General features: G+C 43.2%; 3 protein-coding genes and 1 long non-coding RNA gene across 19 annotated transcripts; 1 reads left to right on the top strand and 3 right to left on the bottom strand.

Moving 5' to 3' along the window:
• Positions 1-36,194: 36,194 nt before the first annotated feature.
• Positions 36,195-50,357, bottom strand: LOC118302568 (retinoblastoma-like protein 2). Of its 9 annotated transcripts, none has more exons than XM_035628832.2 (16): positions 50,072-50,357; positions 47,409-47,531; positions 47,000-47,106; positions 46,478-46,581; positions 46,139-46,276; positions 45,843-46,007; positions 45,570-45,639; positions 45,390-45,439; positions 45,100-45,276; positions 43,662-43,733; positions 42,634-42,685; positions 41,980-42,140; positions 41,680-41,844; positions 41,369-41,582; positions 39,147-39,382; positions 38,586-38,791 (listed from the first exon to the last, which is right to left on the bottom strand). In XM_035628832.2, exons 2-15 carry the CDS (start codon positions 47,480-47,482, stop codon positions 39,183-39,185), a joined length of 1,749 nt encoding a protein of 582 aa, XP_035484725.2. In that variant the 5' UTR covers positions 47,483-47,531; positions 50,072-50,357; the 3' UTR covers positions 38,586-38,791; positions 39,147-39,182. The 9 variants fall into 9 exon arrangements, with proteins under 9 accessions (XP_035484722.2, XP_035484725.2, XP_035484719.2 ...); XM_035628826.2 differs by having other exon boundaries at positions 45,390-45,490; positions 50,072-50,356; XM_035628830.2 differs by having other exon boundaries at positions 45,390-45,490; positions 47,445-47,531; positions 50,072-50,356.
• Positions 50,358-50,902: 545 nt separating this feature from the next.
• Positions 50,903-119,991, bottom strand: chd9 (chromodomain helicase DNA binding protein 9). 5 transcript variants are annotated; one of them, XM_035628821.2, is made up of 39 exons: positions 119,711-119,991; positions 112,076-113,776; positions 95,783-96,192; positions 83,331-83,436; positions 81,141-81,287; positions 80,317-80,385; positions 79,974-80,029; positions 78,998-79,115; positions 78,582-78,668; positions 78,170-78,307; positions 76,952-77,073; positions 75,306-75,549; positions 73,184-73,360; positions 72,787-72,930; positions 71,222-71,477; positions 70,163-70,373; positions 68,993-69,188; positions 68,700-68,882; positions 67,606-67,791; positions 67,290-67,400; positions 66,918-67,117; positions 66,542-66,741; positions 66,235-66,394; positions 62,987-63,076; positions 62,079-62,182; positions 61,585-61,702; positions 61,405-61,462; positions 61,206-61,254; positions 60,771-61,023; positions 60,439-60,644; positions 59,044-59,931; positions 58,672-58,841; positions 58,142-58,372; positions 57,089-57,263; positions 56,652-56,800; positions 56,304-56,534; positions 55,897-56,046; positions 55,482-55,586; positions 50,903-55,034 (listed from the first exon to the last, which is right to left on the bottom strand). In XM_035628821.2, exons 2-39 carry the CDS (start codon positions 113,678-113,680, stop codon positions 54,042-54,044), a joined length of 9,096 nt encoding a protein of 3,031 aa, XP_035484714.1. In that variant the 5' UTR covers positions 113,681-113,776; positions 119,711-119,991; the 3' UTR covers positions 50,903-54,041. The 5 variants fall into 5 exon arrangements, with proteins under 5 accessions (XP_035484714.1, XP_035484715.1, XP_035484718.1 ...); XM_035628822.2 differs by having other exon boundaries at positions 58,193-58,372; XM_035628825.2 differs by lacking the exons at positions 112,076-113,776; positions 119,711-119,991 and adding an exon at positions 108,255-108,343.
• LOC118302570 lies at positions 98,559-100,480 on the top strand. Its single transcript, XR_004790600.2, has 2 exons — positions 98,559-99,034; positions 99,653-100,480. It is a non-coding gene; the product is annotated as an uncharacterized LOC118302570 (long non-coding RNA).
• Positions 119,992-121,681: 1,690 nt separating the features above from the next.
• On the bottom strand, positions 121,682-127,005 carry LOC118302585 (akt interacting protein). 4 transcript variants are annotated; one of them, XM_035628858.2, is made up of 10 exons: positions 126,828-127,005; positions 125,994-126,118; positions 124,916-125,124; positions 124,662-124,726; positions 124,338-124,438; positions 124,013-124,101; positions 123,498-123,596; positions 122,960-123,067; positions 122,783-122,843; positions 121,682-122,571 (listed from the first exon to the last, which is right to left on the bottom strand). In XM_035628858.2, the coding sequence occupies exons 2-10, from the start codon at positions 126,039-126,041 to the stop codon at positions 122,464-122,466; spliced, it is 888 nt and encodes a 295-aa protein (XP_035484751.1). In that variant the 5' UTR covers positions 126,042-126,118; positions 126,828-127,005; the 3' UTR covers positions 121,682-122,463. The 4 variants fall into 4 exon arrangements, with proteins under 4 accessions (XP_035484751.1, XP_035484752.1, XP_035484749.1 ...); XM_035628859.2 differs by having other exon boundaries at positions 125,994-126,115; XM_035628856.2 differs by having other exon boundaries at positions 124,916-125,127; positions 126,828-127,003.
• Positions 127,006-144,179: the final 17,174 nt, after the last annotated feature.

Genomic DNA, 144,179 nt, shown 5'->3' with positions numbered 1-144,179 from the left:
CAAACCTTGAACCTGACCTTTTGGGAGATTTTGGAGCAATCTTCATTTCACCATTATTAAAATACCAACTAAACAAAAAAAACGTCCCAAGCAGTTTCAGAGATTGGAAACATTTATAACGAGGAAGCTCTGTGTATCTCACAATTTATAAAAGAAAGAGACATTAGCAGTACAGACTGAAAACAGTGATTTGGTTGTGAGGTAATAAATATTTATAGGTTATAAATTCCATGAATAATAATCTGTAACGCCAAGATGCAAAATGTTCAAACAGACACACACATCCATTACAAATCAACTTGTGTACTGTCACGTCTCTTCAACAATGCATTCCCGACTACGCAGCTTTAGTGTTTGTGTCTCGCTGATATTAATTAGACAGCCTTGGCTCCTTTGATTTGGGAGCTTTGAAAGCAATTTCCTGTTCATGTTCACATATTAAGATTGGATGACCCGACAACATGTTAATTACACATTAGGAATCCAGTTTGCAGTCAGTTTCTCTTGAATCACTCCGTGTTGGCACTTAGGCTCTACCCTATTGTCAGTTGTTTGAAGAATAATTCATGATTCCGTCATTGAATTACAAGCAGAAGCACAAGAACGTGATGTGCAAGAGATGAATTATCTCCCACCTCGTCTGCTAGCACGAGCTGCCAGTTATTCTTTTTACATGCCGACTTTCTTTGTTTGTTTTAGCAGGTCCCCTTGGCATTAACAAACCACTTAGAGTTCACCATGAGATCCTAAGTGTGCTTGTCTGCAAAACCCATTTTAATACTTAAATATGATATTCAAATCAAAGAAAAGGACAGTGTTCTCTAACCTTGGACCTCCTTAAGATAAAATCCTTCCCTCGTGAGCTTTACTTTAACTTCACTGCAGCTTTTTACTGCTGTTGCACATTTTGAGACCAAAGTTTAGTTTGAACTTATTTCCATGAGGGTCGTCGTTTATGAAAATGAAAAGGAAGGCAGAGATTCGTGATGGAATGAAGACAACATGCTGTTTTTCTGATGGAATCCAGTAAGTAAATACTGGTAGTTATTAGGTTTGGTACAGGTTATTTTTGTTGTTTTAGAGAAATACCATCACTCAAGGCAGGGACACGATTTTACTATTTGCAAGTATTAGTAGTGACAAATGATGCATGCCATGATGCATGCCATTTTCCCTTTTTCTTAATGCTACAATCAAGGTTTTGTTTTTGTAGTTTGACTGTCACTCCTCCAAAAATTTAAGAATTCTACACCCTCCAACTTCATTGCTGAATTTGAGGGAGGCAGCAACACCATTAGTCACAGCTCGACAACCGGGTGTTAAAAAATGAAATGTACATGTAAACGTAGAATTACACAGATTCTATCACATAGATTGGTCAAATAGATGCACCCTATCATCACAGATACCCACATCTACAGTTCTGTCCATAATGGACAAGCATTGGATCAGTATATCCCTAGTCTGGATATGTGGAAAAGAAAAACTCTCTCAAGAACATCCATTGCTTTGTCCATAGAAACAACAACGAACAATGCCTTTATATTCTAATATAAAGCTGCTCTATTAACCTCCCCGATGCGTTTCAGATAAATTGAAATAAAGCTGAACTGACTTAAATACACATTCATTTGCGTACATTTAAATGTTAGGCACATGGAAAATGTCTGTGATATAATCCCACATGGTTAAACAACAATACAGCAACAACAATACGCTCCCTTCTCACCTCGGCACCCCGGGCCCATCGGTCTGTCATGCAGTGTGGGAGCTGTCAACAGTGACACCCTTTAGTAGTCGGGTGTCGGGGATGGATGATACAGCCTCTTCATTGTAGAGTTTTACTCTACAGCCAATGTTAGGTTAATGGAGTGAAGCTGGCTGCTGCGTGGAGGAGGCATGTTTGATCTGTCCAACACATGCTGCTGAGATGGGCTGAAAATGGGATCCGCTCTGATCTTAGAGTAAAAACGTGTTTTTTCTAAAACTCGGCAGCATGTATTGCTTGTTTGAACAACACGGTTTGGGTGTTAATCATTGGCGACGCAGGAAGTGGTATGACATTGTTATGTCGGGTCGGGCTTGATGGATGGACACACAAAGCATACAGTTTGTAAGTATGCGTTGGGATGAGAACCATGTGGAAGCCGTGTAAACTAAACCATGATGTGATAGGATGAGGGGGCAATTACTGAGTGAAGCTTTAAGGAATCGGGGAACGGCGTTTCAAAGGCGCAGGTGGAGATTTTATTTAGATTGGGCTGATTGTGACACGACTTGTGTGGAAATTGGCATGAACAGCTTCAGAGAAGCAAAAACATCATGTATCAGTGAGAGGGAGTGAGATCTGCTTGGCTTTTCTTTTTTATTTCTCTTGGGAAGAATCAATGTTAAAACCGGCACTGAACACTTTGAAAAGGACTCTGGGGTTGTGGGTAATAGCTTCAATACTCTTTGCAAAGTACCTTTTTGATTAAAGTTTTCCAATACTTTAATTGGAGACCAAGTTTCAAGCGCTATTGGCACTCCTACAAGACATTTTCCCTTTTTTTTATGTTACAATCAAGGTTTTGTTTTTGTAGTTCTGGCCGTCATTCCTCCAAAAATGTAAGAATTCTACACCCTCCAACTTCATTGCTGAATTTGAGGGAGGCAGCAACACCATTAGTCACAGCTTGACAACAGGGTGTTAAAAAATGCTAAATATTTTAGCTCCTTATTTCAGCATCAACATCTGGGAAAAGCACTAATTTTAAAGATTTGAAGGATTCACAGGAACATGGCATGTTTTCACTGAAAATGATTTATCGTCTGGGTCTTCACCAGAATAAAAAAAAACCTCTCACAGGTTAATAGTTTGAAGATGTGAGACCCAGCAAAAATGCCCCTTCTGAGGATTCCTCTCATTTTTCTTTCGCTGCGATTACGTCCATTCCTCATAACGACATATAAGAAATACAGCATGCATACATGGCCGTGTGTCTGTGTTCACACACGCCCACGCACACTGAAAGAGATTAATCAAACACCGTGTGCATCGTTTGAAGACGTCATGTTTGCCTTCAAATAAAAAGCAGAACCAAAGCAAATTAAGGGATGTAGCTGGATGAGCTCTATACGCTTCCATGGTCTCGCATAAACTCGGCATATATCAATGCATAGTTGTGATCACAGTTTATATGTAGTCTTACACGCGGGGAACGGTTGGGTGTGAACTCATCAGCAGTAACCGGGTATACGCGGCAGGACGAACTCCTCACAACTATCCTCTGATCGCACACTTGTTTCGCGTCGAGCCTAGATTGTTTTCTTCTCTCTCCCCCTCTTATGTTTTCTGTAAATGTATTTTAATGCACAATCCAGCTGAGATCAATCGCTCCTGAAGAACCAGGGCCATTCAGACAAAGGTCTCAGAGGTGCAAAGAAGATCTTATATTTAAAACATTATTTTGACTGTTTTACATTATTATACATAATGCACGTGGATAATACATTTTTCAAACCTTTCTCCCAAAACATGGCCACAGGGCTGCGTATGTGCTCCCCATATTAAATCTAGGTGATGCCTAGTAGGGGATTGTGCACTTGTCATACATTGTGTCAGAATAATAAGCAATGATACACACAAGGTAAAAAGAGAAATAGATGAAGGAGAGACAATAAACAATTTGATATTTCTGGAGTGCTACTGGGAACGTCTCTCCTTGTTGTCTTTGGTTCGCGTCGCCTTTTTCCATTCTGGCTGGGTTCAGAGAAGATTTTGACTCTGCTGGGTAGAAAAAGGGAAAATGAGAGCGAGAACTCACACATCCTCGCGGTGGATGTTGATTTGAAAGGAGAAACAAGCCTTTGATGTGAGAAATGTAAAAAACCAACCACTTCACAGCTTTGATGGGAGAATGTCAGGAAACAGCAGCCTAATTGGTGTTGTTATCTCTAAGGATGCGAGGACAAAGGGAAAGCCGAGCCTCCGTGGCCCGTGTTGTCTGATTAGACAGATGACGGGGTTAAAGCACATATGAGCTTGATACCAAACATTTAGCATCACACTGTCACTGCCACACACTCACAGGCAGGGTTGCAGACGGGGTTGTACATGATGTGAGGAGGGATTACTGGAGTCAACTAAAACACGCGAGTAGTGAATCGAGCACTGGAAATCGAATAATAAGATTAACGAAAATTGTAATGAGCGTCAAGAAGCTGATACTGGCAATGACTGGTGCTGCTATCGAGTTTAAGCCAGTTAGCTGGGACATGGTGTTCATTTAAATACACTGGTTACGCACAAACACTTCCAAAACCTGCCCAGCGACTTTAACATGCAGTGGATGTAATGCACCCGTGACATCCTAAAAACAAGAACAGGAAATCTCACTCACCGTTTCCCTGGTTACAGCAAGAGACAGTATAGCAATAAAGTCCAGCTTGTCCTGCTTTATTGGTATCATCTGCACTGCTGGAAATTGTTTTAGCCCAAATCGGAAAGTGTCCCGTTATGTAATTCTCCCATAATCCCACATCTGCAGGAGATATTGGAAGGCAGGGTCGGCAAATTACGCTCACTGCAAAACATTCAAACATGGTAGATGGCTGCTGAAAATATTTTTGACACCGTGATGATGAAAGGTAGACCAGCTTTTTGGGTCAGTGGTTCAACGTGGACCCGAGCGGCTCTTACATGTGGCCTCCTGTCATGGGCCCGGCCTATTTCCTATGTAGGTTTTTCGATTCCACATTGTGGAGCCAGCTCTTACAGACTTTAGCACGACCCGCATTTCTTTTCACCGTGCAGACTTCTATTAAATATACAAGTCACCCATGCAACCGTTGACTCTGCAATGATTTCCAGGTTTATAAACAGGAGGATTGAAATAACGGCATCCCTCGGTACCCGGGGGGAGCAAACAGGATGAGCAGGCAGAAAAGGCTCTCATTGAGGGGAAAAAAGAGCCTTTGCAGGTTTTTCTTTTTTACTCTGCAACAATAGAGATATCCATCGTAATTAAGTGAGTCCAATAAAAACATTGATAGTATAGTAATGAAATAAGCCATGTCGCGATTGAGGCCTCAGAGTCTTGGAGAAAGCCATTGTAATTGAGGAGCAGTTGTGTTATCCCAGGCTCCATTAAAATTTCATCACCCCTTGCACATTTCCATGAATGACATTATTCAAATTATGCTAAATCACATCAGCTTGCCTGCTTGGCAATGCAACGCATCCCATTACAATGACTGAGACAAGATTCCCAAAGTCCTCTTCCCAAAGAAACGGGTCTGCATGTGATTTAACAGCATGCTTCATATTCTAAACAGAAGCTAGAAGCTACTGAGTACAGGCCCTCGGCCTTGAATATCTGGAAGACTGGGGGAATGAGAAAACTGAAAGCGGCACGATTTAGACAAACATTTGCTTGTGCGAACAAATATAGCACATGTGGTTTTGAAACTGAGATGAGAAGCTTAAACCGAATTGACTTGGGAGGCAGATCTCTGCATCAATATTCTTTGGAAATATATATATTTTTTCATCTATGTACTCTTTACAGAGGCTCAGGTTGAGGAGTCAACAATTTGACAAGATTTCAGATTTCATCGCAAGTGACCAGAGTATCATTACTGGCTGAATATGTGAAAACAAACACATTTGCATCCCATGTCTTACTTCATACATGGGGCAATATTTTACTCAAAAACAGCGGCATATTGTTCACACTGCTAAACAGTCACTGCACACAACTCATACAACCCGAGTCCGGCACAGCTTGACACTGATTTGACACTCAGTTTGCGGTGAAATATTCATCGGGGGGGGGGGGGGGGCTACTCTCCTGCCCATAATAAGTCATCTGCTAACACACCGAGTGTTGCCTTTCTTAACCCAGGCCATGGGAACATCGTTATGATTATAGCAGTGATTTTGTGATACCTGGCTGTTAATAATACATGATGAATAGCTGCATGAATGGAACAAAGCAGTATGTAATATTGGGTGACCCCGTGTTATTAGCACTGAGAGGAACCATTAGTGGGTTGCCTTAACCTACCTTAATGAGGTCTCACTGCTCTGGGAGTGAAAGGGACGACTGGTGCATATAATAACGGAGGAGCAGGAGTTGGCATTAATGTGTGTGGGGTTGCTATGTTTCAGCCGCTTACAGGCGTCTTTTCGTCACTTTGTCTATTTAACCTCACTACTACTGAGCGATGCACTGTGGGGAGTATAGGTCCATTGCAAGATTTCCACCATGTGCTCTTAAATTAATAAGTAGAAAACATGTTTCATCAATATAATTATTTGTTTTGTCAACTGGATAGGAATAGTGGGTTTTTTTCATATCCCACCTCACTGCACAGTTCTACACATGTATTGCAGAACATAAAGGCATAAAAAGGATAAAGAGTTAAGGAGCAGAGCTGGCCCCTCTGAATGGTTTTTTTTTTATGATTTTCTCTCATTTAAATGGCATGCAAACAGTTGTTTAATCTGAATAGCAGTTGCTCATATATCAATTCAATTGCACATTTAGACTGAACCTTGAGCCACTGAAAAAGAAACAAAATTAGAATAGAAAAAATAAAATGAAAAGCAGAACCTCTCAATTACTTAGATTGACATATACCTAAGCAATAAATGATAAATAGTTGCTTGGAGAGAGTGTGCACTCTCTCACCTCAGGTACAGTAGATGGAATGTGATCCAAAAGAAGCACATGTGTAAGCTTAGAGACCCAAGACCTGCTCGGAGACTTGACATGAGTTCATAATGGGAACGGGGCCCTCGTGCATCATCACATTGTTTCAGAGCATCTACAATCCGGAGGCGTGACGTGTAACACAACGGCATCGACAAAGTGCCGGCTCTCCCTTTTACACAGACGTCCAACTACCTCCGCCGCTGCTGGCTTAGAGGCAGAGCGACAACGGCAACAAACCCGTTTTCTTCCCTTTTAAACAGAACGGTGAGGCGCAATGAAGGTGCAACATTACCTAGTTAGTCTTAGTCTTGAGATGCTCTGCTTATGGGGCGTATGCTTCTGCCTCCTACAGTGTCCCACTAGTGGCAGCCTGCTTCTCCACCAGAGAGACAGAGTCATGTTGCATAGATTCAGACATTAAAAGCAGCTGGTTTCCTGATTGGAGACTCTGCTGCTGCTGCCCGTCTGAAAATAATTACGGTAAAAAGTCGGACATATTGAATTTCTATTCAGGTATGCATTTGATGTGCTGCGCAAAGAATATAATCTAGACAAATAACATAAACAAAACAAATATATATATATATATATATATATATATATATATATTTGCTTAATCTTCATATTACAATAGAGCTGACTACTTATTGTTAGTAGACAAGTCAAAGCAATTTACCATTTACTGTTATCGCTCGATATTTATTCATTTTGGACTTCTAACTGCCTTGCTGGAGGTTTTGTGTTCAATACACCACTGGGTCAATACTGGTGCACAGCAGCCACCTATTAACTCCATGAGCGAGCACATTGGCAAGTGTTAAATAAACTGTGTTGTAAGCGAGTTTTTAATTATTGATCGTAGGCCGCCCCAAATATAGTCAGATTTTTTTTTTATAAAAATAAGATCTGTTCAAACATTCACTTGGATTTGATGTCATTCCTGTTCAACCAAATGTCGACACGTTTTTTTTTTTCTTTGTGAGGAGCACAGCTCAAATCATGTGTGGCACAGTGGAACAAAATATTCCTTTCGCTGCACCGATCAACACTACAGCTCCATCAGCGAACCACCGTTCTCTCAAGTCCTACAACAGAGTCGATGTAACTGTCAAACAGATATTAAAGGCAATGTCCGTAGCAGACTGGGATAAAGATGGCAGGAGTCGATATTTTTGAAACAAAGGAAGAGGATTGAATGAAATAAATAGAGTAGAAGCCTTGATAAAGGATTGATGACATTTCTCAAGTTGATACGTTGACCACCGATGACAACAATTGGATATCTGCTAATACAAGATTCAACATTTTTCATTCTCGCAGCTTTAAAACAGCACGCAGGCCTAACAAAGCAGTGCATGACGTAATGTTTTAAATATACACAGCCATAAAGCTAATTATGTGAGTCAAATTAATTAGTGTGGCTGCTTGTTAAAGCCCTCTTTAAATAAGGGGAGGGGGCGGGGAGGACTTTTAGCACACAAAGACGGGGGGTAAAGGCGGCTGGAGGATGATCTCAACCAAGTACTCGACCCGTCAATGGATATGACAGATGGCCGGCAGAGTGTGCAGCAGATGAATTACGTGGATCTGTGTGTACGAGTGTTTATCCATGTACAGTACGAGGTGACACACATGATACTGTATGTGTGATGAGCACTGCACCTGCAGCCATGGTGTATCCAGGGGGCTCTTGCTACACACCCACATGTAGCTACAACCCATTTGCTGCCGTCTTTGTCTAGTTTTTCTGTATCGCATTATCATTTGCAAAACACGCCACATTCGGTTAATTTGTTGTTATCTTAGAAAGGACAAACTTCGCTTTGTGAAACTGAAAATGAAGCTGTCGCGTCTCCCCGGAGGAAAACAGTGTAAATAAAAAAGACATGGATGTGACAAGTTTGCCAGGTGACAAAGCTGAAGCATTGTTATTGCTATTGTTTGAGGTATTATTTCTTTGGCAGATACTTCCATTTCTTCTCGTGGGTGTCAGGTGATTGACAGTAAGTACGGCATGGAATAATGTGCCCACTGAGATGAAAACCCAAAACTTGAGTCACAGAGAAAAGACAACAAAACAGACACTTAAAAAAACGACGGACATTTAACCAAATTAGGGCATCATTTTTACCATGGTAAATTGTCTATCCTGGACAGTTTCCAAGTCAGTGGAAATGTATTTTGGTGCCATTTAAAAATGAATGGCATCACATTGAAAAACACATTTTATGCAGAGATGCAGCTTCGATCAATTTGAAAGCCGGAGCAGCTGAGACACTCTACATTACCTCCAATAAACACTGGTGTTATTGAATGCATTACTTGAATAATTCAAGTAAATGTATTTGACTACACAGGGACAACCTTAACAGTTACCACTGCCATGTGGACAACACGATATAGACAAGATTTCTTTGGGGATCATCTGAATCGGAGAAGAAAGAGAACATTACTTGTCAGTCATGTGACAGAACCTCATTACACTCACACATCACCCGAACCCAGAGACTCTCTCAAGTGTTTATTACACTGGGCTTCGGGGAGAGATCGATCAAAAATGACAGCTGCTCGCTACATTCCTGCGGAGAGAGGAGTTGACATGAACACAGTGGACGCTCCGACGACTGGTCCACCTTTCACTTAGTGTGTTCCTCGGCGTGATTGTATCATGGATATATATGCTTTGTTATCTGGTGACGGAGAAAGAGAGAGATCTAAAGCATATATATATATATATATATATATATATATATCCATAACATCTTTATCTATGTCTATCTAAATAGAAAAGAGATATACATGCAACAAGAATAATAAAAGGCAGAGAAACAGGAACAGAGGCTCCCTCAGCTATTGAAGTCATCTGATAGGCATCGGTCACTGACAGGAAATAAGGTCCTCGATTTCAGAATATTGTGAAGCCAATGGAACTAGAAAAAGTAGAGATTGTGAGTTTTCTATAAGGAAATAGCTTTTTTTAACTGGTGTGTGTGTGTGTGTGTGTGTGTGTGTGTGTGTGTGTGTGTGTGTGTGTGTGTGTGTGTGTGTGTGTGTGTGTGTGTGTGTGTGTGTGTGTGTGTGTGTGTGTGTGTGTGTGTGTGTGTGTGTGTGTGTGTGTGTGGTGGGGGGGGGTGGTAATAATTTCAGTTACTAATGGATACAGAACATGTTTGTAATGAAAGCAGTCATCTCTCCTCCTCATTCAGAATACTCAGCGAAAAACCTCCCGGTTCGGCTTAAGGAATGAAACAACTGCACAAAGCACCACTTCCTAGGACGCTCCTCTGTCGCGGGTCTGTGGGGAACCCAGAGCATAGCACAGCTGTTAAGTACTTTTAGCAGAGCTATTGTTCAGTGAAACAAAACAGTCCATTCAGCCTGGCTGGTTTCCAGAGCACGCCTATAGCGGCCAAATGTTTATCATTGTTTTGACACTGCATAGGACAGGTCGGCATGGGGTACGCCCATACATAGAGGTGTCGAGTTTGTGTGCTGGTGTGAGCGAGTAAAAGAGAGGTTGTAGAAGAAAAAAATGAGTGCTGCAACGGAACAGGCTATTTACCATACTACGACAATACAGCCTTGTTGGGTGTTGTCCCCCCCCCCCCTCTTTAATTCCTCCTGGGGCTGGAGAAGTGCAGCGGCAGCTCAGTGATCACGCAGTAAAATGAGGTCTTTTAAAATCTCAGGTGTCTTTTGTGTTTTAAGTGCTAACAAAAACAGGCTTTTACTAGAGTCTGTTTCTACAAATGCAATCAGTCCGCCGTCTCTCACTGGCATCCCGTCTCCCCTTGAAGCTCCCAGAATTGAGTCCGTCTTTGGCCAAACTGTATCCGACAGAAATGAAAGGTTTCTACATTATCTGTTTTGACTGCAGTCCGATAGCTGCTGCTGCTGCACTAATTGCGCTTCCCCTCTCTCCTTACCCATTTAATCTCTTCATCCTGGCAGTGTGCACAGCCAGGACAGCTCTGCTTTATTCTAATTGCATACTTTCGATTAAAAAAGCTTGTTTTCCTTGATTACTTTGATGTTGAAATGGGAGCAGGGGAGCAATTCGCATTCATTCGGCAGTATGTTTTTCCCCTCCGCTCTTTTGTGCTAACAGCAGAATTCCTATTTATATATTGGCAGTGGAACTAAATTACTGCAAACATCCCTATGGGCCAGCCAGGCATAACAGATTGGGAGGGTCCTGTATTATGTCAGTGCCCCCTGCTGGCCGCCTTTGGAAACACACTATTGTTGAAGGGGCTGTATGGAGCACAGTGGAATGAGCGCCTGGATTCTTTGCTGGGATGCTGGAACATTTGCTAAATGAATCTCTCATGAGTGGGATTCCTCTGACCGTGCACGGCTACGTGCACACGCCAGGAATTAATCCAGTTTACCTCCACATTTCAGACATTTAGTATTCACATTTTTTTTTTCTCCTTGGAGAAGTCACTGCCAGTCCAGCAGCCTTCACTGGCAAGATCAATGGTACATTCATTTGCGAGCATTACGTGCATTTTTGCAAGACCTAAATGCCACGGTATTCTAGTGACTGAGCAAAGATTACACTGACAGGGACAAAGAAAGCGGACCAAACAGAAGAAGAAGATATGGTTGAGATATGAATCTAAGGGGAGGGACTGACATCTATAAAGACACGAGTATTTAAAAGAAAATCGCTCCCAGAGGGAAATAATGTTCCAGGGGAGGGGGCTGGGGGGGGATGGCGATAGGAGTGAGGATTACTTCTCTGCAGCTAAATGCTACATGGGACACAAGGTTTACACAAGTGCAGCAGAGCTCAGGGCTCAACTGTCCATGCAGCAGAAAAAAGCAGATCAGCTGTGTATCATTCATGCCCCTCATAGATGTTGACTCACCAGAACACAGGGGCAGGTTTGCAACCAAAGGCGTGGGTTGACCTCCCTGCTGGGATGTGAGCGTCTCTCCCCTGAGCCCCCACCACACACTGCCACAACACTAGTGAACATCAAGGGGCTTTTGCTCTTTTCAGATTTCATTCGCTCTCGCTCTCCCTCTCTCTCTCTCTCGGTTTCTCCTCTCACAAGAGTGGGAATGCCAGTCGCACAAGGGTGTGCACAAAATTCAACAAACGTTGTGCCGTTTGGTCTATTAGCACTCAACTGCAGGGTCAATTAGGAGTGTGCAACCGCTGAGAGCTCAGCTGGAGCGAAAGCTCGCAGATTGAAGCACATCTGTATCTCCCCAAAGACAAACAGGTACCGACTAAGACCAGAAATCATGAAGGCGAAACATCTGCAAGCACTGAGCTTTAATAACCGCGGACATAAGACAGCATCGGCATAACAGTGGAGCAAACAGGTAATGCTGTGTGAGAAAATAAAGTTGTCGTGTCTCTGAATTAGTTTTGGATGCCATGTCATTCTAAGACATCAAAAATAAATTGCATTTTGATCGGTATATGTATGAGATCATTTAAAACATTCCTCTGGAAATGTCAAAAGAGTCCATGATAGCCTGAGAACCGAATAACTGCTTCCCTCCCATCAAATTCATTTTACAACAAAAGAAGCCGCTTGTTCACTTCAAACTCCAATTGCTGAGTGTATGACAGGATTTCAAATAGGTTTGGAGCATTAACAACTATTATTGTTACTATTGCATTTCTTTTTCTTGGCAAAAACAAGGCAGCTCGGTTTAGTGTAACGGCTCTATTGACGAGCACCTTCCCTCTCCCATCATATCGAAAGCCTGTGCCAGCTGCACCTTTGGGATGAGGTTGTTTGTCTTCATTAGCATCCAGTGTTTCCTCAGTGTTTTCATCCGCGAGGTCCCCTCCTGTATTTGTCAGACGCAGTGAAAGGCCAGAGACAAACAGAATCTGGGTCACGCTGTAATCGTTTTCATGCTATCTCCACCACTCTCCGAGGTGTTTGTCTTCTATTAGCCGAAGAGAGACTTTCCCACACGGGGGGTTGCTCAAGCAGCTGGTACAGCCCCAACCCTGCCAGTCTGGAGAAGAAGAAAAAAAGGGGGGGGGGGGGTGAAGCTGCAGGTTTGGTTCCCAAGCATTCCTCGGTTCCCACCTGCCTATGACCACGGCATTACAGCTTTTCTTGAAAACTGGCTGCAATGAGATCCAGATGAGGTGTGTTTGCACACACACACACACACACACACACACACACACACACACACACACACACACACACACACACACACACACACACACACACACACACACACACACACACACACACACACACACACACACACACACACACACACACACACACACACACACACACACACACACACACACACACACGAGTGAGATTGTTGCATGTGTATGAACTTTTTTAATGGTTAAATCCATTACACATAGATCTACCTAATCGTGCTCATACACAGTCGTCAATCTCCAGCGCGCTCACGCTGCTCAGCACAACGGCGCCGATGCATAATCATCACATATTGTGACCTCTAATTAAACTATGAAGACTAACTTTGCGGAGGAACCGTCTCCCTCACTTCATTTGCGTTTGTTGCCGGATGTAGATTGAGAGAATTAAGGTACCGTCAGCAGTTTAATGAGCCTCTCACCTATTGTTTCCAGAGCTTTTTCCGCGGAACCGCATCTCCTGTTCCTCGCTCTCGATGAAAAACGACTGTAGATACTGCTCTCGGTGTGTAAGTTGCAAGTGATTAGCGGCTGCGATTTAAGCTCCTTCTTAATTAACCTTGTTCTTTTAATTCCCTCCCCCACTAATTTCCAGGAGAGACAATGGAGACGCAGCACCGATCGCTCATGGGACCGAGCCCACTCTGACGACAGGGTGATGGAGATATGGTGTATCTCACCGTGTGCACATTAACCAAGTCAATGAGATAGAAGGAGCAGATAATCCTAAAACCATTAATCCATGAGAACCTTGGTGCTTCTTCCGGTTCCCTATAGTTTAACAGGTAAACACTGGCACTGGCCGTGTTTTTCCTATAGAGCGGTTATCAGTGACACAAGCTGTGTTTCCATGCACACAATACTGCAATTATCTATAGAGGAGACTTGGTCAGTACGAAGCCATGGTATCTAATGGATAATCTCGATATCTCACCACTCTGATTTGCCTACAGACAAAGTCTATCATTTGTACTGAAGTATTATTGTGATCCAAAAACATCATATATAAGAAAAATGGAAAGAGGGAAAACAAATGGAGGGGGAACGTCCAGCAAAACACCAACAGCGGGCAGTATAGCTGTCGGTTCACGAGAGAAGCTATGTGCTCAACAATTCTGTGTTGAATCGCTGGAGGCAGGGCATCAGAATCAGGTCAGTCTGTTTACTGATCAGCCCTGAGCCTCCAGAGAGCCACTGGGCTAACAGCGCTGTGCAGCAGAGTGGGGAGAAGGTGCCCACCGCCCTGGGCCAAACTCAACAGCATCATTTCTAAATGTAAGTCATAAGTCAGGAAAGTTGATATTTGTGGCCAGGCAATGTCATATTCATGATGTGCATCACATCGTAAGAGTGGTGCTCGTAGCGTTAATGTGTGAGAGAGCTTCAGGGGACCTCGCCTCCATCCATCCATCCATCCATCCACAGTACACATGCTCAGGGCGACGGTACACTTTGAAGAATAGCAGAGAACCAAACAGGTAAAGAACATTTAAGATCTGGAAACCAAATGTTGGTTGGCCTATCAAATTCACAGTGAAATGGATGAACATCCACATTTTCAGAACTGTTGACTGTTCACTTATCTCCAGTTACATATTGATTCTGTGTTAAATCATATCCCCTTTGAGTATTTCTTCTTCCTTTAAAATGGAGAAATGTTTTTGATGATCCAGTCAGATAGTAATTCGTGGTGTTGGGGTGACTAGTTGATTTTGCCCATCTAATTCAAAAAATATACACATGGCAACCAACTGCATAAAGCAAAACAGTTTATTATATAAAATATCCAGCGAGAGAGTAGACCGGTAGTTTATCCTAGAATGGGCAGGCTGCAAAGAAACTCATTCGACCTCATACAGGGAGAGAGAGAGAGAGAGAGAGAGAGAGAGAGAGAGAGAGAGAGAGAGAGAGAGAGAGAGAGAGAGAGAGAGAGAGAGAGAGAGAGAGATGGCACAAAGTCGCCCAGCAAAGTGTTCAATTCCACTGCATTCCTTCACCACAACAGTAAAAGGAGAGAAATCTGGACAGCTGACCGTGGACGTTCAATACACTTCACTGGATGATCACTGACACACACTTGCATTTCACTGCTGTAGATAAGTATCATGCTGATTTACTACTTAGGTTAAGGTTAAATTATAACAATGACTCACAAGATCAGTGTATATATATGTAGCTTGACTGTCCTGTGAGAACACAATAAAAGAAAAAAGTTATAGTTTATTAATAATTAAGTAGTTATAAGCTCAGGAAAAGAGACCCGTTTTTCAGTTGTGTAACGATTAATATTTTAGCTGATCCAAGCAGATTTTTAAAAACAGTTTATTCAACTTAAGGAGGATAATTTTCACAACCTGTAAATGAATACTTGAACTTTCAGTCACAGTTGGAGATACAAGGCTTGACACTGGACGAGAAGGGTATGGAAAATTGTAAATATGAAAGGGAACTAGTAACTGAAGCTGTCTGACGAATGTAAAAATTTAAGAGAGGGATGTTCCTTAAGACTAATTTCCCCGTTGATGGCACAAAAATGCAAATTCCGACTAATCATCAAACCTGAAAATAGGAAAACAATCCGAAATCAGTCACAATTTCACAGAATTGAATCAGGAGGATCACCCGCATCTGTGATTTTTCATGAGATGTCTTCTGTCCCACTTTCCACCTTTCTTGTTTCCACCCTCCGGACATTAGTGTGGGAGGAAGGGGGCTGCTGTCTCCTGGGATCCAGACCCGACTGGTGGTGTGTGCGGCTGAGAATTTTTAACTGCTGTTGCAACATTAATAAAATATGAATATTTCGTGTAACCAACAACTCTATCTGGTGCCGACTAGCGAGGGCAGAAATGTTTAATCGTTTAGTCGACTAATAGTGCACAAACCTAACTGAAATTCTATTGTGGAAGAAATCTCTTCACAGTCTGTGGACAGGAGGAATGATTAGAGAAACCAGTAACAGTTTCAGTGTACAAGTGTGTATATAAATATTGTTTTATGACGGACTTGGAAAAGTGTGAACCTGTCCTTTAACTTTTTTTTGTCAAAGGTACAGTACAGTAATACTTCACTCTGCTTATTTAATTGTGTTATCTATGGATCTGCTTAGACACCTGCTGAGTCCTATCAAGAATCTATGGCCACAAGACTTTTCACAGTTTCAAACACTACTTGAGGTGAGAGGAGCTGTGACTCATATTCAGGATAACAGCTTCAAATTATAATTTTTTTCGTTCATCTCCATTTAGGGATCAAATCAGTTCCTTCATACTGTAACAACCCGATAAAACAGTTTGTACCAACTGATCGCCTGAAAGTATGGATGTGTGTCTCTGCTCTGCAAGAAGGTGCTGATTATTCCTATTAGAATAGTGCTGTGTTTCAGGCACAGTAACAGCAGTGTCATCTGCCAATGTTATTTCATGCTCAGTTGGGTGTGAATCAATTTCATTCCAGGGAACAATTACTGAAGATTGCAGATTTTTTATTTTTTTTCCCTTCCTTCCAATCATGACATTTGAATCAAATCATTGTGCCCTGGCTCAACGTGTACAGTGCCAGAATCAAAACACATCAGCTGCTCGACGCTGGGATCCTGTGACTCCTACGGCGGGCCCATTGCAGGAGAAGAGCGAGGAGATGTTTGTTTCGGTCTCCCTCAATTTTTAGAACCGCAGAAAAAAATATTTCTCTTTTCTGGGTCAGTAAATACCACACGCGACCCCGGGTGAACTCTGACTCAGAGCGTTTACTTTGTTGGGGCAGGGTTGTCAAACAGTACGCGGGATGGATGGGAGATAAAGCCTCACACATTCTCCCATTACTCACATGAAGAATGTCGACCCTTCAGCGATGGACAGGGCGTCAGGATCCCCCGAAGCCTAGTTGGGCCAACTCTGACAGTTATTTCTGGCCTCGGACTTGGAATGAGGCAGGCTGGTAGAAGGGGAGGGAGAGGCTGCACGAGGAGCCATGCTTCAGCGGCTAAAGAGGCTGATCAGTTTGAGGTTGTGCAGCTTTCGCTAACGTGGAGGTGTCATTCAAGCCCGGCTACCTCTAACTGGAGGAAAGGGGTCCGACCATGGATCACTAAACATACAGAGACAGGCCCTCTCCAATTAGACTTGGCTGCAATGTCTCCACTCCATCTTCCGCTGGCTTTTAGTTAGACGTGTACGGCTTTACTGTTAAGGGTTAAGATCGCGGTCAATATAATTAAACTGGCAACACTTAGGGAACACGGAAGTGTTTAAAGCGAGCAGTTTCATTTTGTCGTAAATAATAGATAAGATGTCCATCGTCTTACGGACGGGGTGGAATTATATTAACAATGGCACACGAGGTGAAAGCTTGGTTTGTAAAATGATTTGGCTATTTGTATTTGAGGTATATTGAATTGTTCATTGAGGTAGTTTTAAATTCTACAGCCGAGAGAGTACATGTCTGCAATGAAATATGTTCTGAAACTTGAGTGAGGGAGCCAACCGTTGTCACGGCGCCTGACGGAAAGATTATCCGTTTTAGCATCGTGTCGTTCCTTTGTCACAGAGAAACGCCTGGGAGTGCGTGTGCACACGGCGTACACAGATTTCCCTCTTTCATGCCTTGTGAACTACTCAACCTTTTCCCGTCCGTATCACACAGATACCCGGCCACTTTCAACCGGGCTGCAATCATCAAGCCCTGATTTTCCACTCGGGTCTCCCAAAATATCAAATTGACAAAAGAAGAAGAAGCTATTTCTGAGAGAGGCACAAGAGCAGAAAAAAAAAAGGCACAGAAATAGCAGAAGAACAAGAATCGATAGAGATCCTGGTTTTGCAACATTGGGGATGTGCGATGTGGTGTATAGTAGGGTACATCAACCCTCCGCCCACACTTTGCAGATCTAAACAGACGCTGCGCTTGTTGTTCGTCGTGTTGCCACAGCAATATTTCTATTTATCCTGTGAGACAGCTATACAAATAGATGAAGTGCAACAGCATGACATTTTCTGTACTTCAATTACTTTGCGGGGCTGGGCCACGTGGGTTAAAAGCCAACAAACCATAACTTTCCCTGACATTTCCTCCCCCCACAGTGACCGTTGATGGATTCTCCCTGACAAAGCATTCATTATCGCGGCGAACAGAGAGTGCACTAAAATCTCTTCTCTTTTCTTCTCCCCTCCATCCTCTGCCTTCCCTGTCCAAATCGACATGAACTCAGCCGCAGAAGCAGAATGGTCTCCAGTCCACACACACCGTCGGAAGGGGGGGGGGGGGATAAATGTTAAATCACTGCAGGATATTTACTGCCAATCAAAAAGTATATCTTTATTGCAGGGTAGGCAAATGATGGTGCAGTGGGCAGAGGGGCATATCAAATGGAAACAACTGTTCAGTGCCAGCTCCGATCCGATCCTGCCACAATGAGAGGGGCTGCTATGGAAATGAGCTATGATGGCATGCCATCGCAGATTAGCTTTTATCATTTATCTCGGAGTTCAGTGCACAGAGGCTCAGTGGCTCAAGACGCATATAGAGTCTCCACACGTGGCAGGGCCCCAACCCAACCCCAGCCCCCCCCCCCCCCCCAAAAGCCCTCGGGAAGAATATTACTAGGGAATTCAATGTTCGTCTCAATCAGCTGTGTAAAGGTTGAAAATGATCTGGGTTAGAAGTAGAAACCTGTGCGGCTGCTTTGCATACGTGACTATTTAACAATCAAGGATGCATAAGAACAACTTTGTTTAGTTTTAATCACATCTTTTACAAAGACGCATATACAGACAAACAGACAGACTCTCTCACACGCGCACACAAACACACACTCACGTCTTTTCCACCCACAGGCAGGGGACTGATTGTCTTATAGCGTTAGCATTCCTGTCCAACCCTGATAGAAGCAGCACAGGAATCAGACTCACTTCAAGAGGTTCACATCACAGACAGAAACTCATCCATTCACCGTGGACAGGCTAATAAATAAAAGAGTAACCCCGTGGCAGTAACAAGCCTATAAAGTATAGCTATGTTTTACAAGTGAACGAGACGGACGGCCGAGAAAGATGGTTACCTTGCGAGAGCGGGACACTTTACAAGGCTGAGAGGAGTGTGTGTGACTCTATCCAATACTACACCGCGCTGTAGATCCACTCCGCTTCATCATGATATGAAAATCTCAAGAGTGTCACGGCATGAAGGATCATGTTTACACCGTGGAGAAGATATATACTGTGCATCTCTTTAGGTGATGTGCATTTTTCTTAGATATGAATTGGAGTAAAAAAAAAAATACATTGGTTTGACATTCAAATATTTTAATCAGTCGCCCCTTCACAATTTCTACACACAGCCACGCATGTATTTCAATTTGGCATTAAGGATGTGGATCAATGCAGAGACTCATCTAGTACCGACTCTGCATGTTTACACAGAACCACACACGCCGGCACATTGCTGCCCCAGATGTGTGATTTTTTTAAAGATTGCATGCCGGAGGTCAGGAATCGGAGGCGTGACGTGTAACGCAACAGTGTCGGCGTTCCTGTCCTACCAGGCCAGCTCTCCCTTTTATATACAGACGTCGATTTGGCTTTGTGTCTAACCCTCTCTCTCTGCCGGCATAGAGACAGGACAACAATACCCCCTATTCTTTTATACAGAGCGATTAGGTGGATTAAAAGGTGCAGCATTCGCACCTTGAACGGCCTGTCTAATAAAATAATTTAATTTAAAAAATGTTCAAATCACAGATTGTATGATTATTTCTCTCAATGGATTCATCTTCCAAAAACAAAATGTCAACAAATGTCCATCACAGTTTCCCAAACCTCAATCTGATAGACGTAATTTGCCTGTTTTTTACCAAGCCCGTCAGTTTAGTCTAAAGCCGAGCAGACGCTAATTCAGGGTTATTTCAGCGCCAGATTGGTCACCCCCTTCCCCCCACTAATGTTGAGAATGGGGACAAATTTCTGCAGGAACAGTTGTGAGTGAGGTCATAACCTCGGATTAATTGCTTGCAATCAATAATCTGACTTTCGGATGATCAGATGGATCCCTGTCAGAAATGTAGTCCCACATTCTGATATCCCGTATGGCTCACACAACATGCTTGAATCTGTCTAAACATCCATTGTAAACTGTGGTGAGCTCGTTTTTATTACTTTTTTTTTTAGCACAATTCAGCCTACATCGACCAAAAAACATCTGCTGCGCCACTTTTATTTTTCAGCTTGTTTTAATAAAACCTGAACGAAATTGTTACAAAACAGAAACTGTGTTTATGTTCAATGTGAGCACCAAACAGTGGCCAGTCAATTTGATGTGTACAGTGGAGGCACAAATGTTGGCCAGATTCTGATTGTGTAGGAAGGAAAGTTGTGGTGTAAGTTAACACAATGGACAATCAATAAAAAAGAACAGGGAATTTCACGTTTTTGCTTGAATAATAATCCTTAACCTTTAATCAGTTAACAAAACTGCTTTGATAAAATTTCCATTCAATTAAACCGATCAGTCTTATTTCAGTTCCAACCTATAACACTAACAAACTAGACTAAAAAGATCAATCCATTCCAGAGAGATTAATAAAACTTGCTCTATAGGCTTCAATCAAACTGAAATGTTTGTGTTTTTTCTAGTAAAAAACATATATACAATATAATGCAACACAGATCCAAACTCTTTGTTGCCACACTAGGCAAAAATGTACCCAGAAAATAAGCAAAGCAGCAGCGGATAAGAAATAGCTGTGAGGCTCCTGTCTGGCTGTCATACCGTATCCAAGCCTGCTGGACACATCAGCAGTGAATAAAATGACTCCGTGTCGGCTCCAGCATATGCACGCCAAACACTGGATCAAAAGCGCATCTGGTGGACACGGCCCTTTTTATTTACAAATGGAACCAAAAGCCAACCAATTAGATTGAGCTAACTCAGCGGCCTCAATTACAGGGAGTGTCTGAGCAGCCAAAACAGTGGCCTCATCATGTCGGCGTTAGCCCTACGCCAGTCCGCCGAGACTGCAATCAGCAGGCAACAACACAAATGTAAACACATTAGCTTTAATTAGATCGTGGCCAGCGCTTTGACTCCATCAAATCTAATACATATTACGCTGGATGTAATCCAGCCCGTTGCTATGGCATTTGTGTCTCTACAGAGGAGCGGGCCTGGGAGAATGTGTGCTGCTGGGGAAACAGTGATTTGTTTAGGTGGAGATTGAGATGGAGCATGCAAGTCTGCTTGAGCAAGTATTTTCAATGTTGGTGTGCAAGCATGCAAGTATGTGTGTTAATGGTTGCTTTCAGGTGGTTTAAAGTGTGTGTGTGCGTGTTTCTTTGTTTTTTGGGGTGGGAAAGGGGGTTGCTGTTTGTATGCATGGTTACGCACATGTGTGTCAGTGCAACCATGTGTCACATCTAACATATGCTCCCCTGCAGCTCTCCCTTTGGAGGGAGGCTGAACTTTGGTGTGCAGCAGGACACTCCCTGAGATGATCAAGGGGGACAACATGGAGCATGGACCCTCGGGCCCCAGGGCTCCGCCTTGAGAGAGCTGGAGGTCTGTGTCCTTACTGTCACCGTCTCGAGCAGGGAGATGGTCAAGGCCACACAGTGTTGTTGTTGCTGCCACACACACACTCACACACACTCACATCATCATAATAACTACGATTAAATGTTTTGTTGGGTTCATACTTGAAAGAATTTAACCATAGGCCTACATGTATGCACACACACTAAAAAGACATACATACCGCCACAGAAGCATAATTGTGTCCTTAGAGAAAGAACTCAAAATCCTGTTTGTGTTGTGACTTGAGCTTCTCTGAACGCGTCTGAACGAAGTCCGGGCATGTGCATGTTAGTGCATGTTAGTGCATGTTCGTGCATGTTCGTGCATGCGACTCCCTCCATGGCCTGGCTCTCCCCACGTCTACAGAGGGAGTTGGCTCCGGCTCCAATTAGCAGTGTTGTAAACATGGCACCCAGGTGGACACGCCAATTTCTTTTTCCGCACACAAACACAATAAACATATGTCCCACCATGGTGCTGCTAAACTGAAAATACTGCTGCACATTAAAAAAAAAAAAATACAATCAATGGTCTACACACTAACGATGCTAGCCATGCTAACTATCTGCTAGCCACCATGCATGCCCGCTGAGAGTGTGCAGTTTCGAAAATACATTTTAAAAACACATTTAACGGCCGAAGCATCTCACACCGAAGATAAGACAATGACAAAAACACCAACCCATATTACCATCCGCATGGCAGCTAGCTTGACTGTTGTCTTTTGTCATCTGGTGGCAATCAAAATCAAAATGTCTGACACTGTGAAAAAAGATTTACTAGTATTTGAACAGAGCGCACAGTTACAAAAATGGTTTGTCCTCACAGCTCAAAACCTGACGATACTCCTACCGTAGATATACAATACATGACAATGAAAATCATTAAATACATGAGAAGGTTGGACCAGCAGATATGTGCCATTTTTGTTCGATAAATGACTGGTTGTCAAAAGATTTTTTTTTTCATGTTGACTTTGTTGACGATATTGATCGTGGCAACTCAGCTCACCGATGACAGGACTCCCTGAATATGTCAAGCATCTGCCACTGTTGACTTAACACAACAGTGAGTATTGTCAAACTGCTGCAGCTCCTACTTCTGCTACAGACCAGTGGACTTGACGGGAAAAAACTGTATCAGGAAGAAAGCTTCCATGACTGTGAAGACATTGTAATGCCCTCACCGCCACCACAGTTCTGATTTTACGTACGCGTGATTTAATGCAATGAACAGTTTTATTCCCAGGATCCAAATGTTTCCGTTTTTCATCATAATTTAACTCAACACAATTCTTAAAACAATCCAGCAGCACTAAAAGCAGTTTCAAAGATAAAACTTCTTGGCCAAGAAGAGGAAAGGATTTAAGGCTGATTATCTTTTTTTTTTTTTTTTAGCTTGGAATGAGCCCTTGAGGAGAGAACCCTCAAATGTCACAGCCTCAACCTCAGCAGATCTCTGGCCAATGAACACAATGAGTGACGTACAGTACGGCTGGGCTGCAAAACACTGGGATCTTAAAATAGATGTACATATGTATAGCTCCGACAGCCTATCACACAAAATAAATGAGTCAACAACTAGTCTGCAGTTTTTGGCTGCCACACCTAAGTACAGTACATGCGCATTTCCATTGTTTGAACTACTGCGATGACAATTCTGAAATGAGATTAAAAAAAAAGGCAAGGGGCACAGTAGCAACTGGGAAAACGAGCTTGCATTATCCTCCAAAGCTGAGAAAATAGTTGACAAAGACAATGTAACACAACATCAATGATATGAAAGTGTTTTGGTTCTGTTAGAAGTGACAAAGCACAGATTAAGACGGTCCCAAATGGGAGTGAAAATGGAGCCATTGCAAAAACCTGCAGGTGTGAATCACAATGCAAAAACGGGGCAAACATAAACAAGACTCATTTGCAGTGGTTTGGTCTCCGGCGGCATCTAGCCATCGGTAAATGGATAAACACATTTGAGAAAAGAGCTATGACCAAAAATATCAATCATTGAGGAATTTTGCTAGCTTTGCATCACCAGACCAATTCGCGATTGGGTCTGGAACCTTTCTGTTCGTTCTTGATTTCCATGAGTCATTATTAAATGTCGCGGACCACAATGCCTCTGGGCGCATCGGCTACACCTAAAACCAATCGGAGCAGCACGTGTCACGTAGCAGAGTGACAGAACATTCAAAGATGACAGAGCTGTAACTTTAGTTATTAGTTCTTCTATTAGAGAAAATGTACTGTGCCAATAGCGGATCCAATGAACTTGTCCACATCAGCCGCAGCTGTTGACAAAATTGCCTCGCCGGTGCTCTTCTGTCAGTCGTCATATCAAACCCACCCCATTTTGGATTAATGGTTGTGATTGGCCCGACCTTTCTCAGAATGGACATAGATCTGTCACAATAGGAGGGGGGCCAGACCCATCTGCAAGGGTGAACAAACGTGAGCTCGCTGATTGGTTTGGTTTCCACGCTAACAAATATTGTACTCAGTGTTTAAGACTGGAAGCTATGTTCTGGAGAGTGCAGCCCTCTGCCAAAGAGGGATGTTAACTAAGAAATAAAGTTCAGAGGATTTTGTGATATCTTGGTAACAGAAAATATAGACTGGAAGATTTTATTTCCTTGACAGAGTGATACTAATAGTCAATCTGCAATGATGTGGAGGATTCATTACTTCATTTCTACCTCTAAAACATTAGAGAGATGTCAAATCTATGAAAGCCCTTACAGGTACATTAGCATTATTATTTTATTTTTTTACAGTATCCGTATTCTAATGTGTAACTAATAAACCCTCTGGTTTTCTTCAGGCTTTACCCATTATCTGGATACTTTGCAAACTGGCAGAATCATCAAATTACAGTATACATTGCGATAAATATCATCATTATAATCAAAAAAAAATTAAAGAACCCTAATCAAATGTTTTGTTATGTCGCCCAGCCCTGTGGCAGAGGGCTAATGTGCAAGCATCACTGTCGGAGCTCGCCTGGCTCTCGCCTGCTCGAGTCTCCGTGCCTCTCCAAACTTGGAGAGCAGCAACCAAAGCTGTGTGCAGTTACACGTCTCTAATCCTGCGATTACTGGCCCATCAGCGCCCAGTAAAACCATAATTGGAACCAGATGTTTATTTGTTTTTGTCTTCCCCCCTCTCTCCCAATCTGCACCATGAGCAATTTGACATTTTCGAACTGTATCTCTGGACCTCCAATAGAGGCGGTTTCTTCAACCAAGTGGGGACGGGTTTGGTCCAAATTACGTTTGTCCACAACCATGACCCAGGGAGGGGGAGTCTCCCAATAAATCTCATGATTCCAGTGGGACACAGTGTTTGGCCAAGTGTGAGTCAGACATGTGGGGCGTGCCGAGCAAGAAAGCCAAACCTGGCGACCTGGCTAAAACCAGAGATAACATCAATGATCGGACTAACTGTCATACACATAATCAGACATAATCAAGGGGAGATATGGAGGTTACTCCAGAACAAACTGACAAAAGACTAAGACAGGAACATATATTAAGAGGTGTGGCAGGGAGAAATTTGACCCCAGAGAGGAAAATTCCCAGATCCGCGCTGCTCACTGGGCCAAAAGAAACAAATTGATCACTCTGTGACACTGGCAGGCCAATCAGGTGCAGAGAACACACAGGAGACCAAGGTGTAGGCAAAAAAAGGTCACATCTGTACTCACAGGCTTCGGGTCCCACACTAGAAGTCAGTCCGGCTCGAGCAAACAATGACCGGCGAGGAACAGGCAAAAACCCCCAAATCCAATAACGCTGGCAGGTTCATACACATGGAGGCGACGCCAGAGAGATCACACAACAGAGCACTTGAACGTTACATGAAGAACGACAACAGCCTGACACTGGGGAACGGACAACATGTACAGGGTTTACTGGCGGGAAACACAGGGGCAATAACAGGTGCAGGTGAATCTTAATCAAGTGATCGGGAAGCAGGAAGTGACACGGGGCAGGAAATGTTAGTCAGATGCCGAAATACAACAGGAAATGCAGACTGAAACAAAAACGAACTGATTGTATTACCTCTGGTGATTGGTGCTTGTTTGTTTGTTTGTTTGTTTGTTAGCAGGATTACTCAAAAAGTCATGGAGAGATTTGGATGTAAATCTTATCCATGATAGGTCTCGGCTATGGTAACAGGAAATTACATTTTGTAAAGAATTTTTTTTAGAAGGATTCTTCGCCATTGTGTCATTTCACATAACATTTAATAATATGTAGGTCAGATGGAGAGGGGAATGCAAGTTTTGGCCTGCGCTCTCTGAGTGCTCTTATTCACTCTGTGTTTGTTTTCTTAACAAATAAATACCTTCGTACGGTCGAATATTAAAACCCCAAGATTAATTCACTTTTACTTCAGAGATGTAACCCAATTCACTGAGTCAACTTTCACTGACGTAGAGTAAACGTAAATTCACTGATCCCTTTTGCTGGTATTTATTTAAATGCTTTGTCCACAAAGTTAATATTTATCCATGATTCTGTTTGTGTACTTTCAATATATTATTGCATCTGCTTCTAAGAAAGCAATTATTTATTTTTTTATTTTGTTTCCTTTTATTGATTAGTTTAAACATACCGCAATATATTTTTGCACTCTTGGGGGCAGCAGACACGCTGTCAACATAGCACTGACGGGGTTTTTTTTTACGATCGTTTTAATTGACATGGCATACTTGCTGCATGTTTACACACCCAAAAGATAACACAGCAAAATGAGCTTTCATTTGAAGTCATGTTCATGACGACCTGACGAATTCGACAAAGAGCGTTTTGCTGAAAACATTTTCCGACCGCTGCTGAAAACTGTGAGAGTTGACCAACACAATGAGATGAAAGATGCTAGAACTGCAGGATCGGAGTAATGTATCTGTTGGCTCGTATTACCCATTGGGCATACCTACCTCTGAGAAGCTCTCTGTATATTGCCCTGTTTTCGCAGCTGTCAGAGAAGTGCTTATTCAACTGAGTTCATTTTTGATGGTGTAGTTAGTGGTCGTGTGGTTTTGGTTTGCCTTATACTGAGACTTGCCCTTATTATTCCCGCCCCCTCATGTACAAACGTGTGTGTTAATGGGAATGGAATACATGTGAAACACCATCTCAAACACCCACAGCTCAACATAGTGGCGATGAAGAGAAGAAGGCTGGCCTGAAACCAGTAGACTTTACGGCAAAGTTGATGATAGAAGTTTCACTTTATCCTCATCCCCAAATCTCATTCTTTTAACGCTTCGTCAAGCAGACCGCTGTTCCTGCAATCATTAACCTTAGTTGATTTAGTGTCAATAAAAGTGTTTTTCATGACAAATAATTTGACTCATACCATGTGATACTTTGGTTTTTATTCCCTGGGAACACAGCCATTTTGATTCTGTTTTCCTTGTGAAGGTCACTGTTTGCTTTCCTCCCTCTGACATTACATTTCACGGTCTATTGCTTCATTCTCATCTAATGACTCGCAGGCTCCTCTGTCTGATTTGCCAGCAATGAAAGCAGACATGGCAGACTAAATGACTTCAATTCTACTCTGGAGCAGACCTACATATGCTCAGTGAAACACACACACACCAACAAATAATAAATAACAAACACAGAAGCAGGCAAAAATATCAAAAATTCAATCAAGATGCAATAAATCTGCACAGCAAAACAAAAGACATGATCAAAGTCTATGGTGTCAAAAGAGAAGCAACTATTATCTGACTTTTGTGTTGCATACTTTTTGTATTTCACACAATTGTAAAAAACACTGTGCACCTAACTCCTGCAAAATATGTTCAAATGCACTCACAAAATTACAATTATCTTAATAGTGAACAAGTGTTTCCTGCTGATGTTATCTGTTGAATTGACCTGTTAAATCTGCGAGAGGCAACTACTTGTTAAACCCATTCAATAAACTTTAGCCAGAGATCATGATGAAATAAAAAAAACAAATGTGAAACAGACTGTTGTGCTGCTTTCAGACATGCACTGAAATGTTCCAGAGGGGCTGCATGCGAGAACTGAATGTTGCTGCAGATATTTTTCAGAACTTCTCCTGCCAACCCACTAGTGAAGTTTGTAGTAAAAATGTGAGCCCAGGTGAGAACACAGCTGGAACATCTCTGGTGAATTCCCAGCAAGCGAGTGGGCACGTTGATGACTGTAAACTGAAAAATTGGAAAAATTTGATATTTTAAATTTTTTCCCAGAATGAATATATTGTATTAGCATTAAAGTTACAACCTTCGTATGCAACTGATTGTTATGGCTCTAGAAAATCGCATTTTCATATAGTTTTTCTTGGCAAATTGTTATTTTAATCCTAATTCATGATTTTAAGGGAGGGTACATTTGTAATTGAAGCGTTTACACTGTGATACAATATCTAAAAAATGTCGAGCTCCCACAAAGATGAAGTGTTGTCTTAACACATAAGCATTCAGGAGGGATAATAGTGTTACCATATCTCAGATTTAATAATAACATCATGCGATAGAGTTTACAGGCCTTTACTCAGTGTTTGATACCTTTAACCAGCATTGCCTGCGGGCTCATATTTGAAATGCTACAAATACTGTAGCAACACAGGATAATTTAAAAGGCTTCTGACTGCCAATCCCCAAGAGCTATCATGAGACAGGGAAATAGGCAGCTATTCTGATGTGTGCTTGGCTCTTTTCCTTGACTCGGCTGCAACTTGCACCGATAGGAATGATGGTTTTTATATGTATCTCTGTCTGAGTGGCGGCAGATGTTCTGCATTCTCCAGCAGCGCTCTGTTCCAGGGGGAAATCAGGGAAAACTACGCACTATAAAATTAAACCACTGACACTTCACCGGCCCTGAAACCAAATAGCGCCCGCAGCATCGGCAAGCTGGAGCGAATCCATCATTTCTCATTTTTAGAGGGTTCCATCTGTGCTAGCTTCCATTAACACAGGCTGTATCTGCAGTGAACTGCTTTATAATAGCTAAACACCACACTACTTATTCACCAGGGTCTACTATTGTGCTTGATATCAGAAAACATACATTGTCCAGAATTAGGAAAACTCCATATGAGAAAAAAAGCTTGTGTATAGTAGTTACGTACAGAAGAGCAATAATTATTTACATGTGTTACAGTTCGACTCGGTAAAGCTCCTGTATGTAATTATCCCACGTCCCAGAAATCCTTTGTTACTCTTTACAACAGGACCCAAGGAAAAAAGGGGGGAAAGAACACTTTTGGTAAACAACTGCACTACACTTCGCATTTTGATGCATGACAAAATGTAAAAAGGACACATCATTTTTTTTGTTCTTTATGTTCTATAGTTTAAGAAAATGTGGCGGATTTCAGTTCGTTTGGAACGTTATTCAGCATGTTGTACAGACCCGTGGTGGACTACTGCGGACACCGCTGCTTTTATCTGGATCAAATTGTCATAATGTGCAAATAACACATGACACAATACACAGAACTCCGTGGCCCTCAGTGATAAAAGCAAAGGCATGTCTTTGTGACATTTTAACGTATATCTCGTAGCTGAATGATCAAAGCCAGAGAAGTGTTTGCTAGACTATAATTATTATGATTTATGGATGACTATATATAATATATGAAACCAGCAAGGGCTATGTTTCAATTCCTGGCTAAGATTAACAGATAATGTTGGAGGAAAGACGTTGTCGAATGTAAGCCAATAGCCCAACGAGTCATTTATTCAGACACACGGAGGCTTTTCTTGAGCGTCTGGCACTGGCGTAAGTTGTAGGCATTAAACTTGAGATAGCTAGGCTAACTTTGGCGGGAGAGTTTATGCGTGGTTATCTGCAGCTGTGGAGGTGGTTTTGCCAGGATTTGACTTCAGCCTATACCCAACAATTTTCTCATATTCCTGTAATGATATAGCCTGGCATAGCCACACTAATGCTCCAATGCGTATTAGCCTGGGACCTCTCAGTTCATTTTCGCCTTCCAAGAGGCATTTCCAACGGACGCAGAGCAAAATGCCTCCGGACGCAATTGGAGAGAACAGTGAGAGCAACGAATCATGTGACGTCTGTTTAGCAACGCGAAAATGTCAACAGACTAGAGCAGAGAGGAAACGTTGCTGTCCTTTTTGTTGGAGAAATTCGAAAGTATTGGCTACTTTCAGACTCGGTTGTTTATAAAAGTCGCTTCTCTCCTCGAAATGGTATAAACCCCGCCCACTATCAGATATTCGGCTGCGATTGGACCGGCAAGTTTTCTGCCGGTGGGAAATCACTTCCCGATCTAGGGGATCCAGACCGTATTCTGGCACAGCAAATTAAACGCGCTCCCAGAATCTGTCTGGGTCCCAGGCTAGGAGAAGTATAAGGAACAAAAAAGAAAAGGAAGAGAGAAAACTTTAACATAGGAGCAAACGATATTTTACACGCAATTTGTGACATTATGCTGTGTCTGACCAGCTATTCATGGGGAAGATCAGATTCCATCCATCCATCCATCCATTGGCTGGAGACAATTTCTGTCGGGCTAAGATTTCAAATTGCTTGAAATAAATGATTCATTGCATGATTGAGATTTCTTAAAAAACAACTGTCAAATCACTTTTACTGTATTAACCTATTCACTTCACGTTATCTTTATTTCTCACTCTAAAAAAACCCCAATAACAATGCAAAACTAGATGTAGAACTGTGTTTCCATTCAGTTCTATGCAATGGGTCAATGCTTCTTCTTTATCTGAGTGTATTAGATATTTCTTTTTGTATCATGAATCCTGTACACTGTAATCTGTCGGCTTCCAAAGAGGCCTCTAGTAGCCGCTGACATCCAGTTGAACCTGGATAAGGGGATTAGACCTCGGGCATTATTGAGACGGTAAAGAACAGAAGAGGACCAGCAGTGGTCAGACTGTTAGCGCAGGTAGACTGGTGGAACAAAGCCTTTTTAATTACCCTTTTAATTGCCCCCTTTTAACAGTATGAATTAGCATTTTAATGATGGGTATGTAATTAGGGTGGAAAAGGCTATGAGAGCTGCAGGCTGCTAATAATGCCTCTCAGCTCAGAGATCACAGCAACAGGAGACGAGAGCAGCTGCACCTGAGCGCCGGCACACACCGCATCACTCAACCAACAATGAACAGATGCTACATATACACACGCATACAGACAGGATCCTTCTACACACACACACAAACACACACACACACACACACAAGCATAGGTACCTCAATGGGCGCATAAAGATTTAGCAGTCATTGAGGTGAACATTTGGTGGACATCCAGAAACCGAGAAATCACTGTGACAATCATTTTCATGCACACACACACACACACGCATATACACAAATAAATACACACACACACACACACACAAACACACACACACAATCCAAATATTTCCAAAGGGCTGATTAAACCATTAAAGTGATAATTAAACAATGAAATATTAGAGTTATCATATCATCAGTCACTGTATATTTGAAATCATACCTGCTGATTTTCTGTGGTCACATTGGGACAGAAGCAAAAACCATGTTAAATCGTGTAAACACACACGCACACAAACACATCTACACACAAAGATGTGCACATTGGCATCCATGAACGCAAACGGACTGCCAATGCATACACTTGTGCACACACACACACACACATGCACACGTACACTCAATCTGTTCCAAACACACAGCCACACAGAGGATCTAGCTTTGGGGACCTTGGCAATTACACCGTTTACACCAGGCTCCCCTAACAGCTCAGTGTAGACATTGAAAGATGCTAAAGGGATGAGAGTAGCTTGGCTAAAGGCTTTCCAGCTAATTAAAAGACTAACGTAGCCTCCAAATGACCGTTAGGATTCATTTGGCGTGAATGCAAAAGAAGAAGAAAAAAGGCAGAGATGTATATCTCATCAGGAAATGGGCACAAGATGAAAGCAAGCAACATCAACTATGCCATTTCTGTGTGTCCATCATTTGTCACCGCAGCCTGTATCTGTGTCAACATGCAAAGCAAATTGTTCAACTGCACAGTCAATATCAAAGGGGTTCTAGTGATAGTGTTCACGGGAGGCCTGCATTTTTTCTGCATATGAATGTGTCATCACTTAAACGGGCACAACATAGGCAGTAATCATATGAAAAGCAACAGAAGCACATATCCATCATCATCCAGTAATTCTATCTGCTGTGTAGTAAAAAAAAAAAAAACTCATCTATGCCATCTATGAGCTCATATATTGTGAATTCAAAGCATCATTTTTTTTGTGTTGTACAAGATAAGATATAAATTTACTTCCTCTCTTTGTTTCTAGTTTTGTGCCTCTTAAACGTGTATTTAAGATTGGACACTAATGATGCCCATCAACATGCATGTTGATGTTTGAACCATGAGTGTCTCCTTGTTATTACTCGGGATTACCCTATTTGATTCACCCTGTCGTTTATTTTTACGTTTTTGTGAACTGGCTAAACCCTAAAGCCTGGCTCTGAACAACTGGTTCAGAGTTCAGACAAATTTGCATGTGAGCAGGGTCTGTCGGAGAGAGAGGACAGGGTTTCGACATTTCATGACAAAATGTCATAAAATTTGAACGCGAAATGAGGAATGAGTGCCCTCAAATTAGAAACAACACGCTCTTGAATAATGAGAGGAAAGACACTCCGTACAGACAATGAGACTCACTTCTATGAGCTGCAAGGAGATCCAACCGAACCGGTAATCAGTCTTAGCATTCAATGCTCAAAACTCGCCCTTCTCCTGGTTAATCTCACTCCTAATTGCAGTTGTTCTTTTCCAGGCCACGAACTCGGTTGCATTGAGCAGCCACATTGAGATTATTAGCCGGAGCCTACACAGAAATATGAAGGTGGAGAGGGAGAGGGAGAAAGGGGGATCTCAGAATGCTCTGGGCGACTGTCCTAATTATTTTTTTTTCCCCAGAGATGAGGTCACATTCCTCATGGCCCAATCATGGAGAGAGGAGTCTTTATTATTAACCATCAGCAGACAAACAAACATGCTGGCCTAAAGGAATCCATTCACCATAAGCCATTTGAGGCTGTTTGTTGTTGTTTTTTGCTCTAGTCATAATGACCATTTCAAAAAAATGTAGACAGTGTAATGTAAACAAATAGAAAATAATATTTCAGCCATGAGGCTTTTAACTTGGAACAATAGAGCAGATTTTTCTCTCTCTTCCCTTGAGCCATCGGGACTGTGGCATGATGACACAGCGGGCAATAATGCCATTAACAGACTATTACTGTTATTTGATGTGCGTTAAGCAACCCTTCTACAGATGGTTTAGTAATGTTCAGGGGTATTAGGCCTGTTGTCATGGTGAACACCGCAGCAAACTGCCGGGGAAAATGATTGTGATAATAATAAGCCTTTCTTATCCTTAATGGATTTGTTCTGAGCGATGTTAAATGTTGAATACACACGGCAGAAAAAAAACATGTGGCAAACCAAGCAAGCGCACATTGTGTTCCCCTCCCATAGCTGGCATTAATAAAACACATATGATTCCTCATGTATCCTCATGAGGAAATCATCTGTTTGCATAAAGGTTAGAAATCCAGTTCAGCTGTAAAACAATCAGTACTAGATTTGGTAGGAACTCATGTATTGGTTAAATACGTCCCAGTAGATGATGAAAAACACGAGCGCTTTTAAGCATGCAATGTTTAAAAGGATGATTTTCACACCTCCCAAACAATGAACCGGAAGCAAACTGACCCCTTTTAAGACTTTGCTTAACCTGCTCCACTTACAGCGGTTATGTTACTACAGGTGGCATAAAAAACAACCTTCACTCGGTTCTTGATTTCGGACAGAGGTGGACTAAAAGCAAGCTTCTTGTTTCTAGCTGACGGCTGTGGAGTCTGTCGGCCACCAGCATATTTTCGAAGACGTTGCTAGTTTGCTAATTAACAGCGCTTTCTATTTTTGGGGGCCGAACATTCCGTCTCCAGCTAACTTTTGAATGTCTCCAGCAGACGCGTTTTCAAAATGAGAACCCAATAAAAAGGCACTTAAATGTGTCCTTGATGGCTTCATGCATGACATAAAGCATGTGAGTCTGAGGTTGGAGCTACGAGTCCCAAGCAAAACGTCAGCATCCCTAACTGTACAAAAAGGAGCCGCAGTGTCCGTGTGTCCGCAGGAATGTGTTAGTATAATAAAAAAAAATGTAATTATGTTCTAACAGAACCATATGTAAACACTTCCTATATGAAAACAAACTTGGCAATGCGACACCTGGGTAAGATGAATGCTTTGTTGTATTTCCACACTGTATGTTTTCACGAGAGCAATAGATTTGAGGATGAGGACCGATGGGTTTGGGTAAGTTAAGTAAGGTAAGTGCACCTCAGCCCAAGTGTGTTGGAGCGTAAACTCTCCAAAACCAAATGCGGAGAATGAATTGCTTTAGTTGCCCTGAACTATTTAATGGTAATGTCGGCGTCTGTGTCAGTCCGAAACAAACTGTGGCCCCCACAAACTAATGTGGTTAACAGATAATAAGCTGCTTGCCTATGGAGGTAATGCCAGATGGATGGATGGATGGATGGATGGATAATCAGTATCCTTTCCTGCTGTGGACTCAGGATGAAGATATGATGCAGGGCTACACAGGCTTTATGTAACCTGACAGCTGGGACTGATACGATCAGGGCTAACATTTGTAGCTTACATATGGTAAAACCAGACACACGTGACATATAATCTATCCCTCACACTTGTTTTTCCCCTGTATTTTTATGTTTTTTTCAAAGGTGACGAAGGCGAAGACACAAGCTGCCAAACATGCGAGTTGAGATATTGCCCTCACGAAAGTGGAGAAACCCAAAGCCGGACATGGCTGCTCAGTTTTGGATGATAACTTTTTATGGATGATTGATGCTATGATTGGACAGTTGAGGGAGGCTTTAAGCTTTTATTCACTACGGAACAGTTGTTCGCTCTTTGATTTGGAGCACGGTGAGTTTTATTGTAGCTAAAGCTAAAACAATCCAACCCCTGGACAATCCCTCCAAAAATATTTGTGAGCTTTGAATATGACTGCTCTCGCAGGGATGATCAAATGCACAAAACCCCTATACGTAAAACACAACAGTATCCTTCCATTTAGATCGCGTCTGAACCCACACTGGCCGGTTACAGTGGCTACGATCACACGTTTGCTCTCGCGCCGACTTTTTCCTCTTATCAAGGTTGATATTTCACGGAGCCCACTCGTCCACGTTCACAATGGGGAGAAGCCCATTCTGCTGAAGGTCAGCCCGACACCTTGGCTGAATGAATGACATTTAGAGTACAATTTTACCATTTTTCACCATTTTCTTTGAACGGCATTACTCTCCATGAACTCGCCGCGCACACGGGCACGCGTCCGTGCACCGAGCCATAGAGGCGGCTCGCAGCTGCCACTGAGCGAGTTAAACCTACACCGACGACCTCTCACTGTGGAACGTGCCAGGTGTGGACACACTAAACTGGGCGGACTCCTCAAACATTTATCTGTAATTGAACGGCCTTGCTCACAGTTAAAAGCAGAATTTTGCCATTTAAAGGACTCTCCCCTTAATCACAATTAGACTCCAGGACACTTCATAATTTCAGTTGATGTTAATTTAGAAAGATATGGCTATCGAGAATTACAAAAGACAAATATTCATTCAATAAGCAATTATTGATCATAGGAGCATGTGCGGCGCAATCACCGAGTGGTTTCCACCCTCAGAATTATTTTCCTCATACGAGCTTAACATTTATAGCTGGCACTTTGGCTCCTGTTATTAAAAGATGGTATTTCTTCTAACCCTGTTGCAAAAGGACATGTCTCTTTGTGCTCCCATCCAGGATAATCAAGTCATCCTCGTCCACATGCCTCCCTCTATCTCTCCTCCAGCGCCCTGACCTTTATCTCCAGCTAAATCTTATTTGCCTTCAGGACTTTATAGGGTTTTCCACTCATTCATAATCTATTTGCAGTGTCCTACAGACTTTTCATTGCTATGACATTTGACAAAAAAACTTAACGGTAAGATGTTTCAGTCGCTGTATGCATTTGCGGTCGACATCCGAGTGAATCCTTTTTTGGGAGGCAGTGGGTAGATAGATTGTGAGCAGCTTTGCTCCAGGGACGTTTCCCCATAGTTCAAGGAGATTACCTTTTTGGATGTGCACTCCATTAAGCAGCTCCTCACGCCATAAAAATACTGTAGAGCAAAGGGGTTGGAAAAAACTTTGTGGAACTGCTTTTGTTTACCTGTAAATGTAGACAATAAGTCGTGAAGTCTATAATAATTCTTTAGCGAGAAGAAGAACAAGGGGCCGTACAGCAGACGGTTTGGCCCCCCAGGGTCAGTCGGGATACACATTGATTTATATATAACTATAAGAAGAGAAGGGACAGACACTGAGACAGACTAAATCTACAGGAGAGCTGTTCTTGGAACAACACTGAGAAACTGGTGCTGTAATAAAGGCAAAGTGGTCCCAAAAAAATCTTGATTTAATTATCCCTCTATTTAGAAGTTAATTGAGAAATGAAATCTATTCATGGCGTTATTTATGAAAGCAAACACATTTGTAGTGCCCCGAATATTTGTCTGTAAACACACTCTGACCAGTCACTGTAACATCCCGCAGCAGGAGATAAGATCTAGTTAGCACTGCCTTGTAAATAGCTGTGGATGTCTATCAGAGTCCTTTTCTTCCCGCTCACGTTGTCCTTCACCTTGTACAGTACGTGACATGAGGAAACAGGTCAGATTCATTTATTCAGGTGCAAAATAGGTCACAGGCAGCACATGTAAACCAACACATGACGCAGGTTGGGACTGCAACATTTCATTTGAAACTTTTTATTTCTTTTTGATTCAGATCAGGATCAGTATTATACTTACTGATTATGATCCTTCCCATTTCATTCTTTATACCCATGGCACTGGCTTCACTAGTCACCGAGGACAAGATGGTTGTTGCAAACTTTCTCAAAATCATTGGGATTTTTGGGGAAGTAAAGAAACCCATACCCTTTTGGAAAAAAAAATTGAATAAAAATAACAACAACCAGGGAGTGTGTTTCTGCACCGCAATGTGAATAATAGGACGGTCTCTGTAGCCTGCAGTTGTGGTGGTGGTGGGGAGAGGAGGAGGGGGCGGCGGTGGGGGTATGGTGGTTGGAATCAGTGACATTCTTCAAGGCCAGTGTAAGATTAAAGACCGGGGCCGTCGTGCCTCTGATCATATATTCACAAAAGATACCCTGTGAAGAACACATCTTTAAAGAGAGGCTGGCTGAAAATAAGACCACTACTTGTGAATATTTGTGGCAGCCTATTATACGTGTCATATAAATGGTCCATTACTGAGTAAGGAGATTACACCCCGGAGAGTTTTTTTTAGTTGCCCTTCTCATTTTCTGTTTGCCCTCTTTCTTTCCTTTTTTTTTTTTTGGAGGCACAGTCCTGTGAGCGGCCGCCTCTAGTGGCACAAGTTTGTCCTCTGTGATGTTTTATGTTTGGAAAAGTCATGGATCCTAGATTTGGATGTGGCTGGGCGAGCTCTATTTTCAATTTTTTTTTCATCATTCTGAATTAGTCCAACATTACAGCATTGTGGCATTGGGCTCAAAGTAAAAAGAAAAAATACAGCCTTGGGCTTAACTTGCAACAAGGAGCATTTATGCACAAATGAAAAATGTCAATAGTGCTTCCTCCCATAATATTGCCTATTTCACTGGCACATAACACTGCCCTGTGACACATGAATATAAATTCAGCGCACACACAGTACGGTAAAACGAATTATGATTAATATAACTTTCATCCTGGGTTTGCTTCACTTGGTGTGGCCTTGGGTCCTTTAATAGTCGTGGCACAGTGGACAAATTTAATAGCTTGCTATTCTGCATGTCCTTCAAATAAAATGTTTCCATAATGGATTCCCATTGGTAGATACTGTCTTTGTACATATACGGCCTTGGTTTTTCTGTTAATCAAAAGAAATTGAAAAAAAAAAAAGACAACTGCTAGATCACAGTAAAAAAAGACAGCAAATGGCTAATCTGCTGACAAGTATTAATATAATAATCAAGTGGTCCAGGTTGCCTTTTAATTCAATTGTCTCTCTTAACATTTCCCGGCTATGTCAATCAATGTGCCTGCCTTGTCTTTAAAGCAAAAGAGGAGTTATCCATTCCGACGCCATTAAAACATCAATGTCTCATTTCTGCTAAATGGCAGAGGAAAGATAATCGGCATGTGTGCATGCATATTAATTAAATGATAATGAGACGATAAGCCCCCCCCCCCCCCCCCTCTGTCTGCAGGTGTGGAACCACTGATCAATTGGCAGTGAAATGGGGTAAAAATGTGCTTCTTTTATCCCACCACTGAAATTAAAAACCTATTTAGTGCCACGTTTTCCAACAAAGTGCCTTTCATTTATCTTCTCGAGCACATTATTCAATCACAATTTCCATTTGTATAATGTAATATTTTCATGTAATTTCCCCGCTGCCTCTGAGATGGGTATTTTTGATATACTTTGTGAAATAGGCTATTCCATTCCTGCTCCATTCACTCACTGGTAATAAACTTACAACCTATATTTCAGATTAAATGTCTTCAGCAAATGGAGCCAGCATCAGACGTAGTGCAAAGATCACTTCTGCTCCCTGGTGGCTGCAGAGGGGACTGTATCCGTTTGACCACTGCCCCCTGGTGGCAGAGACTGGAAAGGGCTGGAACATTTTTTGTAATCCTTGGCAGCGTTTCATGATTCTTCTGTATAAAGCCCTCACTGTCTCTGGCTGTCCAAATGAACATCAGTAACAGTCTGATATGCAGAGCATGCTATCCTGCTATAGAGATGGCTGAGACCTCACGGCTGAGACATGAGCTGACTCTCTCTTCAAGGCTCGCTCGCTTGCTTTAGCCTGCAGCAGAATTGGAAGCGTTTGAAAGAGCGCGTTGTAACTATCAGCCCTGACCAGAGGTGTGAGCGCTTCAGAGGAGGAGGAGTGGAGAATGAACATAAAAATGGCCGTGAAAAGTGAAAACAAAAGGTGATGCACGGTGTGCTGCTTCGTGTAGACGAAGGCTTGGAAAAGAACAGAAAGGCAACACAGGTTCTCAGGAGCCCGACGCAGTGTTTTAGATTTGTATATTCATCACAAAATAGTTTCTGGAACATAAGCATTGGTATTTTCTCTTTTAGGACTGTTTGCTTCTGTATGTGTGTGTGATGTGTGTGGCTGGCCCGGATGAGACGGAGGTGGATGGACAGTAGTGCGGCGTCGCCTCGTCCCGCTGACAGGCCCTCCTTCACCCCGGACAGGCCAATCTGTACACACTGCGACACAGACACAGACACACACACACACACACACACACACAGCCCATTTCAGTCAGCGCACAGCCCATTTGTCATGTCACACAGCCTCAGAGAGACATAGCGGTCAAGTTATAGAGGTGATTGTATCAAAGTGACCCCCAGATGCAATGGCCGTAAATTGCTTGCTTTATGGGAAGGTGCCCCATCCCCGTTTCACAGATAGAGCTGGAAAGAAAAAATGAGAGAGGGGCATAGTCAGCTGACTGAAGTCAAAGAAGAGAAAGGGAGCAAACCGCACAGATTGCGAGTAATAACTCAGATTCGACGAATAGAAAGTTAGGGAAATGGTCAAGCCATTTCTCATCGATCTTACTTTTTCGAAGAGTTTAGGTTGCGGTGTTGATGGCGCTCAGCCGGAACTCTGCGTTTTTTCATCTTTGTCTTTGTCTGCTGTTCCGTTGGTTTCCCCGGCAGACGCCTCCTCGGTGGAAGTGGCCGTCTGTGGCCTCTCCTCGGGCTTTTCAGAAGGATCCACCACTGTGATCCCCCGGCTTGTGTTGCAACCCATGGTTTTGTCGGCAAAACTCCCCTCTGCGATGCGCTGCTCAGCTGATGGGAGTCCAGAGCCGTATTACGCCTCAACACACCGGTCAAATCCTTAAAACCTGTATGAGTGTTGTGGGCTCAGGTGCCTTTTGTTCTCTATGGCAACCGCGACACCTCCTTTTGAGTTTGGGCACCTGGCTGTGTGCTGGTTTTGTTTCACGAGCCTTTGTCCAATGACCTCCTAAGCAACAATGGTTTGAGAATGAACTCCGTATAGGCATGCCACAACATGGTTACTGACAAACACGCCAGGGCATTGTGTGTCAAGCAGACGTCAGCCATGGTTACCAACTTTCCCCACAATGGATGTGCTGCTTTCATTCAGTCAGAGGAATTTATGAATTTGTTTTTATTACCAGTCACCTTTAATCAGAGCAGATTCTGGTCTACAGGCCTAGGTGGTCTTCAGGTAAAATAAAGGAGAAACAAAAAAACGGTGAATCATTAGTTTGGTAGATACACAGCTCTGTGTGAAGATGGAGTGTGAGAGAGACAGACACATTTAATTGATATTTAGTCAGAAAATCACAGTCAAAACTCTGAATTCTGTCATTGCTCGCGTTGCTGATTGGTCGGCGGATACTGCTGCTCTGCCACGCGATATTAAACAAGTTCATATGAAGCTTATTAGCTTTATAAACAGAAAACACAGTGAGGAGTGAGGACATTATGTGGAATGTAAACTAGTTCCCCCACAGAGAACAATATGTAGTATAAAGTGGAAATATAATCCAAACTGCTTCTGTTGGCGATGTGTGTGATCATTTTATTATAGAATAAGGGCAATAATTTAGTGAATAAGAGTCAAACAGACACGAATACAAGACATACAGTATAAATGTGTGAAAATGGTCTGTATGTCATGTATTACCAGTGTTGCGCAAGTTACTCAGGAAGGGTAATAAGTTACTTATTACTTATTACACTTTCAAAAAGTAATTCTATCACCTTACTTATTACTAGATTTTAAAAGTAATTAGTTATTTTACTCGTTATATTACTATATTAATTTTGCGGGCTCTGCATATAGTCATAAGAGCAGCAAGGCGTATCTGATGGTTTTACAGAACATGAAACTGATATTGTGTCCAGCTTCTTGTTCTGTTATTTCTGCCCTGGCATATTAAGCAAGGTCCTAATGTTCAGAGGTGAAACAATGATGTTATGTCATTAGCAGAAGCTTCACAAAACCCTCTTATCTGTGACATGCCCAGCGACAGGCTTCTCCAGATCTCCGTCATCCTCCATCCCTCCTTTAGCTTTTTGGCTCGTAGCCGACGTGACCTGCCCGCGCGACCTAATGCGGCGTTACTTGGATCAGTAACTGTAACAAAATCACTATTTTGGAAATTGTAATCCCTTACACCACTTACTGGGAAAAGTAATAATACAACAGTAATATATTACTGAGAAATGAGTTACTGCCCAACACTGTGTATGACATATACAATAATATTCAAGAGAAGCGTCGTTACAGAAGAAGAAAATATGAAAAGTGATTTGAGAGTTGCTTTTGCATCAAACACTCCGAGGACAATAAACCTCGACTAATCCGAATCTAGTCAATCAGAATGAAGAATTCAATGCAGGCCACAGACGCTGGTCAAGCTTGATGTGGGAGCTGTCTCACACTAACAACAGTTTTAACCGCAGTTCCAGAGGCAACACACTCTCTCAGTGCGGCCTTTTATCGATCCCCTGAGCTCTTCGCAGCCGCGCTCTACTCTACACGTTCGCCCAGCACGACCGCCGACCTTCTACCGTCGGCCAGTGAGCTGGAGGTCAAGCGCCTTGGTCTACGACACCTCGACAGTGTTGTTGGTGTCAAAAAAACGGTGCTTCTTTTGAGCTGACACACTGGGCCCCGGCGGGACGTCGTCACAGATGGAAGGAAGACAAAAAGCTGCCCCGCTTCATGCTCTAGTAACCGGAGCAGAGCGAGACGTCGTGCTCCTCTCTGGCTCTAGTGCAGCTTGGGTGCAGTTGTACCTGGAGACGGCTGGTCCTGGCTCCCTCTCGCCACACGATTGTCCACCACGTCCCTCAGTCGCCTCTGCCAGGCCGACTGCTCGTCCGAACGCCGCCGCTTGGCCGAAGGCCCCTGTTCTCCTCCGTCCTCCTCCTCCTCGTCCAGCGACACCGCGTAGCCGCGCTTGTTGGCTGAGCCGCCCGCTCTGATCATGTCGTTGATGTCGCGCAGACACTGCGTAAACAGGAAGGGGATCTTCAGTGGGCAGTGTACACAGCGCGAGTGGCGGAGTTTCACAAGGTAACAACGGCAAACAATCACGTCCACAGACCTCCGGGGGACTTGAGCTGAAGTAGTAGCACAGCCCCGACGCACGAGGGGAGGGGGTTTCAGGCTTGTAGGGGGAAATGTAGACGGAGGGGCTGCTGGACAGCTGCCGTCGGCGAGGAGATGCTTTCCACTGTCGTGGATAGGGAGACAGAGGAGGAGTATCACCCTGCATAGAAGTTACACATAGGACATGAGGAATTACAGTACATTACCACATTTGAAATCTTACCTTCTCCTTATGTTCAGATTGGTCAGAACGTCAGAAAAAAAAAAACAGACACTTTAAAAATGATGCACTTACTCCAGAGGTCAGGGCGAACTGCTTTGCAAAGTGTTGCATCTCTGTCGTGTAGACCTGGTTGTAAAAGTAGATAAGGCTGCCCCTCTGCTCCTGATAGGGTCCTGGATAATGTGTTGTTGGCTCGTTGGGAGTCGGGATGCTGCTGCAGGGGTCTCCATTATCTGTATCCACCATGTAATGAATGAAATAGATCTTGTGAAAATGACATTGTCTTCATCTTACAGTACTGAAATCATGCGGGCGATATGTTGTAGCTTTTCTGTAGCTCGCCCCGGACGTAATACTCGACTTATGGCTGACCCAGGAAACATTGTGGTGGTGGAGGCCAATGGCCGACACAGAAATATTACTATTCTATGCACCAAGATTAATCTACTTGTTGACAAGCAGGCGATATCTGTGTCACTGCAACTGCAAAATCAAAGCAAGTCTAATCTGTTCCTAAATTAGCATTGCATGTACTGTTTGATATACAGTAATATATAATATGATTTATAAAATAACTATTTCAAATCCTTTAGAAGCTTAAAGGCTAAACAAACAGCCACTATCATATATGTAATTTACTATATGCTACATACTGTATTTTGAGATGTTTCGTGTGAGCCTGTGTAAGATCAGATCGCACTGTACTGTGAAAAAGGTGTTTCTTACTGTTGGGAGAATTGTCCGCGTCTCTTCCTGAAATCCGCACATTTTTGCAGATCTGAGGACAGAAACCGTCTGTCCGTGAATATTGAACCCAAATGTAGCCAGAACACACGACACTGCTATTAAGCCTTCAAATACGCCTGACAGAGGAAGGGCCCTGTTTGTTGGTCAAAAAGCACAGTCACACCACACTGCTCCGAACGGCGTGGGCCCGTCTGACGCACCCGTTTCCCTATTGGACTTAGGAGGGCCAGCATCAAGATATGATATACAATATTCCCCCGCATAGACGGCCGCAGATTGCTTGTACACTCCACCAAGATGCAAGCACCCGTGATTTATATCGAGAGTAAAATCCTTCTGAACCAAGCGACGTGGAGTTTAGCATTTTGACCGGCGCCATGTTGTGTTTTTAGAATCAAGGAGTAGCAATATTGTGGTGACCTGCACTTATTGACGGTACTAGCTGTCAATTACATGCTTTCCATGCCTCAATGCATTCCGTGCATTATCGTCTATTTCACTCTCAATGGGATCATAAATGGAACTGAGACCATAAACTCCTCACTGAAAATGTTTCCTGGCGTTATGAATCAGGTGAGAGTCATTTTTCTCATAGACTTCTGTAGGAGCTGACTTCTTTTTACAATCAGTGGCGTCGCCCTCTGCTGGTCATTCCAGAGAGTACAGGCTTCGGGGCACTTAGGCATTGGCCTCCCTTTTGGGACCCTGTGACTACGTCCATTCACACACAGAGAGCCAGATAGCTTAGATAGTTAAAGTAGAGCCCAAAGTGTCATTAACGTCTGACACTGAATCCCACAATGATCGTCACTGATCATTGTGGGATAGTATCTTTACTTCAGGTCTGTTTCGTTTATAGGTCGAAGATTACGGGAGTGGTTGTGAAGTGGCTCGAGACACGGTCTTAACACTCTTATCTTATATATTATCCATGCAGAGCTGATCCAGTTGAACACTACGGGCAGGAATGAGAAAGAATTAGAACAAGAAAGACAAAAGAGACGTACACTTTCACTGGCATGTGGCTGAGACTTGTAGCACTTCATTATGCGTTTGAAGGGGATCTCCTCCTCGGTGATCTGTAAAAGCAATGCAAATTCTATAAGATGTTGACAGATTATGTTTTTTTAAGTGTCATATTTGGTACTATATAAATTGTATATCGTTAACAGATTAGAGACAGAGTCTGATGCTATATAACACCCACTGATATGTTACGGGTTCACAACACTGAGCTCTCTGTGAGACGTGACGAGTCATAGTAGAAAAAATAAAAGTGACGGAACGTATGTTTCACTTTGCAGAAAAATACGCAGGAGATAAGTGTTTGGTCTCTGAATAACAACAAGTTTATCACATCAACAAGTTTATCACATCAACATGTTTCGATGTTTTTCCAAACCATGATCACATAATCACGATTATTTGTTCTAAGTTATGAAATGATGTTCAGCTGTAGAAACGTAATTTACTCATATTATTTTGTATTTTGTACATTTTGGACGGAGACATGTTTCAATACGAGGATGCATCACTTCATATAATGATCTCTGCTTTCATCCAGCCGCTTTGCACTGCTTTTTCATTATTATGTGGCTGCTGTGCAAAGCACACATATTATCTATAATCAGTCGGAGGTTTTTTTTATGATTATTGTCTCATTTTCTCTCACAGGGTGAGTGAGTGGCGAGTGCTGGATTTTCATCTTCTGAGCTGTGAATTAAAAAATAGTCCTTGATTTGAGATAATGTAGGTAAAGATGATCTGCTTTAGAAGTTACGATTATCCATTCCAGTGTAACACCACAGCTAATACGACCGGAGGGACTGGAATGAGATACTTGTTGAGAGGCCAATTCATTCATCCACACTGTTCGTGACAGTGGTTTTACTTTGTTTAAGCAGGTTTGATTCTTCAAATCATATTGTGATGTGTTCCATTTTATGTAAATCCATTTGTTTTGTCAAGTGTTTAAGCTTGGAAACAACATTGTAAGATGCAAAAACAATGTTTTTATTTTTATAATATCAAATATTAGAAACGGCCATTCTTCTAACAATCACACATGAACTGATTTCCACGAAACCTTGTGGACACATCGGACATGGGTCAATCACTTTGTGAGATATGGAACTATTTTTTTTTTTTTTGGGGACATTTCAGAGATTTCCAAGGAATAATTCATGGATCTTGAGTGATTTAAAATGTCAGATGGTGCACCTTGATCGAAGTGAACGCGACCGTTGGCCCTTGGCAGAGGTATCCACTGTACTGAGTACTATTCTAGTTGTTGAATAGCCTGGTCTTCATAGCACCCTGTCTTTTTTTGAAATTCCGTATCTTTCCAAGTTTGCTCCCCCTTTTTAAAGCATGAGCAGGCGCCATCATGGTTACCAAATCAATTAAAGAGCGATTTAAAGGCTGGGACTTCTCTCCGATATCCACCTTGGCTATGACGTAGATGGCACACATGAGCAGTTGGTCCAGGTGGCGGTCCGCCATGAGATGGGTGCAGTGGACCAGCGAGTACTCGAAACAGGTCCAGATCTTCAACCGCAGCTTGTCGGAAACGTCCAGCGCCGAGCACAGCGCCCTCAGGCGCCTGCCCATCAAGCTGTAAACCTGCGAGCAGAGAGAGAAAACATGGCCGCGCCACCGACACATCGCGATTACTCTCATTTGAATCCACAGGACAGAATACCATTCTTCGCACAAGGAGACGTACGTCGACCGACCTTGCGAGCGAACAGATGGAGGGAGCTGCCTCTCTGAGGCCTGTTTACAGCTGATGGAAAACAAGTGCTGGTCAGTGCTGGTAGACACAAACTGACATGTACTGGCAAAAAAAGATATAAACAATGTATTAATGGTGTGTAATGTAATGAAAAACGAGCTTTAATACACAGAGTTCATACCTGCAGGTGGCTCTGGGTCAGATTGCAAGTCTGTTGTATTTGGACCGTCAAGCTGTGCAGGAGGCGTCACCTGCAAGAGACACAAAGTTAATTGTACTGTAGTGCTTTTAATCTTGAAATATTCATTACACCTACATACTGTTTCCATGAAAGAGAATAATGATTCATATTTCTAACATAATGTTATCCAGAAATAGATGCCACCTTGAGTAATCTCAAATAAGCCCCTGGTGCCATATGGAGACTATTTATTTGTAGTTTTTTATCGCCGACCTGTTGGCAGGTAGGCAGACGGCCCCCGTCGGCTCTGATTTCCTCCCACAGCGGCGAGCCGCTGGTCCAGCTCAAGCTCTCCAGGACTTTCTCTTCCGCTCGGGAGAGGTGCCTGACGACAGCGTGAGGCAGCCCCACTTCAGCCCGCAACACCAGCTCAATCACCTGTCACAGCACAGGAAGACAGAGCCAGATTAACATGCCATGTTAAACCATCGCTGCTCTACACGCGTACACAGACAGGTACACACGCGACATAGAGTATATATCGAGTGAACAGGCGGGGGGGAACACACCCTCCAGAAGTGGTACGATGCAACCCTCAAGATCTGAAGGAGCTGAGGCAAATCGCACGGCAGATAGTTTGAGCATATGGTAATCTCCAGGCAACAGGCCACCAGACAGCAATGCAAAAGGTCCGCCTCCAAGATGCCCTGTGACAAACACACATAGTGTTTCAATTCAAAAATAGCAATGGGAAAAAAAGGGCTACAAAACTTGTGCTGTATATGGACTGTGATATATGCTGTATGCACAGTATATGACGGTCATACAGTGCCCCTAGTGGGAACTAATGCTTGATGTGGGACTCCGCTGCAGTTCCAGATGTGGCCACAGGAGGGGAGTGAACTCACCGTGATGTCAGTGAGGCCCAGCCTCCTCCTCTCCTGACTGAGGAGGCTCTCCAGGATCCTGTAATACCAGCTCTCAGCCTCGCCGCAGCACTTTGCTGCCAACTCTGTGGACCATATCGCATGGATTAGGTGTGACATGTGTCAGCAGCGAGGGCTTGTCACCTGTTATTAAAAAAGCAGCCTGCTCTCTAATCGTGACGGGGTTTAAGGTGCTGTAGGTGAGGAGACAGGGGGTTTGCTCAAAGACCTGCTTTCAGTTCTGACCGATCGAATCAATACTCTGGTCAGAAATGTGGTCTGTTGATTAACAGAAATTATATGATACATCATAAAAGGCTCATTTAAAAAAAGAGAATCTGGGCCATAAAGTAGTAATAATGTGGCCATAATTATTTGTCCTCCATAAATAGTGAACATATGGTAACAGTGTTTGTATTAACTGGAACAAAAGCCTTCATCACGCCCCGCATGTGAGTATTTCCCCCCTCGTCCCATTGTCAATCACTAAATATGTTGGTATACCTTTGGTCCTCTCGTTTCCCAAGTTGCCCCTGTGGTGCAGCTGGAACGTGTGCAGCATGCGTGTCAGTCGCTCTTTCATTGCCCCGGTTGGATCTCGGCAGCACGTCCTGGATCAGAGGAATGTGACCGGGTTACAATAAATAAATAAAAAGGTTGGAGGACGTCAGAGGAGTAAACAAAAGGCCACACCACACACAGTGAAACAGACCTTTGTCTATGCCTTGGACATTAAGTAGCCCATGTTATATACATGTCAAAATCTTAGAGTTAGGAGTGATGTTGCAGTTTTTATATTGTCATTTATCATAACAATGTGTGAGCCACTATTTGCTGTATAATTACACAAGTGACACAGATAACACACACTAACTGCTGCAGTGTGATTAATACTGTGAGTCACAGCACCGACCTAAACATAGCGATCAGGCGATGACTGGGGCCGAACCTTTGCTCTTGCCGGTTGCCCCGTGGATCGGTTGCCATGGTGACCCTCACACTCTCACCGGGTGAGAGTCAGAGCAGGAATGGGCACCTACATAGCAAAGACACGGGGAGACAATTAGGGAGAAAAAAAAACCTGTAATACAGTTCAGACAGAGGTCAAATGTGTCATATTTTCATGCAGTTTTGATTTCTTTACTTTTGAAATGGTCACATATTGTGCTTCTTAAAAAAGAACAGAGTGTCTCTGTATAGATTGTTTGTAAAATGTTTACGTTGTTTTTAGGCCTAAAGCAAAAAAATGTTACACTCCTTCCTCTACTGGTAAAAGGCCCCTGTTTCTACCACAAACATTTCAATGTATCTGTGTGTGTGTGTGTTCCCTGTCCTGCCTCAATGGAGACTCTGTTCCTCTAATCGTTTATCATTGTGGAGACAGACCTCAGTCTACAGTGTCTGCTCACAGGGGCTACACGATACAGACTGTGAGGGAGGACCGAACACTGGCTGTGTGTTTTAATCAATATTCATTTTTTTTGTTTTGTTTTTTTACATCATGCGTTTCATTTTTGAAGATTTGGCCACAAGCTGTACTAGTGTAGTTAGATGGGATGGGGTCTGGATGGGGTTAGACAAAATAAAATGGCCTTGCAGGGATTCAGGATGGCATTGTGGTAAATTGAAATATTAATATTAATATTTTCTCTTCATGGAGCCAAATTTGAGTCCATCACTTTCTTCAGGCTTGAAGTCACCTACAGTACCTGCCAGTTAGTTATTCAGTTATGTATGATATGACATCAATCCTCACAGAGAAACTTTTTGTTATTTTCCCAGAAATAATTTACAATCATATTGGGTCAATCAACAAATTGATTAGTTGAATAATTGCTGGCGGTCCATTTCTGACATTCGTTTTATTTGCTCCAGGAAGATGAAGGTTCTGTCCTGCATCATTCATATATCCTGAACCCTTTTCTAAGACGAAGGCCCATTTTTTAAATCTTGCATTGATTTAGATAAAACTATTAAGAGCGATATCTATTGATTTTTCAGCTAATGTATCTACATCCCTTTATCTCGCCATTACATCTAAAATCATCTTAATCATTATGTGTTCAAATGGGGTGAAGGATTTTTCAACCATTTTTTATTTCTGTCCACCACAAACGTCTAAGTCACTAAAACAAAAGAGGAAGTAAAGACCAGAGAGAAGGAACACTGGAAGAAGAGATGGTGTCTGGATGTTTCTTCTTCTTTTTTTTTCCTTTCTTAATTCTTTATTTCGAACAAATGAAAAATAAAAAAAGCAAGTGTGAAACTGCATACAAAAAACAACAACCAAAAAAAGTTTCATAAACAAATTTTATAGATAAATAAATTATATTTGTCTGAAAAGGAGCAGGAGGAAGCCAAAGCGTATTAATTCCCACCCCTCATTCAACTGCTTATATTTACTGTACAACATTAGCAGCTATAAATAACTATTTGCACCAAATTGTACCAAATTATTTAAATTCATACCCTAGTCAAAATATTACCAAAAGCCACACTCAAAATCGCCTACCTACCCTCATCCCAATATCCTTTTCAAAAGTGTTGCTGTACCTCTTTTTAAACTGACTTATGTTTTATTTCCGGTTCCGAGCAATTCCACAATTTCCCCCCACAGATCCGTTCTTTGCATGTCGTCACAAGAATGCAGGTTAAATGACTAGAGGAGCTCGTACTTCATTTAACCCATCCCCAGTCCATACAAAAAATTCAAAATACAACCTGCAAGTGTGAGACCAGAAATTTCGCTGAACACATAATAAAACTAGAAAAGATCCCCAGGGGACTGGGAACGTGTGCGTACACGTGAATCATCCTGTGGCCTGTTGTGTTCAGTGTGAACGTCCCGGCCCTGTCGCTTCAGAAAACCCCAAACTGTTTATTCTCCTTTGACGTCGATGAAGGTGCCATCACAAATTGGTGCCAGATAATGGACAACACAGGAGAGTCAGTGGTGTAGAAAGGTGATAAACTAGACGTATCCCTGCAATGTCCTTTTTAACTCACCGACAAACGGTTTACCTCACTGTCTTTTGTCTTGAAGCAACCTGTCAATGTATTATATTGAAGAACACAGCTTTGTATCAACCATCATCCGACTCTACGCCTCTGTGTGTGTGTGTGTGTGTGTGTGTGTGTGTGTGTGTGTGTGTGTTACCGTTAGGCAGGAAAGTTGGCAATAAGTCACGAATCAATAGACATTGTAGATCATGTATAATATGTTGCCAGCTTATTTGTGTCACACCCATTTCCTGTTTCCTGTTGCCTCCACTGACAGAAGTTACATCAAGAATAGGAACTCGCTTTCACTTTGGCACGTGGTAAACATTCACGGTGAACTTGAGACAAACCGCGGATTCATTTTGTTTTCGATAAACCAAAGTAATTGGCAGCTGTAACATTGAGAATCTGTTATTGAAAGTCATGTCAGTCGGCCCCTTGCATCTTATACAGAAGTACAGTAGATGACATCACATTGTCAGCTGATATTTCGTGGCATCTTCCCTTGTATTTTGTCATTTCATCTACGTTGAACTTTCCACTTCCTGGCACAAAACTCAGAAACAGTCCACCTACCAGGTCATGGTGAGGAGCCAGGAGCCAGACTCCAGGGTCCTCTGGTCTCAGACCCGCGTGTCTTCCTGGCGTGTCCTTTCGTCCCCGGAGCGGTGGACACGTTCAGCAGGGCCTGCTCTGCAGGCGGAGGAAGTTCAGACCGACCGGTGGCCTCAGTCAGGAGACAAGTCCAAACTTGTCTGTGTCTGGTTGCTATGATCAGCACAGAGCAGCTCTGCTGGTGACTCAACACGGGCCTGTGGGCGACACCAAGAGGAGTGGAGGACTTACAGTGGAGAGGAAGAACTTGTTAACCCCTTTGTTTCACTGTACTGAAACTTTCTGACCGCAGAGTTCTGGCTAAAAGAAACTGAAAACAAAAAATACGATTCATTTACACTTGCTCCGGCCCTGCAGTAATTCTGAATGAAGCGACCTGAACACTAACACTGACGTGACTCTGGACACTTGTATTATCATCACATTATGATCAAGTGGATCAATGGCATTCGTCAAAAAGGGTTTTCAAAACTTTGATGTTGGACTCATGTGCCCAATGTGTCCATACGAAGAACGAAAAGAGCTGTTGATACTTTTGCTATTGTAACATGTTATCTTAAATTAGTTAATAGTGTACTTGGGTTTGTAGCTTTTGCAAAAAAAAAATTACGAATAAAAAACGAAAAAGTTAATTATTAAACAAGTAGTGCAACTATAAAGAGTTGAATTGCTGAATTGCTGTTCACCGACCTGACCAGTTCTACTGTGAGTGGAACAATAAGTGCACAGATATGAGGAGGCTGAAAATAATAAGGCCCCAAACAAAGCAACAGGCACAAAGCACACTTTATGGATAGTCAGAAGAATATGTTTAATAAAAATAATTAAACCTCAATTTCCTCTATAGAACTTCATAGAAAGTAATCCAATAAATTACAAATGACTTTTAAGACGTGTTTTCCTGCACTACATAGAGAATTATTTTCGACTACACAGACCACAACTTGCAAATATTACAACTGTCCAATGAAAAAAAATGAAAAAACAAAAAGAAATCAAAAGACAAAAAAAAACTGACCAGGGTGACATTTAGGATATTACCAAGCTGAAAAAAACAAACAAAAATTGAAAAAAAAAAATCAAAATCTAGTTTTGTCATGTCAGTGATAAGATGTATGAAGTCTGAACAAAGACCTCCCTGTACAGCAGTAGTGTGTTTTGTGATTCCTCTTGCATATTGGTCATTGTTTACTTGTGTGTGTGTGTGTGTGTGTGTGTGTGTGTGTGTGTGTGCGTGTGTGTAACGCAGGTTTAGCACTGCTTCTGCAGTGGTAGCAGTGCTTTTGGACTCCTGGTACAGGACAACCTAAAAACAAAACAGAAACTAGTAAAATTAAAGCAAAGAGTCCAATCTTAACGTTTCTTTTCTCTACTGTTTTGCCATGCGTGTCCTAAGGAGGCTCAGCACAGTCGTCAGTCCATCAGTCCATCACTGTGAGTCAACAGAAAGTAGCAAAGGTCATTAAAGTCACCTACAGCGGGAGTAGCAGTGGCTGGGCGTTTGCTTAAGGGCACTACGAGTTTTAAGAGAGCAGAGGCGCAGATATACAAAAAAAATGACAGTGGCATGTATAAGTTCTTTGCTTGGACATATAGAAAAATACCATACTGTTAGTAATAATATAAAACAAACAAACAAACAAAAAATGCAATTGCATTGCAAGCAAACCCATGACAGGGTCTATATACAGAACAGGCATACAAGGGAACCACTAAGAGAAAAAGCAACACCAGACTCAGGCGTGTCTTCAGTCAGTGTGTTCGGACCGCGGGGGGTTGGTCCTGGTTTTTAAAAACCCGCTCGAGAACAAATGCTACAACAACACTTCAGAACTAACCAGACCAGTGGGTTTCAGTCGTCCCCCCGGTCGAAACAAACACAGGCCACCGCCCCCCTCAGAGATCACACGTGTCTTAACAGTCCACTGTGTAACAGCAGTCCTAGAGCCAGCACTGCTGTGCCAGGAGAAGTCTTTTCTGTTTTTTTATACAAAAAGGTATTTTCGGCATGAGTGAACTTCCAGTGTCACAGCTGACGATGACGTGCACCGACGACCAAGAGAACGCACGGGCGCGCTGCCACAGGTCGAGGCGGCTTCGCTTTAGACAAGAGGGAGGGTGAGCGGGACAGTGAGGTTCAGGATAAGGGCACTTCTACATCTAGCTGGACCTCCCGTCATCAGCGGAACGGGGTCAATGACAAAGTGACGCGGCGACACAAGCTGCTATTATTGAGCCCTTCCTGAAACTCGCCCCCACCTGGCACTGCGTGGAAATCTATTTCAAATGACCATGAAAATTACGACGGCCTTGGCCAGGACTTGGAACTACTCTGTGCTTGTGCTCTGCATCTTCTACAAGACTTTTTGGGAGACAAGAGTGAGCACGCGACACTTGAGATTTCCTCCAAATTTGTAATGTGTCACGTTTAAAGGTTTTTTTACTAGTCCTATAGCTAACAAGGCCCTCCTTTTCCTTGACGCACGACATTCAGACCGGAACAGTACGGAAGCCGTAGATACCAGGTGAGAGGTCAAGCCAAACGAAACCACGCAGTGGAAGCTCTTAGTAGGAAGAAGGGGCAGAAAAGGAACGAAAGCAAGGGGGAAAAAAATGACATCTGACGCACACATTCCAGCAGCGACATGGACATTGTTCACACTGACAGCGAGAGAACACACCCGCGCACATGTACGCTTGCACAGTGAGGCTAATCCATTGAGCACAGTTGAGGTAAGATGCAGTCAAATACGCCGGGGCCGTAGTAGTATCATCCATGTCATCGAGAGAGATCCTGAACCTTTCCACTGAACGGACACCACAAACACCGGCCAGGACCTCGGCGGGTCAAAGGGCAGTTTATTTGGCACACAGTAAAAAGGGTTGTTTTCTGTCCCCACAGCTCGGTGAGTTTACGAGACTCTGACACTGTGAGAAAAAAAAGAATAAAACAATCAACAGAGGTGCGAGTGAGCATGTGTGTCTACTGTGGGGTTGCTAAAGTGCGCCTTGGACATGTTGGAACATGTTTGTAAGGTGACGGTGAAAGTGAAGCGTTTCAAAGATCACATATATCCACGTGAAAAAGAAAATCTCAGAATGAAATAATGATCCTTATTTTATTTGAAAGATTTAAGCTCGTGGTCTTCATTTAAAAAAAATGAAGAATAATACTTTCGCTCCCCAGATCACAGCGATGTTGAAAGAAGGGGCTTCCGGGGGCGATTCCTTTTTTTCCGAAAAATCAACGAGAGGAAAATGAGCCACGCGACAGGCGGGTGAGGCCCGAGAGTTGTGCACTAGGGGTGGAAACATGGCAGACAGAGAATCTACAGCTTCAGTGACATTCATTAGCTGCCCAAGTTATTGCTGACATATCCAACGCATGATCTGCAAAGCATAAGTGTCAACGAACCTGTAAAAGTACTGAATATTTACAAGAGAAACCAAAGTGTTTGTCAAGTGTCATTCCCCCCCAAACCCGTTCCCCACAATCAAAATATATTAATAGTACAGCTCAACGAGCGTGTTGACGTAGTTTCACTTTTTTAATAAAATTAAATCCTGACATAATTACAATAATGCCTTTTTTTTGTTGCAATTGTACATAATCGCGTGGTACAAGTTCACAGAGTTCAGAAATCTACTCAAGTCTGACATGCAAAATGTCTCAAAACAAGACTGTACCTTGTGAACAAACACTGAAATTTTATTTCAGTTCCTTTTAAGTCACTTTTTTTTTTACAGTTTTTTTTTCTTTCCTTTTTTAAAGGTTTTTGTCTTTATTACACAACATTTTAGTTAGTTCTTGTATTTACATGTAAAGAAATCGCAACATAAGTGCTGGAAAAATCCATATATATGTGAATATACTGTATGTATACATTTCTAGGCGATACATAAATAAATTTATAATTATATATTCAAAGGATCAGTCCTCATCACTGGAGTCTGAATCATCTGAGGAGGAGGACGAGCTCCCGGACTCGGATGAAGACGTCTCGGCTTTCCCTTCAGGACCACTGTTCTCTTTTTGTTCAGCCGACTCGTCCTCTTCCTCTTCGTTGTCCAAAGCCTCTTCTAACGCCTCGTCCTCCTCCTCCTCTTCTTCCCTGGCAGCCGCCGGCTGCCTTGCCTCCCGTGGGGATGACTTGGAGGCTGCAGACGGAGAAGGAAGAGGAGCGGGAGGGAAGGTGGGGTCACTGTTTGAGCCCTGCGGCTGTGCGGCAGACACAGGGAGGTTAAGGCCTGGAGTGAGGAGCATCCCTGGGTAAAGCATACTGGAGAGTAACAAGGGGTTAAGAGACAGTGGGTGACTGGAGGCTGCGGAGGCAGCTGAAGCACTTTGTGGGGCAGTGGCGAAGGAACTGGAGCCGGAGGCGGAGGAAGGAGTCATGTTTGAGCTCTCTGTCCTTTCTCCTTTGGTGTCTGAGGTGTGAGAAGGGGCTTTCGAGGCAGATGGTTCTCCTCCTGCACCGCTGCTGGTTCCCTCTGTCTTTTCCTCCAAGCCTCCTGTGCCCTCCTGAGCCGGCTTCCCAAGCATGCTGCTCATGCCAAGCAGATTGGGCAATCCAGCCATCCCGGACAGCATCATGGGAAACATGGCAGCTAAGTTGCTTGCGGCCAGGTTGCTAGCATCGGACGGCAGCCCCATCAGGCCAGCGGTGAGCTGCAGGGATTGTAAGCTCTGGAGGTTTTGCTGGAAGGCCTGCAGGCTGGGGAGGTCCATTCCAGAGAGCAGGCCGTTGGCCAGCAGGGGGTTCAGACCGAGGGCAGAGGCCGCTGCTGCTGCTGCTGCAGGTGACCCTGCTGATGCCGACGCCTTGGCCAGAGGGTTCTTGGGCCGGCGTCCACGTCGGCTCACCTCCTCAGGAACGATGGGTCCGGTCAGGATCCTGTCGAACATACTCTCTGGGAGGTAGCCCTGGATGAAAGACAAGAATATGTAAATGCAGGGTTGGAAGTTTCATACAGCGTAATGAGCGTTTTTAGTAGTTTATTACATACATCTGGCTAAAACTACTGCAGTCTCATACAACAGGCCTGCAACTCATTCAACATCCATGAAGGTTATAATGTTAAGTTTTTGTTGACAATGTATTTTACCTTCTCTGTTATAAATACACAATATTAGAAACACCTCTCAAGTTACACAAAACTATACAATGGCAACACAAACTACAACCTCTAAAACAGTTTAGTAAGCAAGACCTACTGCTATTTTTGTATGAAATTACTTTCAATTTAGCTAAGAGTACCAAAATACTCACAATACTCATAATATACATAATAATCTGGCCACGCAGTGAATTGTCGACATTTACTAGACGTGAAATGGTTTGAGTTTTCATCTGACGGATGTGCTACTCACCGACTGTTTGACCACATCTGCCCATTCCGGTGGGACTCCGTACTCTGGGTTCTCCTGAAGGAACCTGCACAGATCCTTCAGAGGGGGAGCAAAGGCCCCACCAACCTGCAGGAGAGACAGCGGGCTACATGAAGCAAACTGCAAAGTACACATCTGGGAAGCCTCTCTGTCAACAAGACTGAAGATTAAAATGTGATTAAATAATGCATCCTTTATGTTATTGTTTGCTACAGCGGGTCATGTCCAGTTATTATAATCAGAGGTACGCAATTATAAATGTATTGGTGATTAAAAATAGCCAATGAAATTGTGATTATGGTTTTGAATTATTTTACCTTCTGAGGGTAGAACCAGTGTGATTGATATTGTTAACTGGCTTTTTAAAAACAATATTTTAAGACACTCTGAAACACACCTTGCGAGCATTTCTCCTGTTGATGATTTGGACCCTCTCCTCTCCCGTCAGGCTGTTGACGTCGATCTTGTTGGGGTTCCTACAGCGGTGCCTCTTCTGCTTGGGCCGACCGTCCTGGAAGTGGAACTGCATCTGCATCTTATTTACCCCCTGGGTGTGGAATGGAAAAGAAATTGTATTAAATGAAAATGTCTAACGGCAGGTCACTATCATTTTTTTCTGTACTTCCATTTAGAAATGATATACTTATATACGTGCAATGTCCTTGTTCCGTAAAATCTTAATTTCAACTATCTGTGATTATCATCTTTTCATACTGAACAACTGCATGTAACCTGATCACGGGAGTATACAGCTAATCTGTGGGCAGTAGAAAGGTGTAAGGACAGAAGGAAAAAAAGACTCACGGGAATATAGGCTCCCGTGTCAGCTACAAAGCCTGGGTGCTCTTTCAGCCACTGTTCTAGATCTGTCCTCCTGGGAGCGTCATCCCCAGCAAGCCGGGTGCCATCTTTGAGGTTGATGACCGGGACCCTGCTCTCAGTGTCTCCAGGGACCTGACTGGAGCTCTGGCTGTAGCATGGTGCAGGGGCCGCAGCCATTCCCACCTGGCCAATACCACCCCAACCTGGAGGCAACTGGAGACACATAGACACAGAACAGCGTTTTACATTCAAAATATTATTACTTCATACAGAATGCACAATTAGAGCTGAAACATTATTGACATGTGCAGCTAAAATAAAACTCCTTACCTGATCAGGCACAGCAGGAACTCTACTGCTGTTCATGAAGAGCAGGTCCATTCCCTCGACATTCTTCCTCCTTCCCCTTCGCTTCTTGACGACGGGTTGGCCGTCCAGTATGCCGTTCAGCCTCATCTGACCAGTAAGAACCGGAGGCACTGCAGAAGAACCAGCTTGTTAGTCTAATTTAAATTAAATTAAGCTTGTAGAAACATATGCTATCTGTCTTAAACTCTCAGACATGAGTGGTCCTTTTTTTTAGGCCTTTCAATCCCAAGTTACTTTTCAAAAGGATAAAAGGCTCAATGTTGTATGTCACACTGAATACAAACATATTCTGGTAACCAAAATTACGCTGTGCTGCCATCTGGTGGTGGTAAAGAATTACAGGATAGCCTCAGTGATCAGGTGTCTTGAGGTATTAGCAGTATTTTGAATAGACGCACCAGTCTGAAAGCTGCACTGAGGCTTGGTGATGTCAGCCAGGCCCGTGTCCGAGGCGCTTTGCAGTTCGTGAAGCCGGGCCAGGTACTGCTGCTGGGCCTGGGGGCCCTCCTCGGACTCCAGGGGCCTCTTCAGAGGTAGACCCTGTTTCTGGAAGGTCAACTTCAGACCTCCCTCCTGTTATGGACGGACACAAAAAAGAGAGTGAGAGTCAAGTCGAGGAAAAAAGTCGTGGCAAACAGATTTATAAGGAAAACAAGGAAAAACAATATTTTTTTTTTATTCCCCCTCAGACTGTTTATTGTACATTGGAGCTTGCTCTGCCTGTTTGTCTATCCAGTAATGAAATGATCACTAAGGAGTTAAGCATGACCGCAATTGTTAAGAAACTCTTATAGTAACAAATATTGTTGAGGTATTGTGTTAGTAGTGTTGGAACTCATGAACACACAGTGGGTAGTGGCTAGCAGGGCAGTGGGTGAGACGTGGTCATAGTTCGGAGTGTACTGGGAAGCCATGCCGAAGAGACAGCTGCTGTCAGCATTTAAATATACACCTGCACGCGGCAGGTGTTTGAGGATTCATGGTACTAAAAAAATCTTACAATTTGGGAAAATGTCATCATCGAAAAGCAACATGGAAAAGAGGAATAAATCGACGCGAGTCAGCCCAGTTAATTGCCACATTGCCTTGAAGCATATTAGAAAACACCCACAGCCGAGTCAGATTATAAGCAAGAACCCTTCAGTCTAGAGAGGCTTCAAACTGAACCTTATTATATTCTCATGACTGAGTGATTTGTCCTGATGTAATCATAGCCTCGGAGCCCAATTCATATTGAGTGTGTGGGGAGAGAGATGGAGGCTGCTATTAAATTAATCTCTCCTCCTGTCAGGCAGTCAAACCCACTAATCATACCCAAAGGAAAGACGGAAGAGAACCAGAGAAACATGCTGAACACGGCAGCTAACACCGGTCATGGCAGCAGAAGAGACAGGATCCTACTATTAGGGCGAAGCGGAGGGAGGAGGGTAGGAAGGGAGAAATCAACATACATCGTTGAGTTTTACTGAGAACTCCTTGTTTTCTGCAACATGCTTGGTCACCTTTGACCCCTGAGGCGAGGCAGAGGGGTCCTCGCAGAGGCTGTTGGCGTTGTCCAGCAGCTTGGTGGTGTAGAAGGAGGCCACTGCGCCTCCAGGCTCATAGACCCGACGTGTTCCCGGCCACTTGCCCTTCAGCACTGCCTGGCAGATGCTGTCCAGGCGGTTGATAATCACGCGATCCTAAAAAAAAAAATAGCACAAATGACCATCAAATTAAAATTCTTGTGTCAGTCAGATTTCCCTATTGTCTGCAGCCATGCTGTGAGCTTTTTATTACCTTAAATCATGGAAACAAATCATCCTAGACAAATCTTTGCTGTATTTGAAGATCAAATATTTGCTAAATACTCCACAGGGACAGTGCTGTTGACCACACTCATGTGAATCAGTTATGTTCAAAATGGTCTTAAAGAGTTTAGCTTCTCTGTCGTCATACATCAATAACAGTGACTGGATTGCACACGTGTACGATAATTCACCTTTGGCCAGTAGGACGCAGCGAGCATGTATCCTCCTCCCTGGAAAGGATGCGAGGAGTTGTGGGCGATGCCATTCTCAGCCACGTGGGTGTCTTGTAGTTCATCCTGTGTTGTGCTCAGAGACGCCACACTGTCCTCATCAAAGCCCTTTACACTCGTTGCTGCAGGCACTGACGACGTGACAGGACACAGAGACAGGCATTGAAGACTTCTCAGCTACATTGATATAATTATTCAATATTGTGAAATAATGACAAAATAAGTTTCCTTATATTTTATTTCAGGAACCTATCTGGCTAGTAGTGCAGTGAATTGTGAACATAACTTTTGATAACACTAATAGCTTTTTCTCTCAACACATTAAGGACTCACCTTTCTTCTTCCCTTCCTCTCCCTCACTTTCGCTGTCATCAGAAGAAGATGAGGAGGAGGAGGAGGACGACGAAGAGCCGGAGGTGCAAGATGAAGAAGAAGAGGAGGAGCTGGACCCGGAATGTGACGAGGAGGAAGAGGAGGACGACGAAGAGGAGGAGGAGCGCGACGAAGAGCTGGAGGAGGAGCCCCCCGAGTGAGAGTCTGAGCCACGCCTGGCCTCCCTGCGGCCCCTCTTGCTGGCCTTCTTGGGTTTCCTCTCTGAGGAGTTGGGTGTGAGGGGTTTGGTTCGTGCCGCCACCATTTGCCTCTCATTGTCCCTCGTCTCCAAAACAGGCTTCTCTTCCAGACCTGTGGGAGTAGCTGGCGCTCGAGGGGGGCTCCAGCTCTCGCCTCGATTCTCCCTGCTCTCCTCCCTGCTCTCCTCCCCCTCTGAGGCGGGTTCCACTTTGGGCACAACCCCACAGGGCTCTGTGTCTCTCTGGGCCACCGGAGGCAGTGGAGAGCCAGTCAACACTGAGCTGGTGGCCTGGTGCTGAGGGTGGAGGAGTGGGGTTGATGTGCGTGATTGCTGCTGTGCACCTTTTGTTTGGCTGTAGTTGCGCTGGGCAGCCATGAAGCTGAGCTCAGGGTCTCTCAGAATGTGGTAATCTGTGCGGCTCACGCCGTGCTTGGCCGCACCAACTAGCAGGTCCCGGTCGTGGGTACCCGCTTCCCACCAGACGGGCAAGTCAGAGCTCATCTGGCACAGCGGGAGGCGCTCATAGAGCGACGAATGTCGAAGGACTTGTTCCCTCACCTGGCGAAGCAGCTCTACCCTGTACAGGGTGCGGGAGGCTCGCTCCTCCGTGATGGGCTGGATGGTGAGAGACGGGTCCGCCGCAGAGTCTGGAACAAAGACGAAGGAGCAGGAGTTAGAGTCGGTGCTTAAAAAGAAATGAGGGCTGCTTTGCAGGTACAACCAAAAGACCTATTTATGACAGGAGGTCAAACATCACACTGTTTGTCTTTCCACAAATGATTAACCTTATCAACCCGCTTTAGCTCAGCACTGCTGAGCCAGCTTGTTTACCAGGACGCCACTGACCTTTCTCTAAAACCATCTGCAACCAGGAATGAACGTAGCACGTACTACCTGAAGCAATGCTACCGACAACATCTGTAATAAACCATGCTCCGACAACACCATTTCATATCACAACTTGGCTAAGATCAATGTTTTCATATCATTTCTTAGTGAAAACAGGAGTTGGACAAGTAGAATTTCTTGTGATCATCAAAACAAGCAAAATGGTGAAATGGTCTGGATAGTTTCACTTGATTAGGTATATAAATATAAAACGCTGGTTTCACTTCATGTGTGTTCATGTGTGAATAATCAAGAGAGCCTCTGACCTCCCTCTTTGGGCGGCAGGCGGCACACCCGTCGGCACATGGCGGCAAAAGCACACAGGTATTTCTGCAGGCTCTCGTCGGTCTTCTTGTGCAGCCGAGCCATGGCCCTGAACTTGGTCCAGTCGAACCGGCCAAGGTTTGGGTCAAAAACGACACCAAAAGTGGAGACCACCCGGTAGAAGTCAGCTTCTTCTCGCCTGGTCCACCTGAGATTTATGGGAAAATCTACACTTTAACAACCTCTTACATTTAAAATAATACAAGCTACAGAATTACTGATCAAAGTCTCAGAGTTCAATCTTATGCTTGTTGATCTGACTGTTGACTCTGACCTTTGCTGGCGTTCAATCTTAGCAGCCATTTTGGGATTGAGGGTATCGTTGAGTGTAGGGGGCAGTGGGCAAAGCGGAGCAGCCAGTATCATGGTCGGCTGGGACTGTGACTGAGATTGAGCCTGGTGGATGCTGAGGATCTGCCGGCTCTTGGTGAAGCGCTGGGAGGCTGTGATCAGACGCCTCAGCCGGGCTGTCAACACCGGGGACGAGGGCCAGAAGGCAGTTTGACCTTCAGTCACTGGAGCTGCATCTGGATCAGAGTTATACAATATACACATTTATATAGTAATAAATGAATGGAAGCGCATTTACATTTTGAATTACATTACATATCAATAAAACTTCCAGATTTCTCTTGCCCGTGGGAAGTCTGTCTTTATTATCATCATGATTTTGATAATGCGCTGTGGATTACAAGAGTCTAATACTCACCTCCAGCGTTGTCAGTGACAACTAAGTCTCCAGGAGAAGAGGCATCATCCTGCATGAGAAGACAAGCGTGTGTGGAAGGACGTGAGTAGAACATCATATTTGTAGAAACTTAAGAGACTTATGAGACGACAGTAATTTCCTCTGTTGGGTCGATAGGCCGTACTGGGTGAACATGTGCCTTTAATTCTTGTGGCCTTACCTCCATCTCGTCCTTCAGCAGAGCTGGAGCAGGCTTGTATTCTGGATCATCCACATCCCTACACACACACAAGTAAAGTTTGTATAATTTCTGCAGTTGACAAAAAAACAACAACATGAAACTAAACTTTAAAGCAAAAGCCAAATTCTTTTAGGCTCAGGACTGATGTTTTGTACCCACCCATCCATAAAATCATTGCTTCTCTGTTCAGCAGCGATGGCCTTCTCATCCGGTCGTCCCACGCGGTCTAGGAAGCACAGGGTAGGGTCTGCACGGATGGTGTTGTACTTCTCATAACCTGGGAGCGCACAGGAGGAAGATGAACAAAAAGTGAATTTAGAAAAGGATAATACATGGAAACTCTTAGACAGCTGGGATCAGACAACATACAAAAGCTGATCCCCCACAGACATTTAATATCAATTCAATGGACAACACATTAAAGTGGCACCAGAAACATCAGTTATAATGAAAAGAGTTTTTCATTTTAAAGTAATTTGTCAGTAACTTTAAATACTGTGACTGTCACACAAATCTTGTTAATACAGACGCTTCCTTGTAAAGACACTTTGAAGGTTCAGTAAAGACTAGTTTCATTTTAACTCAAGCGCACCTCTTATTTGGATTATGAAATTGTATAAAGCAAGTCACAGCAAGAGCCGGCTGTTTCTTACCATGCTTATAAATACCCAGCAGCAGACACTTGTCGCAGATAGCATCCCACCACAGGGCTGGCAGCTCTGAATGGTCGGGATCTGGAACCCAAATCTTTATCTCACTGAAGAGGAGGAGGAGATTTGGACAGATATTAGGCGAGACAATTCATCGATTTTATTAATTTACTAATTTCCAACAATCTCACAACCTCACTTTGGGTTTGGACAGAGTTTGTCTACCGCAACACTGTGGGAGACAATGAAGTAAACCTGTGCAAATGAACAGTAGGAGAAAGCCCCTGATCTCAGGACGCGGAGCTCGGAAGAACGTTGTTTTTATTGAAGTAAATATTGGAGAAAGGACTTTTTATTTTGAAACAACACAGTGAGAACTGTAAAATATCTACAAAAACAAATGTATATGGTGATTTCCCTATTTACACCATTGTACTGTGGAAGACAGGAAAAAAACAAGTTCTTTCCTCAACCAGCAGGTGGAGCCCTACAACCTTCTTATTAATTTTAGCAGATCAGCTGTTTCTTCCTTCAACAGGTTGATTCCATATGCTAATGTCCACAGTTGCCACTCCAGAAAAAATAGGAAGGCAGTTACTTCACTTCAATATGGAAACTCTGCTGTTTCCTTTATACAACTCTGCCTGGGTCTGTACTGATATATTAACTATGCTAAATCCATCGATGAATATCATTAATCCAGCTATTCCTTTATCTGAACTGTTCCAACAACCATGCGAGTGTTCGGTACCATCAACTGTGTCCCGGGAAATTTGCAATATTTGTTTAATCAAGGGATTGTGTTTCGAGAGTCCCAAGAAGTGAAAGTTGTAGAAAAAAAATGCTAGCAACGAAAAAAAAAGTGTCGGGGAGAAGGTGTAATGTAAAGTAGGTAACATCATTGAGCTCACCTGGAGTCCACGCCGTCTAGCACATTCTGGGCCTGGCTTCCTATCACCTCTTGTTTCAGGTAGTAGAGCATTCTGACCCTGAGCAGCACCCTGCACAGAGAAAACCCGGTGGTCACAACAAAGCCCCGGCCGAGCACAAGCGCTGAGTGAGCAGAACCGCTGCGCGTACACACACGCGTACACACACGTACACACACACACACACACACACACACACACACACACACACACACACACACACACACACACACACACACACACACACACACACACACACACACACACACACACACACACACACACACACACACACACACACACACACACACACACACTCTGTTGAACACAATCCACGAGTGACATGTGACAATTCAGCTGTAATCCTAAGGTTTTATTGTATAGTTGTCTCATTTCACTACTGTATACTCCAGCAGCGGCATATACTTATAAATGTATGCATAATACATATTTTTGTGACTTAAGAGCAGTGTCCAGATCTACAAATGTAAATCCTTAGTTGTGCAGCCCACAGAGCAGGACACACACTTCCTCACTCAGCCTGACAGACCAGTCTACACGCTGTCCCTGATCAATTAACTCGGTGACTCATTATATGACTCAAGTCAACGTTATTGTATGGACGTCACAGCGAGTCATGAGCGGCTCCACAGCCAGGCACTTAGGACTGGATGAGCGCACGCACACACACACACACACACACGTCTCTCCACAGTCGTCATATGGTTGTGCTCTGGCAGTAGATGAAGGCTGGGAAGTCGAGGATGACTAGGTAGAGGGAGGCTGACTCACAGGGGAGACATTAGCTCTGTGATGCATGATCACACATCACAGCCAGTAGGCTTTGAGCAGAGACGCAGTGAAGTGGTGGCAACGCTGGTGCGATGGCGTGCCAGGCTATACCACCTTGTCACGCCTTGAGATTTGTGCTTAATGTAGAAAGCATTCCGTGTAATCGTTTTGGTATGAACACAAAATGATTTTGGAATTCCGTCGTGTAACGTCTGCAGCTGGAAAACTGTGGAGCAGAGCTTTAAGGATTTCTGGCATGAAAGCAGGAAATTCTCCATGGACTTTTGCTATTTGCATTGGAGCTATTAGTTGTGCTACAATTACAGTATACATTACAGAACGGTTTCATCACAGATGATGTCTGATGAGCAGGGGAATTTAAATAAACAGACGGAATAATAATAAAGATCTCACATCAAAGCACGTTGTTCAAACCAGATCGACGCAAATAAGACATGAAATATAATCAATTTGCCAAATTAACTCATTCTTACTATAAGTATTCATGGAGCACAACTGTCTGTTACATGTTGCCAGACTACTGATGTTTCATACATGAGAGTAAGAAGCAAGAGGCTAAATAATTACCTCTTTAGGGAAACTGTGATAGTGTCTGCTTCTGTATTTGCAGCCTACCGACATCCCAATTCATCCATCACTCCACGGGGACCTGTTGTCCCTCTTGCCAAGGCTTCTCTAACAATGCAGCTCTTCTTTCGAGAGCACTGAAACACATAATGGGCCTGCTACTCTTAAATAAAGAGTATCAGGCATTTCACTCTTTCTTCTGGTGTGTAACTCAGCTGAATATTGTTATAAAAGAGCTCCAGATCCTTCGCTGACTCACTGACAGGACCGGGGAAATCTGCAAGGCTCTGAGGTCTGCCTGCCTGTCTGTCGGAGTGATGGATGTCTGTGGTGACCGGTCTGTACTTGCAACGCTGGTAAATCAAAGTCTCGAACTTCCTCCCTCTCCCTCCTCCACCCTTGATCCTCCTTTGGGCCCGGACCCACCCAGGAGCAGCTGCTGCTTCCTCCGCCTGTCAGCACAGCCCTTCATCATCACCCTTTCCATAGCTTTGTTAGTCAGTGTCTGTGCGAGTGTGATGTGGTTCACTTAGAGAGGCTGCAGAGAATCCCAGCGCAGACGTACACAGTCTTTCGGAGGCAAACATGCCAAGTATTCAGAACATAACTGGCATGCAAAAAATCCATCTTGGTGTGTTCTCAGAAAACAACCCATCGAAAAAACAATGTGGCAGGGAGAGAGTGAGCCCAAGATACAAAACACACAAAAAATGTTATCTGCTTTCTCAAAGCCATATCCTGCATAAGGATAAGTTTAATTATCAGTCTCACACACACACACAGCTATATGCAGTTTAAAGGTCGCTGATATTTGTATTGTTCGAAGCACAGGCAAAGTGCTTGTAGACCAAGAAATTAACAACAATGGCAAATGGTTGGAGTTTCTGACATTTTGCTTTTGTTTCCGACACTATCTGAATATTTCTCCCAATACTCCTCCCCCTCACATCCCCACCCCAGTCACATTCCAGGTCCTAGGAGTGAAAGCGCAGAGGTCAGCAAACCACGAGGGCTGCGTGTCCCCATTTGCCCGGCGTGTCACACATTAGACAATCCCTGGATTCAGCACAACTGGACCAGAAAACAATGGGGAACTTTCTATGGAAGCTGCAGCGCTCTGCGTCCAAAGCCTTGTGGACACAAGCCCCCCGTTTTAAAAAAATGCGGCCATCTATTTTGCTTTTTTTCTCGGCGGCCCGTGTTTTGATAGCAGCTATCTTTTTTCCCCTCTGTAATAAATAAGAGAGATCTATGGCGGCCATTAGCTGGGCTGAAGTCTCATTAAGATTTGTATCAGTCAGCTGGTCTCGATGTGATGCACATCCCGTAATGAATCAGTAAACTGCCGGCTCCAATAGACGTTTTAGTACCTCCTAATTACTGTGGCTTGGAGGAGGTGCCACAGTTTGAATTTAAGCCATGTGCAAATTGTATTTTCATACACTTAGGCTTAATTTTATAAAAAAAAAAAACTGATACACTATGTGCCACAAGAGAATAATGACCACCTGCCAATTGCTATAACAGTGTAAATGTTTGAAGACAGGCACAAGGACACACAGGGTCTCACCCACAAGAGGTAAAACAACCCAACCGCAGACCACAAAGTTAAATTCTACAAAAAATACAACAACGATTCAACTGTTACTTTAATCTGATAACACAACTTCAGATGGTCAAGAGTGTTCATCTTTTGAACTGGAGTATTATACACATCTGCTTCTAATAATTTGGGGTTGTAAAAAATATCTTGGTTATTGTTACAACCGCAACTAGAGAAAAAGTGTCAGGTAAAATCCCTGAAATGTTGTGTGTGCAGTGTCAACAAAGTGGCAACAGGAAACACCTACTTGTTGCAGTGGTGTTTGAGGTGTTTTTTGTAGCCGTCGTCCTGAAGCATGTGCTCTGGGTTGTGTTTCCTAAGCCACTCGGCTTTGTGGATGTCAAAAGAGCTGGACTGTGTCTTCATCTTCTTACCCTTCCTGCCCCGAGGGACTGGGGCAGATAAACCTAGGGGAAGAGGATTCAAATTAAAAGTTAGAGGTTCAGTAAAGTATAAATCCCATTTGGCCATCCCATCCATGTTTCATTATCTGTTAAAAAAAGAAAAAGAAAAAAAAAAGGCAGTTAACTGTAGCTTAAAGACCTAACACTCACCCAGGTGATTCTGCAGCTCCTTGGTTTGTCCGTCCTCCGTAGGGGCAATCAGGTCCCACATGAAGCTTTTGATTTTGTCGTCTCCACGGTAATGGACCAGGCAGTAGGAGAGTAGAGCCCTGCAGATTGACTCCACATCCCTCTCTGTAAGCTGCTTCTTAAAACGCCCATGGTTGAGAATGTCCTTCCAACGACCCCACCTAGATAACAAAAGCCAAATTTAGCTACACCTGTTTGAGTATACTATTCAGAAACTCTCATACATGGCTCTATAAATACAGTCATTAGCCTGTAAATTTGGATTTAACACTTTTTCTGTGCCAACTGTGTTGATCTTATGAATCACCACAACTTTCTCTTTTTAAAACCATCTTACCCATATACAAGCAGGTTCTTCTCCACTCTGAAGCACTCCGTGCGTCCGTAGCTGTTGAGGCGGTCGTGGTTTCGCCGGAGCTTAGGTTTGGTGTCGTCGCTGTCGCTCCCTCCCTCTGAAAGCTCTGCCAGCTCATCCTTGGTGGCGCTGAACGGCCTCGTCTGTTTTCTGACACGAGGAGTATCGATCACCAAACTGTTCTGTAGAGCGGGAACGAGGGGGGAAACAAGATTTCAGCAAATGCCTTTCAGGTCCTGTGCCTGAGAACTGTAGAGGACAAGCCATTATGTCTGGATGCCACAAATCTTTGTGAGCAACGTCCTAATTACGCTGTGTCCTGTGGACTGTATCATTTGTGGTGACGGTACTTACTCTGCCATTGACCATATCCATATCAAGGTCAGCCTTTTTGGCCCACTTGTCCCAGAAGTTGGGGTCATCCAGAGAAATGTCTGTGCGGTTTCCAGATGCCACAAAACTTGCCTGAAAGCAGACAACATAATCATATTTCTCAATATCTCATATGCCGTTATCATGAGCTAGACTTGGTTAAAAAATCAAAAACAGCTTTTGATCTGAAATTTGTTAAATGTATGTCAAGGATTCCCAAATTACATGGTGAAGACTGGGTATAAACTGAGTTAGCATCACTTGAGTTAGCATAGCAGTATTTCAATATTTCATTCACCTTAGCGAAGGTGGATCCCCGTCCCTCAGACTCAATGGTGATGGTCTTTGTCCTGCGCTGGAGGATCTGGTCGATGTCCTCCTCACAGAATTTTGCCCCTTCGTCCTCCTCGTCCATGATGGCCCCATAAGCACCACGTCGCAACAGATCCTCTATCTCCTTCTTCGACAGCTGCTGCTGCACTGCCTGAGAGGTAAGGAGAGGCGAGGGCAGACGGTTTAGATCAAGAAACTATATACATGAAATGAAAATAAACAATATTGAAGAAAATTTAATAGAATAGAAATAGAGCAGTATGGACTATAATACTGCATACTCCTTTGACACAAAGCCTGTAAAATTTATACACACACTGGATTATTAAAATCGTCTGAGCAGCCTTCTATCAAACCCAAGCAGCTGCTTAGTATGCAAAGATGTTCAGTCAGACCAGATGTGAAAACCTGCTAATAGCTCAACCCCCTTATAGTTCAGATATTTCTCAGAGGACACCAACCACAGCTAAATATCTACCTACACACTTCACACACTGTTGACACACTCCCTCACAAAGAGATGAGACTGTAATAGGACTGGATGCGCTTCAAGTGAAAATTTTCAAATTGAGCTCCAAGTTTTGGGTTTTTACCAGCTCTGCGTCTTTGCTTGGCATCCTGTTTTTATCTGCCATCTGTTACAGTGTCCCTCTGATGTCATCATCGAAGACATGAGAATTTTTGAAAGAGACAATTGGAAGAAATCAATCTCTTATCTTTAATTTTAATAACAATTCATTCACTTCACAGGTAAAAGTTGGGAGTTATTGAGAGTAGGAAAAATTTGCTTGTCTGATTTTCACAGTAACTGTGTCATGACTGTAAAGTAAATCCAATCCAGGAGCCAAGGTACAGCAAACAAAAAACATGGTTAATAAAATGAGTGCCAGGTTTCGTCTCAATAAAAAAATATGTAAATGATTATCCCAGTGCTGCACCTGACTTTTCCTGTTTCCAGCTTGTTTGTGTAATAGCTGAATTACGAGATAGTTGAGCAGAAACAGTTTTGCGAATATGAAAGTCTTAACATTTTTGATCCAAATAATTTCTCAATCTTACCCCTCCCCCGGCGCCTCCTCCCAGGCTGTTATCTCGGCCACTCATGCTCTGCAACACTGCTTTGTCCAGACCCAACTTGAGACTGGCGCGATCAAACATTTCTCGCTCGTACGAGTTCCTGGTGATCAGACGGTAGACCTTCACTGCCTTGTTCTGACCAATCCGGTGGCAGCGAGCCTGGGCCTGTGGCAGACAGAAAGTAAAGTGACTTTAAATATCCATCAGAGCTTTTCTTTTATTACCTGGAGTTCTACCCACGTAACACCCTGTAATGTAAGTGGTGTGTCTCGTACCTGCAGGTCGTTCTGTGGGTTCCAGTCAGAGTCAAAGATGATGCAGGTGTCAGCTGCTGTGAGGTTGATTCCCAGCCCACCGGCTCTTGTACACAGTAGGAAAACAAAGCGGTCCGAGTCAGGCTTACTGAAGCGGTCGATGGCGGCCTGCCGCAGATTCCCACGAACACGTCCATCTATCCGCTCGTACAAGTACCTACAAGACAAAAAAATGATGCATGATGCCCCCATCATGACTGAAAAATAGCCATAGCACTTATGATCTGGCCTAAACTCCTTTAATTTCCTTTCCCTTGAACACTTGGGAAACAGCATCCTTAAAGATAAAACTGTTCTTACAAGGAGGGGTTATGTTCTATCATTGCTGTGTCCATTCTCACCATCTCCCACAATCTGACACCCCAAGCCCTCCCCAGGGTAATCCACTTCCACACAGGAGAAACCTATCAGAAACTCCCTATTGCCCCGAGGGCCGTTGTATCCTGCTGAAATTCGTCTGAGGTCTGCACTGTGCAGCGGCTCACATGTTTACAATAGTTTATGGCTTGCTCAAGCTGCTGGTGGGAAGCCAGAGGAAAGAGAGGGACACAGATTCCAGAAAAAGTGAAAAAGAAAAGATGGAGGACTGACACTCATGAGATTTGAGAATAGAAATGAAGACAAAGACGATTTTAGTTGTAAACCCCTTCCCTCTGAATGTCAAGCTGAATGGTCGTGATCACTCCCTTTCCAGTTTATAATGTGGGTTTTGGGGATCACCCAAGACACTGCTGACACTAGCAGAGCAAAACAAACGCACGCACACACACACACGAAGCAAAAGGAAAGCACATAACTTCATTCTCAAAGCAATTCTGTGCTTTGGCAGAGATTCAACACAGTTTCTTTATGGCCACTATGTAACCACAATTCATTGTCCATCATCCTTATCAGCTGCTCATGTGCTCTGCGGGTGTGGAAACAGACTTTTATCCTTCCATATTCTCCCTTAAATCTTTGAATGATAAAGAATCTAATGAAATAACATGATGTGCACTGATTCAGGTAGAACACTTAATTGTTTGAAATCTGCAAAAGATTATCATTATTAAAATTACTTCTCTAGATTTGTGTTCAAATTCTTTACATTGAGCAGCAAATAACAAATCCTTGACCATCCGCCACCGTTACCTTCTCTGAATGAGGTAGTCTTCCAAGATGTCCAGGCAGCGCACCATTTGGGAGAAGATGAGCACCTTGTGCCCTCCGGCCTTCATCTTAGGCAGCAGTTTGTCGATGAGGACCAGCTTCCCGGCCGACTGCACCATGGCCTGCAGGTGAAAGTCGATGGCAGTGGGGCTATAAACTTCCCTGAAGTCCTCGAGGATCTTCTCTTCTGCCCCTGACATAGCAAGCACAAGGACAAGTCAGGAAAACTGTGTCTCATGCTTCTCATGTGTTTGTCCACAACAAGATTTAAATTGTCCATTCATGAATTTCAGGGATTTACATCTTTACAGTACAGCTGTCCATATTTTAAGTTTGAAACTGGGGTTGCTTTTTGGTCCGGAAAGGCAGAAACCAAGACTTTTGGAAGTAAACTGCACCGGCCTCAACTAACACTGGTAAATCCAACATGGATCGTGAAGCATTGCTAAACTTTACTGTCAGTAAGACAAGTAATTAAATTCCACCTCGTTGCTGATACAAGAATATGAATCCCTGCTGTTCTAAGTAACCAACAGTCTGCCCCCTGTTTACAATGACACGCACATGCAATGTATGTGAATGGTCATGTGATAAGCGTTTTCCACTAATGTAGTTTGGACGGACATTATTTAAAGAGATAGCACTCAGTTTTCATTCTACAATGCTGTTTTAAAATGAAAACGTGTTCGTGAGGACTGAATGTTAACTTATTATATGTGTGCCTGTCAAAAAGGAACCTGCTTTTGGTACCGGTGACACTGGTTTAATTAAAAAAAGTGAACACAATACCTGAGACATATTTAACAAAGTTATCAATATGCAGACTCTGTTGGAACAATCTCTCGAGGTATCAAATTATAGTGTGCACCTGAATCTAAGGAACTGAGGCAACATCACCTCGAGAAGACTAAACAGGAAATTGTGAAAATTGCAGAGTTACTGTAACCGTGTTTACCGACATCACAAATACACATTTCAACTATATTTAATTATATAAACCTGTATTTAACCTATCATTTAACCTAAAAGGCACCATCATACCTTTGATGAGGTAGGGGTGGTTGCAGCACTTTCTCAGCTCCATCATAGTGTTGACCAGATTGGGCATATTTGCCTGGCCAGCTCCTTTGGCCAGGAAAGAGAAGTTTTTCTCCAGAATGGCACGGTAGTACTTCTTCTGAATATTGGTGAGCTCAACCTCGATGATGGTTTCCTCTTTGGGAGCCAACTTCTTCTCCACATCCTCCTTCAACCGGCGCAGCATCATGGGCTTCAGGATGCCCTGAAGCTTCTGCACCTGTGGTCCACAAAGAGGAAGAGATTTACCGTTACGACAGTCAGTAAATTGCCGCGGGACACGCAGCACATGCATGGGGTACACATGCTGTGTTCCTACTAGTTCTGACTGAAACTAAAACAGCAGTGTCATATTTTATAATTTTTATTTCTGTTCCCAAGTGGAGAACAATTCATTGTGTTCATTAACTGCATTCAAGTGTGCAAAGTAAAGCATGATCAGACAAAATCATGTTTCATCATATGTACGAGATATGTGCGAATGTACACAACATACATTATGCAAATATTGTGCCAACTTTAGCTTCAAAGTTTAACTGAACTGAAGTTGCCAATAACATATTTGTTTACATTAAAAACATTAAGAGGTGCTACACATACAGTACACTCAACTACAATACGTTTAATATTCTATTTCAAAGGCTACATCCTATTGTGCAGACTATCTATGTCTGGTTTACAGTTAATATCTAGAATATTGTATGTAGTCAGTAATCACTTTTTGAAACTTTTGTGTGTGTGTCTGACTCAGAAACACATTTCCTAATTCATGAGTTTAACAGTACAACGTCTTAGTTACAACTAGACCACCAGGTCAGTTGTCCCCATCCAGTATAATTTTTTTTAAATTACACTTGCAGTTCCTTGTCTATTGTCAGTAATGTTATGTGATGATATAGTACCTCTTAACAGCACCACCAACTATAGCTCTAATTATTATTCGCACTGTTTCTAAGAGCTAGGGTTAGGCTTGAATACCGCTTGAATATCCAGTGTTGAACCGTGGTTGTTCAAAAATATTTCATCTTTCACCAGGAAAAACAGGTTTTACGTGAGCTTTCCCTGAGAACCTTTTAAGTGCTACTGGCTAAACATGAAATGCCAAACTGCAATATGCAGACATCAAGTCTGACACTTTTCTGCTTGTGAGCAGTTGTGTCAATACATTGTCCAACAATGACTTGCGTTATCCACCATATGTTGGGCGAGTGTATGTGTTGTATAAATGTCACTGTGGCTTTGTTAGATAAAGCCTCACTTCCAGGGCTCCATCTGTGCCAATAAGATCTGAAAATCTGAAAAACAAAGTCTCTTGTGGAGCTCTGAGCAACAGAAATTTCTCTCTCCTAAAAATGGTATAGAAAAAACTTTTATTTTAACAATTGTAAACATGTAGGTGCCACTAGAACCTCACACACATTGTCTAAGCTGAACATGTGACATTTATGATCCTGTACCTCAAAGTGTACTGTAGGTTCACTGCAATATATGACATAAAACGTTAGGACATTATTTGTCTGCAAGATCACCTGCTCCTCAGTCTTAAGGTCTCCAAACTCCTGCATGAAGGTGTTTTCTGAGGGGAAGCGTGCAGGCTCCAGGAAGTGGAGCAGGCTGAACAGCTCCTCCACCGTGTTCTGGAGAGGAGTGCCAGTCAGCAGGACCTTGTGCTCCTGAAAACAGGTAACAAGTGGCACAAGGGGAGAATATTTCAGTATAAACAATGAGTCTAATTTGATTAAACCATATTCTGTAAAGGACAGCAAAAAAGGCAGTGACGCAATGTTTTGAGAATTGATTTCCAGTCAAAACTGAATGAATTAGTTTTTAAACGACTCTAAGAGAAACTTAAAAGTCTGCCGAGCACTGCTGTGTGAAATCAGTTAATAATTCTTGTTTATCTCTTCAAGGTGATGGTTTGCGAACCAGGTTCATGAGCTTGAAGCCCTCCAGCAGCTTGCAGTTCTTGTTCTTGAGGCGGTGGGCCTCATCGATGATAACACAGCGCCACTCTATGGCGTTGAGTTCGGGACAGCCCCCCAGGATCATCTCAAATGTGGTGATGACAGCCCGGAACTTGTAGGCCCCTCGGATCACACGGCCCTTTAGACAAAAAAGCGAAGACATTTGCACACAATCATTTTTGGTGTTCTTTTATTGATTTGAAAAATGCAGAGTATGATCTGTCACTACCGTTTTCTGATAGAATGTAAAGATTTGTGTAATTGTTAGAGGAAAAATGCAAATAAATTGCTGTGAACACGTGCATAATTCATATTGTTCTCAAGCATACCCCTGGGCTACATCCACTCCGATGTGTTTTAGTTTTAAAACGCATCATTTCTGCAACATTTACCCCTGGTGTCCACACGACTCCAGAGTGTTCTAACCACTAAAACAGAGACTTTGGGAAACGCTTCTAACCCGGTTTTTAGTTTGAAAGCTCCTGGGTCGCGCATTTTAGTCTGGAAGGAGAGAAACTGAGTCTTTCAAATTACAAGAGCTGTTAACCCGGTTACACCGCAAAATCTATCCAAGCAAAAAAAATTCCTTGTCTTACTTTTCGCCACTGCCACTAGATTGAACTAGCTCTTCTCATCTGGAGAAACTACGTGACAAATGCACTATATGTCAACATTAGAAATATGTGAGTTCCCAACAAAACACACGGCCTACTATATTTTTTATGTTTGACAGAAAATTTAAAACACACCTCTGAGTTGGGAAACAATCTGCCGTACAACCAGGACGTGTGCACCCGCTAGTAAGCCTGCTGTTTATATATTCCTTTTTTTTTCTGTCTGGGGAGGCTTTTCTTCACCACGCCTCTCCATTTGTATCTATTGCCTTGACAACAGTCCTCGAGGGATACTCGGTTATCCAGTAACACCCTCCCACTGCCAGCCAGCCAATAGGCTGCTGTGGAGGAGCCCGGCTCTCTTGATATGCCTGAGCATCAGTGACAGAGAGCTCCCCTTGGGGGCTGCTACGACATCACAGGCTGCCTCGGAGACAGCCTGGTGGCAGGTCTGCTCTGTTCTGCTCCCGCTCATCTTAATTCCTCCTACGGTTCGTTTGAATACTAAGAGCTTCTAAGTGCCTGTTGTGACATGTCACATGGCCTGCCAACCGCAGAGAGTCTCTTCTCATGGCTCACTAACTACCTACTGGTCTACTTATTGTTAGGCATGCACCCTGCTCTGACTCCTGTTACATGCTACAGTATATTAAGACAACAGACCCCAAAAATAAAATCTACAAATCTGACAATTAGCATCAACAAATGCCTTTTGTCTGAAGAATAATTCTGCCTCGGTCATCACACTGATTTCGTTATCCTTCAGCTGCTGCTTGCCTTCCTATGTTCTAGAGGTGAGCTTTGCTTCTGAAATATTGTAGTGAGTATGCAAGTCTGTTGCATAAAGTTACAGAGTCTCGGTAAATAAGGACCTGGTGTTCCACATCATAATAGTATAATAATCAGTTTTGCCTGGCTTTTCAATATCCAACGCCCATTATTGAATGCAGGCATCCTTTTTTTTTGGAACATGTCATTAGATTACTCACAGGACTTCATGTTGCTGACACAGTGCTGCTCTCTTCTGAAAAGCACTTTGGTTATTTATTTTAATCAAAGTGAATCACTACTTTCCCCCCCTAAAAGGTAAACACAGGGATGTTACATTCTGCCTTACTGTGTATAAAAAAAGGGAACGATCAGGCGTGACAGGACCGCCTAAAAGGCCTGCTGAAATTTGTATTAGACATGTGCTGTGCACTCGGCTGTGTATCCACATCAGCTTCTTACTTCTTATTGAGGCTTTTCTTAGGCCAAAAAAAACAACTAAAGCTGACCTGCTATCACCCAATCTGTGACCCTACAATCAATATAATGTGTCAGTAAACAACATACTTCATATATGTATACTTCAGATACTGGGGAATGCCTCCAAATCATTGAATAAATTGACTCTCAAGCTGGAGACTGACCTCTGTTGTGATCATACTGAACTATATAAATATATATCCGTGCTTGGTGCCCATTTACCTGTGCATCCCTGAAATACATCTCATACTGTTGGAGCATCTGCCTGCTGACCATGCTCCCGTGGTAGACGATCACATTGAGGTGGGTCCAGGTATGGAACTCGCGCTCCCAGTTGGCAATGGTGGAGAGCGGAGCGATAATGAGGAACGGCCCCTTGATGCCCACACGGTGGATCTCCTCTAGGAATGTGATGGACTGGATGGTCTTTCCCAGGCCCATCTCATCTGCCAGGATGCAGTTCCGTCTGACAGGAGGAGATAACAAGGTTCAGAAGAGGGAAAAGTGGAGATTAAATTGGGGGAAGGGTAAAAAGAAACAGCAGAAAAAGGAGCTGAACCAGTCACAAATCAATAAAAACTGTGAAATTTTAAAGATTATCCAAACTTATTTGTTCGTATGTGTGGGGAGTCTGACGATGTTGCTGCATGAGCCTCTATATCTCCATTATCAGTGGTGTTTATTTATTATGCACATTTCTGTTGTACTGGTTCACGGTGCACATAAAAATGTGTGTTGGGATAAGAGAGGGGGGGTGAAGGTGAAGGAAGAAAAAAATAAGTGGGAAAAGGAAAATGCACAAAACCCCATGATACTAAAAGAATAAACAGAGAACAACAGAGGAGAGAACATCATCATCACCGATAATAACAGAGCATAAAGAGATGATATACAACATAATGGCAAATGCAACTGCCTCTGCTGCGTGGTGTGTGCCGGCAAACCATTTATTCTGCTGTCCAGTGGGTGGGGGTATTATGTCTTGATGCTAATTGCAACGTGCAGATATTCCCACTGGCCTCTTAAGCAGCTCTCTACTTTTGATGAATCTTTCTGCGTAGGCATACGTGAACTCCTGCATGCTCACACATAACAAAGCCAATTCCCAGGGTTAATGCAAGCGCACTGACACCGTGTACTCCAGATGTACTGTTCAGCGTTTCTTTTGCGGTCGTGGGCGAGCAAAAGCAATTGTTGCTGCGGCACCTTGACAGGAAATTTGACTCTCCTCGCAGGCCCAACCAAATTTGTGAATACAGCCAAATCGCAGCGTGTTCCACAAACACAACAGGAAAAATGTTTCATTATTCATTACCTGCCTTCCCTGTGCACAGAGAAAATGTCTGTTACAACAAAATCCCTGAATCAATAAATATACTGTCCTATGCTATCAGCATGTGGTTGCTAAATCTTCACAAACAAATATTTAGAGAAACTCAACATTTGGCTTGAGGAGTTAAGTTTGTCCTTCAATATGAGATGTACACTGAAAGTATTGAGCTTAGCATATCTCCACATAATGACAGCATGTCCCCGTCCCAAGGCAGACCTTTAATTCATGACATTTAATGCTGCATTAAATGTTCAAATTCCATTGATCCCAGTAGTTCTTTGATCAAAAACAACTGCTATTTTATCAGCATCAATATCTAAGTTAATTCCACACGTCTCTTCTTGTTTTACTCACACCTTTGTCTGTGTTTGCACAATACTTGTACCAAACAAATTCACAGGACATTGGTCAATTGCTACCGACAACGCTACATATTGTATAATATGTCTGGCTCTGCCTTAAGTCGTCCTCACCCCTGTGAGTGACAGGGCTGCACGTGTGTAAAGGTATGTGTATACAGTAACTTATAACTGACCTGTTGTACCAGTTGAAGAGGAGCCAGTTGACCCCTTCTAGCTGGTAATCCCTGAGGCTGTTGCCATTCCTGTATGCCCTCGACTGCTCCCTCTTCTTCCACAGATTGGCGGGGGGTCGCTCCTGCGTGGCAAATTTACGGGAAGAATTTACATGGCAGTTTGGATACTTACTTATACACATTTTAATTTTGGATGAGCATATTTCTAAAGATTTAAATTGGTCTACTCTGCACATATTGATAGAGCAGTAACATTCCCTGGGGTCCCACACCTTCTTAAACATCACATTCAAGGACTTCCTGGGCCAATCTTCCTCAAATTCAAGGACCCAACATGGAATAATTTGATACACGGATCAAGGTTAATTACTAAGATGTTTTATAATCAGAACTAACAGGCTTTACAGAAGCTCACAGACAACGATTAAAAGGAGAGAGGCTTAAATGTGTGAGCACTTCTTTAATTGTGCTTTGTTACAGTGTTGACAGTTGAGGTAGTCTCTTGCACAGCACAGCAAAACAATATTGTAAAAAATTCAGTGATATAGACAGAGACTAATAGTCACCTATTTACTAACTTTAAGATACAAAAGAAATGTATGAGAACCTCAAATTTCTATTTTTGCACTGCAAGTGCTAAATTTAAGCACTTTCAATATTCAAACACTTTGAAGACCTTGATTTGTTTTTTTCCTCAAATTCACAAACTTCTAAGGATTCCAAGGACCCATGGGAAACCCTGTATTCTAAGCTCTGGAATAATGCGATGAAAAAGAGTCAGTGAGCGATGATACTTTTAAAATGTACACGTTAAGGAAATACAGAAGAGAGCGACCCATGGATACATACCGCTCTGGCAGTGATTGACAGCAGGTGTTTGCAAGTTTTCTGAGTTTGTTCACTTGAGTGTGTGACTGTGGCCGATTTTTTACAAAGGTTTAATGTTTGGATAAGGATGACTATCAATTTCACCATATAGTACGTTTGGAAGATTAAGTATTTACACATTCTCTCCTACAAGAGATGCATCTTTATACAAGGGCGACTGATTATCGTTATTTGTTTTTAAAGGGAAGCACACTTAATAACTTTAGGGAAGTATATAGTGTTTATATTATTGTTGCTGGCATTTTGAAGTGTTATTGTGTGCTGTGTTGTATATATATAGAATACAGTATGAGAGCAGTAGCAGAACATGGAAGTACAGTAATGGCTTACCACCCTGCGCGAGTCTGCCTTGACTGCCTGCAGCCGCTCAAACTCTTCAATCTTGCTCTGATCGACGTCGTCCTTTAGTTCCCAGGTGCTGTCCTCATAAGGCAGAGAGCACCACTTCACCAGGTAGTACACCACCTCCTGCAGGAGGCAGGGAAGAATAAGCCCTGGAAAAGACTAGAGCGAGGCCAAGCTCTGCTTTTATAATATTAACAAGGGCTGCGAGGAAGCCCATTAGGATGGCCTTGGGCACTTCTGCGATACAAAGACATCGCTGGAGTGGAGTATATATTGAACGGAACAAAACGACATAAAAAACTGAAAAGAGTCAAACGTGCTCAGGCATGTAGGCACATATAAACACACGCACACTGCTCACAGATGCGATTACCAAATGAAAGAGGCTTCGCTTTACCTCTCCTGTGTCTTTGTCTTCACAATACGACACCTCCAGCACTCTGTCTACCTCTACATAGTCAGGGTTGAAGGCGTCCTCCTCCATCTGAGAGACAGAAAGAAAGACGAGGGAAAGGGAGACAGAGAGAATAGAACTAAGTGCCCACTCACCATCTGGAATCTGAGACAAGCATCGCTACTGTATCAACTGAGTGAGTGAAAAGATTCAAATATATGCACACAGATGTGCCTGCCAACATAAACAAAACACAAAAAATGTATTAAACATCTTCATACACAATATTTATATTCATGTACACGAAATGCGCGTCCTCAAAGACACCGTATTGTGAAAATACACCTGCTCATAGCTAATGACCAAATATTTGCATAGAAAATGATAGTATGTACACATACACAAACACACAGCCTTACATCTGCAAAGAAGAGTGCCCTCTGTGCTTGTTTCATCTTGAAGCGTTTGATCTTCAGCTGAATCCTCTTGTCCTTCACCAGCTGCTGCTCTGTGGCCCACTCGCAGTGTAGGTAGGAGCTGGCACACACGCACACACACACACACACACACACACACACACACACACACACACACACACACACACACACACACACACACACACACACACACACACACACACACACACACACACACACACACACACACACACACACACACACACACACACACACACACGATTAGACTAAGGCGAGAAATCATGAAAAACACCGCATTTGGGGAAACCAATGATGTCTTTTACTGCCAAGCCATTTACACAATTAAGACTCCTCAGTCATTTGTGGTTTGTAAAATATCATAATTCCATCATTTCTATCATTACACTAAAAAAAATGAATGAAATCTGTCTGATGACAGATCATCCATCATTAGAAAATACATTACTTCTCTGGGAGGCTGAGGAAGTAAACTTATGGTTCATAAATCTTAATTTCGAAACTCTCTGATTGATAATGTGCTGTGGAAAGGAGCTAGACTTTTTTAATAACGTCCCTGGGTATATTGTGGAGAAATTAAATCATTTTTGCTGAAATTTGTTCCAAGGAAGCCTGATGTGTTTGTATAATCATATAGTATATTTTTTATTCAGCATCATTTCACCAACCTCTCCTATCTTAAATTGTCTGGACTCTGGAGATTTATTGCTATGAGATGGGAACTTAAATGCAACAGCAATACAGAGCACACACTTATATATGACATCTATCACTTTTGAAAAAATTCTAAATTCTAAAAATGATCATCGATCAAAATAAATGAAACAAAATAAATGATCAATGTTTTTTTCTGTTATGGTCCGTATAGTTTAATTCATACAAAAACAGTGCTCACTTAAAATTACTCCCCAGAAAATTTACAATTGAACAATGAACTTACTAGTTTTTGTATTTTACAAAAAACTCTTCCACTTCGACCACAACTCCTGGAGAGACCTATGGAAAGATGTAAAATAACAGACAAATACATAATTGGAGATAAAATTCATAACCAGTCGTGGCTGACCAATGTTATATAAGAAAGTAATCTAATTAATATTTTAACATGTTTAATATGTTGATAAAAAATACCAAATATCAAATAACATAATGTTATGCTGAAAGAATTATTTATGGTGATCAATAATTCAAAGCTCACTATTAAGCAAAGTCATTGCAATGGCAACCTTTATCACAATTGTGCAGCAAGTTACTGCATGTAAATGAAGCAAATTATTTTTTACCTCCTTCTTAATGACACGAGAAGACATGATTTTGTCAACAACAGCAGCATCCTCTTCACTGGGATTCTCCTATAAAGGCAATGGACATGAAACATTTAATGCAATGTATGTTAACACTCTCTAAAAGCATTATTTTACAAGAGACTAATGACACTTAATTCAAATACAGTGTGTTAAAAAATGGTGTAGTAATAACAAATAAATTTAAAATTACAGGAATGAAAACTGTCTTCCTGAGGTTTCCCTAATCCTTATGAGTTTTTTTTTTCTCATCCTAATCAATGTCTAATGTTGGAGGATGTCATATGTTGTACAACATTTAAGCCTTCTCATAAATTTGTGATTCTAAAAAAAAAAAAAAAATCAAAAAACTGACGAAAACGATTAGATTCATTTATAAAACAGAAATCAGGGAGAAAGCTTTCGACTTATTCAATTTCTAGAAAAACGTATTGGTCATAGCTGCCTTCACAATAATCCCCTACTAATTTCTCTGCTGTTGCATCTTAATTATTAAATATGGGCACTCAATATGCATCTTCCCACTTTTATACTACAGGGGTCTTGGTTTGTATGTAACGATGTTATGTTGCAAAGAAGAGACTGTGCTGCACTTCACTGTGATCCTGTTCTTCATCTTCAAAATGTGCCCCATTCTTATGAACATCAGTGCAACAAACAAAATACTTAATATTGTAGAATTTATCAGCAGTGAAATGAATCTGTCTGTACTCTGCTGCAGTATTTTTCATGTCAAAAAAAGAAAAGAATGATTTGAATCTCGACTTCTGAGCTACGTGGGAGTTGTAGGCAGATGTCCTTACTACAAAGAGTTGAAGAGCAGGCTCCTTGGATGCTGCAGTGTTGCTTTTCTTGGCCTTGACAATAACCTTGACTTCTTCATCTGACAACCTGGCCTCCAGCTCCTCGGCGTACTTCTTTTTCTTCACCTGGCGATTAGATCTCCTCTTCTAGAAAAGCAAGACAGGGTGGGAGAAGCACATTTACAAAAAAGAATTTGGCTGATCTGGATTCACACTTCGTATATTGGTTTCATAGGTGAGAAATACCATCTGCAGCTCATTTGGTTACCTACACTAGGTGAACTTTCCTGTTACATGTCAAAATGTATCTTCTTTATTTCTAATTTCCAATTCCCAATGGCAACAAGTTGGGCCAATGCAAATCTGGACACTGTTGTTGCTGATAATCATCTTGTAAACGGTAAAGTTTAAGTTACTGCTATTAATGCAACACTATACACAGTGCTGTGCACAGTTATCATGTTTAGATTTGAATCCATCAAACAATACCACGAGGGAAGCGTCCGCAGCCGGACAACAACCTCAGACATAAACCTATAGAGTCTTCAAGAACTAACTAGTGTCCTGCAACAGATGGTCTGGAGCCCAAAGTCCTGATCTCACATCACGGAGTCAGGCAGGGATCACATTAAAAGACAGAAGAAACTATTGCAAGATCTCCAAGATTAGTGTAACAACCTTCCTGCCAAGTGCATATCACACAAAATATTGACCAGATTTGTTTTTTTTCCGTTAACTGCGCTTTTCTATGAAGTTAATTAATTCATAGAAATATTCAAGGCTTTTCAAAGCTTCCACTCTATTTTTAGTGCCTAAAATAGTGCAGTGCACAGTGATAAACTGATTAACATTCTCCCTCAGTGTGCTTATTAACCAGCACCATCTTCATCAAAGTCAAGACTTTTAAGATCACGTTACCAGAGCTTAGCAGTAAGCCATACTGTAAAAGACACACGGTAAACACTCCCTAGTTCCACCCGTAAAACACTCATGTTATATTCCTGGGTAATGGATGAAAAACACAAATGCCAAAAACATTTGAGAGTGAAAATGAACACACATAATCACATAATTTTAGAATCCTGCTTCTTTTGGTTCCTTCCTTCCTCTCAAGCCTTTCTAATTATCATATGCGTGGGCTGCAGTATCCTGCATCAATACACGAGCCCCTCCTAATGTTAATATATAGTTAATTAGGAACAAATGCCACAGAGCCAAAGTTAATTAGGTATGGAGTATAATATCCCCGTGGAGGTATACCCTCACATCCCCAAAACCCAAGCTGACCAGCAGCTGGACAGTCACGCCTGCCACGCGCCACGACAATAGGGCTGAACCCCTGAGGAGGCTGTGCTTCTTTCCTCGCTGTCGGCCGCAATACTTTTGACTCCTTCCACAGGATCATCCTAAATGAGTCATCAACAGACTGCTTTGATTAAGGCCAGGGGCGCCATTTAACGAGGGTAATTATACCATAGGCAGCGGTCCAGATAAGACGTGAAAAGGAGAGAGAGGTGGTGGGGCAAAGGAGGAGACGAAGTAGCGTCATTACCCTGGATTTGATAAAACAATGTGATAATTGTATTTTTATTATGTTATCAAAAAACCTAAAAACAAAAACAACAAAAATTGCGGCTACTGCGCGATAATGCTTCCAATCAAATGGAAACCATTGGTCAAAGCTGAGCATCCAATTTAGTGCATGTGCACACTGCACAGTTTTTGTTGATGCGTTGCACTTGACGAATGCCTCTCTGCTGTCAGTCGGCTCCATCATCACAGATTTGAATGTGTACTTGAGAGCCACCCACTGCATGACCTCCACATGAACCGAAAAGACGATCTTCGAAGGCAGCTAAAGCCGTGAAGCCTTCCTCGAGGCGTGAACTGTCAGGCCGAGGACACCACTTCACTCACTGCCTTCTATGGAGAGTTCAGAGAGTTCTTTTTTCTCCTTTCAACAGAGGTGTGACACCACAAGTAATCACAGCTTCACCATATCTCAATGAAGTGGGGATTTAAAAAACCTAAAGTCCCACTTAAAAACTTAAAATTTAGGGTTCAAAATATGACATTTGATTAAGTGAGATGAAATGCAGTTCCACGAATTACAGCCCCATATAGTGACTTGTATTATACTTTAATAAGTGTGTATTTGTTAGTGTGTGTAAAATATATACTGGATCTTACAGAGTCATTTTTCGAAGTGTGTCGAGGGGGAGGGTCATCGTCCGACTCCTCCTCTGAAGACTCAGGCTTTCGCTTTTTCTTCTTTCCAATCTTGATGACAATTTTCCTATAGGAGGGGCAAAGAGAAAAAAATTAATACAATGAGATCATGAGAAAACCTGTTCCAAGCTCGTACAGTGATGTGAACTGCATTATGATTGAAAGTATTTTGACTTGACAAATGCCTTAAATATAAAATCCAGAAATACAGAATTGTGACAAAATCAATTGAAAAATATTTCCGAAATCTAGGTATGTTTTAGTGTTTATGAATTCCACATATGTCCTCAACGCATATCCAAAAGTTCTAAAAGAAAGCCAACAGTGATAAAAAATATGTATATCTACATATATATATATATATATATGTATATATATATATATATATATATATTTTCAAGACAGTAGGCTCATAAGTGTGTGAGGACTTACAAATAATTGCACAGCAATGTGTTGACTTTGTCAGTGTTATGGGCAAAACAAAGTCCCAGAAAGGGAATCATGTGTTATCCGCTTTTTCCGTGGTTGGATAAGGAAGTGCTTGTGTGAAACACTGTCTTTAATGGATTATAAAAGGAGGATGAGTCTGTGTTGTCACGTCGCCGACATTTCAATGACTTGACTGCAGCCCCCTGCAGGTTTGCACCAGTTTGCATGAGCCAAACATGCGTAGTACGTTTTACTTCAGCAGCACTGCAGTCTGTAAACAATAGACCCATTTGCAGAAGTAGCACATATTCTGTACAGCTGACTGCTTGTGATTTTTATCCCAAACATACGTAGAACAACAGCAGTGAAAGGATTGTAGGAAACCTTACATGTAGTAAATTTATTTGCAATGGGAGCTGCCCACATTTATTTTCTAAGAAATTCAGTGGTTTGCTACCAGATTCAGAACAGCACTATTTCGTCATAATTTATAAATATTTTTTCTCTTTAACTGGCCAATCACACTGGTGTGTTTTGGGGTCCAATATGTTGATATACTATGTCAAAGTGAAACATTTTTTTGTCTGATCATACAGGCAATATTGTCCTGCAAATATACACAACAATAATGGCATGGTAAACATTTTTTAAACGTGGAATGTAAAGGCAAAATCAAAGTCATTAAGACTCGTAGGGTTCAACTAGCATTGCTAGTTTGCGAGTGTTGACATTCTACCCATAACCTAATATAGAATTGTAGTATCAAGACAGACGGCTGGGATAATGCTATTAGGAATCCAGATAGTAGCGAGACTGCACAATGAACAGACGCAAGCTGCTTCTTTTTCACCAGAGCTCACTCCATCTCTTCATTCTCTCTTTCACACAGTCACAGGGTTTCTCTGTGACCTTTCCCCACATACTCTCTCACCACATATGCACACACTTCCTATCTTGCGCCTCTCCACATGCATTATCTCTTGGAAGCCACAGGCACCAGGTCTCAGGCTTGATCAGATGTTAACGGGAAAAATACACACAACAGAATCTTCCCCCTCTCTCTCAAAAATACACAAACAAAGGTGCATGAGCAGAGCGGCCGTCTTCTTGATAAGAGATTACATTAGAGACCCATACAATGTGAACAAAGATTCCCATACTAGCAATACAATCATCTGTTCACCGACAAGTCATTTGTTAGACAGTCAGAAGTCAGACGTTCACAAACCAAGTGGCCCCACGAGACAGGAGGTCAGCCAGCTGGACGATATGCAAATCCCGTAAAGGTCAACAAGCCGAACCTGTTAAAACAGCAAATGAACATGTACAACAAATCGACCAAAAGGGCCTTTTTCACAGCAGACATTTTGTCATGTTACAGTGGGGAAAGCACAGCTGTAAATAATGATTTATTTTTTTGTTATAAGGAACACCTCGACCCTTCATACTGGTCAGCTGAGAAAAAGGAGACGTTCTCTTGTTTTCCCTGTCTCTTATCTTATTAATCTTCACAAAGTGCGGACACACACAGCCTCATCAAGCGGTCTCTCATTACACAGTGGCCATAAACTATCGGTAACATGGATGATGTGCGGAGCCCATTCTCATTGTGGCTGCAGCTACGTACACAAACACATCACGCAGAGCCAAGCTTCTTCTTCTCTCATACACACACACTTCAAAACCCATCTGGCCACCTGTTTAAAGGGCCAGGCTCGTAACACTGCGCTGAGTTTGTAAACTTTGAAAAAGTGACAAGTACAAGATACAAGGTAACGTTGACCCCCGGCTACCATGCTTTCTGTTGTTTACTACACTGTTCTTCTTCTTTGTTTTACGGTGCACACAGCTCTCTACCGCCATCTATGGCCGCCAACTGTCACTACACGATCATCCGACCCTGGTCTGCTCGCAGTGTGAAAGTGAAATTGCCGATTAAATGCGTGTTTAAAAAACCCGGGTCTACACGGTCATTTTGGTGTGAAGGAGGTATTAGTTTTAGCTCCTGTCTCTTGAAGGTCCCCCTCTCATGAAGCCAAGTCTGCACTGATTGGCCAGCTGGCCCACTTTGTTGTGATTGGTCAACCACTTCCACGGCATGTAGAAAGAGTATCGGCCTCCTCACGAGCTTTACATGGCTTTGTTTGGAGGTATGCCAGACTGCTACGCAAGACCTTTGCTCTATTCTTGTCAACGCAGAGAGTTTCTCTGTGGGTATGAAAGATGCTGAAGTGCTTAACGATATGTCAGTACAGACAGTGTGTGTATGACCAGCAACTCATAAGACCAGTAACCGGTAGACAGCACAAATTAGGAATAATAAATGACAAAATGCAAACAGTACAAAAAGCTGGTAAGACCATAACATTATGACTCATTCTCTACAGGTTTCTGTAGTTAAAATACACACAGCAATAAATATGTCTGCTGACATTCTTCAGAAACAATAAGCTGGTCTAACTAACTTGACCAGTTTTCACATATTAGCAGCAACAGCAGAGCTATGGGGGTTGCAATACATAACTCACAACAATGTAGTTTCCATACACAAAAAGGCCAAGGAAGAAAAACCAAGCCAATATTTACTGAGCAGTAATCTGTATTTAAGACATTCAGGACTCAAACGCTCATACACATGCCCATCGTACGATCTGACTGTAGGCAGTAGGAAACAGGTCCCGCAGGTCGTTCCAGCAGCAGTGAACTAAAGGGTTGTCCCTGCCCCCTCCGGATGATATTACATTTCACAAATCCTCCTGACAATGACACTTCATGGTTGCCATGCAACCTGCCCTTGGGAATGCATTTGACAATGTGAGCAGTAATGTACACGGTGACGTCACTTCCTTTGCACTCCGGGGCCTGTCCACTGACATTAAGAATGGCTGAGAAATATGTCAAGTCAGGGTGACACAGTGACGGTGGGGCAAAAAAAATTACCAGCTATGATGCCTGGGAAAATAAAAAAATAGAAAGCCGGCTGGGATACGGGCCTTTGCTGAACAACAGCGTCACATCACCCAGCAGCAGCTCTGGAGCTCATACCAAGTAACAGGGATAAAGCATCTCTCTGATCCCCATATGGGAAAACCTGAACTGTGAAACGAGATACTTGAGGGCTGTGAAATCATCAATTGCACCGGCACAGACGGAGAATGTTGATGGTGAGGTGGCTCCCCGGTATTGCTGTCTACTGCATGTAAGCATGGCATTTACTTGAATGTGGCCTAGTTAAAGGAGCTTAATAACATGAAGAGTATATATTCCACACAAACACAAAGCCTGAGCCATATCTCAGTGATGGCTACAGTCTGTTCCACCCCGCTGTAGCCGGTACACAAGACCACCCAGGCTTTTGCAAACACCATCGCTAATGCGCGCGCATTAGTTTTCAGGTTCACAGTCAAGCCTCCCTGCTGCGATGAACTCTGAAGAGAGCTTTTGCACAGGCAGCGTAACTGCCATAGAAATCATATCCACCGACCACTGGCTAAAGTGTTTGTTAGTGACAAAACAGCCGAGCTGATAAGCTCCAAACCTACAGTATTGTTTGCAGAAAAACTAGAAAAAGAATAAAAAAAACACTTTGCCAAACAGCATCGAAGTCGAATATTGTATTTCAGTAAATGAAAATGAAAGTAAGTCTGATTTCAACAACACAGTTCACTTGTAGAAGTTGTCACGATCGAAGCGCAACACCTGCACCGTGTCTTCAGAGAGAACTGCTGGTCAAAGTAACATGTGAAACGTGAATCAGTGAGAGTCAATATAAAAACATGATAGACATTTTTAGAGCAGTATACTGCGTGTCGATCCCGAGCCGACTGCAACATGTTCAGGGCTGAAATGTTTTGACAATGAAACGCACACACTACGTTTTATTTAACTCAATATTTTACCTCACAGAGTTGCCACTAAGAACGCAGCTCATGCTGTTCCATTTAGACTTAACATCACAATGGTTATGTTATTCATGCCTGCTGTAAAAATTGGTTTGGGGTGAATCAAAACACATTAGTAAATACCAAAGTATTTGTCAGGGAGCTTAGTAAACAACTGGCATGTCATTTTTGTTCAACCCCAAAAAATATACAAAGAACAGAACTGTAATCAGTAAATCATGTGTCATTAGAAATCAATGCAGAGATTAATTGTAAAAAAAAAAGAAGAAGCTGTAAATCTAAAATATATGGGTTGATGGATTATCCAAACACTATACAGCTGTGTGCTGGGGACTTAATTAGCAAACTTTAAATAATATTAGACAAGATAGTGGAAAAAGCAGCCAGACTATGAAATCATAACACCACTGGTGTGAGGCATCATTAAAATATATTGACTCTGAAAACTTGACATCGTAATAGGGCTGCAACTAACGGTTATTTTCACTATCACTTCATATGTTGATTATTTCTTGATTAACCGATTAGTTGTGTGGTCCATTAAATAGCTACAAATTGTGTTTCGATTGCGTTTCCCGAACCCCGAGATAATGTTTTGTTTGGTCCACACACCAAAAATAATATCATAGTAAATATCATATTTAATCCCCTGATGCCGTTATCCTTCTCTAATTTCACAACAGTAATGAATCTACTGCGCACCGTTTCATATTCGTGCATCATCTTGATGGTGTGGGCTGATCACGTTTGTTACTGACGGAGGACAAAGTGATGTATGTTTCTTCCCACCATGATTTGAAAGAGGCCGTCCTCAAGGCATAATCTTGCATCTCTAATTAAACAACAGCTGCCCCTGGTCTGACATTACAGATTGATCCCTGATGATAGGCTACCACCAGCTTTTTCCTCAGACTGACAGGCTAGTTGCTGTTCGAGGCTGACTTAGCTTCCACCCTCCTATTGTGCCAAATAACCTCCGTCCCTGGTCCCCCGAGTGTTGTCCTGCCCTACTTGGCATGCCACCACTGGGAGAGAATGTGTGAGGGTTTGATTTTAATAGCTTCGGGATAGGATAGTGCTTAGCAGGCGAGGACGCCAATGCGGTGCTTTGGCATCTCAGAGGGGACTTCATAAACGTTAAGTCGGTCTACCTCCGGAATTATGATTGTGTGTGACTGAGTCACCCTCAAAACTGGTGTTTCACATCCTGAGGGGCTTATTGAGACAGCAGCTCTTGGTCCTTGTCAGGAAATACCCCTTTTTTTTAATGAATGGAAGGCGATAATCTCAGTGCCACGCAGCACATAGGGGGGAAACGGTAGTAACAGCACCATGAAGGTCCATCTCAAAGACGTGTGCAGCACAGTACACATGGCCACATGGGATTTCTGCTTCATTCAGCAAACATTATAGAAATGGGAAATGTGCGCGCGCACACACTCGAGTTTCAACACAAAGGCATTCAACAGAACATGTTTATGCACTGATTTACACACAATCACACACCACATGCACACGTATACACACCCTGTGAGGGATTTATGAGGAAAACATTCACCTAAAAAACAGCTTTGGCTTTTCCCAATGAAAAAGTGAGGGGGAAAGAGATTACTGGCAGGGAAAATATGAACAGCTATATGCTGCAGCATATATACACTAGACTTAAACCTCCATTTTCTATCATGTAATTGATCTCACCAGCACCATTTTGTTTGATATTTTTCCAGCTACCCTGCCACTTTGTACGATCAGCATATTTAGAACATGCCTCCTCACAGGAAACATCGGATGCACAGCTTTGAGCAAGAGGGAGGAACCAAATTTATACTATGAGAAGGGGAGGAGGGGGGATGGAAAAAGAAAAAAAACAAATACAGGGAATGAGCGGTACTTTCATCTGATGATTATAGGAGGTTATTTTTCATCAGGTAGGGTGCCTAAAAAAAGCAAATTCCAGCCGGGTTCTGTAATCAGGCGAGCCTGGCCTGGAGAATAACCCTTCCCTCACTGCAGGACAGATTTTGTGGGTAAATATTTGTATACACAACAACCTAAAATCTACCAATGCCTTTTCCTTTCATTTATTAAGGAGGAGTAGCATCACCTAAGCTTTTCCTAAGACCTATGGTGTAGCACACATCGCACAGATCTCATACGGTTTTCAAACTGCAATATAATAATGTACTACGTTTTCACATATACACACAAATGCACTGTAGCAGAGACCCCTTTCGTTATTTTTTCAAAAGAGGATGTCAACTTCACTACCCCTTGAACAATGAGGAGCAGGAGCTTCCGTGTTGACATATTCTGATTTGTCTAAAGTCTATTGGATGTCACGGTCCATGTTTAAGCTTTGATAAACTTTCATTACGAATTGTACCCAATTTAATGATAAAGAATGTTATTCAGACTAATTCAAAGACTTTAAAATATTAGATTTATTTTAGTCCAATATCATTGCACTTTAATTGCCAAGAAAAAGCTAATTTATTTGTTTTCTCATCTGTTCGAGGGATTGCTCGTATGACGATATGATCCCTAACTTACTTGGCAAGCAGCTGCTAGAGTCAACTAGTAAAAACAATCCAGGTGGCACTAGCAATTATTACATGAGTTAGTGGAAACCCAGCAGTGGTCGGAGAGGAACACAGACTAAAGTACAATTATTTTATATCATATTTTTTATCTGAGGCCCCATTTCCTGCTTAAAAGTGGTCCGATCTAATAGGGAGTGTGAACATACACTGAACACCAAATCCACACACAACCTCAGGCTTTCTATACACACGCCTGCACACCCCTAACAGAGCGGAGGCTGAGGTAATGACTTCAGCGGAAGGTGAGTACCTCTGCAGCCCGAGACGCGTTCATAATTCATGGGGAGATCCTTGGTGCTACGTGCATATATGGACAGGACAGGACGCTCCTCCTGTGTGAATCTCTCACCAGAGCTTGTTTTCATTATGTACGCAGGCCATCTACATTACCCCACATTGGCGACAGAACAACTATCTCTTACTTTATAGACACAAACTTCTATTACCTGCAAGCAGGGCGAGCATATACCAGGACTCCCAGTAGGGGAGAGCACTCATCGCTGATTTTTGTCAACTTCGTCTCTACACCAAGACGTCACTCAGTAGTGAAGTCAATGATGTGAGGGCCTCTGAGGAGGTGCAGTCCAAGATTGAGTTTGAACCAGAAAACATTACAGCACACTCACAACAGCCTTGATGCAAGTACACCGGCTCAAACCCTTTTTTGGACTTGTTACAACTATTACAAATTCACAGGAGCAGCTACTCACTTTTGGGGTGAGCTGCCGTGAGATTTGTTACCACGTCACACCTTTTTAAAACCTAGGCAGTGTTGTATTACGGCGAGAGCGTTTGTCCTGCTAGGCCGGCATGCATTCCTCCTGTCTGCCTTGTGTCCACCCGTATTCAGTCCCAGTGAGTAAGATGTCAAACTGATAAAGTGTGCGTGTGCTCCGGTGTTTAATCAGCTCAGCTTCACCTACTGGAGTTACAATACTTTGTGGATGAACTGTATTTCTTATTTAAAAAGTGAGAATATCTTTTAATGGTGTTAAAAGAAAGTGTAGAAAAAGAGGTCAACTGGTGTTCATGCCAATATGGTATTTGTGTTTCATTTTTTTTCCCGTTTACATTACAGCGCAGTGAGCCTGTGACTGATTAGTGTCTTGACTACTCATGATTTAAGGCCCAAACCTGGGCACTGTCCTTTAAGGAACACAGCAGAAGTAAGTGTGAAGCAGAACACCATGAAAGGGACAGACATTCCGGTCCTGTAAAGATATTTTTCATCATGGTCATCACGACCTCAAGCTTCATCACCAAGCAAAGCTCCTCAGAAAAAATCTGTCGGTCTGCTATTTGTTGTGCAGTTTCTAATTAGCAGGAAAGTAAAAGCTCCATTAGCATTCTCATTTTCCAGCGACGACTCTTCACACCTCACATGAAATGTTCACACACTCCCACAAGCCTTTTGCCATATACAGAGAGAACTATAAGTCGTTGACGAATTTGTGCAGAGGGCCTGTTTATCTGAACTTCTCAATTAAAACAAAGCAGGGACATGGAGTAGGAACTACAATATTCTGGCAGGACAGATTACAGGGGGACATTCGGATCCGTTCCTGATTTCTTTTTACAAAATCATGCATATGACTGAAAGACATCTGATTTGTCTGAAGCTCATTCAAGATGATGTGGACAGCTCATCTATGGTGACAGTCGGACACGTAATGATCCGGAAATATTAGTCATAATATCAAAATCTGGGCTAGAAATTGAGCTATAAGGGTCTTATAGGACCTCTAACTCTACATACAGGGCATTCTGCTGTGTTGAAAAAAAAATTGAATTAGTTTGATGTTAAAATGGCCGGTACGTATGATGTATTGAGAGCTTTAACACAGTGACTGAAACGATATTAGGCCACCTAAGCGCTATATGCTTCATACATCCTCATCTGATGCTTTGTGCACATGTAGGCCAAGTATGGTTACACTGGTAACAAAGTGGGTTACAGAGCGCATTATCTCATAATAACAAGGATTGTTATCAGTGACACATTTGAATGACAGACTGCAGACAATGGTCCTTCCTATCTAACAAGTCTTAGACTGTGATCTATTAAAGGCTATGGGTTTATCCACTCTGTCTCAATGGATACAAGGTGGTTAGGAGGAAAAAGGATCTAGGTCTGCATTGATATACCCCAGCCACATGAACACAGCTTTGATATCAGTGCTACCTAAACCTAACAAAGACCCTACCCTCTGTTCAAGCTGTCGCCACATATCACTTATTAGCACAGAAATGAAAATCATCAGCAGAGCACTAATTGCTTGAATTGAAGGCGTCATTAAAACACAAATCCACCCAGATCAAACAGGATTCATTAAAGGCAGACAATCATCCGCGAACACATGATGCTTGTTCATCCTGATGCGTATTGCCAAACAAAAAGGAAAACATCAATGCAACAGTCACCTCTCTAGATGTAGAAAAAGCACTCAGCAAAAGGAAGCTGGACATTTTTATTCACCACACTGGAAAAATTTGCCTTTGGAGAATGATTCATTTGCCTGATAAAAAACATTTTACAGATCACCTATGGTAGCAGTTACAACAGTATCGCTTCTCGGAGCATCACACTACAACAGGGAACAAGGCGAGGATGGCCGCTCTCTCTCCCTCTCGTTTTGCAACCTTTATGGAGCCACTAGTTACTGCTATCCAACACCATGACAACGATAGTAGAACTTGAACCTTGAACTTAAGCAAGCAATAAAACCAGTCCTATATGTGTTACTAAACTCATCAGAATCAACCAAAAAAGCATTCAAACTCATCAATGTATTTTTGGACGGATCAGCCATCAGCTGGACAAAATCAATTATTCAATCCCTAAAATAAGCTATTTGGAATAACAGGGTCCAGAACCGAGTCCTACTTTTCACCACTGGCAATATCCGGTACCTCGGAATTTACATTCCCTTCAAGGCTGCCAGAGCTGTTTTAGCTCAATTTTGGTCCACCATTAAGAAGAATAGAAGATGACTCTGGTAAACCTCCCTCTCTCCTTTATGGTAAGCATCTCCACGGTAAAAATGAATATCCGACCCATGCATGATCAGTTTGCTATGATTCCTGTACAGACTGACACAAATTGGTTTTCCACCCCTTAAAAAAATAAACCACCTTGGACAAAACTGACCAGCACATATTAAAGAAAATACGCTTAGTGGGAGCAGAGTTTCAACAGCAAACCAACCACAGTACACTTTAGAATGCCCATGACTCAAAATAGAACAATCAGAATGTAGAGACATCAACACAAACCCTTCCAAAGTAAAACCACTAAAAAACATCCGGAACAAAACCTCCCTTGATCTCAAACCGTCATACCCATTCCTCATGGCATTGTCCCCAGTTTGTGACTCCTGGGAAAGCATCACCCACATCATATCCTCTGCTCTGGACTGTGCCCAAAGCTCTGCTTACTTTTACCAAAAATACCAATACTCAAATATTCTATTAGTCACCCTTTCTACCATTTGCATGAATTGTAAAAATAGAAACCAACTCAGCACATCATTACGGACTCAAGTTTTTTTGCACAACCCAAACAATTTTGATTGTTTCCCTTCAAAGTCTGCCTGTGAGCTAGCACCATTCCTACATATTTACATATCAATTCACATTCAGATACACACGCACAGAATCATATTACTTAACCTCCATTTACATATAGAAGTGTACTCCAACGTATTCTTCCTTTGTCACCACAATCAATGAATCCATACTCTTCTCTACCGACCACCGAAAAAAGTCTGAATTATCAATGTTTTTCCGATTAATGGTCTTATCCCTGAGTGGTAATGTAGTTGGTCAATCAGTGTATTTGCCTGTTTTTTTCTTCCTCTCATGCTGTCTGTCGTCTCTTTGTCAATCTGTTTGATCATGTCACGTCTTGTCCTGTCATGTCGTTCTTTTTGTCTGTCCATCTGCTTGGTCTTGTATTGTTACGCTGTGTCCGTCTATGTATTATCATGATGTTGGAGAAGGTGGGTGGGAAGGTGCAGAGTGAAGAGAATGGATATAATCTATAAAATTGTTATTGTAAAATGCGCCCGCACACGCGCGCACACACTCCATTAGCAGCTTTTCTCACTGTCTAGCTCATCTAATTATTAATCAACGGAGCTGCCAGTCAGATATTATTGTTGACCACTGTCAGTCAGTCTAGGTCTCAAAACACCAGCCTTCTCAGTGATGATTTAAAACTAATAGCAAGTTGTTGTTGATTTCTGTTTTTGTCTCACAATCTGACATGACCACATTTACCCATTCCCCTTTTCTTTCAGCTCCCTGCCTTGGCTGTCACATTTTGCACCTGCTGATATTTCAATAACTTGTGCTGGGTGTGGCTTATAGCTGCATAAAGCAGTTAAACAGGGGGATGGGAGCAGGATTACAGTATCTATACATCAGCACTACTTGCCTGAATATACTAGGCAGTACTGTCTCACATGTAAATGCAGCCTTTGTTTGCTCCTCACATGTCTATGCTGATGACTGAGCCTGGTTTATTGTCATGGCATGCAGTAAATTCTGTGGAACTTTGAGCTTCCATCTTGGCAACCACAGGCAGAAAATGCACGCTAGTAGCAAAGCACCAGCAAAATCAACTAGTACACAGAAGGGCTAAATCAGTAACATACTCTCTTGCTTCTATATAGTCACAGTTACAGAGACAGGTTGTAACACAATATGTTACTACAAACAGCCCTGTACTATTCATAGGGAAGTCCAAGGCAAGTACTGGGATCAGGTGATAAATTAATGAACCCAGACATACAAAAAGACATTCACATGTATCGTCCTTCCAACAATATTATCTTAACTTCCAAGAAATCAAGCTGAAACTCACCTAAAACCCAATATAACTAATTTTGGACTGTTACCAGGACTGATTTGGTTACTTTTTCATGGTGCTATCAGTAAATCATATGGAGAGAGGTATGCTAGCGATTTGGCAGATTGTCAGACATAAATTAACAGCAGCAAATGGGACCTGATGAATCAAACATTCAAACAGGGACACCCCATACAGTACCTTCTTATGTCAAAACAATGTCAATCATCCTTTTAGCCCCCCCTCTTGGTAAGAGCAACTGAAATAAACCATTGTGTAGACACTGCACGTCTGCATATCTGACATCTTTGTGACATGTATCAGTTTGCCCTAGGTTATGCACATCAAGCAGAAAAAATGGATGCAGATGAGGTGAAGAGGCTATAAAGCCGCAAATGACGAAACATAAAACTCCTTTTCAGAGCTGACAAAATAGCAGCGAAAGATGTTGAAAGGACTATTTTATCTACAGAAACACTAATGTTGACGAAAAATGATTTTGGTCATTTACTGGTTACAACTCAGAATTTGTGACGTGATATAAAATTTATTTTGAATTTGATTTTAATTTTTTGTTTAGCAAATGCCGTTTCAGGGGTTTACAGAACTGTTATAGCGGTTGTGATTACATACCCAATCTTGGCCCTCTGCTTGGGCTTGGAGGAGGGTACAATGCAGGCCTTCCTACAAGCCTTCTCTTTGGACCGTGCCTTGCCGTTTCCTTTGTGCTCGCGGTCACGGTGGCTCTTGTGCTGTGACGAAGAGCTGGGGAAGCTCTCCGGGCTCATAACTCGGGGGATGTTCTTCTCCCCACGCTGCCGGGCCTTTGCAATAGCCTCTGATATTATCCGATTGGCCTTTTCCTGCTTGTCCGGTTGAGCTGACTCCATCTGTTGGTGCGTCCTCCGCGGCGTCCTTTTCTCAGACGAGGAGCTTGATGAGGATGAAGATGATGAGGAAGAGGAGGAAGACGAAGAGCTGCTCTTCACTGGGGGACTGAGGACCCGTATCTGGCTACCAGGACCATTGGAGTTCTTTCGGGGCTGAGGAGAGAGGGAGACGAGTAAAAGAATAATGATTAGTATTTCGAATTTACGCTCCTTTGGGCAAATATCTCATAAATATTTCAGACATGACGTCATCTACTGTCAATGACACAAACCCATACTCAGATGGCATCCTAAAAAAAAGAAAATAGCACAAGTAAAGATGATCAAATAATGATAATGTACGAAGACAAGCTTTAGCAGATTTTCTCACAACAGAAGGACAAAACTAAAAGATCAGATGGAACTGATTTCACTCAATATGCAATTCTCCACATATAGTATGAGGTAACCAGCCTCCAAGGTTTCTTTTTCTAACATTTAATATGTTATGAAGTGAGGACAAAAAGCTATAAATAACAAGGCTGTTATTCATAGGTTAGTAAACAGGGCCGTTTTTTGTTTCCTTCCTGAAAAATGGCACCAGCACATTAAGATGCCATTTCACTGAACAAGTCGAGAGTCAATAAATGGACTGTATTTATATAGGGTCAATACAATAATCAGTAAATGGACGTAAAAGACGGCAACTCCTTTATAAAAATGAGATATACTGTGATACTGCGATGTGACCACTGCAACCGTCATTGACTCATTCATAAAAACACACAACCTTGTGCAGCCTGTGCGGACCACTCAGACAGCAGAGCTAACCGTTGTCCGATGCGGGGGAGAGGGGAGTGGACTGGTTTCACTCTGTGTCAAGCTCAGTTCAACTTTCAGCGTCCTATGTAACACTACCAGTCAACCCTCAGCATTCGAAGGGTCAGTGTTTCCTACAAGGATTCCTTTAGATAAGGCGGGGGGAATCTAAAACTCTGAGGACATGTGACATTATAACTCCCCGACTCCGACCTGAGCCTGATACCAATGGAATACTTTTAGGTGGAGCAGAATATTGAAAGGCAAGGTAAACACTGGCTCTCTGTAGCAGGTTACAGTCAGTCTTGCTGACATAAATAATCCAGCCTGCCTGATACATGATAATATGTGAATAATAGATGGCGTGACTGCAGTTATGCCAACACAAGCGCCTTGTGGTGGGCCACGAGCCCAGTGGAGAGGGGACCCATAAATGGATGACCTAATCTAAAATTGTGTTGCGTATGCCTACATGGCCCGGGCACGGCCGACTGCTTTTTTTTTTTTTCTGCTTGCTCAATAAAGAGAATAAGCTTGAACCTCACCAACAAAGTGGGGGCAGGGACTTTAATAATCAGCGGAAGGAAGGGGAGAAATCCCACACACACATACAAGAGCTGCATTATGATTTTCACGTGTGCAACGCTGCTGAGGCTATTAGGAGGAAATTTACTGGATCATGCTGGAATGTTCTCATTCATGTTAATGGTAAAAAAAAACAGAGGGGGAGGGGTTGAAAGTAATCCTTAAGAGCGGAAGAACATGAGGGCTCATGAAAGAGGTAGAAGAGGAAGAAAAAAAATATGAAAACAGGCGTCTATCAGACAGAGAGAGAGAGAGAGAGAGAGAGAGAGAGGGAGAGAAAGGGAAAAGATAAAATGCACCAAAAGTGAGAGCACTGCAGCTGTGTAATACATCTATAAATAACTGAAATTACAGCCTGCCAGCACTGCAGTGATTTCAATCTCTCCAGCAGCACGTAGATCCATGAAAAACAGTGGGGACCATTACAGCCCATGAAAAGGTAGAGTAAGCTCCATTTAGGCTGGCCAGCTTTGCCCCCTCATTGACACATGTAGTGAGTTCTGAGGTGACTGACAGGCTCAACTCATGGAGGACACACACACACACACACACACACACACTGTACATAAACTACGGCGCAGGGCAGCATGGCGAGAGGTTCACAGGAGGAAGTGAAAGTAATGTATGGAATGAACAGGCAGTGGAGGTGGGGAGAAGAAAAACACCGTCAATCCCGTGCGCCTTGATAAGGTCTAGCACAGCAAAGCAAATGAGTACAGAGGAGAGGAGTGGGGAGAAGAAAAAAAAAGCAGCAATGAGTTCAAGATGGCGGCAGTGCAGCATGAGCCAGTAGCAGGAGAGGTTGTTCAGTTCCTGCCGGCCCCTCCTCCTCCCCCTCGGACCTCCCTCCCTCCCAGCTCTCAGAGCAGCTCACTTACCCTTCCTCTTGGCCTCTTCACTGTAGACATGGTGTGTGTTTTTTTCTTCCTCTTTCCTCCCCCTCTCCAACCGGCTAACAAAAGCCTTGCCCTTTCGCGGGGTTTTTCTCTCGGCTGCCTGCTCACGCTTTCCCCCTCACAAACACACTCACTCTTTCCCTTTTCAACAGTCGTATTTCTCTCACTCTTCCTTGAGCCGTGTGTCCCCCCCCCCGCCCCTCCCTCTCTCCTGGTTTGCCTCCCCTCCTCCTCCCCGGTCAACTCTTCTCCTCAGGCAGTGCGAGAGCGCCGGAGCCGTTCCTCTCCTCCTCCCCCAGCAGGCAGGGCTCAAGAGGAGCGCATGGGAGCGCTCTCTCTCTCTCTCTCTCTCTCTCTCTCTCTCTCTCTCTCTCGCCCTCGTTTGTCTCTTCACAGGGTGATGAGGGAGCAGCGCTGTGGGCGGTAGAGGAGGTGCGTGGCAGTCCAGGAAGCTCTCATTCTGCCGCTGCGTGCTGCTTTGCTGTCGTCCAGCTTCACCCAAGTCTCCCTCACTCGGTGTGTGTGTGTGTGTCAGAGTTGCCTTCCCCTACCTCCTCTCTCCTCCCCTCTCATTGATTCCTCTTTCCGCCTGCCTTTCGTGTGCGCTCTCTATGACTTTCTGAGCCTTTTCCTTCCAATTTCTCCTTCTTTTTCTTTCCCCTTTGCCGTGTCCCTTTTTTGTGCCTCTCCTCGTCTTCTTCGCCAGCCGGGATAAGGTAGGTTACTCCTTAATTACGCACAAAAAAAATAAAAAAGGCTTTTGTGTTATCTTGCTTTCTTTTTGGGCCGGTTGTTTTTTCTCCCTTTTTCACTTGTCTTTTTCCTCCTTCTCCCTCGCTGCCCTCCCCTCTGCCTGGCTGGGGCGTGTGTGGTGAGCTTGAGATTCTGGCAGCCAGAGCGGTGGAAAATGAAAGCACAAAGCAGCAAAATGCATCAGCATGAATATTAGAGATGTCGTTAAAACCCAGACTCGTTTTTTTTTCTCTCTCTCTCGCTCTCTCCCTCACACTCACTCGCTCTCTCACTCTCTCTCTCTTTGTAAGGAAGTAGGCCAGCAGATGGTGCTAGCAGTTATTAAATTAACTTTCACAACTTAACCCCCAAAGCACTGGGTTTTCTCCCACACCAAAAATTGTCAACAACGTGTACTCATGTAGGTGACTTGCCGATTTATTTTTGGAACCGCATCATCCAAGAGAGCTAGATGAAGAACGGATAAACAAAATCCAAAAGGATAAAATGTATTACTGATGCAACCAGCTCACAAAGTTGAAAACATTCAGGAATCAACTCGGCAGAATATAACCAACTCTCTACTCCCCGAACCGTACCAGACACATGCAGCCTTCACTGCAGCGAGTCAAGCAAGTCAAGCACTTGGGAGGTCGAGCCCTGGTCACGCTGCTGACTTTTGGACAGCAAATACCAAGGAGGGGCAACTGGGATGTGTCCAACACACGCACCTCTTCCTGTGCGCCACACGAGGTCTTGGAGGAACGAGTCGGCCTTTCTGGGGTCTCCTGTCAGCATGAGCACAGAGGCCATGTGCACTGGCTGGCACATGGTATTGGGAATTATGCGCAGCTGGCTTGAAGCCAGGTACAGTAAACAGCACTACTGGGTCAGGGCCTGAGTAACTGACAGATACCCCATCAGCCTTTTACCGTGAAAATCAAATAAACGTGCTTCGTTCTCAGCCAACACCATGTTCATTTTTCATGCATTTACACACACGCACGAACGCACGCACGCACGCACGCACGCACGCACGCTCATGATCAACCTGCCACCCACATTCCTGTTTTCACCACCATGTCAAAAAAGTGGCACTGATGTCCGGACACAACACACACACAAAAAAAGATAAAATACTGGAAAATGCACTTAACATTGTTCTTACCACATATGTTGTGTTTAGCAAAAATCTCCACAGAACCTTGTTATTGAGTAAAATCAAATATTTTCAATGGTCTTCTATGAAGAGAGCCTGACCAAATTGTTTATTTTACTATAAGTTACCATATTGTGGCCCAAACCGAACTACAGTAACTTACTGTGAGCTTATTCACAGTATGGTGTGAAACGTGGGTGAAAAGCTACAACACAATAAGGTTTTACATTGCACGTTGTACAGATTAATCTTAATAAACCCGACTAACCAACTGGAGTGGTGTGGACAGCCTTATTCAAAATGTGCATGTGTGAGAGTGTGTGTGAGACAAGTCCTGGGTTATGAGATGAGAGAGATAGGTATGAATGTGGCACTGACAATTCTCTCATTACGTCTCTGCGGTTTGTGTAGTTTTCCATTGTACAGCTTTACATGACTGCCATGTGTGTGTGACAATGGCTTTCCTTTCCAAGTGTCAGCTGTCCACCTGTCAGCGCAGGCCTTAGAGTTTGGACTTTGAAGCAGACCACATGCTTGCTGGGAGCCGGGCAACAGCTTCCTCTCCAAGCTAAACAAATCCATTGTCAGATAATGCCTGCCATGGCACAGCAGCCGTGGGGCGAGATCTGCATACACGGTGACAGGGCAGTCGGTGTTAAAACTAATATCAACACTCTGCCCTTTTCAAATTAACACAAAAAAAATGGCTTCAACATAGTGTCAACAAACTGGTGATGTCGTGTCAAACGTGTCTTTCCACTACTAAGGTGGAAAAATACAGTATACTACGTTTGAAGAAATATCGAGTCACAATTCTAATAAATCAACACAAAAGCTACAAGAACTATTTGATGTGTAAATTAGGCAAGAGGTGACGGACATATAGAGCGTCTGAATAACATTTTATGTAAAACACAGAAAGACTGAGTAAAGCAACCATAAATAACTATTAGTAATAATAATAAAGCTTTTTTCTTCACTGGAAAGATTCGTTTTTTGTGTGTCAAAAGAGGGGAAAAAAGCAAGAGAGAATAGAAAGTCAACACACACACGCTTCATCGGTCCATTGGCATGAAGCCACAGCTCATGGCGACTAAACGGTTAATATGCAAACAAGCCTGGGAGCTCTGTGCAAGGGGGAGTGGCTTCCGTTGCGGACAGATGAGGGAGGGGAGCAGAGGAAGGGAAGGGGAGGGTGGAGGGGGGAGGGGAGTAGCTGAGCTGGTGAAAGGAAGGGGGAGTGTGTGTGTGTGTGTGTGTGTGTGTGTGCAGAGAGGTAGGGTGGCTGCAGAGGCACAGGTGTCTGTCTCTGAACACTCCATTACTTCCTCATCAAAGAGCCTGTATTAGTGCTCCAGCGCTCTCATTTCTCGCCTGCACCACCGTGAGAGTCTCCACTAACTCACCATTAGGGAAATGAGAGCCGAGAGCTCGCAATGCACTGTCTGAACATGACAAGATGGCTAGCGCCCACCGCTGCTTCAGAGTCTACAGCGTGTCGTTTCTCTCACACAGGGAAGAAATTCACAGCTAACTGGAATTGAGTGTCACCCGGTGTCGATGGCAACATTATCCGTGGTGTTTTTAATATTGACTCCGCTGCTGAAGACTATGCAGGTCTGGTTATTGAAGCTTTAAAGTTAAAAACTTATAGGGGTAAAACCCTACCTGCTCTTTAAATGAAATTTATTATTATTATTGTTATTATTATTATTATTAAGATATCTTTGCTCCCATTGTTTACAACAGTTGTATTACAAGTCCAGCTTTAGTACATTAGCACCAGACTACTCATGTAGTACTACATTTTAGCACAATTTCTTTTCTCCAACCCACCCAACCCACTCACTTTTCTAATAGTATCTTGATAATGTCAAAAATCATTTATACAGGTGTAAGCGTCGTGGGTGTGAGGAGATAATAAACTAGTGTCTCCAGGTAGCTTATTTTGCATTTAGTTAGGGTTAGGGTTAATTCTTCCCCATAAATAAAAACAGACGTCACAGCACAATAATGAAGCGACAACAATAGATTCTCTGATTTGAAATAAGTGTATGTCCATCAGAGACTGACCAGCATTTCCCACAGGTTCAGGATTGATTTGAATTCCAACACTTGGGAGTCGGTGGTAACACAGTGGCTCCTATATGTTGTACAGACATTTTATGTGGAGATCCCATTAACTGCCATTCAGAAAAACCCTGGATATAATGCCCTTACTTGGATGCACTGAAGCTGGCATATCGTCGACACTGCGTGTGATTTTAATAGCAAGCTGTGTGAAAGGGAGAGCTGGAATCAGCTCTCCCTTTCAAATAGCATCAATCCAGCTCTGCGATTGCCCGTGCTGCAGGCATAAAGGCGGAATCAACAATGCTCCCCTCTCACCCCTTCTGTGTTCCTATCTATATTACAATTACAATTCCTGTATGTATTACAATTAGGCAGAATAAAAGTGTGAGGCAGGGTGCTGCACTCACTCTTTGAACAGAATGTGCAAAAGGGGATATTGTGGCATTCACAAAGTAACAGCTGATAAGCAAAGTCATTTTTATAATCCAGAAGACTGTGTATAATTACACTCCGGGAGCAAATCTTCAAGAAAAAATGCAGATCCATACAGACTGAAAGGTGGAAATACTAAATACTAAATTATGTTTGTATTCGATGGTGTCCAAAAGTCTGAGACAACTGTAAAAAAAAATTGAGACACTAAAGAAATATCTTTGTGAATAAGGATTAAGTGGCCAAGTTATTCAACGTGGGAAGTTGCACCTGCATCTACATTTCTACAGCAAAACAGCTGACATGCAAAAGCAACGCTTGACAAACAGAGTCTCACCCCAACCCTCGCCTGAACCTTTGCCCGACTTTTCACATTTCCTTGTTGCCGTCACTGAAAATAGGTTTGGCCTACAATGTTTCTCACAGAAAAAAAAGACATGACGGACGCACTTAGACCTGTGCTTTCATCAATGAAGCCATAGGTTGCACCATTAGACTTAGGTGCAAAAAGAAAAGGATTAGGCTTTTACTAATTAGGCCTACGGCTACAGGCCGGTTTGCAACCACACTGGAGCGAGGCAGCGACAGGGTTGATGAATGAAAGGAGACGTGATACACAGCGATGCTTCCTCAACCAATTAAATACAGCACCATACATTAATGAGCCTTTATCAGGGCCAAGAGCAACAGTAGCTGGGCTGAGCATGGCGCCCTCTAGAGGAGCTGCTGTCAGTCTAACAAAGCATTATCCCCACAGTCTGAACTACTCCACTGTACCCAGACAGCTTTACTGAGCCAGATGGAAGATCAGAGGGAGGAAAAATGATAGCACAAGCTCACAGCACAAAGAGTATTCATTTCAGCTGCAATCATCTTTTTTTTCTTTTTTTTCTTTGCAGTCATTTATCATAGTCAGAGTGTTGTTTTTTAAGCAACGCTCAAGGGAGCCTATCCAGCTGATGCACGAACACAAACCAAAACCAAGCAGGTGCTCTTACACCGTCTTTTGACTTTGAAAATAGATTTAAAACAATACTGTGGATTCCAACGTGGGCATTTGTAATCAAAACTCCAGGTTACAGCTTGGTCCAGGACCAAAAGACAAGTTTAGCCAACTACAATCATTTGTGAGATAAAGTTGCAGATAGAGACTTTTTTTCTTTGATTTCTATAATAATCTGGTCACTATTTTGACTTAATATTAGCTCTGCACAGAATGATACAACCATTTAGATTGCTGACCATTCCTTGTGTGTGTTTGTGTGGGCATGTGTCCGAGATACTGTATTTAATACTGTAGTTAACACACACACACGGACGGCTCATAGGACCATGCTCAGAAATAAACAAATAGAAAACAAGTACACATGGAAACACTATTTCCTTCCCTCCTTCTGCGCGCGCACACACACGCACGCACGCACACACACACACACACACAGGTTAATTCTGTGCCAATACAGTGATTAGCTCACTGGATACAATTAACTCGCTGGTGCAGCCATAGCAGGGACATGCCTCTCTACTGTACCCCTGCTGCTCTCCCGAGCAACTCCCCTCCAATAAGCTTTAACAAAGACAGCTTATTAGCTCAGTATTATGCAGTCAGCTAATTGACTCTCTTATTTAATCAAGTTCACCACAAACAGCCTACTGCTGATGAGATTTTTTGGAGTGCAGACAGATTTATGTGAAGTGCAACATGAACAGCATGTCGGACTTAGTCCTAATCTGTCTTGGGTAGAAATGAACACTGGGGGGCGAGGACAGAGAGCAGGGGGCGCAAGGTAAAGGAAAGGGCGGCCTGCCTTCATCTTCATGCGAGGAGGCTGTATCGGAACTTTTTTTTTTATAAACGTCAAAAGGGAAGTTTGAACAAACCACAATAATGTGACAGCGTGATATTAATATTAGTCAGCATGTGGGGCTCTAATGCTTATTTCACATATCGCTAGCACAGTACAAAGCCAAACAACTTAGTTAACAGATTTCTGAGATTTCCAGGTGATGAAAACTTGTTTGTAGATAAGATGCAGTGTGTACAGTAAGTCACTATTTGACATATGATATCCTCTCCAAGAGAAGCAGGGCCTCTGGTGATTATTACCGACCATTTCAAATGCCAAATCAGTATGTACTGCCCCTCAGTGGTTTTGTTGAAATCACTGAACTGAATTGCAGTAAAACTGCATCTTACAAATTATCTGCTATGTGGATATTAGCCTTAAAAAACACGGACATTCACTTGATTATTGAATCTCGGTATTGTTGAGGGACTTGCACTGAATTAAGACCACACACCTTGTGGGCTAATCTGTCTTAGGTCTTGGTTACTTTGGCTTTCAAATGGTGCTTATTTTCCCACTGACCCCCCGCAAAAACACAGCTGTGACATGGGTTTGAGACTCAGAAAACAGAGCATAACCTGAGCCTGGCTCTGTATCAATCAGGCCCAATGACTGAGGGGAGCAGGCAGCGATTCTAACTAAGGCATCTGTCTTCCTTGCATCTCTGGGGGGGCAGCTCGAGGGGGGGTTTACTTTTCGGGCTAGCACCGTGTGAGTCAAAGTGAAAGGCCATCCATCCACAGAGGGACCACTCACAGCAGACAAACATATTCTACACACCGGTAGAGCGATTATCCTTTACTATTCAGACACACTTCACCACTCTGAAAGCAGGTCTCTTTTCTGTTAGATAAAATATTAGCAGAGTCTATCACGTTTAACAGTCAAAGTCAAAACAAAACTGTTACCTTGTTGAACCCAGATCACAATAAACATGCATGCATACAATATATGCAAATAGAAATTATGGCAAAATCTACTGAAATAAGATCCATGTTGTAATAAACTGGAATCATCCTTTAAACTACAGGTGAGTTGTACTCAAACAGAGGTCTGCACTAATTGAAAGATGTGATTTTCACCAGTTTTTCTTTGTTTCTTCAAAATTCTTGAAGCAGCACAGGTGGCTTCCAAAGAAGTGGTGGTTTTTGCAGGTGCTGTTTGATCCATCTCCCACAGAGGAATGAAAACTGTTTTGCATACTGAACCGCACAAGGTTTTCATTTTTTTTCTCGATGTGTCACAGACAAAATTGTGAAGCTCCATCTCTAAGACTGTGTTTTTTAACAGTGGTTATTCGGAGTTATGGCACAACGCTCTCTGAATCAGAGATGGCACAGCAGGTCAGACACCAGGCAGGGAAGTGAGGCCGAACTGTGCAAAACAAGCAAGCCGGCTGATGCCATTCATTAAATGGAACATCGGTGCAAACCGAAGAGCGAAGCCGAGAGGAGGTCCCCGAGGATGGGAAAGAGAGAGCAAGAGAGCTAGACAGAGAGGGAGGGAAAAAGAGAGTGAGGAAGGGATGAGGTGGAGGGGAATTCAGCGAGGGGCTTACTGCCAGACCTTTACAACTCCTTCATTATTGAAGCGGTGCAAAGAGAGCGCAGGACCACTGCCTGTGTAAAGAGGAACACACACAAATGCAACTATACGTACATCCGTGGACAAGCAAGACACCCGCTCTGGGTGTGAAGTCGACCTGCAGACTTCAGGAACTGATGAAGTGATTTCTACCTCCCGCTCAGTTAGGCAGGTGCCGTTGAGTCAATCGCCACCGGAATGGTAGAGGCCTGGCACACAGTCCTCTTTCAAACACAGAGGAGATCATTCACAGGGTCGCCCCCAATCATAAGAAGAAAATGTTATAAAGGAAAACGAGTTAGAAGGTGGGTAAAAATAAGAGCAATTAATCTTGAAACAGAGACAAAAGTACAAGTAAAGTATCAAATACTTTTACAAAGTCCACAAAGTTTGAGTTGTGTGACACTGAATTAAAGTTTCATTGAAAAATGTAAGCTCTACCATTTGACTTGTTGGATTTATTATCTTTTAAAAATAGCCAATTCCCGTGCCCCGACAAAATAAATGATATATATATAGTTAATAGAACCAGACTACTTTTCGAAAGGCTTTGTTTATGAACATATCATTTACACTAATTAATGGCTGTGTCTGTAACAGCATTTGAAATATGTCGCTGAGATATTTATGTCACCTTTCAGAAAATACTCTTCAGAGTTTGATTTTTGTCTTCACGCAAGCACAGACTATGCCGACAATGTTCGAGGACAAGTTGTCAGATGAAGGCTGGATTGTTTCAGTATCCTTCGGTAGGGCCAGTCGTGGTGACAATCAGAGTGACTGCAGGGCTGTGAGACAGAGCAGGCCGAGAGAAGCGAGTGATGACAAAGAAATGAAGGAGAGTTGATATTGTTAAAAAGTACTAGCTAGTCAAAAAAAAGCTAGTTTCTGTCAATAAACCTATTAGGTCAGTGGATGGAAATAAAACATATCAGAGACTGTATTAAGACCAAAACATACAGGGCACAGTTCCTTTTCTAAGAGGACATTTAATCTCAGCTCTGCAGGGAAAAAAAAGGTAATTCTTCTGTTTAAGTCGGGCTGATATTCAACCATGGCCTTGCAAAACTTATTTTAAGTCAGCCGTTCAAACTTCTTTGCCATGTCGCACATGCCGCCCCCCCCACACACACACACTCCGGCAGCAACTGCCATAAATTTAATCAAATTCTGTGGAAAACACTGGACCAATTGGCTTAAATCTTTTTGTGAGCCTATGACAGTACCATAGCTTGACTGAATTAACAAAGAGTAACAGTGGATAAATGACAAACCTGATGTGACAGACAAAAGTAAACATTAGAATCGAGTCGGGCAATTGTGCTCTCAACAGAAACTGAATGGTGTAAAACACGCACGACACTCAAAGTATTGCCCCACAACCCCGGAGACCATGGCAACTAGCTAATGACTTCCTAATGACACAAACCTGTTTGCTGAACTCACAATCAGTAACCAGTCAGCCAACGGTCGTGTCTGTGGACAGCGTGACCGGCATTACGTTTTGTCAAAGTCAAACTGTGGTACGGTGGAACAGAAGGACACACTAACTTTAACTTTAGTCGTATCGCAGCTATCTTGACTTTATCCTGAGATGTTTCATTCAAACAAACGCACACGCAGTCGCTTCCCCCTGCCACGAGAAAACAACCGATGTGTCAGTTGTTAACACAAGGGCAAAGAGGTCCTAACCCCTTGGTGTCTTTTCTAATTTCCTCTTCTTCACCCTCCACCGAGGCTAATTTAAAGGTGGTTTTCTTGTGTTCTTCCTCAAACGCATGTCTTTCCTCCCCAGAGACACTGTGGTAGTCTGACCTCCCAGCTTTCCACTCTCCACCAGTCAAAGGTTACCACGAGTTCATGGAGGTTGCCTGACATCACAACCAAAGAGCCGCACATTCCAGTCACAAACACACACACACACACACACACACACACACACACACACACACACACACACACACGAAAAACCCTGCACATTTCACCGCTCAGCAAACCCATCACCCCTGAAAAATATTCAAAGCCATTTAATCCCTGGAGAAGGAAGCAACAGAGACAAGGGAAGACAGAAAAGCAGAATAAAAGAACATACTTTAAATTCAGACCTACTGTGCAGTTTGGGCTGGCAGTGTTCCCACATGCTCCTGACACAGTCAATCCAAGTACAACTCCCTCCTCCCTCTGCTCTCCAAGGTCCTCCTCCGCCTCCTCCTCCTCCGCTGAGCCCTCCCCGTCAGCCCACAGCAAAGACCGCCTGACTTCCTGTTTACCTCTGACCCTTAGTTATCTCCCGCCCCCACCCTTATCTGGCAGGCTTCCAAAACAGACAGGCCGATGAGGCCGGATGCAAACCACACACAGAACACTCGACAGAGAGTGAGCGAGACGGAGTGGGAGAGAGTGGAGAGAGGAGAGGAGAGAAGAGTGTGTGTGCGTGCGTGGTAATCAGAGAAAGTGTGTGAGTGAAACAGTCTATCACCATGTGACTACAGAAGCAGCAGGTTTCACAGGGGAGTGTGCACAAGTGTCCTAAATGTGTGTGCATGCATGCGTGTGTGTGGTGCATGTGGGTGATTGGGCAAGGGCTGGGGTGATGCATGGTGTCATGTTTCAGGGCTGATAATGGCATTGCCTTCCCAGTTCCGTCGGCTGGTTGGCGAGGAGTTACGTAAATCTCACAGAGGTCAGGAAGCAACAAGGCTAGCATGTCACACGCGCAGCAACCCAGTTTGCAGGCGCAGACACACTCGTGGGTGCTTTACTGGCTACACAACTGTGGAGCGACGGCGGGGTGGAGAGGGCTGGGCACCAGTACCCAGCCAGATCACAAATCTGAACTGAGACCTAGAGGCAGATAGAGGAGGAGGCACCTGGTGAGTGTCACTGTCTAAGGGCCTGTAGTGGTTAGAGCAGCCCAGTCCATCAGTATCCTTCACTCCACTTCAATGCTGCTTAGCGAGAGGGCCATTTGATGAAAATTACGAAAAGCAGAGTGAAGTAACAGGGGGAGAAGCTGCAAAGCCAATCACTTAGAATACAAGTGTCATGACAAGAAATGAGTGATACAGATGTACCAGAATATAAAATACAGTGAGGCTGATATGACATCACATGGGAAACACCAGACTCCCCAAAAAAGACAGGCTAAACGGCAACTTAGTAAACACTATAACTGTTCATTGTTGCGATTTGTCTGCAGAGTTAAATCACAATATGCGTAAAATAGGGCAATTGTGTTTGGAGGGAACTGTGGACCAGCTACACAGATTTTAAGAGTAACCAGCTTTTGCAGTTCATTTAAACGTGCTCTCTGATTTCTCCCAGTGACCTTGTTGTGTGTGTGCACTGAAAGGTGATGAACCGTGTCAGTGTTGAAAGGACGTCAACTCCTTTGGTACCAAAGGGTGGGACTGAAATCAGGGTGGCAAACATCCTCTTTCAGTTTGAGTACAGCGAGCAGGGGTGATGAGAACGTTCAGCCGTTGCCCCAGAAAAGTTTTCTTTTTGCCTTTGGGGCACGGTTAAATTTGCACCCATATATAGGTCTATCAAATCCAAATTCAGGCACATTGAGACTACAATACAAATAGAGATTACAAATGACCCGTCAAAAATCTTCTATTTAAAAGAAAATAAGAAAATAAGCAGACTTTATAATGAATCAACAATAATCGAGCTGCAAATGTTTTTTAAAACTGTATGTCCAGAAAACTGGAGCGGGAGTTTGCCTTTCATTTGTGACGAAAGCAGCAGGAGATTTCACTTTCACACCAACAGGAACATTTGTGGAAAAAATTCTGTGTCGTCAGTATAGAGCATGCAGGAGGCAAGACATGACTATCAATGCGATGGGGAAATCAGTGTCTTTGTGTACAGTCATCACCATGCCAACTCGCTTGCTGTGAATTTTCTATTTTCTCACATGGGCTCACTCTGACATCTTCGGGAAAAAATTCCCAGACAAATTAAGGACAATGTCCAGACTTCGGTGCACGTCTGTGTATTCACAGACTGCTGACTCACTTGAGTGAACGTAAGCATTTCAAAGTGGCATGCAGCTCAGATGGGGCTCACCTGCATCAGCTTCCTCCTCAGAGGAAGCCCCCCGCAGTCGGGGGTTGTTGAAATGATTCATCATAAAACAGCCCAGAGCTCTACACACATCTGTTCATTTGAATTCAGATCCATTGCAACGGGGCCCAACACATTATTTCTAACCTCTGAATACAGTTAACTGGGACAACTGTTCAATCTCGACACCCCGGGTGCTCATCACAGCTGCAGCTGACCATTACAACTTCAACCATTGGAAATCCTAATTAGCCACATTCACTGCGGGGGAATGAGGAGTGGGCAGCTATCTCCTGACGCCTTGCCTGTTCAGCAAACACACTATCAGCAGGCTCTTCACACATCAGTGCACATGAATAGCACAGTCAGCCCGTAAGCATCAACACGGGGCTGGATGTTGACACAGACAGGGAAAGGCTGGTTCGTATGGCTGTGGTTCACGGCCCAATTCAATCAGGGACCTTTGCAGATGGGCAAATAGCCTGTGTGTGGATGAACTCGGGTTCTCTGGTCAGGCCACCAGTTTTGTTGTCGCCCACAGCCTGTTGGGTGATAGTGGAGGCATTACTCAACACACAGGTTGTGTTTTGGATCATGGCACAGGTTTGGTTTCAGAAGAAAAGGGGACATAAAGGGTCTGTTGCCCAGAGGAGAACACTCTCTAGAGATATTCAGGCTCAATCCTAATCCTGTTAAAACAACGTTTTAAAACTAAAAAGAAACTAAAATGCATGTCACGTGACCATTTGTGTAACGTCTGGCGCTTTCGCTGCTGGTCATGTGTCACTTGTGGCCCAGGAGGCTGTGTGGATGCTGCAGAGTTACCAGCCAACTGAGGTCCAGGAACCGCCTGAAGCCTGTTACAGCCAGCTAATGCATTCGCTCAACCTCCCCCTACGCTTCTTTGCTCCCTCTCACTGCTCTTCCCCTCTGTCTCTTTCCCTCCCATTCTTCCCTAAGCGCTCCTTTTTTTTCCGTGAACTACTGCTCTCTCCATCCCCCAAACCCCCTCCCCCTTCCCTCAAGTGCTAACCACTGTCCTTCACCATGCACTTTTCCCCTCTCTCTCTCTCTCTCTCTCTCTCTCTCTCTCTCTCTCTCTCTCTCTCTCTCTCTCTCTCTCTCTCTCTCTCTCTCTCTCTCTCTCTCTCTCTCTCTCTCTCTCTCTCTCTCTCTCTCTCACATGTGCATGCATACACACATAAACCGTGGCAGCTACCACAACAACCTCCCCCACACTCCAGCGAGTCAGTGTGCAAGTGCCTCTGGCTTGCCCTGACCCACATCTTGATATAGCCCTAAGTATGCTTACAGCTAAGTCCTGAAGACACTCCTGCCACTCTCAGCCTAATCAGGCCTGACCTGCTGTCGTCGTGTTGAGGAGGCCAGACCGGACAGACCATTATCATTTTCAGAGGGCTTTCAGATGGCCCGAGGCACCGCCTCCCCGCTCCACCACTGATTGCAGGTTTCCAACTTGACAGGCACGGGTTCTATCTGGGATAGTTAGTTAAACATTACAAGAGTGACTGGATTCTGTGGTGCGATACACTGGGAAAAACACAGACATTCTCTTGACGTCAACAATGCAATGCTCTCCATTAATAAAGCAAATTATAACCAGGCAGTGACACTAATCCAATTGCTTCAATTAATGTCAACTTATTAACCTGCACTCCCCACACTTCTCCTCAGTTATCTGAACAGGACAAATAGGGGTGTGTGCCGGCTACTTCATATTCATATAAATTAGAGCAGAGGCAATATTACATTCAGGGGGCTACAATATGGCTAAAATATCCAGCCATGTGTAGAACCCCAAAACTGAAAACAAATACATTTTTGTGACATCGTGTTACCTTCTCTATCTTGTACTCAACAGGTGGTTGTTTCCTGTGCTCATGCCCCCTCCCCAAGCTGGAATTGGACCAGGAACAGCTGGATTCATCCTGCTGGCTGAGAGCAGCCTCTAGCTGGGGCAGTAGGTCAGGCAAGAGGTCGGGAGGCTCCAGTTCCTCTAAATCTCCATCCTGAGCCTCCGTTGTCAGGAGACTATCTCCCAAGGCCCGGTATCCATTGGTGTCGATGGCCCCGCAGCTCTGGGGCTGTTCAGAGGGCAGCTGGCTGGCCATGATGGGGTAGCAGCTCATGGATTCGCCAAACATCTCAGATGACCCACTGTTTCCCTGGCTTTCTCCAGAACAGCGTAGGGCCCGGAAAGGACATTCCTCTGCCTGGCTAACCGGGATCCCAGTGTGCGGTTGAGCCATAACTCCTGTGGATGGAAACTGACATACTGTCCCTGATAGCTCAGGCACTGCGGAAATGAGGGGTACAGCGGCGGTGGGTGTGGGCCCAGATACTGAGGCCGAGGACAAAGAATGCTGATTGAGGCCGGGTATTTCGGGCTCTCCGGGGTAAGCGGGGTACTGGGCTGGTTGGTAAGCAGTTGCAGAACTGACTGAGCACGTGGGCAGGGAGTGAACCATCGATGATGAATTCATGGGGAAAGGCAGTATAGGGTCTTCCAGCCCCGGTCCAGAGAAGGCTTGGCCTCCTGAGGTCAAATGGTAGCTACCGTGCTGCTGCTGTTGTTGTTGTAAGCAAGTCGCACTCAGAGAAGCATTCTGACTATCCAAGTAAGGCTTGCTTGGCAGGGCCCTTGGCTGGAACCGCGGTCCTCCGACAGTTAGTTGGTGCTGAACCCCCCGGTGACTATGGAGAACTTGCTGTTGGCCCTGAGACTGACTCCCCCTGTGGAAAGAGAAATTGTGATGCTGCGGTTGCGGCAGGGGCATAGTCTGCGTGGTAATTTGTTGGGGCTGGCGCTGGCTTAACAGCTGTTGCTGATGACTTTGCTGTTGTTGCAGCTGCTGCTGCCGCAATCTGTGCTGCTGCTCCTGTTGTTGTTGATGACAGGGGTGGTGTTGCTGCAGTCGTACATGTTGTTGTTGGACATTAAGTTGCTGGTTGTGCAGTTGCTGCTGCTGATGACAAAGCTGTTGTTGCTGATGTGGCTGCTGTTGAGATATCTGGTGGTACATATTGCCATTCTGGTCTTGGTTGCCCCACATTGGACTGCTGCTGTTACAGAACAGCCCATTGGATTGAGGCACTTGGCTCATGGCGGCAGTGTGATACTGGCCATGTTGCTCTGGCATTATGCCGCCAGCACCACCACCAACTGTGCCCCCGTGACCAGGAAAGGCCTGCCCTGCAATATTCTGCGCCTTAACGCCAATGTAGTGACCCATCGGTTGACTGTAAGTGGGCATGACTTGTTGGGTAGAAACTGGTGGCATTGCGTCCTGGTGCTTCCCTGGGCCCAGAGGCTCCACTTGGAGGGGCTCAAAGTCAGCACTGAGGTTCAGCTCATCCACAAGTGATGGTGCTGAGGAAAACCCATCCTCGTCCAGCCCTTCCAAGCCTCCAACAAAGAGGCTGGGATCATCAAAGAAGTCCATGGTGGAGCCCGGAGGGTGACTGGAACCTTTGGAACACCACTGGATCCAAGCTGGTCCCACTGAGCCTCACTTTCTACAGCATGTTAAATTGTGTCCCTGTCCAAAAACAGAGAAAACATATTTTAAAAAATCAGAAGATGAAGACTAGAGAACATAACAGTTTGAAAACAAACTAATCCAGTTCACTCAACCACACAAATACGCAAAATGATTAATTTCAGTGGGAGATTAAATAACAATGTATCAAGGTTTTGGTTTTTTTAAACCACAATATCTATTTGTATCATCCTTTTCTTAAATCAGTGATATATACTTGGTAGGTAAGTACAATGGCATGAATTCCCAACTGATGTCAACAAAGCTTTTAAAAAGCAGCTAATGACTAGGTCAGAAGGAAATTTGGTACTGTCAATTATCTATCACCACTGCCTTTCATGTGTGTAGCAAAGCAGCTGGTGCAAACCAACTGCCAGCCACAAGCAGGTGCCTCTTCCTGTACCCCTCCCCTTTGACACACACATACACACATACGCACCTCAACCCCCCCGCCCCCACATACACCCACACAACCAATGAAGCTGCTTACCCTGCTGTTGCAGAATTTGTGGGAGGTGCAGACAGCTGATAGAATTTCAACAGCTAGGGGCAGAGGCAGATGAGGCCCTTTGAGTGAGTGTGCGTGTGTGCGTGCGTGCGTGCGTGCGTGCGTGCGCATGTGTGTGCATGCGTGTTTTCTGCAACCACAGACCAGCGGAAGATGACAGAAGCTTACCCAGGTCAGTCATTATATGCTGCCTTGCTCGACACACAGGCCCACAAAAGCATAAATAAGCAGAGACATTTCTTTCATATCTTAGTCAAACTTGTGTAGGGATGTCTTTAATATTTTTTTTCCTAGTTTATATACATTTCAAGTGACCTTTAGGCTGATGTTTTGTTTAATATACAGACAGAAAAGTGCCTTTTAAATTTAACATTATCCTAAGAAGTAGAGTAGGTTTTGCTCATGGTGAGGCCCTCTAAAGCTGTGGTAGGCAGAACTAGTACACTACTATGTGTGATTTTGAATCGTCGGCCAAATAAATCCCCAACAAGAGCACTCACAGACCGCAGACCTTCCGTAATGGCCGTACCTATATGCCATTTCACCTAAAATTAGCATTTCCATTTTCATCTGACCTACATATTTCCTGTTGTGCATTTATGAAGATATGACTCAAAGTTTTGCCCGAACTCAAAATGTTGGGGAATCCTTCAGAACAAGTCCAGGATCCTGATCCAGATTTGGATCCCTTCCAAAATGTCATCACCCGCTACCATGGCTGAGACCTATCATTGATCAAACTTACAAGCTGTTCTGTTCTGTCTATAACTTTTTGAGTAATGCTTCTGACAAACAAACAAATACACCTCTATTATTCTCTCTCTTTCTCTGTGTCAAACACACACACACACACACACGTTTCATTTTTCCAGTAGATGACATTTCAGGGTTTCCGCTATGATCATTTTGCATTATTGCAGTTGCTCCTACAGAATTTTATGAAACGTCATGAAGTCGCAATTTCAAAACACTGTAGGAGCTTTTATTTTGACACGGCAAGACACAGCCACGGAGCTTAGGCAACACGCCCCCGAGGAGTGGGAGGGAGGCAGACAGACGAGTACAGACAGAGTAGTGTCACCGGTAACCTGTGAGAAAAAGTTACATTTCGCTTCTGCTTGTCAGTTCCTAAAAGATATATATATATATATATATATTAATTTACGTCACGCATCCACGTAACTGCGCCTGTGTTTTGATAGGAGCTAGCACTTAGCATGCATACTAACGTCTGAGTGAAACACGGGCCGAGTCAAACGGTCAAAAGTCTGCCTACAACAGAGAAAGCAACAACAAGGCAAAGAGCAGTAGATGCTGGGCGTTTATTAGCTGCAAGTCGGGTCGCACCTCGAATCTGGACAAACATTGAAGGCGGCACGACATTGATTTGGAGCAGTGTAGCTACACTGATGTTTATTGTGCTGTGGTCAAGTAAAGATCGTCAACGCGCAGTTAGATGTTGCGCGCGGATGCACTTTAGTTCTCACATTTTGCCCCTATTGCTGCTATGAGGGACGTGTTTTCCTTGAGTTTGACTTGTAGATAGATAGATGAACTTTACTGATCCCAAACTGAGATATTCCGGTGTCACTGCAGGTATCTGTCGCACAACACACCTTACAGAATATGAGTGAAATGCAAAACTATACCACAATAATATAAATATAAAGAATGTACATAATCACAGTGCAAGTGTGTAATCAGTTAGCAGTAGTGTGCATAAGAAGATGACATGAAGGTGAAAATGTGCTGAATCTGTGTAAAACATAGGGTCCAGAGTGTCTCTGTCAGACAGAGGTGAGGTTTTGTACCGTCTAATGGCTTGTGTCAGGAAATATTTCCGAGAAGAACTGGTATTGATAAGCAGGATCAAAAAAAAAAATCACTACCCTATACTCTAATTATTAAAACTAAACACCAACCCTTACCCCAACCAAATCCTAAACCCCAAATGTAAGTCTTAATGATCTGAAAGTAGTGACACCAGAGGCAGCAGCAGTCACTTTATACGTAATGGGCAATGTCCTCATGCACAACAAGACAGTGACGGTAATTGCAATCGTTATTGAGTCTTTTATAGAAGGCAGCAGTGTTTCTCATGGACCGTCGGATTTATAATGAATACAATAAACTGGTTTGGTGACTAAACTTAGTAATGTGTTATTGTGTGCAGTGGGTGAACAGTGTGAAGACACACTACGCACACTGCTGTACAATGGGCAGAGTTTTTACCAAGCAGGCTACACTGAAAGCTTCAGTTTACATTGTGGACTATTGGCGTGTTGGACAAACCATGACATATTCCCCATTCTGAAGTGCCCGCATCATTCACAGAGTTGAAAAATCAGCTTGACACGCATTCAAGGTGATTTTCTTTCTGCATGTTCTGCAGACCATGACCGCCTTGAATCAAGTTTCCCTCAGCACATGCACAACACCAAACGCCAATACACAACACACGACACTCATTCCTCTTGGAAGGCTGAAAAAAGTTCTTCTGCCATGTTTCAATATGCAAAACAAACCCACATTGCGTGCTTCCCCTGAGTGCCCCTGCGTGTCTAAATGACTGTTGTTTACTTTAATACTGCTGGACAGTATTTACAGAGTTTCCCAAAGTAAGGTAGTCACAGTTTTAATAATGTTACCATGCTTTACTGAGAAACCTGTAAAACATTTCCATCCCTAATTGTTAGTTTATTTTAGTAAACTTTAAATTAGCGCCTCACTGATATAGATTTTGGGGGGGGGGGGGGCAATGCAGATACAAATAGTAGGTAGTAAAACATCTATTGATAGCAATACATATTATTTAAACAAATTGTAATGGTTCCTAAGATGTCGCGATCAAACCGCGAAAAAGAAATGTGATTGATTATTTTATTTTACAGTTAACTACATAATAAATATCTATAAAGAAAAAGAGAAAAATACAACCAGATATGAAGAACTTGTATAAAGAAAATATTTTTTTACGTAAAATGTAAACATGAATGCACATAATTTCTGCTACTCTGTAAAATAAATGTTTTATATCTGTGCATATTGCCACACGTAAGAGTTTCTACCGATATGTCTATGAAAGGCTCACATCCGCTGTTTGTTTTTTTATCGGCCAAATAATTAATCGGTCAGTAAATTCTCCCAAGTGGGACGTGCTTGGTCCATACCAACCAATACGCCAACAGTCATTATCTGCATCACTATTGGTTCCATTGTCTGTGTTTCCATTCATTCTTTATCTGTACTTGTTAATCTTGGTGGGGTCATGGGGGGCTGCAGCCTATCCCAGGGGTGAGGGGTAGGGTACACCCCCTGCACAGTTTGCCAGTCAATCACTCAAGTCTGACATAACAGACCAGAACAATTCATGATTCAAAGCTTGCGAGTGGGAAAGTGCAGTCGAAGCGTAATAATCGTGCTCTTTAGTCTCTCATACTCTGTCAATCCTGTGGGAGTGCAGGTGTCATATCACATTTAATAAGTTAAGGGCCACCTGTGTTTTGTACATGAGCTAAGGTGTTGAGAATATCTTCTTTATCATATTTATATATCTCTTGTTATTTTCTACTATGTACTGTCCATCACTCTCCCCACCACTGTGCTCTCAGTTTCAAATTAATTTCATTCATACTTCATTTTATCCCAGTTACTTGGGAAACGTGTGGCATCTCCGCTGAGTTATATTCAGTGGCAACACAATGATGATCTGTCTTACACTCAACAAGTAAAATAAGAGGCATGTGACATCATTGTCTTAGAAGAAACAGACAACACTGCTCAAATAACAGTGTGTGCAATGGCCACATCTATTTGTGCCACATATCGACAGTGATTTTGGTGCATGGTCCTTTCGTTTTAATGCACACAAACTCGTTTAAAATGATTTCCAACAAGCGCGCGGCGGCTATTTCCTTGTTGGTGACGTTCAAAGAGAGTCTGGGCTGCACCCTGGGTGAAAGTGAAGGAGACAGTCAACTCCAGCCTGGATTAATGACAGAACATGGGAGGTGACGTATGAAAACTAAAAACGTGTTTTAGATCAATAATGCATGAATACACCATCTTCGCTGCCGGTGCCCTGGATCCATACAGCCTTGCCAGCCAAGCAACTGCTATCTTATGAAGACCCCCATGTTGTCCAAAAGGGGACACACACACAGCAGTCCAGTTGTTTCCTATATGGACGTGACACATGCAGCTCGGGGACTGATATCAACGTGGAGCTGTGTACGCGCCTGTCCCCGAGGTCGCCATCGGAGCCTGAGCCTGGGCCTGACGGACACAGATCATCGAGCCAGCCGGTACTATCCGGTGGAGAGAAGACAGTAGAATTAACCCTGGAGATTCAAAAGTCAAAAGGTCAACCACGCTGGGATGGGGGGGGGGGGGGGGGGGGGGTGTGGCTGCACAAGACCGTTTTACTTGGAAACGACTTAGCAACATGTTCCCCGCTTTTGCATTTTCTTTTATGTTTTGTTTTTTTGAATAAGGCTTTTTCTTTCCAGTAGGCAACGCTGAAGTCGGCAGCATCTCTCTCATATCCACCCAGCGATGGTTTCAACTCCCAATGTGTTCCACTCCACTTGACGCGAAACTGCTCGCGGAGTGGGCGGGGGGGGGGGGGTGCACGTGGACCATTGGTTGTTAAATTTAAAATGTTGTCGAGATGAGTCACACTTGCGCTCCTGAACCAAACACCCCCACCCCCCACCCCTACACACACACACACACACACACACACACACACACACACTTTAGAAGCCACAGGATTCAAAAAGGTGTCGTGACGCGTGTCCCCGGTGAAGAGGAGGAGGAGGGGGAGGAGGCCGGAGACGGATGGAGAGGTCGACGGCGATGGTGTCCGCGATAAGACGACCAGCTTGTGTTTGTTTATCCCCGACTCGACTTTTTTCCCCTCAATTCATTCCGCGCGAAGCCGCCGAGGCGTCGGGCGCTGCCAACAGTTGCCGCGTCCGCACCGACGGCGACCCGACGGCCGACGGCGGGCGGACCGGTCGCTGTCAGTTCAGGACCACCACCATGGCCGAGGAGCACGGCGGGGAGGGGGCTGCTCCACAGCCGCGCGCGTCGTCGTCGTCGTCGTCTTCGTCGTCATCATCATCATCGACAACCCCCGCAAAACTGTTTACTACGCGAAGTGGCGTCAGCTGCTGAATACGCCGAATGAAATTGCCGAACTGCCGCGGACAAGTTTGTCAGGACGAGTGGGAGCGCGCTCGGAGCGCGCGGCAGGACGGTGTGTCACCGGACGGCGAGCCTCGCTCCGACCGACCGACACACTGTCACACTGTTTGACAGCTCCTCGCCTCTCGACTCGAACGGAACCACTTCTCCAGTCCCGACCGCGTGCGCCAATTCGTCCAGAAATAAACAACAGGGCGCGTTACTTTTCCTCGTCTTACCTGAAACGAAGCGGGCACCGCGGCGCCGGGCGTCAACGCGGGGACGGCGTTATCGGCGAAGTTGTGACTGTGTTGTTACTTGTGCTCCTGCTGGCGACCGCGGCGCAGCGGCTCCGTCCACCGCTGCTGCTGCTGCTGCTGCTGACGTGACTGTGATAACGCCGCATTTGCATATTAGTGACCTCCCCTGTGATTGGCCCGCCGACAGGGGAGCCACGATGTCGCCCACCGGCGTGAAAAATAACACCCGGCGCGCGCAGCGTTAGGACTTCGGGTGCGGTGCCGCCCCGCAAAAGCGGCGGAAAGGGTGGCTGGGGGAAGTCGTGAATTCGTTTGTAAAAAAAAAAAAAAGTGGCCGCGTTGACGGGGTGTATAAGATGGCCGCGTCGAGGGCGCAGCCAATCGGGCGACGTGTTACTCGTGCACATGGAGCGGAGTTCGGTCGTCGACGCGAACACCACGGGAGCGCGTGTGCCGCTCTCCTCCGTGGGTGCGCGGCGACCTCTGGTGGCCGGCTCAGCGACGTGCCGCTTCACATCAGCTCAAGTGTTTTCACAGACTTTATCAAATTCAACTTTTTTTCTTAACTGTAACGTGTTGATTTTTGCCATTGACCCACGGTGGGTCAGAAAAAGAGGTGTAGAGTCCATATTTGAAACCATGGATCATGTGGAATTTAGGTGATCATAACTACTGAACTTGTGACCATAATCCATCCATCCATCGTCTACCGCTTTATCCATTCAAGGATCGCAGGAGGGCTGGAGCCAATCCCAGCTGACATTAGGCGAGAGGCGGGGTACACCCTGGACAGGTCGCCAGCCTATCACAGGGCCACATACAGAGACCGACAACCATTTAGTCTCACATTCACACATATGGTCAATTTAGAGTCTCCTAACCCCATTCTGCATGTCTTTGGACTGTGCGAGGAAGTCGGAGAACCCGGAGAGAACCCAAGCATACACATGCAAACTCAACACAGTGAGGTGACAGTGCTAACCATTTCACCACCATGCAACCCCTTGTGACCATCAGTATTGTTATTAATCTTTTTAGTAGCTACATTTAATTATCACCTATACTGATCTTACATGGATTACTTGATAGGAATCGAAACATATTTGAGTCAACCGCCCAGGATTTTAAAAATATGACGCATCTGACTTGGGGACTCTTGATGGGGACACAGATGTTAAAACTTGACTCTAAATCCATTCCATTTCTGAGAGGTCTTTATATAATTTGTATATTGCCTCAACACAAGTGTTCCAAATCAACAAAAACAGTACTTATAACTTGACTTTTTATCATTTTATTGACTTCAGAGAAAAGCATTTAAATCTCGTCATCTATGCAGTGATGTCTTTCACAAGCTGGAGCAGAAATGGTTCCAAATAGAACATGTTTAAATAACCTATGTTTAAAGACACGGACAGCAGTGTGTTGAGGTTCTCTTATATCCTTGCCTTTCACAGCAGCTATAAATAAGTCCAACAGGTTTCAGAATACCATGTCTGCTATTCTAATAGTGTAATTTATAAGTGGGGTTCCCACACATATTAAAAAATCATTTTCCAACATCCTAAGTGGAACCATATTTAAAGTTGCTGGGATTATTATCGATAAATCCAGAGGCTGGTACAGGTGAAGACGTCACACATGAAGTGACTTTGGTCTGGCACAACAGAAAAGGGAGTTTCCTTGGTACTGGATTTAACTCCATTTTGTGCTGCTCTGAAACTAGTCTATAACATATATAACATATATAACAAAACCTTATCAAAATATATACGTGATTCCTTTAGACCTATGTAGGAATCCTGCATTGCCTTTATTTAATTTTGAAGTACAAATCTGCCAGGGTGCTTAATTGATATTCGCAAAGAGAGTAATCCAAAATATTTACCACTAACTTCCGAGCCTTGATGCAGACATGTCTCTTAGAATCAAACCTTAGCACAGCATCCATTATTTACACATCAAACCTTTAATAACCAAAAGCCAAAAGGACGTAAAACATTCAAAATTATTTCAATCAGACAAAATAAAATACAAACTTACTCATTTAGCCTCTCATTTAAAAACCATACTTGCCTGCTCTGCTTCATATATATAGATATATATATATATATATTACAAACTATGTAAGACAAGAGAAGACAGACGGTAGAATTTAAAGAAATCATCGTCCAATAAGAAAAAAAATATATAAAACATATCTTGTCAACCTAATTGAATAATGAAAGAGGTGATAATTAGGATGTTTCACTCACGCAGCTCTCACTGAAAACATTCCAAGTCTGACAAATAAACAGTCCTGAGCCAGTTTCAACGAGTGGTGCAGATCATGTAGTCCACATTACTTACCGTATGAAGGCAAATTGCTTTGCTCATACTTTTCAGCTCCTTTTTGGGACAGTATGTATATCACCCAGCCCAACATGTGCATGGATCCGAAAAATCTAAATGAGAAAGCTCTTTGATTGCATCACAGCCTAAACGATGTTGCCGACACATCCATTTGTCATCGTCGATTTACATATGATACACACTTGGTTTTACTTATTCTAAAGCTGTTTGAGGAGATGCCTACAAAGCTTTTAAAGCTGAGCGATAACACGGAGATTCAATATAAAGTTCTCCCAACTGTTTCAAGGATCCAGTTCACAAAAACAGCGGAGGCAAGCTGGTGGCACGGCATCGAATGCTTTCTGCTTCCCCCTAGTGGCCACTGCTGCGACAGTGCCGTTTCAGCTCTGGGGAGGACCGTCGTCTTTGCTGAAGGGCTGCGTCGATCCTGGCTTCACCCAAGACAGCCCCGACACCGGCGTTCCCTTGTGGTGATCCTCAGGCCGTCTCTAGGGCAACAAGGCAAATTAGCAGTTACATAATGTCCCAGTTTGGGATCAATACCATACATCCATCCATCCATCACAGGAACAGCTCAACCAAACAAGGTGCTCATGCCACATTTTAATTTGAGAACTGCAGTGGACAATACTCTCCTGCTCATATACAATCTGAGATGGTAAACTTCAGTATATATTTAAAAAAAAGAATAAAAATTACTTTGTACGTGAACATCCTTTCTTTTGCTTCCTCGTGAACAGCTGGATTCCATGGAGAAAAACTGTAACCAATAGATGAGTGAGTGTCAGAAACTTTTAACCCCTTGATCATCAACATTTGTTATGCTTCAAAATTTCAGTGTGTTTTTTTTCTGTACTGGTGAGGGATTTTACCCACCTTATTGCGTAGGGATCATCTATCTTGGGCTGGTCAAAAAGATGACTGTTGCATAGTTTCACACTGTCCACCACTTTGCTTTTAAACAACTGCACATCCTTTTCATATCTGTAAGGAAAAAATAATTCATGTTCTGGTGATAAATCAATGACCAAATGAATCTCTTTTAAAAATGTCCACTGACATAATCAGTAAAGCTTTCAAAGCAGACATTTTGACTCATAGCAAGAAAAGCACAGGTTTAATAATATTAATAATGTCTGAATTTGTATAACTAGGGCCATTTCTAGGATGTTATGATTGGAGGTGCTGACTCTTGACACTTAAAATGGAGGTTGAGATAATATGTGGTATTAGTTAAACCTGTGCAGTTACTGCTACAAATCAAAATGTCTGCTGCAGAGAGACACATTTCATGCAAATACTATTTCAAACTCATTCTTTGGCAATATTACAGATCACTTGAGACTACTTTTGCATAAATGCTTCATCTCTTGCATTGGGATGAAAACAGCTTAAAGGATGATAAGACACTTACAGCACAGCAGCTTCCGGGTTGAGTGGTTCTGTGGTGTTGATCTTGTAGAAAATGGTACGTGCATACATCAGGACTTGCCAGATGTGGTTATGATTCCGTCTAAAAAAAAAACACACACAACAAAGAGGTTGGCAATATCAATAAACCTTTTTGGGAGTGTGTGACCAACCGCTACTAAAATCAAACACATCACCATCACAAACTTGTACTTGAGATAAGAATCATATTCAAAGACACTCAATCTGATTTAGACTCCATACTGAATACGTTTTCTCGCCATTGCTTTGAAAACAGTCTCTCATCAAATTCTCTTTAGTCCAAAAATTAACATTGCAATGAATGTCCATCAGAGTAAACAGTCCAAGGGGAAGCATAACCAAGCAGGACTTGCTCAGGGTACACAGAATTAATAATTTAGTTTTCACTAAAGTTTAGATTTTTGCAGCAGCAGCAAAGCAAATTTGAAAAAAATTACAAAGTGAGAGTTACTTGCTCAAGCATAAAAGCAAATCTACCTCCATTTGGTGAAAGCTCTTCTGACATCAAGCTCTCCAGACACAGGGTCAACAAGAGGATGGAAGACTGGGATGTCAAATACTAATTTCTGAAATTAAAGAGTAATTTAAGAGTTTAAAATACTACAGAACACATTTCCCCGCATGACAGCTCTGGATATTTTAAGATATGCATTATTTTCCAAGACATTTGCAGACCTGGAAAACAAAGATTTTTTTAATTTTGCTAATGAGATACTGCATAATTATGTGCTCACAAAATCTTTTTTCCTAGACTTAACATACTAACAGTCCAAAAACCATTTGTCAAAATTACACTACTCACAGGACAATCTCCATCTGGATAGTTATCAGGAATATACACAGTGAATTTGAAGACTCCATCCTGGTACAAGCCATGTCTGATGAATATGACCCCAAACCACACTAAACAGAGGGACACATAATATTCTGAAACATGACCAGTGACAGCACAGTTTGCAGGCAAAATTATATTCCCTGCTGAATATAGTGTATTGGTCTCAGTTTTACAGTACATTTTGACATAGTTTACAAACATTTCATATTACATTCTAGAATGAGTGAGCATTGGATTGTTGTAAATATGAAACATTATTGAGTACAGGAGCTTCAAAGCGTGGGTCCTTACTTAGTGCCGACTTGTAGGATGGTTGAACATAAATTCCAGGGAGTTTCTGCTTAATCACAAGTGTGCTGCAGGTCACATAACAAAACGTTAGATGAAGAGGAGAGAAAATGCATGTATGCAACATACATTATTCTTAGATAAAATAAAATAAAAGGGATATCGTGAGACCAATCTGATACAAACTATGCCTATTAGTTGTATAGCAAAGTGCTACCAACTGAATTTTTACTCCTCATATAGGACCAAGTACTTACAACTCAGCCAGGAGAGAGTACTCCAGGTAAAAGGGTCCATAGGAGGCATGTGTGCCGTTGGCTGACTGGGCTGGAGTGCCTAATGATGCAGGCTTGGTAATGGGGGTGGCATTCTTTGGAATGGGAGGAAGCTGCTTCTTGCCCAAGGACAGCCGGGCTGGGCTGGCCCTCTGCTCGCCATGCCCGCTTTGTTCCTCGTTGTCGGGTCTCTGCTGTTTAGTGGGGTAAATAAAACAGGAATGTCAACACATCATCCGAGAAAATGTGTCGCTATGTGAAAAAGAAGACAGGAGGAAGGTCTTAATGGGCATGAAGCTACTGTTTATGAGCCATTATGCACACATGAGAGTAGACAACTGCCCGGGGTAGCGATTATGTGCCGTGACCAACCTCTCAGGTTGCACTGCCCATCTGGTTTGCAGCCATCCTGCCATCAGGATACACCGTCTAGACAAGAGCACGCTCTCCTAAGCACAGCTAAAATTGTATCTCACTGATGCTGCAGTGACGGATAAGAGCAGTTGTAGTGTCACTGTATACATTGAGCACACAGCAGCACAATGTCAGAAATGCATCAGGAAGCCACATCAAACACTTCTGGTGACGACTGCAAGTATGCCAGAAATGCTTAACGTACGTAGTGCGTTAATACAACAGACCAAGCCTGCACATTCCTTGAGGACAGACTTGACTACAGAATGTTTTTGACATGTTCCTCTGACTAGGCAGGGAAAAAGTAGGCTCCCACCCATACTCACGGTACAGTGTTAGCCTCCTTCCCACCTCAATAGGGTTGCAACAGTCTGCTAAAATGTACCCTCTTTGTTGACACCAAGTTAATATATTACTAACTCACTGTACTAAACCACAGACACAAGTAATGCTTACAGGTATTCTGATCAAAGTTTGCGGTTGTCTTAACAAGACACCTAAGAAAATGAACACAAAGTTGTGAGTGATGAGCACAAACACATCTACTTTCATTCTGACAGCGTGATCCAATTCCTTTAGCGACTCGTACAACTCTTGCGGCACCAACTTTCAACTGCACCGTTGTTTTGCCTGTGTCCAACTTTACCTTACGACTCGTATTGGCAGACATGCTCCAGAAGGGGTTTAAGTTCATTACTCATCCAGAGGTTCAGATTGGTCTTCCTCTCCTCATGCAGGTCCCACCACAGGGGCTGTCCAGGCCATCCGCTGCTGGGATGAGAAGCACACACATGAAACAAATGACAACAATACACACACACAAGCGACGCCCCAACGCAAAGCACTTGATGTTGATCTAATGTTGTCTAGTTTAATCGTCGTTCATCGTCGTAGCGTGACGGTTAATCGTGAAGCTCTGGCCGAGTACAAAGAGGGGACAGTAAACAACCCGCTGGCTGCGGAATGAACTAGCATGAGGGATTGTTTGGGATAGCTTAGCTTCATGCTAACGTTAAAGTATGCTAACGTTAGCTGTCGTGTTGTTGTTGCTGCTGTCGACGACATTCAGAGAGTCTGTCGTGTAGCTGATGTAATGTCTGTCGTGGGACCAGTGTTTCAAGTTCATTCCAGTAAAGTTCACCCCGTAGTGTCGTGGCATTCCTGGCAGGTGACCGACCTGTCGTGTCATTCGCCACAGCCTGACGTGACACTGCTAAGCTAGCAAACGCCCCTGGCTTGCGCTGGGCAGTCACAACCGGCGTGCTTTTAACTGGCAGCTGGACATGTGGTGTAATCGTCTCTCGACGAACTCGATGGGTTGTTGTCAATGCTAACACGCGGACGCCGTCTCACCTGTTTCGTTGACCGACTAAGCCATAAATAGCATTAGCTAAAGTAGCAACCGTTGCTGTTGCTAACAACCTAGCTGTCCCTTTAAAGTTAGCCTTTACACGTAAGCGAGCTCAGTGGCGCGACTCACCGTGTATCCCAGAGTCCTCTAAACGCCTCTTCGCCGGGGCTGTTGACGAGTGTCCCGGTATGATTCTCAGACAAACTGCTCTCGACTGCTCGCCATTCCTCTGGGTGTCATCCCCGGCTAACAGGCTAACGTTGGCTAGCCAAATGATTTGACAGCCACAGAAACCGGAGTTCAATCTAACGTAATGAGAGGGGCGTTTCAGTGAATCAGCGAGGATTCTCATTGGTCTGTGGCATAATCCTCTTCCGCAGTTTATTTGCTGGCCGACCCGTCACGTCACAGGGAAAAGGTACTTTACTATGGGTATATTCATACTGTACATTCTTCCTTTCTGTTGCACATTTTCCACCTCTTTAGCTTTTCTATATCGTGTGGTTTTGGCTTACTCTTACTTTATTTATTGTGTACGTTACTTATCTTATTTTTTTATCTTTTATTTTTTATTGTTTGTACTATTGCACCGTGGGTCCGAGATAAACGGTTTTTCAATTCCTCTGTATGTCTGGAACAACACTGCAGGAATTGACAGTGAAGTTGACTTGACTTGATATGCCAGAGAAGTAAAGCTGAAGGAACTGTGGCTTGCTTCCTGTCAAAGATAAGTACAGTGACCCCGTTTCTGTTTTGACAAAATTATATTGTTATTCACAGATGCATGTCTTACAGTTTGTTTTTGTTTTTACCAGTAATTGTACAATTCCATTAAGTCACTTATGGTAGGGTATGATGTGTGGATGGTATCAGCATGTAAAATACAAGGGCCTTGGAACTGTCTAATTTAGCATGTGAGAAGTTTGCCTTAATGGCTTTTTGTCTGCTTTTCTGATGGTTAACATTGTGAAAGGACTTATTTTAACTCAAAACATGTATTTTCCTAAATCTAACCAAGTGGTTTTGTCACCTTCATTTAACCAAACCTAACAGCAACTGATGCCAGGTGAGCCCCATAAGCCAACTTCTCCGATCAGCAATAATTTAAATGCTGTGTGGTTATTTTTACTGTATTATACTGTATATTATATCAGCTGTGGAGAACGTTTTAATGGTTATCATTGTGTGGCCAGCCTGTCATGTTAACATGTTAATGTTTAATAAATTGACATAAAATTAAGTTGTTGCCTATTTCAAAGTCTGTGTATTAGGTAGTTTTTTTCCCCATTGCAAATTAAATGTTAAATTAACCATATGTATTAACAAATTTATTCAAAAGTCTTATTTGATCTAGTTAATATTTTTTCTTTAAATCAGATTTTTCAAATTAAAAGTTGAACAAACTTTGGGCACTATCTTACATCTGGCACAAACACATGGTTTTCCTGAACTACTGTTGTGAAGTCGAGTTTGGCATTTTGGCCACCGCCATCTTGGATTTTTTGAAACCTGAAGTAACCACATTTGGAGGAGCCGTGATTGGGCCACCTACACACCTACACATGCAACCTGCAGCCATTGGACGGTAATAGCTGTCCCAATGCATATGCACTTAAACTCCTTTTTTACTTTAAAAGGACCATAGTTTACAAAATGAACATCATGCTGTATTGGAGAAGACTTGACACTAGAAATTGAGTCCACAGACTCCTCAGGAAAATGTTTACTTACGTTATAAACCATGACAAGTAGAGTAGATTTTTCATATACTTCTATTGAAACTGACTTTTTATACAGGTTTCAGGCACATCTGCATTGGCTACATTTTCTTAACCCGGTGTCTTCTGATGCATTTGGCAAGATAGTAATATGCGCATACATAGCCAGGTGCACAATGCACATACACTCTGCTAGTAACACACACTGTTGGTATTGCAGAGTACAAATGCACTATTATAAAAAAACAATCCACAAAGTTGCAAGCCACCTGACTTTTAAACAGAACAGAAGATGGCACTCTGGTTTATTAACAGACTCTTTAAACAAATGCTGACTTTGTTGTATTTTCAAACAGTGTATGAAAACATATGCCTTGAATCACATTTTTTTAATCAATTGAGAATACTTTTGAGTAGAAGTTAGTATTGATGTCATTATTTAGTATTAAAATAATAATGATAATAATATTATAGCAGTTTTCTTACAGATCGCATGTTCTTCCAAAGGTAGAAAAAAACCCTTTCTTATAGTTAGGAGTGCAGTCACACGATCTGGTTTTCTGTTTTATCATCTATTACATTATCTGTTCATTTTTCACAAAAGTTTACAAAGAGTCCCCCTAAAAGTATCCCGAGGCACTTTGATAAACATAAACGAATACACACTTCCGTATCGCCTTCTTATTAATATGCCGGTGTACTGCACAACAACAGTCCCTTGAGGGTGAGGCGTATCCAAGCCATCTGTGTCATGCATTTCTTTAGTTTTGACCACGCTTCATTGGCAATTCGTTCCGTTGATTGATTGATTTCCTAACAATTACACCTAATTATTTTTCAGGGTGAGGAAAAAAAAACTAATTTAATGCATGGGTGATTGCATTAATTTGGAGAAATGACTTTGTCCAAGTTTCAGAGTAAATACAAATTATTGAATCCATTATTGTTATCTGATTGTATGTAGGTGGTCCCAAGTACACTTCACTGACAAAGGTAATTTGTGTCCTGCCTCTTTGTTGGGGCGGCCGACAATGCAAGGTCACCATCATTCCTTTGACACATACAAATCAAAGACCATCTGAAAACAAATAAGTTTATGCCTGCCTTACCTTCATCGACATTGAGATAAACTGTCTGACACAAACAAGGGTACAAATATCCACACCATTGCTTTTGTGATGAGTTTTTTGTCTTTGCCTCTGATTCTTTATTTAATCAGCTATTGTGACCTTGTTTGGTCAAACAAATATATTAATGGATGTAATTAAAATGGGGAGATTGGATTAACTAACTGAATATGTGACCGGTTGAAGCTGGATTTTCTTTTGTATTTAAAATTTCTTAAAAGAGTATCAAATTTTGTAAATTATATCAACCGAGTCAAAAGATACATTTCGATTAATGATGAAATGGGATCGTGTGTTTTTTTTTTTGTCTGTTGTTCTTTTCTGAAAGATTTATATCTTTTGGTTTCAGCAGCAATTTTACAGCTATATACGTTCGGCTAGTGCCAGAATTCAAATTTAAGATGAAATATGTTCCTTCTGTCAGTCCATTCCTACAGAGACGTTTAGGCGCACAGATTCAGATCTACAATTTGGTTTAAATGACAGTTAAAAATTACAATTGGAAATCCCTGGTGAAACCTGTCTTGACAGCGCAGTCATAAAAAAAGTGAAAACAGATGACTCCATGTCCAGATAATCTGTAATAACAATGTTAGTTTGAATAAAGAAAGCCACATCTAGATTCAAATGTAATATTCATTTAAAAAAATATGAACAACTGGGGAGTAAAGGTTAAAAAAACATCTGGCAAATCCTTCATATAGCAATAGTCTCTCCTTATCCCCGAGGCTATGGCCGGGCCAAAACCTCAAAGCGGCAATTATTGGCTGTAATGACTGCAGTTCAAATAAGCCTGGAGATTTTATTAAACCAAATGAGGGAATCATCTGTGTATTATCACCTTGTGATTGACAGTGACAAGTGTTGGGCAGGCTCGGAAGTGAGCATGATGAAGAAGCTCTCGGCAAAGCTCTCGATAATGTTGCCCCTGATAAAGTTGCCTGGAAAACCTCAGCCAGCAAACGGAGAAGGGAAAACTCCACGCATATTAATTCCAATTGTCAGATCCCTCCAGTGGGGGAGTCGGGAGGGTAATCTGTCAAGCAGCCCCGGCTGCCCCTCTATTCACTGACTGGCATTTTACACAACTAATGAAAAAGAAATCCATTGTGCTGATCATATGCATAGATTTCACTCTATAATAATGATGACATAGAAATATTCATAATAAAAGTAAAGGTCACTCGCTGCTGCAGCTAAGCTTCCTAAGCTGCAACCTTTTGGATGCTCAGATGTCAGGTTCCAGCGATAAAATAGGGAAAAAGGGAGAGGCATGGAGTTTTAACCCTGCAGAGGCCAAGAGGTGAAACACTGCAGCCAAGCTACAGCGGTGTTCTGTTGCTCCTTGGTCATTTGTTCATCTTTCCCCTACAGCAACCAGCACCGATGTCTGTTCAAAAGTCGATCCCTGCAGATCGGTCTCCTCCAGCCTCCGTCGGGACGGGTTAAAGGTCAGTCACCTAGCCATGATTTACATAGTCTACTCTCTCTGACGTACGAGTATAAAAAAGCTGGTGTATACATTCTTCGGGGATTTGTCTGGTGTAGTTAATAAAATACAGGGAAATATGAGCGGCTGCCTTTCCTACTCTTCAGCACTCCCATCCTACCTTTCTCTGTATGTAGGTCACCTGGGCTTTTTCAGGCACACGAACAGCGGAGCACAAGGGCGGAGAGAGGCATGTCTCACCTCTGAAGGACATTCGCGGCATTATTATTGCTCACCGCCACGTCCACGCTGAGCCCCGTCTTCATATGCATGGTACGTTGGCATTTATTAGTGCCATGCACTAAGTACAGGCCATGTTATTGAATTTGAATATCAGCTCCTAGCCACATTCGCAGGCCCTGGAAATATATTATATTAAGATGAAGCAATCTCATTTAATAACACCCAAACTAATAAAAGGAAAGCAGATTGAAAATTACATTTATGAATATTGCTTGGCTGCAGGATTGATCCCAAAAAAGCTCATATGCAGATATTCCTCCAGCTGTAAGCTCAGGTGTTGGGAGAAATTTGGAGCTGTCCTCCCACGAGTGTCGTGCTATGAAGACGGCAGGTATGATTCAGTCCCTTTTGCGTTTGTGTTCAGAAGTGTAAACCCATGCTGGTGGCTACGTCAGTCTAAGTGGACATGTACTTTGATAAAATAACAGCTCTGATGTGATTATTATTCTCCATGTTAATCAAATCACACGCATAATGGGCCAAATGCAGGCTGGAGCTGTGATAATTGATAGTGCAACTACATCTGGTTGTACTGTGAGTTCAGCCTTTGTTTAGCACGAAGCATAATGCTGTTTATTTTTTTAAATTATCATTTGTTTCTCCTGTTCAACTCAAGGTATACTTTAGATGGCGAGTGTTTTGAAGAACCCCCCCCCCCCCCGCCCTTTTTTGTTGTAAAATCCCCCCTTAAAACCTGTCTCTCTGAAGAAGCATTCATCCCACACTAGTCATATCAGTCTGCGCCAGAGCTTTGCAGCTGAAATTATGGAATGCCACGTCTTCACTTTATTGACTCCGCTTCACACAAGCCCATAATTTTCCCTCTTGTGCCGTTGATGGACAACATTCTGTTGGTCAGTGTTTCACTGTTTTGTGCGTGCGTGTGTGTGTGTGTGTGTGTGTGTGTGTGTGTGTTTGTGTGTACAGCAGCCGTTTGCCAAGACATCCGACAGGCCCGGTCCATCTGTGTGTAAATGTTGACTCCCGGCGGAGCTGTGACTGTCACTCATTGCCCGGCACAGCCTAGTGCCAGGCATTGATCGCTACATATATCTTGCTCTGTACTTCCCAAACCTTCATCAACAGATGCGGCTGCAGAATTGATTAGCGGCAAGTCAATGACCAAATCTCTTTGGAAACATTTTTATTTATGTGTGTGTTTATGTGGATAGCTTAGAGGGCCATTAGCAGGATTACCTTTGAGGCTTGGCTGAACAACAGATGTTCAAGGACGACTCAATCAATTTGACTTACAAGAGGCTGCAGTTGCAGGAAACAAGTGATAAGTATGTGGAGGAGCCGGGGGGGGGGGGGTAAATAAAATCCCTTCAGTCTGGTAATACACAGGTACAGCAGAATAAGACTTACAGTTGGTCCATTATTCAGAGTGAGATCATTGACTGGTTTCCAAATACTTAAACACACAGTAAATGAATTGAAGTCCTCCCGACATTTACAAGATGATCATAAGATTTGATGGTGCTGTTTTAACTATTGGCAGTTTTAAGCCCATTTCAGTTACTGCTTCAACAAGCTGTTAAGTTGCCCTGCATTTGTTGTGCAGGTCATAGTTTTTTTTATCAAAAATTCTGAGGAACTACTAATTAATTTGCTTGGGTAATTTACCTGAGTCATTCCCAGACAACGTTACTTTCGCCACTTAATAAAAACAAATATATAAACAATGCAAAACATATCCGTTAAATATGTTTTAGCACAAGCTGAATCGGCTGGGTATTAGTAAAACATTTTCAATAAAGGCGGTGCCAGCTTCCAGAAAGGCCCGTTTTAATTTGTGCAAAGTAGTGCATTCAATTATACAAGGATCTATATTGAATTCAAATTAATGTTTGATATGGATATTTTTATTATATTTAAATAATCCCGATTCAGCACAAAATGTATTATTTCTCAGAGATCTTTCATTCTTTTCAATTTGCCCCTTTCCTCTCATGAATCAAATAGTGAATGAATGTGTTGCGGGGACTCACGATCTGCCTTTGAAGTCCATGCTTATGCTTCCTTATCTGCAAACTTATTAAAATTAAGTCAGAACACAAAATGGTATTTAAAAAGTTTAAGTGAAACAATTTGCATTGGGAGTGTGCGAAAATGCTAATGCATTCTTTCACTAAGCCTCACAATCACTGTCATCCATTTTGAGCCCTGATTGTTTTACACATGGATGCCTTCATTCATTATTGCAAAATTATAAACATAAAGAATATCTCTGTATTAATATTTCTGCTTTTTGTAAAAGCTCAATCAACCATAATGTCCTAATTTTTTTTCTGTGAACCTCATTTTATATTATCTCGCTACTCAAGAAATGGATGTCCCAAAAGGGATTTATTTCATTTATCAGGATTATTGAATTAAATTAAACTAGACACTTACCGCAAGCCGAGCAGAGGTACCTTATCCACTTAAAAGGTAGGCCTGCTCATCACTGCTATTTAGGCAAACACATTAGGCAGCAAATGACTTTTGTTGGCTGAGCCTAGGTTGCTGCATAATTCATTTGTTCATTAAGGAAAAGCATGGAAAGTGCTTGAGGTAAGTGGAAAAGGTCATGTATTGAATGGATCTTTAATTAAACTACTTTACAACCACAGTTACACGAATGATGACATGTGCATTGTGTTTTGTTGACGCGCAGAAGGAAGACATGGTGGAAAAGAGGAAGGCAAAGTTGATTTGACACAACAACTAGAAATTAAATATAATAACCTCCGAAAAAGATTTTAAGTGTAGATGTTATCGTGAGCGGCTTTAATGTGCATTTGGGTTTTGGATTATTTTCCAAAATATTATTTGTGGGGGTTTTGGGTTGTTATTTTTTTTTTATATATATATATATGCACAAATTGTTCATGTCCGTCCTAAGACTCTTTGTCTCAAGAGCAAAGTCTGGATAGATTCCAAGCAGCCTGTCTGCCATTCCCGTGCTGAGCAGCAGATGGCAGGCTGTTTCCACTGATAAACCATGGACCAGACACAGGCGCACGCTGAACTTCTGTCCCCCCGTCGCTGTGATGTTGGCTTCCCAGATCTCAGTGCTCTTGCCTGTGAAATGCGTTCCCATTAAAAAGGCATTTTTAAAGCCAACACCAGTGCTATAACAATCATCTCCCTGCAGCCAAGCCTCCACACCCGGGAGCTCAGCACCGCCACACAGGCAGACATGTGGCGGCTGCCACAAACAAAGGGCCCCCGTACTCTTCTCCCCATTCCCTTTTCCCCTAACTCTCCACGTGGTTACAGGCCGGCCTGCCAGGGGCAATTACACCCACAACCCAGTGTGTGAGGTCCCACAGAGCCCCCAGTCACCACTAACAAGATCAAGGCTAACTCCCTATCACATACACAGCATAGTAACACGTACACCTGCGCATGTGTGTGCAAACAGTCTGTCCCCCTCTCTTCATCCATCCTTTCTATCTATAGCTCTCCCACACACACACACCCACACACACATACACAGACACACACACACTGACGCACTCTCTGGCATGCTATGAAATTATAACACATTTTGAGTGGCTGTGGAAAGTATACAGGTTTTTTTAAGAGCAGCAAAAATAACATGGTGACAGTCACACAGTCAGACAAGGCTGTTTCACTTCAGTGCATGTCACTGAGTGCAAGCCTTTGTCTCGGTGACACTGCAGCATAATACATCAACATGTTTCGGTTACACGAGACGTACCGTGTATACTTGTTGTCGAAAAGACAGAGTCACCCATCTAGAGCCATGCTCGGCGTTAGCCACACGTGCTCACGAAGAAGTTCCCAGGGATCCTCTACGTTCCCTCTCCTTTAAATATGAATGATCTGATCTGCGGAAACTTTTGTTCCAAGACTCCCTTGTCTTGGAACACGTACTAACGTTTGTTTTAACTCAGCGCAACCAGGTGTTCTGAAGGAGTTTCAAAAACATCTTCTTCTATTTTGGAAGGGCTCCCTGCATTTGCTGCATCCGAATCAATGCATTTGACCCTTCTCATCGCAACCGGGGGCCGGATGGGTGACGGGTGAGAGAAACCACACTCCTGTACCCCGATGCAGCCATCAATACCCACGAGGCCATGTGTCAGGCAGCAAGCCGCCTCCGCCGAGGTTCACGTGCTGCCTATGATACCTCAGCGAGAGCCCACGCTTCATGTCCTCACACCAAGCACTGATGTGGCAGCTCGCTAAATAATTTGTGCTTCTTTAACAGGGTCATTGGATAGAGAATCTGGTCTTTCAATAATTAATTGAGACACAGTCTAAGCAGCCGACTTCTGTTTACTCCTCGTTTCAGCCAGATTGTCTGCCGCCGTCCCGCCGCATTCCTGCCGACTTGCCGTCTGATTCATCTGGATTGGGACCTGCATCACAGTAACGTCGTAGGCAGGCTGGTGCTAGGAGGATTGTGTCCTCTGAGCACAACCCACAAGGATCTCAAAAAAGAAAACCACACACAGCCGCGGAATCTATTTTCATTTTGGTGGATAAAAATAAAACAAAAGCCCATTGCCACCGTGGCTTTATTTGGCTACATAATTGCTTTTCATTATTCAGTGCACCGTTGATACCCACAGTGCTGGTTGAAAGAGGCGCAGTTGTTCGAGTGAGGCTGGAAATGAGATCTTTTATTGATACTGCTGTAGCTCAGATCTGATTCTTACAAATGCTGAGTGATAAAACCGGAGGCTGATTGTCTGTCTGTCTCCGTGAATACTAATGCCACTCTTCAGGCTCTTATATGTCGTCACGGTAGCCTGGATATAGTTACGGGGAGATTTCCCTTTCAGGGGCACCAAACAGGCTGCAAAATCTGGCCACCCCAAGGAATTGTTCGACATTTAGGGGGAAAAGCTTGCTTGCTTGATAGTAGAGAGCTGGATGAGAAAGATTGATACCCCTCTTGTGTCTGCAAATTACACAGGCGTCTACGAGGAGCCAGTTGGCTCAGCACAAAGAATGGAAACATGTTTGGTTAAATGAAGAAAATATTTCATATAAATTAATGTTTGTTTGACCATGTGTAAAAAATAAAAAAGTGTCAAACCTACAATTCATCCTTTTACAGGACACTATGGTTTTACTTTTGGCTGAAAGCAGTTGCTGGTTAACATTTGCCTCGACTCCAGCTCCAGGAAGTCACTACTGGTTTTGGACTTTCGAAGAAGCAAAATATAACTGAAAGTGTTGCTGAACGAGACTAGGTGTTTCCCCATGTTTCTAGTCTTTGTGCGAAGCTAAGTTAACCAGCTGCCATAGCTGTTGCTTCATATTTACCAGGCTGATGTGAATTTTGATACCATTTCCCAAAAATGCATGAGCATTGCTTCAATTGCAACCGAAGGTCCTTGAAGCGAGGCCTTCCTTTGGATAAATACATAGCACAGTGTCTCTAAAAACCTTTATTCAAAATGCCCCACAGTACTCGGAGTACATAAGTGTTGAGTGTGAGTTGCCCCAGTGGGAATCACACATAAATCTTGCAGTTTTAGTAGCGTGCTAGCGGTGTAGTCGTTGGGAAATCAGACACCAACAGCCAGACACATGTCAACGAGGCTTAGCTACATTATTCTGTCCCACAGAACCAGGACGCTGATCTCTTCTGTGTGCATTCCTCAAATACTTTCCCATCACTGCAAATCCTGCTCACACTTAGCTGTCCTTGTGCTCATCCCCGATAGCCCTCCACATGTATTTAAAATCCTCACATTGATTCAGTATCATATTTTGTCGCTCCTCGGTTGTTTGGAAGAAGCGGTGTATGAGGTGAGGACAGTGCCCCGCGGTCGTCAGGGTCTGTGTCCCTTCGGTGCAGGCGTGATGGGTAGTGCTGAGTCTGAGGTGCATGGTAAGAAAAAAAAGGACAGTATGAGATAGAGCTCTTTAAAAAAAAAAAAAAAGAAGCACGCCAAGACAGGAAGAATGACACTTAGCCCTTAATCATCTCCGTGTCTGCAGGGATCCCCTGTACTTTTGTGTCTATTGCAGATAATGGTCTTCCCTTACTTGACAGCATGTCTGTGCCGAGCCGGAGCTCTGTAACCAATGCTTAAGTGTATCAGGGTGACAAAGCGTTGCTAGATTCGGCAGTGTCACGGCTCATCATGTAGTGACAATGCTGACAGCTGTGGTGTTAAGACACGGGGACTGTTGAATGGAGTTAGAAGAGATTCCGGTGCAGCAGACCCAACTTCCATAACAATGCCTTCCCTCAGGATCATGCTGCAATGTGCAATCCAACAACACCAGCTGGAACCACTGGAAGACAGGGAGGGGAAGTAATGGAAATCTTGGAGCGCAAACCAGAATGCTGCTTCAGTTATTGGAGCGCATGGGTGCTTGTGTGTCAGGAGAAAAACCAGAGGCAAAAAAGAGTACAAGAATGACAATGTTTTTTTTTTTTGTGCGGATAGATCTCTCACGCGCTTATGAAGGCTGGCAGGCTGTCCAAGTGTACTGGCTCCCTTCCTCAGAAAAACTGGGAGGAAAAAGTCCCAGCCATCAGATATAACCGCACCATCTTGAATCTGTCCAATCGCATCAGCCCTCTCCTGTGAGCCTGACGGAGGAGACGCGTCCTTGCCAGACCCTCTGCTAGTTTTAAGGGACTTCCTGTTTGTCGAAAACAGTACCGACAAATTGTATAATGACAAATGGTGGCCCAAACATCGTGGGAGCATGCCGTCTTGGGACCTCAAACTCAGTTGCAACTAATTTAGTCTCAACCCCAAAACAAGCAGAACAACATGACAATGACCAGGCTTTGTCTGTTTCCGCGCAAAAAAATGGCCTCTGAGGTTTGGCGCGATGTGAAAGAGGGCTATACTTGTAGTTATCCACTTTCTGCTGTGCTTTGAACAGTTTTTAGAATAATTGCATTCAACTTTTTTTGCATTTAGGCCGTATGTCCAAACCGAGGCAGTAGACACCCGGGACTTTGGTATCATAGTGTGTTTGAGAGACCTCACTACTCACTTGATTCCAGTGTCTAGTATGATGCTGACCAGGAGCCGGGATTATATTACTGTCCTCCTCTAGTAGGGGGCAATATCATAAAACTTACTGATCTTAAAGAGTGATGTTCCCAGTCATGTTTCCATTCGGCTATATCAAATGATACAACCTTGCCTGTTCTGTGCTAATTTCTAATTCTGATTTGGCAATCACAGTCCAGACTGTTCTTTCTTGTCCTATTGAACAGCACTTAATAATTACTTCAAGGTCTCCTACTGTACTGAAGCTTTAGCGCTGTCCCTCAGTTGTAAGTCGCATAGGATAAAAGCGTCTGCCAAATGATCGAATGTAAATGTTAGTACAGAAGATGTGGTTTTGTCTTGGTTGGAGATGTCAAACGGTTTTGACAAACTTTGATCGAGCTGTGCTGAGGAATGAGAGCACGAAGTAATATAGGGATTCCAGCATCTTTCAGTACTGAACTTGAGAAATGACAAGTGGTTGCGATCTTTTTATATAACAATCAGCAAGAAATCTAAATTTGACGTATTCCTTGAACTGACCATCAGGTTAGTAACTTCAAATTCCTGAGTTTAATTTATTACCATATTTTCTATGATTTACTCTGAGGGAGAGTTAAAACTAAATGCCTAAAATGCACAAGGTCTTATAGTGTCTGAATATTTTCTGACATGGCAACAATATAACTGAACATTTCTCCCTTGCCAACCAAATCAGGACCATAAATCTTCTACAAATGCCTCGTATGTTTAAACAGGGCCTCTGTAATGATGCTGCTGACCGTGTGCTTATATTTGGCTGCTCAACTTTGTCGCTGAACAGTAATGGTAAGGTAATCTTTTTCATCCCCCGACCATTAGCAGGCTGTGAACACTCTCTGATACCAGTCCGGCCCTCATTTTCCGGGCCTCTGGTCGCACAGAGCAGTGGGCACCTAATTCGCTCAATGAAATGGGGCTCATGATTACTGGGGCATAGATTTAATACATCACGGAAAATTAGGTCGATTTTAATAAATTACTCATCCCGCTGAATAGTCCGCATATGCTTCGGTGGAGGAGGGGCTGTTTTGCCTGTGGGAGGACTAGTTGTTCTAATACATGTATTAGGATGCGGATGAGGGGGGATGAGATGGCTGGAGGGTGCCCCCTCCCAAACAAGGGATGTCAGCACTTCCTTGTTGCCTAGTAACTTTGGAGCCCTTGTAAACAGGAGCAATTAAAGCTTTGGCTTTATTTTCAGTCATCTTAATGTACTGTACAGGCTGTGACCTCCACTTCTAAATAATCTATATTCATAGCTTCCTGGACCTCCCAAAAAGCCACTGGCCCCTCCATTGGCATACTGCAACTTGTCACACAATACCGGAGTAAATAAAATATGAGTTAGTACATTTTCGCCATGTAGCGCAGGGTGTATTTTACTTTTACGGCAGCACATTTTGCACATGATGGAAGGCGAGCGCGAAGGAACTCGAAATGCCTCCATAAATCATTCCTTGCGTCCTACCTCAAAAATAGTGCTCGTATGATAAATGCAAGTTTACTGGAAGCATTTTGACTCTGAACAATGAGTCTGTGTCTGTGTGTGTGTGTGTATGTGTGTGTGTGTGTGTGTGTGTGTGTGTGTGTGTGTGTGACAAATCTGGAAGCATTTTATGGTCAGCCGCAGAGGCCTCTGTGATTGGACAAGCTATGTCACTCCTGGTCTTAAAAGGCTTTGCACAACAGCGAGGGCATCCGCGAGTCATCCTGCCATTTGTGGGATGCAAAAATTCCACGGGATTCACCACACAGTTCATTTCTATCCAAATTGCTATCTGCAGGCTTTTGCAGACACAAGATTCATCTTGGTAATTTGTGATTGTGGTCCATAATCAATACCCATGGCTTCCTGGAGCTTCACACTGACAAATCTGGAAATGGATTTGTCAGTGTTACAGAGAGATAGCTTTGAATCACATCACTAATGCTCTAATGTGTGTATCTAGATGTGCGTCAGACATTCAAGGAGGTACAGCCTGCGAACTGTGGACTTGACAAAATGTTTCCGTCTGGATGACTTGGTTAGGACACAGTATACTCCTGTGGCATAGGTTGCACATTCCCTTGTTTGGCTCAGTGAAAGTTAAATCCACAGTCGCAGTATCTACATTCTCCTGGACATATTTTGATTCTTACCACTGCTGGCCACGTCCTTTTGGCGCATTGCTTTGATTCCCCCTTTCCTCTCTCGTCTCTCTTCTATATTAATGTTAGAATCATTTTCGCTGTCTCTTTTTTGATGTCCATCTTGCACTGCAGGCTCGAGGCTCAGCTCTTAAAGGAAAAAAACTTCCCATAATTGCCGTCACAAGTAATATTCCCTATCTAGTTACACTCCAAAAATCAAGACTTTGATTTTCCTTTCTAAGCATTTACAACCAACTTGCATTTAGTGTTTTGTTTCACTGGTTTGTGTTGGCCACTTGGTTGTCAAGAGACACAGAGCAATATGAGCATTCATTTGCTGTTGAGTTTCTGGCTGCACGACAAGCAGTCCAATAGTTCCCGTTAGCTCTATTTAGGTCTCCTCCAGCTCCAGAGGCTCTATAGCTGCTTGTTGTGTTTGCCAGCTAGAGGCCCACTTTGTTCATCTGCGCCGTGCTGCAGGGACACTAGTGGGTTTCACCAAAGATTTATATTTTTCATGAAATCCACCTCCTGCCACCTCCACAAACAAGGTAGATGAGGGCAGTGAGGCTGAACTAAATCAGTGGCGTTGCAGTCCTGAAAAACCAAAACAATGAGCTGAAAGATGCTATGAAGCTCCATGGAAATGCAGGGCAACGCAGGATTGGGTGACATTATCCGGCTGAATAGACAATCGGCAATTTTGACTGTAAAAATATTAAATGAAGAAGCTTTAATGAGCAGTGGTTATTACATGAACTGTAAATTGTAGTGCATAAGAAATCTTTCAAGCAACTATGTTGTGGTATTTAGTGGAGGAAGCTGCAATCAACAGTCAAAAAAGCATCAGTACGAAATAAGATGTCTAAGAAAATGTATTATAGTTATATATTATTATCCTCCACAAGTGTGAATGATGTAAAACAACATCAATAAATTGTTGCAGAATGAAGGGGAAATATGTAATCATGTGAATTCAGGTAAGAGAAAAGAAGTTAATGATGAGAGGTATTCAATGTGAAGGTATTTTAATAGACAGTCAGACAGTCTTGTAAAAGAAAATCACTTCAGTAATATGTTTACATATTTCCACTTGGTATTGGATGTTTGAGTGGAGTGTTTGTTATAAGCTCTTTGAAAGGCACGCAGGGCTTCCAGAATTCTTCATATCTCCCCATTGCTTCTGTATTTCACAAACCCACTCCAAACAACCCCCCTCACTCACCATTCAAGATAAATATGAAACCAAAAGGAGAAATTCATGCTTGAAGCGAGGGAACTAATCTCCCTCCTGCCTGTTTCACTCCTCTGTGTTTAATTGATAGAAAATGCACGCATCAAAGAAAAAGCACACTGAGATTTAATGGGCATAAAATGGACATTAGCATTTTAAAGAGGTGGATTAACACATTAATCCCGGCAATTTTCATCCAGCATTTCCAATGAGATCGTCACAGCGCGCGGGCTCCTAATGGGGCTTAACTGGCTTTTTTGCTTTAGTGCTGCTCTCAGGGATAACACCAAAACTTTTAGGTTTTTTTTTTTTGGAGATGGGGCAACGAGGGGGCTTAACGTGCGTGACGGCTCTTTCAGAAGTGAGCTTTTCCTTCCAAGAGAACAGACGTTCACATGACACATTACACAGGCTGCAACAGTGCCACGGGTGTGCGCCGCGCGCCCGCCTGGCGGAGAGACACCGAGGAGACGTGGGCCTCAGATGGTGGAAATTGCCCGCGCTCGAAGGCCATTAATTGCGGTGATCAAAGGGGCCGCTGGTGGATGAACATCACGGAGTTGACTTTTCATCCATGCTGAACACGTGTGGCCTTTGCCACAAGAGGCACGCCGGGTTGTTGAGCGCAGTCACTGTACATACAATGGAAGTTTGAGCACATGATTTTACCATGATGTCGGGCACTGGTGGTGGTGGTGGTGGTGGGGGGAGCTGCACACTGCTGGGTCTTTCTTTACGATCAAAGCACGTCCAATGTGTTCGCCATCCAGCCAGATGAAACTCATTTGGGCAGACTTTTCCGCTAAGAGATCCACATCGGTTTCAGACTCCCAACACATCGACCCCAAAGGCGGAAAAATACTCTCCCGTGGATTTGTCTTTACATGCGGCCTGTCAAACCCGAGGAAGGAAGTGGTTGCCGCTTGGTCCCGGAGGAGACGCGTTACTTGTGTTTCATGTGTGAGGGACGGACCCGTGATGAGCACACGCAGCCTGTACTTTATGTATATATTCACACACACACACACACACACGTGCACATGAAACACGCTCACACGCGCGCGCACGTCGTGGCAGCACAGGCCGCCATCGGCGACACAAACCCTCAGCGGCGGTGTTTAGACGACACCGAGCTCTCTTGATGCAGCGTGTCCCCTCCGATGGAGCGCGCTTTCATTTTGCGTCCCCGCGCGGCTGCTCCTCCTTTTTGTTTCGAGTCATTTACATCGCAGCTCGATGCGCGCACAACATGTAGGCCCGCCGTACCTCCGCGCAAAGAGAATGCAATGTAGGTCATCAAACGGAGCTGACTGGGAGAACGCTGTTGTTTGTGAGCGCCAAGCCAGCCTCCAGAGTCAAGGACTGATGTGAAAGGAGGGGTGGGAAAAAAACAACAGGGGGGGGGGGGAGAAAAAAAAAAACACAATGGAACAAACAAAAGCTTCTCCGACAAACTGTTAAAACGTGGAGTGTGTCTGTTTTGGGTGTTGTCGCTGGTGGGTAGAGGTATGGAAATACAGGAACACCGCTTCCTCTCACTCCCTCTCCTCCCAGCTCATGTTCTCTGGTGAATAGTTGATGCCGCGTACCTCCTCCTCACCTCTCCTGTACTCTCCGTCCCATTATCGCGCCAACACGAGATTGCACTCAGGACAATGTTGGAATTTTTGATAACACGGATTGTGAAAGTGAAACACTGTTCTGAATTAATAAACAACGGAGTCTGGAGCTCTTAGAGCAGAATCCACCCTTTTCCTTCCTCTTTGCCGTATTATTAGCAATATTACTTTTTTCATCTTCAGCCTGTTGTCCGGCACCATCTGAGTAATATTAGAGAAAGCTCTCAGCTTCCTGGACGGGAACTCGGGGATGGGTGTTTCCTGAAACATGCTCTGGCAGGGTGCTGTGATTTGAGTTGTTCCTGAACATGCAACACAAATGGAATCCGAAGAGACAGGCCGCACTCACAGCGCGGCCGGCCTGTTCTCTCGGCTACCTTTGTCTGAGAGCCCGCGACATGGCCGCACACAGGTGCTGCCCTGCGTCTGAGCCGTGGCCTAGATCAGGAGCCGAGCGGATACACGGCATTGTCATCCGCTGAGAAGTCTTCCACTGCACCGGACACAGACGGAACAGGCTCTTTGGCCAAGCCATAAATAAACGGCAGTTTCATAAGTCTCCGGTCCTTCTGCCATAACTTGACTCATCCCCAACAAATACAGTGGCTCTGCATCAGCTGTCTTTTTTCAACATGTTGAGGGCGAGAGACCCTCGACATTACCATTTGTATGGCAACTGTTCTGCCGCGGCCAGTGGCTTCTCGCCATTAAGCGGCCGTCTCCCACAGTGCAAATCTGACATCAATGATCACCTTTGTCTCCACCTTTTCCGTGAAGTTCTCATCGGGGCCTGCCTTCGTGTAAACACGACTTAATTAATGTTGAAACCTCAAAATGGAAAAAAGTCTGGTTTTGATCAGAGAGAGAGAGAGAGAGAAAATAGATACAGGAAAATG

The sequence above is a fragment of the Scophthalmus maximus genome, chromosome 4 (assembly GCF_022379125.1).
Source record: "Scophthalmus maximus strain ysfricsl-2021 chromosome 4, ASM2237912v1, whole genome shotgun sequence".
NCBI classification, from domain to species: Eukaryota; Metazoa; Chordata; class Actinopteri; order Pleuronectiformes; family Scophthalmidae; genus Scophthalmus; species Scophthalmus maximus.
The sequence above is the reverse complement of the archived record's forward strand: the minus strand, read 5'-3'. Positions and strand labels throughout refer to the sequence as shown.

What these genes read in the sequence shown, in the direction of transcription:
- chd9 (XM_035628821.2), bottom strand. Translation starts at nt 113,680, where the DNA reads ATGGACTTCTTTGATGATCCCAGCCTCTTTGTTGGAGGCTTGGAAGGG. An exon ending in ACACTTCGAAAAATGACTCT is followed by an intron (nt 81,288 to 83,330) that starts GTAAGATCCAGT and finishes TTGCTTTTCTAG; the next exon opens with AAGAGGAGATCTAATCGCCA. An exon ending in CTCGTGTCATTAAGAAGGAG is followed by an intron (nt 80,030 to 80,316) that starts GTAAAAAATAAT and finishes ATCTTTCCATAG; the next exon opens with GTCTCTCCAGGAGTTGTGGT.
- LOC118302568 (XM_035628826.2), bottom strand. Translation starts at nt 47,482, where the DNA reads ATGGCAACCGATCCACGGGGCAACCGGCAAGAGCAAAGGTTCGGCCCC. An exon ending in CATCGTACCACTTCTGGAGG is followed by an intron (nt 46,008 to 46,138) that starts GTGTGTTCCCCC and finishes GTGCTGTGACAG; the next exon opens with GTGATTGAGCTGGTGTTGCG. An exon ending in TCCATCTGTTCGCTCGCAAG is followed by an intron (nt 45,277 to 45,389) that starts GTCGGTCGACGT and finishes CTCTGCTCGCAG; the next exon opens with GTTTACAGCTTGATGGGCAG.
- LOC118302585 (XM_035628856.2), bottom strand. Translation starts at nt 126,041, where the DNA reads ATGAACTTAAACCCCTTCTGGAGCATGTCTGCCAATACGAGTCGTAAG. An exon ending in AACCCGGAAGCTGCTGTGCT is followed by an intron (nt 123,068 to 123,497) that starts GTAAGTGTCTTA and finishes TTTTCCTTACAG; the next exon opens with ATATGAAAAGGATGTGCAGT. An exon ending in GATGATCCCTACGCAATAAG is followed by an intron (nt 122,844 to 122,959) that starts GTGGGTAAAATC and finishes TATTGGTTACAG; the next exon opens with TTTTTCTCCATGGAATCCAG.